Source organism: Chionomys nivalis, chromosome 1, assembly GCF_950005125.1.
Source record: "Chionomys nivalis chromosome 1, mChiNiv1.1, whole genome shotgun sequence".
Lineage (NCBI taxonomy): Eukaryota > Metazoa > Chordata > Mammalia > Rodentia > Cricetidae > Chionomys > Chionomys nivalis.
In genome coordinates, this window is record NC_080086.1 from 177,311,353 (window position 1) to 177,455,531 (window position 144,179).

General features: G+C 38.4%; 2 protein-coding genes across 6 annotated transcripts in view; both read left to right on the forward strand.

Annotated features, from left to right (window-relative positions):
* Positions 1 to 7,613: 7,613 nt before the first annotated feature.
* Positions 7,614 to 76,153, forward strand: Pot1 (protection of telomeres 1). Of its 5 annotated transcripts, none has more exons than XM_057772720.1 (18): positions 7,619 to 7,632; positions 10,681 to 10,823; positions 11,192 to 11,260; positions 18,860 to 18,907; positions 22,876 to 22,990; positions 41,343 to 41,473; positions 43,218 to 43,508; positions 47,505 to 47,660; positions 54,091 to 54,260; positions 59,094 to 59,176; positions 60,339 to 60,401; positions 63,151 to 63,307; positions 65,419 to 65,624; positions 66,233 to 66,368; positions 68,674 to 68,753; positions 71,077 to 71,168; positions 73,922 to 74,027; positions 75,487 to 76,153. In XM_057772720.1, exons 4-18 carry the CDS (start codon positions 18,899 to 18,901, stop codon positions 75,597 to 75,599), a joined length of 1,908 nt encoding a protein of 635 aa, XP_057628703.1. In that variant the 5' UTR covers positions 7,619 to 7,632; positions 10,681 to 10,823; positions 11,192 to 11,260; positions 18,860 to 18,898; the 3' UTR covers positions 75,600 to 76,153. The 5 variants fall into 5 exon arrangements, with proteins under 5 accessions (XP_057628712.1, XP_057628703.1, XP_057628695.1 ...); XM_057772712.1 differs by lacking the exon at positions 7,619 to 7,632 and adding an exon at positions 10,031 to 10,043; XM_057772729.1 differs by lacking the exon at positions 10,681 to 10,823 and having other exon boundaries at positions 7,614 to 7,632.
* A 59,692-nt stretch (positions 76,154 to 135,845) lies between these two features.
* Gpr37 (G protein-coupled receptor 37) overlaps positions 135,846 to 144,179 on the forward strand; it is a 19,618-nt gene continuing 11,284 nt past the window's right edge. Inside the window, exon 1 of the mRNA XM_057761315.1 lies at positions 135,846 to 137,691. Within this exon, the coding sequence (XP_057617298.1) occupies positions 136,690 to 137,691 (1,002 nt within the window). The 5' untranslated portion in view covers positions 135,846 to 136,689. The remainder of the gene's footprint in view (positions 137,692 to 144,179) is intronic.

Genomic DNA, 144,179 nt, shown 5'->3' on the forward strand with positions numbered 1-144,179 from the left:
ATATATCAATATACAAGAAACAGTACTGATACAATTTTCTAAAAACAGTAATTCACAAATACCAACCATCCCATAAAACCAGTTAATCCCCCTTCCTTTTTTTTTTTTGAAAATACCCCTAATTCCATAAAAATATCACCGCATCCCCTCAACCCTAAACCAACCACTAAAAGATGTCCCTAACCCTGAGGGCAAACTCTGTTGGGAGAGGGGATGTCATCCTCTAAGATTGCTTCTAGCTGACATGGGGGCGACGTTCTTCTTAGGGGATCCTGTGAAAGTAAATGATGGTAAAATTCCCAATTTAACCTTTGACCTAAGAAAATTGTAACTAGTCTTTGAGCATTTTGAGAAGGTCCGGCCAGAGTGTTGTCAAAAATGTGCACCATTCGAAATTGTCTCGTGTAGTTGGTACCAAAAAACAGGTCTAATATTAGCGCTTTAAAAAAAAAAATTCATGACGTCATAAAAACCAGATTGAGTTGATGTTGTGGGGCCCCATCTTCATCCTGGAAACTTTAAAGATTACTGTAGGAAAATTTGTTGCTTGTTATGGGAAATTTAAACACGCCCCCTAATGGGTGGGGCTTATCCCTACAGAACTGTGTGTTCCAAGGTGATGGAGGAGGGTCATCTGTCTATGTGTTACTCTTATTGGTTAATTAATAAAGAAAACTGCTTGGCCTGATAGGTCAGAACATGGGTAGGCGGGGAAGACAGAACAGAATGCTGGGAGGAAGAAGGCAGTGAGGCAGCCGCCATGGAGCCAGCCACCAGGTCAGACATGCTGAATTTTTCCCGGTAAGGCACCACCTCGTGGTGCTACACGGATTATTAGAAATGGGTTAATCAAGATGTGAGAGTTAGCCAATAAGAGCTACAGATAATGGGCCAGTCAGTATTTAAAAGAATACAGTTTCCATGTAATTATTTTGGTGCATAAGCTAGCCAGGTGGCTGGGAGCTGGGCATCAGGAATGCAGCCCGCTGCTCCTTCTACACCAAGGTCTTTCTCTCTCTGCATACTGTCTGGCTGTGAGTCTCTAAATTCTCAGGTTGAAGGCCCTTTGCCCAAGCTTTGATTATCATGGCCAAGCACTGTCCACATGGTGTGTCAGCTTTTAGAAGCAGATAGCAGCAGCAGCTTTACCATTCACTTCTCTTTGCTTTCTGATTTTGGATGACACAGAACCTGGCATCCACATTACTATGGATTTTATCACTAGTAAACTGTGAGTCAAAATAAGCCTTCTGAAGTTGCTTGTGTTGGGTGTTTCATTACAACGATGAGAAAAACAACCGTAACCCATCTTTTAACGGCAGTGTCAGGACTCTGTTTCTTAGGGACACTTTTCAATGGCTAGAGTCACTTTGATCTTGGCTCCTTACAGCCTCGCCTGCTCTCTATGCTTCCACTTTCCTTCATCTCTGCTGCCTCTGATCTCACATTTCTGCTCCTGGCTGATTGCTAGAGCTCTTCAGCCATGATCCCGTAACTATTGCTAATGCCACTGCTGTTGCCCCGTATTCTATTTGTTTCACCAGCTCTGTTAACTTTACCCATGGCATACGCCACACATAGCGAAGAAAGGATTATTTAGAAGGAGCCTTCTATTTTAGCAAAGAAGGATATCTCTTACATGTCTTGAAAACGAAGCCTGAAAATCTAACACTGTATTTTCACAAATCACAGCCTAGTTTCCAGTTCCACCAATCACAGGTCTTACCCACGGACCAATCTAGGCCTTGAGTTACCACCAACAAGCTTTATGCTGAGCTACTTAGTGACGTGCTCTCCCCTTGACCTGAATTAGCAGGATCATTTGGGATTCTCTGAGGCTTGTCTCGGAGTGACAGCTTCCAAGGCCAGGGCGGTTGGCACGGAGCAGTCATGACTGGAGCAGGTATTCCTGTAATTTAAATTCTGTGAGCCAATACATAGTTTTGGTAGTCTCCTGAAGCTGCTTGCAGGTTCTCAGAGGAACTTTGGTGTCTGAAACAGCCATGTGGGCAGCCCAATGTTTGAAGAAGGACCTGCTCTCCATTTGAGGTCATCAGACATAGTATGAGGTAGTTCTGATAACTGCCGCTCACTGTTTAAGTGAATTGGCACAACATTTGCAGTAGTTAATAAAAGTCAAGGAATACATACAGCAGAGAAATAAGATGAAATTAACATTCTTAATGATGCTCATAATTCTGTTTGTTCAAGAGATTGATCTGGACCACGTTATAACAAGTATGGAACATAATAAAGTGGAGACCTTAGCATGACTGCATGGTTAAGAATTCTGTATATGAGGTGAATGGCTGTAATAGATGTAGAATATGAGCTTCATAAATATATAAAGTGTGTATAAAGCTATCAGATAATCTTAACACTACAGTGAGCTTAAATAAGATGTGAAAGCTTCAAAAATGTTTTGGCTCAGTTAGCAGTAGTTATGTCACTAGTCAATGAAAATAGTAATTTGAATCAAATAAAACAAATATTCAAGGAAAATTTCCCACTCAACAATAACAATTTAATATTGCTATTTCATGGACTTAGGTTGGAAATCTTTGGACAAATAAATAGAATAAAGCAGTCTGATTTGGTGGAGATAACTAATATTAAATTTATTTTTGAGACAAAAATTATTATCAAATAAAAAGTATCAACTAAAAATTTGTTTGAATTAGTAAAAAGAAAAACAATTGAAATAAAAGTAAATAAACTGAAGGAAAAATTAACCTTCAGATAAGTAATTTTTCTTACCCACCAAAAAATTATACAGGTAAACTGTGATAAGGATGACCTAAGCCAAGAGAAAGGTAGCTGGGACATTTTAACTCGACTGCTGAGATAAGCCTTGGCCTTCCACACATCTCAGGGAAACAGTCAGCTCTGAGTCTTGAGGAACTATACAGTTTTTAGCAGCAAGCCGTTAAATTCCCTGACATGCCGTGACAGCTTTCTCACACTCTGAAAGAGGTAGGCAAATACCTAGAATAATTAGATTATCTGCTCCAGTGAAACGATTTTTTTTAAAAAGAACGTTTCTGCAGTTTTTAGAACTAGGCATCATGATTATACAATTGTGATTTTACAAATTCTCAGATAAGTGAAGGTGACTTGTCACAACCAAATCTTCTAAATGTTAAAGAGATCATAACTTTATTTCTATTCACATCAAGTTATCAGGGAGAAAAAAGAGAAGGGAGATTGGCAGCATTCACAGAAATCTGATTAAGCACCTAACATACAACATCCGTGAAAGTAAAGATTCAGAGGAGGGGATGTCCCGAATCAGAAACAGACAGTCATTTATGTGCCCATGGGGAATTACAACAAGTTCACGTGTCTCCGCGAGATAGCCTTACAGATCTGAATTCTCAGCATTCAGGAGGCTGAAGCAGAGGGATCACAAGTTCCAGGATAGCCTTGGTTAAATAGTAAATTCTAGGTCCAGGCAACATTTCAATACTCAGTCTTAAAAATTATTGCTAGAAAAATCTCATGTTTAAGTACAAGATGATATATATATATATATATATATATACAAGGGATATACATGATGTCAGTAGATTGCAGAATAAATATACTGCAAATAGAGCATAAAAATATTAAAATGTAAAAAAATGGATGTATTGAATTATTGAGTGGATGAATTCAATATTGAGATATTCAAAAATACTGAAAATCAATTTGAACATACTAAGAAGCAATGTCAATTTCAAATTAATATAATTTATCTTTAATTTATTACTTATAACAACTGTATTAACTAATTATAGTCATGTCTTATCTAATAAAATTTCCATTCTACTTGTGATACTCATTACTTATTAGTGGAAATTTTCCTTTAAATAGTTTTTGGAAAAGGAACATCTGTACACTACAGATTTTATATCAAAACCCTTTAACATATTAAAAATCATAACATGTAACAGTTGATACATTAAACAAAAACAAAAACAAGAATAAACATTAAAATAAGAATAGCTGCTTTCAATTGCTACAGGAAACCAGAAACTTGTTTTTGTAATAACATATAATTAAAACATTTTCTAGTTATTCAATCTGTCCTTTTATTTTATTATTTATTTATTTATTTATTTATTTATTATGTATACAATATTCTGTCTGTGTGTCTGCAGCCAGAAGAGGGCATCAGATCTCATTTCAGATGGTTGTGAGTCACCATGTGGTTGCTGGGAATTGAACTCAGGACCTTTGGAAGAGCAGGCAGTGCTCTTAACCTCTGAGCCATCTCTCCAGCCCCCTATTTTATTATTTTTAAATGTGCTAATCACTCATGTTCAACTTTCTCCACTCATACAAATTAGTAATGAATGTGAGGAAATACAGTATAGGTTTTGGAGTCAGATGTATTCCAAACTCTGCTATAAAATCGGAGATCATGAAATGAAACAGGATTAAATTATCTGGTTTGTAGGAAGTACTGGCATCCTAGAGACATTGAGAATAAGCATTGTAACAAGTAGATATTGTTATAATATATACTTCTGGTAAACATCTTAATTAGATCCTGTATATATGTGTGTGTGTGTGTGTGTGTGTGTGTGTGTGTGTGTGTGTGTATGCTAAAGAGAAGAACAGAGAAGGGCTGGAGAGATGACTCAGGGGTTAAGAGCACCGCCTGCTCTTCCAAAAGTCCTGAGTTCAATTCGCAGCAATCACATGGTGGTTCACAACCATCTGTAATGAGATCTGGTGCCGTCTTCTGGCCTGCAGGCAGAGTACTGAGAATACTGTATACATGATAAATAAATAAATCTTTAAAAAAGAGAGAAGAACAGAAAAAAATAAAGGATTTATTTGATAAGGAGTAAAAATAAAACTAGGCCTAGGCGGTAGCAAATTGAAATTGATTTCAAGCCACCTATGGTCAAAATTCAGAAAACAATTGATCATGGGCTGCCTAACCCCAGTGGATACATGTACAGCACCCCCCCCCCCACCTAAGGTTCAGATAACATCAGAGGAGAGGACAGATGATTGTAAGGGTCAAAGGACTAGGAGGTCTGTGTCTAGGTCTGTGTCTCCTAGAAATTGACTTGGAAGCTATATCTATAATATATCAACAATATAACTGCCAAAACAAGACAAGAACAATGACAACATAAATAGAGAGGCAGGAATCTCAAGGGTCCTGAACCCAGACAAAAAATGCAAGTAACTAAGGCCTGCTGAGTAGGGAGAAATTATCTTTCCCAGGAATAACACTCCTAATGTTTTCTCATATCAATTGTTAAGTACACCGACTCCTTATACTTACATATGAGCTGATAAAATAAAATTCCAATTCCAGTTCTGATGTTTGTAGTGGAAGCTGCGGGCTGTGTTCCTGCTGCCCCAGCTCCTGGTCGCCTGGCTAGCTTATGCCCCAAAATAACAACACACAAACTGTATTCTTTTAAACATTGCTTGGTCCCATTATATCTAGCCTCTTCTCGGCTAACTCTCGCACCTGGACTAGCCCATTTCTGTTCATGTGTGTAGCACCCCAAGGTGCGCTTACCAGGAAGATTCTAGCCTACGTCCATCCTGGGTCAGAGCTTCATCGCGTCTGCCTCTGAGAAGAGCTGCCCTGCATCTGCCCGGGAGAGGGGAGTATGGCATCTGCCCCAGAGAGGAGAGGAAATGGAATGTGAGCTCACTTCCTCTTCCTCCCCGCATTCTGTTCTGTTTACTCCACCCACCTATGTTCTAACCTATGAGGGCCAAGCAGTTTCTTTATTATTTAACCAATGACCTTCCTCCATCAGATGTTCATTATTAGTCAGTGGGAATCTCATTTTAAATATTTCTTGAAGAAAAAAAAATCAGTTTAAAAAAGAATCTAAGTTCACATAACTTAAGATAATCCTTGAAAACAAAACCATGGTGTTCTCAGACTCATTAACAAACTGGAGACAAAACGTGCCCTTCTGTTTTAGCAATGGTCTTCCTGGTTTTTATCAAGGAAAGTTTTTATGTAGTCCTCTGAGTGTTGGGAAGGATGAAAGAAGTGATGTTAAAGGGAAGGGAAGGGACATTTTTCTTTCCTTTCTTTTCCTTTCTTCTTTTTCTGAGACAGGGTTTCTCTGTGTAACAGTCCCAGCTGTCCTGGAACTAGCACTGTAGACCATACTGACTTCAAACTCACAGAGATCCACCTGCCTCTGCCTCCCAAGTGCTGGGATTAAAGGTATGTGCAACTAGTGCCTGGCTGTATTTTTTTTTCCTGCACATTGTTCATTTAATAAATATTTACGGCTATTAGCCATTGTATAGTAGCCTTGGTTCTAAAATGAAATAGCTCTCCCTGCTCTCAGTAAACTTAGACTGCAAAGCATGCATTTAAATACCAAGGGAAAGCGATTAATGAGGAAAACATGAATATATGATGGAAGAATATAAGTCATTTTACTGTGATGGAAGTGAGTGTCACTAGCTGGGTAGAAGCGTTGTCTGATGTCGGATACAAATCAAATGGGGAATTAATTCTGAAGAAAACGAAAGGAATAGTACAATAAATAGCTTACTTCACACACTCGGAATGGGTAAACAAAAATGCGCATTTCACTAATGGAGAAGGGTTTGCTTTTTCTGGGAAAGAGGGACTTTGAATGAGCACAAGCCACTTAATGCAGGCTACGAAGTATGCGTGTGTCACTGCTCCTCCCACTCCTGCAGAATGTTAACCTATTATAATGAAGCTATAGCGAGCATTGCCCTCTATTACCATTTTGGTTGCTGGAGTTTGCTGGTTGTTAACTCCCGGCTTGCTTATTGCCGAAGAGGCTGCCTTCTGCCCCTCACCTGGAGTTAGGGGCATTTCTTCTGGCTTCCTGCATTAGGACTAAAGTACCCAGGATCCAAAAACCATACAGTGAGCTAAACAGAGGACAAATGAGGATAAATAGTATTTCACGAGTGGAGAGCAGAATGACAGTGTTGGCCCGAGCCTTACTTATTATGTTCCTCTACTGGACAGTCCTTTAATTTCACTTTGGTTATTGCTTCTAGTTCATCTATGTTTTATGAATGCAGGGGTGGGGAGGAAAAAGGAAGCTTTATAACATAATGACGAGATTCTTCAGCTTACCTGAAAAAAACATAAGTGCCCCCAAAGTGCTGGAAAACAAATGACATTGTCATTCTCGTGTATTTTCATTCTCGCAGAAGTTGTATTTGAATGATTATCACTTTGCCTGAAGTGAAGTGAATGGAATCTGGAACCAAAGCCTGGTTTGGAATAGGGTTCTGTCAGCTACAGGATTTCGGAATCTTATCTGCAGTTACGAGCCAAGCCTTTAACGTCTGAGCCACCTCTCCAGCACAGGATTTAAGAATTTTACAAGCCCGAACCGCTCCCGCTGGAGGCAGGAGTTGTTTCCTTTGAGGGACCCGGAAATCGGCGAGAGGTGTGCAAAGGGGAGCGGCGAGAAGCCTGGGTGGCTGTGACCGACGGGGCGCGGCTTTGCCACCGCTCCCGCCTTCTCGCTGCTTTTTATGCGCGGAGACCCTGGCAAGCTGCAGGGCCGTCCTAGTGGAGTACGCATGCGTGCGACCGGCTGCGGGCGCGCGCCTGACGTCACGTGCGCGTCGGTCCAGGCGCATTCTAGTTTCCCGGGTGTCTTGCTGGTGAGTGAGCTCGTGAAGGTTTTGAGTTCGTGGTGGGTAGGAGCGGGTCCGGCTCTGGATAAATAGAACGAGGACTGTTTCGTTCAACATTTGGTGCAGTTTTGCAGAAACTCCGTTACGTACGATTAGTGTGAGCCGAACGCTATCGGGCGGGAGTGGATACATCCCGGGTACCAGCCCTCAGGCATCTGTCTAAGTGGTTAGCGAACCGTGGGTTCACACATCGGAGTTAAGTATTGATCTTAGTGAATGGCGCAAGCAAGGACTCCGAGAAGGAAGGTTCAAGCTAGACTGCACAGTTTGACATCAGTTCTCATTTCATGTAGGATATTTACGAGTTCGAAGGAGACAACCAGTACCGCTTGAAATTAAGGAGCTTTTGGTGCAGTGTGCATACACATTATTTTAATCGCCAAAGGAATTAAAAAGCAAAATCCATCCTTAACTCCCCCGCTTTCCCCCAACCCAATGTCTGGAAATTTTAAAGTATGGTGATGAAGTAGTGGACCTAACGACTCTTAAAACTGGCTTTTAGAAGTACTTTAAATACAAAAGCAGTGGAAAGTAATTGCATTTCAGCTCCTTAGAAGCATGCTGTGTGTTGGTAACTGCAATAAAGTTATAAAGTATGTTCTCTTAATACCTTTATCCAAACACTGAAAACTAACATATTAAAGAAAAATAATTAAGAGAAACTCAAAGCAAATTATCAGCCATACTTTGGATAAAACTATGGTTGTGTGCGTTGTGTGTGTGTCCACAGCAGCAAGTTGTTAGCGTCCTTAGTTGGATTTTCATTGGACATCATTATGAAAAAGGATTGTTATCCCACTTGAATTAATAAAGGAAGTCAAAGGGTACCAGGAGGAAGTCTAGACTACACAAAGTAGGTTTTAGAGCTCAAGCGCCAGATTGTAATCATAGCAATGTGTATCTAGCTAAGGTTATTAACTCAGAATACATTTTCCTCCTAAGAGGAATGCTCATTTTATATTCAGCATCTTTGTGAGAGATTGACTTTTATTTTTACAATTACAATGGCGGTCAAATATTTCATAATTTTCCCGCATTTATTTAACAAACATTTATTGTTTTGTGAGACACTAGAATGTTTCTAAGGTACAAAGATAAATAGATCTAGTCACCATACTAAAAGTAATCTCTAATTCTGATTAACAGTAAGTATAGCATTATGATATGTACACATGAGGTAATTTTTGGTTTGATTATATTAGATTGAGAAAGCTGAACTGGGATTTTCAAGGTGACAGTTTATTTTACTTAACTTTCCTTTTGAATAAAAGCAGTCAGGTGGATGCCCAGAAATTTGGATGCTAACAGTAAAGATGTGTTAGTTTCTTAGTTGATATTAGAAGGAGAAAGACATGACCACTCTGCTTCCTGCACAATGAATATGTGAGAGAAAATCCAATTAGGCAATGGCAGGAATGTAGGAAAGAGTTGATAATGACTTGAATAGCTGGTAGAAGTGATAGGAAAAATTAGTGATCTAATACTAATAAATGGTAAAACTTAGTATTTCTTTTCTGTTATGTGGCATTTTAGGTGCTGTGTGTGTTAATTCACTTAATCATCACAAAGACTTGTGACATTGTTACTTTTAAACCTTACCTGTGTAGATGAAGATATCGCATTTCAGAAAGGTTAAGTACTATTCCTGAGATCAGGAAAATAAATGGTAGAGGTGACATTTCAGATAGTTTAAGATTTGATGAGATAAATTTCAGAAAATTAGGGTAGATGGGCAATGAATTCAGGAAACTACCATGCTAGGCAAAAGAAGAGGAGACGCACATTTAAGCCCTAAATTCATGTTTGGATATTGAAGAGGTCTCTGGTGTGAAGCCATCTTGACCCCCCTTGAACTGTAGGTTTGGATCTTACTCCTGTTTCTCTTTCCAAATAGGAGTGGAAGGTGCCTTGGGTTTGTGTTTGTTTTTGTTTTCCACCCATGGTGAGTTTTCCCAAAATTCACAGGCTTGCTACTCAGATTCTCAAATTGTTAGGCTCTTTTTCTGAATGGAGGTAAGGGGAAAGAGTCACACTAGGTTCCTGCTTTTCCTCCAGTAACTGCTGCTGCTGTCCTCTGCCTCTTGGTCTTACCCTTTCAAGTCTGTGAAGAAGAGCATGCCAATGACTGAATCCCTCGGTTAGCAACTCTGAAGTCACTGTCCATTTGTAAAGTCCATTCCTGGCCTTTACAGTCCATTAAAAATGTGTAATGAATTTTCTCACAGGTGTTAGACAGTGTCTGACTTTGCATAAACAAGTGCTTGCCTCTCCTGTCACTGACAAATCTCTTTCCTCGGCTCTCTGAGAGTTTATTGCCCTGTGATTCCTCTCATGGGTCAAAAAGAAGTTTGACATTTGCAGGTGTCCAGTTATTTGATGTTAGTCTTTCTAGCATTTACCCCTGAATCATTATACATTATCATATACCCTTAGTTTATGCATGTAGTTTTACAATGACTCTTTTATGGATAAGATTGGTTGTGGTTTCTGACTCATCAGTGAAGTTGGAGCTTTGCTAGTTATATTTAAGTCTGAAATATTGATGTGAGAGGTATTATGGGATCTTCTTTTAAACATTTTTCAATAAATAAAAATAGATATCTGTGTGGATATTTATTAAGAATCCATGATATATATGTCATTAAAAAGAAATTTTGAAAACTGGTGATGAAACATTTTGATTGTATTTTGAATAAATAACATTTTTTAAGTTGACAGAATTGTTAGTTACTGAACTGTAGCAGAAACTAATGGTATTGCACTTGTGTCTTAGTGTATTGATTTGACCAGACTATCCTACTTCACGAGTTTATCATTTCACATTTGGAATTTTTTCTTTTTTTAAATTGTTACTTCTTTCTAAATAGTTTGTTGTTAAGAAGAGATAGTATTACAGAATAAAACAAAGCTTAGAAAAATTGATTTACTTCATCATTCTTTGTAGCTAACCTAAAAGAATTGTTTAACAAATTGAATTATGAATGGTATTAATTTTAGGCCCTCTGATTTTTTCAGGTAAATGATAATATTATGTGACCACAGTATATGGACTTCCTGAGAGAATGGTCTAAATGGGCATCAGAAAGATTCTCTAAAGATTAATTAGACTTATTTACGAACAGACTAGCTTTACAACCTGGAAAGTATACCATACCTCTGTGAGTATCTAGCGAGGGCTGGGCCAGTGCACGGTTTGAAAGGCAAGTGAGTGTGCTCGCTAAAGATGTTTTGTGCCATATCCTTGGCCGTAGACATTGGTAGCAAAGGTTACGTAGTCTAGGGTTGCATAGTTTGTGCGTTGTGTGTGTGTGTGTGTGCACGCTAGTGGAGATCTTTGTGATTTTGAGATAGTAACTCTCAGGTAGTCTTATGAAGGAACCTTTTTCAGAATCTCCAAGTGTCTGTGTGTGTTTTGTTAGTCTTGTTATAACTCCATAAATTCTAATGCTTTAAAATCTATTCTAACTTTTGCTTATATATTGTTAAAAACTGTCTTCTTTGCTAACTTCTTTTCTTTTCCTTTCAGGGAACTCTCAGTCATTTTTCTTAATGTCTTGTGGAAGTAAAGCAGCTGTTCTGAAGATAAGACTTTAAGGTACGTAGTGTAAGCATGCTTCGTTTCTCCTCACCACTTGCTTACACTCTAGAAATAGGTCCCTTTATATATTTATGTTTCATGTGGACACACACGAGTGATTTTTAATTGGTAATACATTTGCAGTAATGAGGTCAGACAATATCTATATGAGGAAATCTTTCCCTTTGACAAGGATTGTTATCGTGGCCTCCTCCTACCTCTCTTTTCTTTACCTTTTCTTTTTTTTGTTTTTTTTTTTTTAAAGATTTATTTATTTATTTATTTATTATGTATACAAGATTCTGCCTCCATGTATGCCCGAATGTCAGAAGAGGGTGCCAGACCTCATTACAGATGGTTGTGAGCCACCATGTGGTTGCTGGGAATTGAACTCAGAACCTCTGGAAGAGCAGCCAGTGCTCTTAACCACTGAGCCATCTCTCTAGCCCCCTTTTCTTTACCTTTTCATGAGACCCCTTTACTCTCACTATCAGACTGCTGCAATAGCTAGCGCTCTGTTTGTGCTTTGACTAGAGTGACCTAACATAGGAACTTTCTTTAAGTTTGCCTTCGGCATATCACTTTACAAAGAAAGCAACACTTGTATTTAGTCTGTAATCCAGAAAGATATTTGGGTGACTTTAATACCATCATCAGTATACTGTATTTTTGATATTTTAGATGTGTGTTATTAAAGTTGTGTAATGTAACACAGCTTATGACAGACAGCTAGGACCGTGAGGAACCGTTTTTGATGTGATAATGACTGTCTTCCAGAGTACCAGCAAATGTCATAGTTAATGAAGTGATACTTTAACCTCTCTGAGATGAGAAATAGAACTTGGATATATTACTCTGCTTCTTATCCTGGGAGCCTTATGTTGTATATTAAAGACAGACAGAAAAAAAAAAGGATGTACAGACCAGAAAAAGAACCACTGTAACTGCTGTTTGGGACAGATGACTCTGTTTTTATGAAAGCAGTTCTGTAGAAAATTAGAAAATTAAGTAAATTTCCCAGAGTGTTAGTAGTAAGACATCCATCCTTTCAAATTACTTTATCAGGAAGTATATCTGCTTTTAAAATTGGCCTTTGTCAGACTGAGCAAATGTCCTTACATCTTGATTCACTGATAGTTCCTTTTTTGTTTGTTTTTTTTTTTTTTTGTTTTGTTTTGTTTTGTTTTGTTTTGGAGGCATAGTTCTTCTGTGTGGCTTTGGAGCCTGTCCTGGAACTCGCTCTATAGAACAGGCTAGCTTTGAACTCACTGCCTCCCAAATGCTCCGATTAAGAGTGTGTGCCATGCCGCTGATGGTTTCTTCTTAATCGGAAGTTGTGTTTTGGTTCACCTTGAGTGCCGATCACCAGTTCCCTAATTTTACTCTGTTAATATGTACTTTACCTTGATTGATCTTTTTTTCCTATTAAAACAACTGTTTTTGATACTCTGTTGGTTTGGTTCTCTAACAGTTGCTAGAGGTGTTTGCTTCTACATTACCAAGACTATTAGTGTGAAACTCTGCTATGGCAACACCTGTATAAGAATGCAGTTCTCCTGAGAAAGATTGTCAGTGGCCCATCCTCTTCGTGGTCTGAATAGCTTGGAGAATGATTATGGCTGCCATAAATGTTTGTGAACATTTAAAGTACGCCACAGTAAAGCCAGTTGTGCCTGGCAACATTTTTATAGGAGAAATATTGACAGTAAATGTTGTCACTTCAACTTGAGGTCTGGCTCCTCCATTTTTACCTGTTTTGTTTTGAGGGAACTTTTGGCAGTTTTTGTTTCTAAAGGAAACTGTTCTTTTCATGTAAGTAAATATCTGGTGTAAAGTTGGTCTTTGATGCATTTTAGTGTGATAAGATTGGTAGTAATACCTCATTTCTACCTTTTGTCATCATAATTTGTCTTGCTCATTTCTGGCTAGAGGTTTATTTGATATATTGCAAGTGTCAGCTTTTTATGTCATCAACTTTCTGTATTTCTTATTTTATCACAGTACTTTCTTCTGTGCTAATCTCTAAACTCTGCTCAGTATTCTCTTAACTTCCACTCCAGCTTCCAGCCCAAAGGTTCTACAGTGTCTTCATACCTCCTTTTTGTGTAGTATTTTCCTCTATTTTGCTAAGTATTAATTGATATTGAATCCTTCCTGCTAGTTTTCTTGTCTGTTATTTCTGGAATTTTTGACCTTTCTGTTCTAAACTTTTAATTTTTTTTTTTTTTATATATGTGTATGGATGTTTTGCCTGCATGTATGCCTGTGCACCACATGTGTGCCTGGTACTCTCAGAGACTAGAAGAGGGTGTCAGGTGTCTTGGACCTGGAGTTACAGGTAGTTGTGAGCCACCGTGTGAGTGCTAGGAATCCAACCCATCTCCGGTGGCAGAGAAACCAGTGCTCTTAACCTTTTAGTGACGGAGCCATATCTCCAGCCCACTTTTCTGTTTTAGTTCAAACTTGGGGCTTTATTCAGGTTATGCACATGCTTTTCCACTGAACTACAACTCAAACCCTTCCCTCCTCTTCAAGGTTTTACTGGACAATACAGACAGACTGAGAAATTGTGATGCCCCTTGTTTCAGTCTCCGAAATGCTAGAACTATAGACATGACACCACGTGTGTTTTCTGTTGATTTTGTTAAACTCATCATATGTCCTTATTCTTGTTTTTGTGTTTTGCATGCCTGAATTACAAACTTTTAAATTATTTTCTTCACAATTATATTTCAAAGTACCTATGCTTGTGAAAATATATTTACTAGTTTTATTATATGGGTAAATTTGTTGTATCTAATAGATCTGTTTATTTCTCTCTCTCTCTCTAGCTATCTATCCATACATACATATATACATATGTTATGTTTTTATCAGTTGACAAAATTAAAAATCAAAAGCAACGGTGATTATTTTTGGAAAAATTAGCAAACGACTAAAGTTTTCTTTATAGTGGCAGTATAATTTTATATTGCATTATTATTTTAAATAAATTTAATGGAATTAAAGTTATTAGTGATATTCACTTGCAGGTTTGTTTATGACAATTTGTCAAATATATTTTACATGTTAAAATATACCTAAAAAAGTGATTCCTTTAAAATTGCAAAAGTCAATTGGCCATGTTTATAAAGAAATGGTTTCTCCTTTTACTTCATTTTGTTATTTAGTATTCAACAGAACCTACGTATCTGTTTCCCCATCAGTTATTTTAAGTATAATTAAAAATAAGGCATTTTGTAACTCAGTATGCTCATAAGTTTTTAGTGATTTTAAAAATACAGACCAGCAGCCAGGCGGTGGTGGTGCACGCCTTTAGTACAAGCACTTGGGAGGCAGAGGCAGTTGGATCTCTGTGTTTGAGGCCAGCCTATGCTATAGAGTGAGTTCCAGGACAGACTCCAAAGCTACAGAGAAACTCTGTCTCAAAAAACAAAAATACGTGGGGCTGAAGAGATGGCTCAGAGGTTAAGAGCACTGACTCCTCTTTCAGAGGATCTGGGTTCAATTCCCAGCACCCACATGGCAGGCAGCTCACAACTGTCTGTAACTCCAGTCCCATGGAATCTGACGCCTTTACACTAATTCACATGAAATAAAGTTAAATAAAATTATTAAAAAAAATACATACCTGCAAAACCCTTAACTAAATAGGAGTCAAGGTAAACCTACAGCCTATGAATAGGATTAGATTGAATAGGGTTAATTCCAAGCACAGATGTAAAAAATGTAAAAAATAAAAAACAAAAACCCCAAACGAAAATTTGAATCATTGCAATATATTCCCTTAATTGAATGAAGGGGAAACACATTAAATGATACAGAAAATATATTTGACAAATCCCAGTACTTTTCATAATAGTAGATTTCAGAAAGTTAGAAGAGTACTTTCTTATTATGATAAAAAATATTTATAAAATATAGTTAACTGTGTTGTGGAATGTAGAGGTTGAAGGACAGCATGTCCAGATGGTCTCCTTCCACCATAGACCCGGCATCATATTCAGACTGTCAGGCCTCTAACTGAGCCACTTTGCCAGCCTTTATTCTGCACAATTATAGACGTAGAACCAGTAAGAGTCTTTAGCGAATATTCATACATTTGTCACCCATTTTCAACAGCCTATTAGAGTACAGGCTAGGTAATCTTAAAAATGACCATCTGAATGCTGGAAAGACTGGGATCCCTGTTCAGCCAGTCAGTCTGATGCCACAGCAGTCTCAGTCTGGTGCTGAAGCCTACAGTATTTCTCAAGAGTCTTTAGAACACTCACGACTTGGGATGTGATGTCAGTATAGGGTAGCAGGGGCAGCAGCAATGGGATCGCTTCACTCACCAGCAGGAACGGAAGGTAGGCAGATAAGCTGCATTGCTTTTTCCTTAGATCTCTTTGATTTCATTATGTGAGTCTTAGCTGTAACGTACTAACCACTCTGGTGGAAGAGCTTCTTCCTGGAAATGCCCTCAAAGACCTCCCCAGAGGCGTGTTATTGAGTGGGCCCCAGATCCAGTCAACCTGGTAATCAAGGTCAACAATCACAGTTACTGGCTACATTATTTCATCTTTTGAGTATTCAACTCATTTGAGTGTTACGTATTATTTTGAGGCAAATTTATGAACTATATAATTTAAACCGTCTTTCAGGATGCAGAATGGTCTCTAAACATTATATGTGCATGTGTACATGTTTATGCCACAAGACCATTAGGCAATCTAAATATTTACCTCAATTTTTAAAAGATTCAGTTGTATCTGTGGCTTCATTAGCTCCACATGGCTAATGGTACCATAAGGTGAAGAGGCCAGTAGAGAACATTGGATCCTCTAAGAACTTGAATTTAGGTGGTTGTGAGCTGACGTGGGTGCTGGGAACTGAACTGGGGTCCTGTAAGAGCAACAAGCTGCACTCTCCATCTCTTTCTTGTGTTTATTTTAAGAAAAATATCAAACCTAATGTCTGCATTAGTATATGGCTCTTTCTAATTTTTCAGGTGTATGCATAGACACAATTCCATTATTACAATGTAAATAATTTAACAATAGTGTCTATGGTTGATCACATTTCAAGTGAGACCATCCCTGTAGTTATCTAATAATTTTTTTTTCAGTTCATTTTCTTTTACCGGAGTGGTGTCTCCACTAGGACACCCTGTGGAGGTTCGTAGTGACCGAAGGACTACCGTACATGCTAGAAACTAATGCTGCGTGGGTGGAGGTTCGTAGTAACCGAAGGACTACCGTACATGCTAGAAACTAACGCTGCGTGGGTGGAGGTTCGTAGTAACCGAAGGACTACCGTACATGCTAGAAACTAATGCTGCGTGGGTGGAAGTTTGTAGTAACCGAAGGACTACCGTACATGCTAGAAACTAATGCTGCGTGGGTGGAGGTTCGTAGTAACCGAAGGACTACCGTACATGCTAGAAACTAACGCTGCGTGGGTGGAGGTTCGTAGTAACCGAAGGACTACCGTACATGCTAGAAACTAATGCTGCGTGGGTGGAGGTTCGTAGTAACCGAAGGACTACCGTACATGCTAGAAACTAATGCTGCGTGGGTGGAGGTTCGTAGTAACCGAAGGACTACCATACATGCTAGAAACTAATGCTGCGTGGGTGGAGGTTTGTAGTAACCGAAGGACTACTGTACATGCTAGAAACTAATGCTGCGTGGGTGGAGGTTCGTAGTAACCGAAGGACTACCATACATGCTAGAAACTAATGCTGCGTGGGTGGAGGTTTGTAGTAACCGAAGGACTACTGTACATGCTAGAAACTAATGCTGCGTGGGTGGAGGTTTGTAGTAACCGAAGGACTACCCTACGTGTCAGAAACTAACGCTGCATGGGTGGCGCTGGCGGAGGACGCATGATTATGTGTTGTGGTTGATGAAGAATGTGCTTTTCAGTTTGTGAGTCAGCAGAAATGCCTATGGTAACATCTGGTTTCTGAATGTTCTGAATTTTCTAAAATGCCAAGTATCTATTTTTCCTGTCTTTTTCTAGGTTAAGTAAATATTTGAGTCAAAATCAGCTGTACTTTGATATTATATGTTCCCTATAAATTTTGTTATTTTTGTATTTCTTTATATATATTTCAAAATGTTTTCAGTGACATAGTAAATATAAATTACTGGGGTTTGTATTTAAGTGTGTAAATGCAGTATGTATGTGTGTGTGTGTGTACATCTGTGTGTACATTAGAATTTAGAACTGACACATCTGTTAGTTAAGACAATTGGAAAATATTTGGCTAAAATCTTATTTTCATTTAAATTAGACTAAAATCTTGTTTTCATTTAAATTATCATATATTGCTCCAAGGTCTGGCAAAAGCAAAGTATTTTTTATTTTATGTGAAAATTACTTATTTGAGAGTATTTATTTTCCTCCTTAAGTCCCCATATATGCTAGAGAGAAATAAAAGCTTCAGTGAGAAGGAACGTTTTATGGATTTAGCTGTAAAGAGCTATGGTTACCTGGCGTTGTCTAGTCATGTTGTGGCTTAGGATAATATTTCTGAAAGTCTGGGGTGAAATGCTAAGTCTGAATTGTTTTAGTTTGTTGTGGAGGCTGAAACATTCTCATTGAATTGAATTCCAAAATCAAATGACAATAGATGGATTAGGAGAAAATAAAAATGGTATCAATGCTCATGCATGATAAAAATGCCACACATAAGGCCCAGAACTTGAGGCTTACCCTCTGTTGTAGGAGCTGCGGGCTGTGTTCCTGCCGCCCCAGCTCCTGGTCGCCTGGCTAGCTTATGCCCCAAAATAACAACACACAAACTGTATTCTTTTAAACACTGCTTGGCCCATTAGCTCTAGCCCTTACTGGCTAATTCTCATATCCCGATCAACCCATCTCTAATAATCTGTGTAGCATCAGTCTTACCGGGAAAGATTCAGCATGTCTGACCTGGTGATTTGCTTCATTGCATCTGCCTGAGAGGAGCGGCATCGCGCGTCTGCCCCAGAGAGGAGAGGAAATGGCATCTGAGCTCACTTCCTCTTCCTCCCCGCATTCTGTTCTGTTTACTCCACCCACCTATGTTCTAACCTATGAGGGCCAAGCAGTTTCTTTATTATTTAACCAATGACCTTCCTCCATCAACCCTCTTCTCCCCCTTCAACATCACTAATACCCCACTAAAATTGTCCATAGCACAAGCTACTTATTCTGAGGGATAGAAAACACACAGTTAGTGTAGTGTTGGATTGTTAGCCTCTTCCTCTGTGGTGAGTATAATATTGACTAACGAAGTTGCCCTCAGGAGATTTGAAAGGGTTGATTCCCTTTTTTTAAAAAAAAAACACATTTTCATTTGATCTTACATCTTTAACATTTTTTAAAAAGATTTTTGATTATGGGAATTTATGTGTGTAGGGGTACGTGCAACTGGAGTGTGGGGACCTGTGGAGACCAAAGCAGTGTGTTGAGTCCCCTGGAACTGAAGGTAAAGGTGGTAGTAAGTGCCCAACATAGGTCATGGGAACCAAACTTTATACCACATAGAGAATTGGAGTATCATTAAATGTATAGTTAAGTGCATTTGAAAATCTAGGGTCCATTGGAAGTCACATACGTACAAACAGGTCTCTGTTTTGTTTTCAGGTTTTAAATAAATGTCTAAGAGGATTTTCCACAGAAGCAATGTCTTTGGTAAGATGATATTTAATATACAATGATACATACACATTTATGCATCTACTTCATATTTTCTTCTACTTTATAATTTGATGTTAAATTAGCCTACTTTATAGTCACATTTTACATTAATGGCAATTCAATGAAAAGTCTTGTTATATGATGATGATGGTACATTATAGTTTTGTATTTGTCTAACAATATTTGATTATTTTTGCCTATATTATCTACTAATATCTCTATATAAGCTGTGTACATTTAAGAAAATGGAAGCATACAAATAGACAAATAGACTAGGGTCCCAAAAAGCCAATACATTCAGTAGAAACAAGTCCCAGTGCCTTTATCAGTGGGTTCCCTGCTGTCTCTTAAGGAGGAAGGGGGAGGGAGGAGGGGGAGTAGGGGAGCAGGAGGTGAATGGGAGTAGGGGAGGAAGTGTAAATTCTTTGAATGGAAAAATAAATTAAAAAAGAAAAACAACAACAACAACAAAAGAAAATGGAAGCAAAGCGTCTCTTTATGAAAACACGCGATTTTTGTTAGTTTAAATCACAGGCAAATTCATTTATTTTGTCAGCTTGTATTAAAGCAGGTTCTTGTTTGCTGAGTTGGGATTTAACAAACTCTAAATAAAAGAGGTTTTTATAGCCGGGCGGTGGTGGCGCACGCCTTTAATCCCAGCACTTGGGAGGCAGAGACAGGCAGATCTCTGTGAGTTCGAGACCAGCCTGGTCTATGAGAGCTAGTTCCAGGACAGGCTTCAAAACCACAGAGAAAATCTGTCTCAAAAAACCAAAAAAAAAAAAAAAAAAAAACAAACAAACAAACAAAAAAAGTAGATTTTTATATCTACACTTTTTTTCAACAATTTTTTATTTGTAGAATTTTGGTATCCAAAGGAAGGTTCCCTTTTTTTATAGGTTGGATACTTACAGCTAAATGAAACCTGAAAGAAAGCAATACATTGATAAAGTCTAATATAACGTGTATATTCTTCCTATATTACTGTGTACGGAGCTATGTCCACTTGCATGCAGGTGTCCACAGATACCAGGAGGCACTGGATTGAGTTACAGATGTTTGTGAGCTACTTTATATGGGTGCTAGAAACCAAGTCTTAGTCCTCTGCAAGAGCAGCGGTCTGTGAGCACTGTGTGTGCACCCAGGAAGTACACATATATGGCCGCAGTTGATGGTCAGATGTCTTCTATCACTGTTCACCATGTGTTCTGAAGCAGGATATCTCACTGAAACCCAGAGTTTCCTAGCTCTAGTCTAGCTCACCAGCTTGTTCCTGGGTCCTCTGTCTCTGCCTCCAGATGGTTGTGATTACCGGTGGGCCTCCAAACCCAAATAGTGTTTATGTGGGTGTCCCAGTCCTCATCTATGTGTGGCTAGTGCTTCATCTACTGAGCCATCTCCCCAGCCCTGCTAGATACATTTGCATCCTTCGGGCATAATTGTCCTGATTTTTATCCACAGCTGTAGATTATATTTCATTTACCCCATTTTTATGGTTGAGCTTTTTTGTTTGAGGAGAGATTATTGTGTTGCTGTTTGTTTCTTTGGAGGTTTTGCTTGATTCTGGGGATTAAACCCAAACTCTTGTCATTAACAGTCAACACTGTCTGAGGTACATACTCAGTCCTTAGTACTCACAGTCTTTACCCCACTGTGATAAGCTTTGTCTTAAGCTATCAAGACATAAGAGAGGCCTTTATGTCTTTGTGAAGCATAGATAGGTAACCTTTATGCTGAAGGGTTTTGGAGGCTGTTATCAAATTATCTGCAGTGTATTAAGTCCTATAGCTTTTTAGTATGTTTTAGTATCTTAGGGTAAGTGACTTTCTACATCTGTGTTGTCTATTCCTGCAGGGCTGGACATGAGAGGCTATCAAAATAAAAAATAAAAAATGTATAGCTAACTGTTGGCACATGCTATAATGCCAGCATGGTAGAACTCAGTGAAGCAGGAGGGTCACATCCTGAATCTCAAAAGAAGACTCTGTCTCAAGTCATAAAAGGAATTCAATTCATAACCACACTGGTTATATTTAAATCTTCTATTTGCAATTATATTGGCTAGAGTGGTCCCCTAATCACGCAAGGTCCTACTGCGCAAGATTATTCTAGTCCTTTTAGGCATATTCATCAAGCAGTAAAGTGCCACAGTAGGCACTGTCATAAAAGGATGCTTGAAATACTACATTCCTATTGGCACAGATATTTGACACTTTTGCATCAGCTTGTCAGACTATTTTCAGATCCCTGATAAAACGTGATATCCAAGTGCCTGTAAGGACCATGACTTTGTGGATTTTGTTCATGTTACATGTTATCACTTATCAGTGATACTCATTTGTTTATCTTCCCCTTACCTAACCTTATTAACTCTCTCCTAACAACATTTGTCTCAAGTTCAAAGCGATTTGGATACCCCAACCCCTTGCAGTCTTGTTTCAGGCCATCATTCTTTACTGTCAGCAAGGAAACAAATTGCTACTCAGGTTTGGCTTATTTGGAAGTATTATGTAAATTTATTTATGATGTTCACAGATAATTCCTATCCAAGGGTACATTAACCTGACTTGAAGAGAATGACTGTGAAGAAAAACCAGTTAACTTATTTATATCAAAAAGAATAGCAGCTACATAAATTTATAGTAACTAATTTTCATGGAAAGGCAAATGAATAATTAAGAAGGTTTTTTGTTTTGTTTGTTTCTCATTTTCTGTTTTGCATCAGTGAGCAGGTATGCAGGTATTGTTTGGTCTCCCTAAGCTGTGCTGGCTTTTTCATTCTTCTCAGTATCAGGGCCATACTTGTCAAGGCAGGATCCTGGGTCAAGTTATTTTGATGGCTTCATTTGACAGCCCAAATCTTCTCTTTTTTATTCTTTTTGCTGAGCATTATTCTGTCATCAATAAGCTATACTCTTCTTGTATATTAAAGACTGATTAAATTGCAAAGCCCTTCTTTGTCTGTGCCTCAGAATCAGCTTTCTTAAAAGAAGCAAGAATTTATCTCTGCTTGAAATTTATAGAGCCATTTTCAGATAGGCACGTTAAGTTTATTTCTCCATGGGGGCAGGAATAAATGGGATACTGAAAATTTACATGTTAATTAAGTGATTCTGTTAGCATGAGATACAGCCTTACATGATAGTTTTTTTCTCTTCTCTTCTTATTGTTGTGAATTGCCTCATTAAATTGATTTCTGAATCAAAATTTGTTTTTTAAGTTTAAGTAATGAATGAAACCTATAAATTAAATGGGTGTAGGGGGAAATGATTTTCTATGATAAGTTTTGAAGTGATAATTTAAAAACTAGAACCAAAATCATATTTTTTTGAATTTTCTCGGCCAAATTGTAGTGTAATTTTCATTTTTGAGTTTTATCTCTTTGCCATATAGGGAAGAAGTAATTGAATGATAGCTGGAATGATTTAATACCATTCGCAAGAACCCTTGTGAATGCACTTGGGAGTAGCCAAGACAGAAACATTGCTGTGATTTTACAAGGTCCAGAATCTGTATTGATAGCACACAACTCTAGTGATACCTCCCTACACCTCATCCTCATCCTCATGAGATTTCTGAGAGCTTTAACACTGATGGTGTACATATTGAAAAGTGTTTCCTGTATTGCTTAGGTTTATACACCAACTTTTGATATTTTAATTGATTTTAAACTTTTCTTGCTGAAGAAGTATAATTAAAATTTAAACTGCCTATAGTTTTATAGGCTGATGTGTTAATTTTTCTACTTATGAACAAACTATTTCAAGAAAAGTGGTTGATTTCTGTAGTAACTTTTAGAAGTAGTTTCTTTTTATTTTTTAACTTTTCTTTTTGCATTTTGAACTCCTTTAGGATAAACCTTTTCAAATGAAATGATATATACTTGCTAACTTACAAATATCACCATAATATTCTAAAAGGTAGATACTTAGTGATATAATTGCTGTCTTTTCTTTCTTTAGGTTCCAGTAACTCCCTATACATACACACCCCTGGATCTACTTAAAGAAGGTGCAATTGTCAATGTCTATGGTGTTGTGAAATTCTTTAAGCCTCCATATCTCAGTAGAGGAACTGGTAGGTATCTGGATATGTGGTGTGTCGTGACCAAGAGCTGCATTATTGATCTCAGCAACACAACTCAGGACAAGTGCAATTCTGGTTTTTAATTGTCAAACAATACTGATGAATAATATTCTTTGGCCATTTAATTTGCGAAGTGAATGTGGTCTTTAGATTCCAGGGTCTTATTTGATACAATGTGAGTACAGTTTTAAAGGAAGCTAAAAGATAAGAAAGTATAGAAGGGGTTGATAAAGGTGAGCATGGTCACAGTGCTATGTCAGCACATCAGTCACCCTCCAGCCTGGCATGGAAATGAAAGGCACTCAGCAGAGAAAAGCTAGCCACCACACAGGTTCATGGACGCACAGTGTAGAATACGCCAAGCCCGATCTGATAAAGGTGCTGGGACGAGAAGTGAAAGCAGACAACGTTTTAATAATTGAAGTGAATTTTTGTTTTTTGTTTGTTTAGGTTTTTTGTTTTGTTTTTGTTTTTTAGAGAAAAGATTTCTCTGTAGCTTTGGAGCCTGTTCTGGAACTTGCTCTGTAGACCAGGCTGACTTTAAACCTCAAACTCACGAGATCTGCTTGTCTCTGCCTCCTGAGTGCTGGGATTAAAAGTGTGTGTACCTACCGCTCAGCTTGAAGTTAAATATTTGTAAGCTTAGAATAGATTGCTGTATTTTAAAGTATATTACATGAGCTCCATGTTAACCACAAAGAAAAGATCTGTGAGAAATATACCTATAATATAAAATAATAAATAATAATGATGATAATAAAAGCTTATCCATTATGAAAGCTCAATGCAGATTATGTAGAAGAAATTATCACAATTTTAAAAACAATAAGCATGCAGCTCTTAGCTAACATAATACCTGTCAGTGAAAAAGACAAAGCGTGCCCTCAGGAATGAGAAAATTACAAGTGTGGCCTCTTTTCTTTTTGAGACTGTGTTCAACATAGTTTTGTAAGTCATAGCCAAAGCAGTTGCGAGAAGGAAGTAAAATAAATGGCCCATTGGGAAAGAAGAAATAAATCTGTATTTTTAAAGAACATTATCCTATAAATAATTAACTACTACACAAAACAGTTGCTTTGAGAAGTAATAAATAAGTTCAGAAAAGGCACAAGATCTAACTTAACATTATATAAGCATACCAGTGATGAGCAATTTCAAAGGGTAACAAAAAGAGAACTCACTCAGTTTAGAATAGCATCTATAGTGTGAACAGTACAGAATATTGTTGGAATCAGAATTGACACAGACAGATGCAATGATGTCCTGTGTCCTGGATAGTAAGGCTTAATAGTCTTCAAAAGTTTATAGCCTTTTTTTTTTTTAATAGGAAAAGAAAAATCAATGTTAAAACATATAGAGGGCCCCAGATAGTGAGGAACAGTCTGCAGGAAGAAAATGTGAAATTTTATGATGCTCTGATTTCCTAAACATATTACAAGCCTACAGTCCTTAAAACAGTATAGTCCTAGCAGGAAGACATCTATATTTTAGTGGAATAAAATTGAAATACTGGAAATAAAAACTCATGGGTGTTTACCTAGTCATTGGCAGATGTGCCAAGAACACACAGTGTTGAAAGGATGGTCTCTTCAACTAGTAGTACCGGGAAAGCTGGATTCCATATTCAAAGGGGAAACAAAGTCAGGTATTTAAATACATGACATGATAATATATATGATGTCTTTTATATGATACCAAAGGAATCCACCACAAAAAAGAGTCACGTGGCAAAGCACCAAACTGTAGACTTCCACGCAGCTGAATGAACTGGCCAGTGCGGGGAAAAACAGCCTATAGAATGGGAGAGACTGCCCGTTTGTCTCTTAAGGATTCATCTCAAATGTTTAGGGAACTCTTACATCTCAACAGGAAGAAATAAAACAAAAACAAGCTTAAAGGTTAGGTCAAGGACTTGGATAGACAGTTCTTCAAAGAAGAGAGAGCACTCAGAACCTGAAAAAACATGGTGATAGGCATTAGGGAATGAAATCAACCATCCACGGCTGCCACCTTACACCCGTTAAAGACACCATTACCAAAACACCAAACAAATTTTGGTGTGGCTTCGAAGAAAGTGGACTGTCATACCCCAGTGTGCTGCTGTGCAGCCCTCATGAGGATAAAGTTTCTTAAAGGTGGAAATGCCTCATGAGCCAGCAGTCACTGTAGATGTTTATCTAAGTAAATTGAAACCAGGAACATCCAGGAATATTCTTACTGCTCACTGCAGTGTCACTCACAATAGACAAATTGTAGAATCAGCCAAAATGCTCATCAGGGGATGAGCAGATAAAGAAAACCACATTTCCTTCCAGTAAAGTATTGTTAGGTTTGTGAAGAAGGAAATCCACAGCGGTGTCAACTGAAGTATGTCAGTAAGAGGCTGGATGCCATGTCCCACTTGCTGTTGCTGGATATAAACAGTCTTGCACAGAGTGGAAGGCAGAGTGGCTGTTGCCGGGAGATAAAGGAAGTAGGAAATCCATATTTGCTGTTTAGTGGCTGTGGTGGCATTTTCTTTGTGTTTTAACAAATAAAGCTTGCCTGAAGATCAGAGTGCAGAGCTAGCCACACTAGTTAGCCATAGAGACCAGGCAGTGGTGGTACATACCTTTAATCCCAGCGCTCAGGGAGACAGACAGATGAACCTCTGTGAGTTCAAGGCCACCCTGGGCTATACGAAATTGAATCAGTCTAGAACAGAAACAGAGCCAAGTGTTGGCTGCTCACACCTTTAATCCCAGCACTAGGGAGGTGGAGGTGAGAAGTGATATGGCTAAACGAAGAGAGGAAGAGAAGGTGGGAGGAGACAGGAGTTCAGGATTCAGTCTGAGATTTTGTAGAGATGGCATTCAGACTCTGACTTGCAGAGACAGGGTACCCCATTCAGTCTGAGGATTTCATAGAGGTAAGAACTAGTGGCTGCTGCTCTGCTTCTCTCATCTTTCAGCTTTCACCCCCTAATACCTGACTTTGGGTTTTTATTTAGTATTTAATAAAACTAATTAGGATTGTATTACAAGGGACTGTAAATTTTCAATTATACAGGGTTAAAAAAATAAAAAGGATGTAGGGATCCATTGTGCTGTATTCTAAAATTTTGTTTAATTGGTAGACCTTATGTTATGGGATTTTATTCCTATCACCCAAAAAAGAATATTAGATGATTAAAAGATTGGAATTTAAAACTACATCAGTTTTCATCTCTGCATTTCAAAGAAAATCAAGAAAGTATGATCCATAAATTGTATGATAATGTAACTCTTTAAACAGATTTGTAAAAAGGTGTATCAGAAACCATTAATTTAGTTTTTTTCACAAGACAATAAAAAACACATTTTACCTGTTTAATCCAGTTCAAGTAAACTGAACACTTATTAGTGTATTTTACCTGTTCTAAAATGCTATAATTTATTAAGGTCACTGTGTTAAGTTTTGTTAATTACAAAGAATACTACAAAAGTATCCTTTTCGTTTTTGGTGGGAAGCCATATTTCAGACATGTTGAAAACATTAAGCAGTGTATATTATTGATTAAAATATAAAATACTGTTTACATACTGCATCCTAGAAGCTGTGATCATGTTGGGAGCAAAGAAATGTCCTCGTTGAACTGATGATTCAAGATATATTCAAAAATATGTAAATATTTGCATTTTTGCAAGTTTTATAATTTTTACAATTACAAAAGTTGTATTATAGACCAATTATCTGAGAGTAAGCTCATGAGTGTGCTGAATCGAAGAGAAATTGATTTTCATATTTTACTAATGTACAGTTTGTTTTAGAGGTCAATGAAACATTAAGCTGAAACAGATAAAAGTTTGATATAAAATTTCCTAAACATTTTCATTTCTACTTGTCCTTTCCCGAGCCCGTATCCTTCCTCCATATCATACCCTTAGGAGCCTTCACATTGGTAATAATGGCCTCTTTCCATCCTTTGTCTGAATACTGTGTGTAATGAACACTGTGACCCTCTTGCTCTCTATCACTCTTAGTTCCAGAGTCTGACTGCCAGGCTTATCCATCTAACTTGGTAGAAGATGCAACCGTAAACCTTTACATTTGACGTGTTAATTTTTATCATGGAACATTTTTAAATAAGGTGATCAGAGCATGCATAATTTTTAGAATCAATTAAAAATGTCAATGTAAAATTAAAATGTTGTTTAAAAACACTGATGACAGTATATATTTAGTTTCTAGATAGTATAATCATGCTTCTTTCTGATCATATTATTAAATCATGAATAAAAAGAATGCCATGGGGAAATATAATTATTTAGTATGTATGCTTATGCCTCATATTTCTATCAGATATGTATAGCTGAATCCAGAACCTTAGTAAAAAATTCATGGCTAGTAATGAACCATCTGTTATTATGAGGATATATGTTTCTGTGTTTCTTCTGAGACACCAAATAAAAATGAATGCCCTCAATTTTATCTGAACAGTCACTGAAACTTTAAGATCCATCTTTCAGACATAACATGGTGTCTTCAGCACGACAGGGAGTGAAGCTTTAAGATTGTCCATCCTGTAGTTTCAGTTACAGTGACATCTTTGTTTCTGTTGACAGAGCTCATCCTCAACAGAATTAAGTGCAGCAATGGCTGTCACGCAAATCACACTGATGTTTAAGTACACCAAAGGGTCAACTCAGTGACTGTTACCACAGAAAAGTACTGGAATAAGTGTGGATATACATACAGTCCACAGCTGTCTTATTTAAAGCAGTGTGGTGGCACAGTACAGAGCCACAATGTCAGTAACATCTGGATCAGTGCTTCTCAACCCATGGGTCGCCACCCCTTAGGGGTCAGAAAACCTTTTCACAGTGTTCGAATATCAGATATCCTGCAAATCAGGTATTTGCTTTATTATTCATAAAGTAGCAAAATTAGTTATGAAGTAGCAAGGAATTAATTTTATGGTTGTCGTTCACCACAACCTGAGGAACTGTATTAAAGGGTCTCAGCATTAGGAAGGTTGAGAACCACTGCTCTAGATGTATATATAACTAGATAGGGGAATTACCTTTATGTAGCTCAGATTTTGAATTTGTACAATATTATATGTGACAAACTAGAATTTTTGTTAAATTTATTTTTAAAATGTTAAATTAGTTATAGAGATGGAAGGTATGATTTGGCTTCTTTACTAAATGATTAAAAAATAATACACTTCCTTGCATCCTGAATATTGAAAATTATAAACCAGGTGGTGGTGGCATACATATTTAATCCCAGTACTATTGATGCAGACGCAGGCAGAACTGTGATTTTGAGGCCAGCCTGATCTATAAGAGCTAGTTCCACGACAGCCAGAGCTACACAGAGAAACCCTGTCTCAAAAAACCAAAACCAAAACAAAACCAAAAAAAAAAACAGGAAAAAATTATATATGGCCCCTAGTGTACTATCATTTCCCATTGTAGCCTTTATCTGGTACAGATGCATTGTTTATCAAGCTTTATATTAAGTCATGGTAGAGTTATAACTTTTATTCTATCAGAGGTTGATCAGTTCTATTAGTAAAAGGACATACAATATTAAAACTACTAATTCATAATAGTAATATAATACCTTTATTGTGTATGTATATATGTTGTTCAAGTGTGTTCCCTTTCATGTGTGTGTGAGTGCATATATGTAGAAACCAGTGAACAACTTCCGGTGGTGTTCCTCGGGAACTGTCTACCCAATCTATTTTATTTTGCTTTAATTTGAGAGAGTCTCTTAATGGCCTGGAACTTGGGTGCCTGACTCTGAGCCCCTGGGATCTTTGTCTTCTGTATCCTCAGCACAGGGAATATAGATGTCAGCACACATGGTTTTGTTTGTTTGTTTTTGCTTTATTGTTGGCCTTTTAAACATGGGCCCTGGAAATAAAAGTGAGTCTTGATGCTGACTCACTGAGCACTTGCTGACTGAGCCATCTCCCTACCCTCTATTTGGATTCCTAAGATGTCATTTACCATTAACCTGACTCAGGGGTGTCATATGACCTGTTTGAGATAGGAAGGATTTGGGAGACTCTTACAGCAGTGATTCCCTCAATAACTCTATGGTTCTGCTTCCTTAATAGAGATATTAAAGTTGAAAGGTTGTATAACCCTGGAATGGTGGAGATCCTATTGAGACAGGCACTGAGCTTTTCTTTGCTCAGTGACTAGAGTGAATTGCTGTGGTGCTGCTAAGTGACAGCACCTCTTTTAGGCACTTGATGCCCTGGAAACCATTAAAGACATAGCTGCTTATCACTTACCTGGTTAAGGAAGTGGAATGTTGACCTAACTCTGCCTTCTTCATCTGACTCACATCATTTATAAATATTCCCTGCTGGTACTAGTTGAATGGAGGTGGGTAGGGAAATGTTGATCCTTTGTATTGCTTGTTTTCATATGCATGAAAGATTCTTGATTGAAGCTTGAGGTTTTATTTTATTTTATTTTATTTTGGATTTTTGAGACAGGGTTTCTCCGTAGCTTTTGGTTCCTGTCCTGGAACTAGCTCTTGTAGACCAGGCTGGCCTCGAACTCACAGAGATCCGCCTACCTCTGCCTCCCAAGTGCTGGGATTAAAGGCGTGCGCCACCACCGCCCGGCGAAGCTTGAGGTTTTAATCTGGATTTTGGTGCATGATATGACACTCGACCTTCTTTATTTTCCTTTAGTAATTATCAGCTTATTAATTTAGAAAATAAACCCTGCTTTATTTAGTAGTTAGAATAGTGTGTATATCATAAAAGTAGTTTTTACACTGTTTATGTTTTGTTTTGTTGAGGTTTTGTTTGTTTTTGTCAGAGTCCCAATGTGTAGCCCTGGCTGACCTGAAACTAACTAAATAGACCTGGCTGGTTTCAACATCACAAAACTTTTTCCATAATGATAGGCTGTCAGTTTCCAAAGAGTGTGTGTGTGTGTGTGTGTGTACTCGTGCATATTGCCTTCTATAACAATAGGCTTTCCGTTTTCAAGATAGATCTAGCTATAATGAAGTAATGGATCAGGGCACAGCTAAAGAAACAAAAGCAGGGCTCTGGAGGCAGAAAGAAAAGATAAATATTGAGAGGTTTATAAGGTCTATTTGGGTTGAACTTTCAAGAATAAGTATGAGCTTGATAAATGAGGAAATAGAGGTCAACATTTTAGATTTGGAAGTGGCAAAAATCATCAGACTTCTGTAATAAGTGAAGTTTTTAATTTCAAAAATCAACCACTGGAGAAATTGACCTAAATATAATTTTAAACCATGAAATATTAACAGCATATCAAAACAAAGTTGTATTAGTGTAGTAATCGTTTTTTTGTTTGGTTTTTTGTTTTTTGAGACAGGGTTTCTCTGTGTTGCTGTGGAGTCTATCTTGGAACTTGCTCTATAGACCAGGCTGGCTTCGAACTTACAGAGATCCACCTGCCTCTGCCTCCTGAGTGCTGGGATTAAAGGCATGTGTCCACACTATCCAGCTTAAATGTTGTAACCTTTCTATGAGGATCATTATAAAGACCTAACATACTTTTTGAAGTGAATATATATATATATATAGTATGTGTGAACATGGTAAACTGAGCTGTTGAGATTGTATGGGTTGCTTATGTCACCAGCTGGCATACATGATTGAGGCATTATAGTTGACAATCTTTCTTTAAGTGACAATTTGCCAGTTTTGTGTGATACTAATGAATACTTTCCTATTACTTTCGAGAACAAAATGATTTCTCAAGAACCATTATTGGAGCTGGGCGGTGGTGGCACACACCTTTAATCCCAGCACTCGGGAGGCAGAGGCAGGCGGATCTCTGTGAGTTCGAGACCAGCCTGGTCTACAAGAGCTTGTTCCAGGACAGGCTCCAAAACCACAGAGAAACCCTGTCTCGAAAAACCAAAAAAAAAAAAAAAAAAAAAAAAAAAGAACTATTGGATTAACAGTTGCGTTGCTGTCCATCTGTAATCGTCCTGCTACCTCAACAGAATCCTCCTTTGCCACCTTCTGTTCACTACTTTGAAAAAAATAGGACATTTTCTCCTCATTTTTTTTTTTACGTTTCATTATTTCTAGTGGTGTCTTATATATTAGTGGATTGTCTCTTCAATGATGTTTTGCTTAGCTATTGTGTACATTTTAGTTTTTCCTGTTGATGGTGCCCCACATGATACAGTTAATAGATCTGATCAGCAGCTTTTTGTTGTTGTTCTTGTTTGGTTTTGAAATTTTAACCATTCAAGTTTTTAAAAAATATAGGCTTACTGTTTCCATTAGATTCATTACACACACACACACACACACACACATTGCTTTTATTGCAGTAAATAGTGTGAGATGAACTAATGTTTTGCTAATAACTGCCTTGTTTTAAAATCATTTGTTAAATAAAATAGTGTTTGGAAGATTATATATGGTGATTTGATCAGTAAGAGTGATTTATTTTTAATAGGTGAAGGAATACAAGCATAATATCATATCAAACCATTCTTTTTATTCAGAGCCTCATTCCTGTGCCCACTTATAAATCCAGCGACACACATTGTCCTTTTGCGGGTTCTGGACATATACTCAGTGATAATCTATGTGACCTTTAGCTCCTGCTTTATGTAGGACATAACGATTCTGAGGTCCGTCTGTGTTGTAGAATGGATCAGTGTTGTGAGTGTATGGAGAAGGGTGGGTACACCACAGCACATGTGTGGAAGACAGAGGACAGCGTACTGGAGTTGGTTTCTTCTTCCTCGTGGCTTCTGTGAAACAGACTTGGGTCATCTGGCTTTGGCAGCAGACATCTTTCATGCCGAGCCTTCTCACTGCCAGCTCTTTTTTGTTTGTTTGCTTGCTTGCTTTTTCCTGCATATCCACTGTCCGGTTAACTTGAAAACTTACTGTTTTCTTCATTCAAAGATTTTGTACTTAAAAGAAACAGTACTGATCTTAGTGTAGCTGTCCACAGGTTTGATACGTGTGCCATCTGTGCCCTCTGGTTGTCTATTACATCATGTAAAAGATGATGAGTTTAACTGCTCAACGCAGAGTCTCCATCTTGAGACAAATTTGTTACTATGTCCTAGTGCTTAGAATAGTGGGGTATTTACATACCTCTTCTAGCTTCCATGTCCCCTTGCAGTATAATTAAAATATGAAGGGAGATTATATGACCACTTAGCAGAATGATGAAAGAGAATGCTCTTTTATACATTACATAGTAAATTTGCTGGTAAAAGGATGATTACCACATACAGTGGGTTCTTTAGCAAATTAATTTCCTTCCAAACTTTCACTTGAATTTTTCTATAATAAACTTGTCAGTTGTTGGCTGATCGCCACTGAAATACAGCATTAAAAAAACAGTATTTTACTTAAAAAAGAAATGGAAGTGCATTTGTGGAGGAATCGCTCATGGATTCTGTAATTTATGTATGCTTGCTTCTTTGATTAAAGACCTTCCTAGGTAAGCTATCATTGTTCCCTCGCAATAAAACTCCAAGGCAGTTCACCCTTAGTCATGCTGAGGAAATTGAGTGAATTGCTCAAGATTACTGAATAGAGAGCTTAATTCATCATTTGTTATCTTTTCAGATTTATGTCAAGTTATGCAAAATATTACCAAAGTTTAAAACTAGTTAAATGCCTTCTCATCAGTTTGAATCTGAAGTATTCCTGAAGTATTTAAGCATATACACGTGTGTATATGTCCATGCATATTTGTACTGTGTATTGTTTAGGGAAAGGATGCTAATATGATGTTCTTTCTGCTCTCTTTATCTTTCCTTCTGATGCCAGGTATCAAGGCAGCAGACTATTAAATTACCTTTAATCCTATGTTTACATTTGTGAAAGATTGGAAAATAACAACAGAACCAAGAAAATATGTGTATATATGATGAAGGAGTTACTTTCATTTAATAAAGAAACTGCCTAGGCCCATTTATAGGCCAGCCCTTAGGTGGGTGGAGTAAACGGATAGAATGCTGGGAGAAAGAAGCCGAGTCAGGAGTCGCCATGATTCTCCCACTCCAGACGGACGCAGGTTAAGGTCTTTCCTGGTAAGCCAGCTCATGGGGCTACACAGAATATTAAAAATGGGTTAGATCAATATGTAAGAGCTAGCCAATAAGAGGCTGTAGCTAATGGGCCAGGCAGTGATTAAAAGAATACAGTTTCCGTGTAATTATTTCGGGGCATAAGCTAGCCATGCAGGCGGCTGGGTGCCGGGGACGCAGCCCTGCCGCTCCTATTACAACATATATATGTGTATATATATGCATATATATAAGTGCTGCTTATATATACATATATATCTGTATATATGTACACACACACATTATTCCTATTAATTTGTTTTGTTGTTTTGTTTGGTGAGTCACTTCCTTGGAGCAATTATCAAAGCCTGGGAAGGTAGGCTCCTTGCTGGTCTCATCTGGTACACTTAGTATTGAGTTGGAAGTTTGATATTAGATCTTTCCAGCCCTTGATTAGCTTTTTGCTCCACCAGTATTGCTTTATTTTGTGTCGCTGACATTTTAATTTACTTTTTGAATAAGGTTAAATGGTTGTGTTATACCCTAATTTTGTTCTAGAAACTTCCTTTATATTCATAGTGAATTTTCTTTTCTGTGAGGTTAAGACCTAACTAAAAGTAGTTAATTGAGACACCAGTGAAGATTGAATGACATTTCTTTGAAGTCTTTAAGTCTGTGCGTTCAGACTTGTGTGCCAATTCTGATACAATTGGCACTGTTTCTTGGCAGGATATTTTTAGATAGTAGATTTATCTTCATAAGGCTAATGTCTTAATTGCTGGGACAAAACACCATGACTGAGCAACCTGGGGAGGAAAGGATTTAGTTAACTTACAGTTCCATAGCATTGTTAATCATCAAAGGCAGTCAGGACAGGAACTCAAACAGGTTAGGAAACTGAAGGCAGAAGCTGATGTAGAGCCATGGAGTAGTGCTGCTTACTGGCTTGCTCAGCCTTTTTCTTATGGAACCCATGACCACCAATCCAGGGATGGAACACAAGCACAGTCTTAAGGATGACAAAGGAATGTCATTCAGTTTTCAGTGGTGGTCCCTCCCCCATGAATCACTAATTGTGAAATGCCCTGCAGATTTGCATACCTCCTGATCTTATGAAGGCATTTCCTTCTTTTTCTTTTGTCATTTTTTTCTTTTATCTTTTATTGATTCTTTGTGGATTTCACATCATGCATTTCCATCCCACTTATTTTCCTATCTCCTTGCATCTGCCCTCAACCCTTAAAACCTTCCCCCCAAAAAACAAAGCAAAATTTAAAAGAAAAGCCAAACCAAAAAAAAAAAAAAAAAAAAAAGATTCCCATCATGGAAGCTATAGTGTGACCTGTTGAGTCAAACAGTTTACTGTTTAGTCCATTAATCTTTATTTGCAAGTATTCATTCCCATGAGTCATTAGTCTGGTTTGAGGCCTCTGGCTTCTACCCCACTATCAATAATGGAATCTCATTGGGGCTCCTCTTGGATATCCTGTTGTTTTCCTGGGTTGTAAAGATCCTAAAGTTTTGGATCTGTAGGTTCGTCTCCTTCACACGTTCCAATAGTTCATAGATGAGGTGGATGTTGGGGTGGGCTGACTCATAGCCCTGGTTCTGATCCTGGGTGTAGGTGGAGGTGGAATTTCTTTGTCCCACCAGTGAGCTCTGTTCTTAACAGTCAGCTTCTAAATAACCACACAGAGACTTATTATTAATTATAAATATTCAGTGGATAGCTAATTAGCTGTTACATCTTAAATTAACCCATATTTCTTATCTATACTCTACCACATGGCTCTACCTTTTTCAGCACAGCTTCTTACTCTGTTTGGATGACAACTCTTATGACCCGCCCTCTTTCCCAGCTTTCTCTCAGTTTGACCCTCCTGCCTAACCTCTTGTTGCCTACCTGTTGACCAGTCAGGTCTTTTATTAATCCAGTCAAAAGACTCCTTGGCAAAGACACATCTTCACAGTGTACAAAAAGATTATTCTATAGTACCTGAGTGGTAGCTGCATTGGTCAGCTCACCCTCCTTGACACTTCCTGGATGAGCTCTCCAGCACTGCTTTGGCTAGCTCACCCAGTCCAGCCTGCAGGAAGGAACAGAATCAGTTCTGCTCTCAGGTCCTTAAAACTGGTCGTATTGGAGGCATTTTTTTTAATATTTATTTATTTATTATGTATACAATATTCTGTCTGTGTGTATGCCTGCAGGTCAGAAGAGGGCACCAGATCCCATCACAGATGGTTGTGAGCCACCATGTGGTTGCTGGGAATCGAACTCAGGACCTTTGGAAGAACAGGCAATGCTCTTAACCTCTAAGCCATCTCTCCAGCCCCCTGGGGGCATTTTCTTAATTGAGGTTCCCTCCTCTCAGATGATTTTAGTTTGTATCAAGTTATCATAAAACCATCTAGCGCAGACAGATTGTAGGATCATATGTAGATAGGTTTACAAGGAAAGTGTCGTGAGGAGCAAAGGTAAAAGTCCTGTTGGTGTTGTGGCTGCCACTCCTTGCAAGTACTTAGGTAACACTTTTAATTATTAATTTTAATTTTTGGTGTACAGGTGTTTTGCCTGAATATGTATCTGTGCACCAATTGTCTACCTGCTGGCCACTGAGGACAGTAGAAGGTGTCAGATCCCCTGGGGTTGGTGTTACAGATGGTTATTATTAGCCTCTATGTATGGGGCTCACCCAAAGCAAGGAGCCATCTCTTTAACCCCCTTTTAAATATTTTATTAATACTTATTAATCACATATATATGTGTGGATATGTTCATGTGGTTGTCATTGTCTCCGAAGGTTACAGGCGTCAGAACTGGAGTTAGAGGCCTCTGTGAGCAATATGACTTGGGTACCAGGAAGAGGAGTATGCTCTCTTTCCACTGAGCCTTCTAGCTATCGCTACTCATGTGGCACATAACATGTCAGGTACATATAGTACCTATTTACTTGTTACAACAATCCTTTGTTTTGAATACCTTTTTTCCTGTTTGTTTGCTTTTCTTCAATACAGGGTCTCACTATGTAGCCCTGGATGTCCTAGAACTCAGTATGTAGATCAGGCTGGTATTAGATTCACAAAGATCCTCCTGCCTCTGCCTTCCCAGGGCTGAAATTAAAGGTATATACCATTAGGTTTGGTTCTTTTGATACCTCTATTAACCTATTTTCTATATAAGAAAATTGAGACACAGCAACCAGTAAGAGATTTTCAGTGTCTTCAGAGAGGGAACAATTTTACAATTGTCATATTCTTTCTGTAAATAAGAACATGAATTAGTTTTATGAATTCTGTGAACTGAGAAGACTTAATGGTAAATCTAATAGCCTGTCTGTGTTTTCTCACCAAAATATGTCTGCTTCTTGAATGCTGGTTCTTCAGGAGTCTTTTGTATGCAGTCACCACCCTGAAAAAATATTCACTGTATTCACTTAGAACATAAATATGTCATACATACGTGTGTAGCTTTTTTTAGTTATACATAAGGCATATGCACACAGCTAAGGTATTCAAATCAGAAACGCCTTTAAGCGTTCTCTTGTTTATAAAACTTTATAATGAATACTCTGTCATTCTTAACTCTCACATCTAGAAATTGATCAGTGTTCCTGTTCTTCTATGTAAAGGAAATAGATTTGTACAGCTTGATCTTTTTATAAGTCATATAGCTTAATTAACATTGTGTAAGTAGCTAAATATGAAAGCAGTATTTATACCAACTAAGGTGAAAGCCTTGGTAAGGTAATAAGCAAGCAACAGGCCATGTCTTTCCTGTGGACCACCATGCCAACAGCTTTCTCCTGCACTCATCACTTCTATCAAGTCCTGGGTAGGTAGCCTTGCATTTAGTAACCTAATCTTCTTTGTATTTCCTATAGATTTCACTTTTTTTAGAAATCCCGTGAGCCCCCTTTGTTGATTCTTTCTCTTTTTTCTTATATTAACTTATGAATTACAGTGATATGCTGTATTCATATCCTAAGAATGAATTAATACAGTCTGTGATAGTGTTCTTGATTATAAATTTATAGGTGGAATGCCATATTCTTCTACAGCGAATTTACTGTATTTCCTATTTCCTGTCAGATTCATGAAATAGTAAATACTACAGCACCATTGAGATGCAGTATAATTTACCTAGCTAAAAAAGTTTTGAAACCTCCTTCTCAGTTTAAAGCTTTTCTTTCTTTGGGATTGTTTTGCTTTTAAAAGCATGCTCCATGAAGATATGCCCTAGATAGGCTCTGTGTGCCTCTCAGCTTTACCACCTACAAGTTTCTATGACTCGGACACCTTAACTAAGCTACTTGAGAAACTGGATTTCCTTGTTTCAAATTTAGAAGCAATACTGTCTGCTGCTTGCAGTTATAAAGGAATTCAAGAGATTCTGTGGTTATATAGCTTAGCCTGCTGCTGTGTACATAAATGAGACCCTTGATAATGTTAACCACTAAGTAATATAGGTTTTGTTCAGGTGGAACCCTGGTTATAAGATACATTGCTTAGCATAAATAATTTGTTTTCATATCTGAGAAGTAGCAATAACTCAACTTTGGTACTTTAAAATATTGTCAACTGTGTATTTTATATTTTACTGTGTTTTACTAAGCTGTATAAATCTATTTGCTAGTATCTAGCTCTGGACAAAGTAGAAATCAGTGGCTGAAGTCTAACCCACTGCCTTCTCTGCTGTCTGGTCTCAGTTTTGTAAACAAGCAACCTTGTCTTTGTCACTTCTCTACAACTTGAGTGCTTAATTTAATTCCTTTTTCAGGTTTCTGTCCAAGTGTGCCGAACTCAAATGTCTGCTCCCATTTATTTAGGAAAATGTCACACACATCATTAGCTCTGTGTTCTGTCGTGATGAGTCATTGCTTGTTCAGAGAGTATAAGTGCTGCACTGACAGAAGTAGCCTACAGGAAGGGCTGGATCCCTGTTTTCCATGAAAAAAAAAAACAAAAACAGATGAGGACAATTTAAACTTTGGGTTGAGGCATCATTCAGTCCTTCTTTGGTATTCTCATTAAATGATGAGTGAAAGTATTAGTTAGGTTCACTGAAGTACTATTTTTAGGAAATTGATTGGAACACTATGAAGTAAAGCTATACAATTGTCACTACTAAAATATTAAATATTGACCACCATAATGGAACTTTTCGCATTGGAGGATAATGGAGAACATTCCTAAAGAAATTTAAATTACGGGTAGACTTAAATAAACTATGCAAGGAAAAATGTTCTCTAAATATTAAGTCTGCTTAAAGTATGTCATACTCCTATCATGATTTTAGAATTAAAGTTTTACATGGCTATTGGTTATCACTTATCAATATGTATGTACAGAGATATAGGTAAGTTTTCGTGTTTTTCTTTCAACAGAACTCTTGCCTTTATGCAAAAAGTTTCCTTTTTCTTTTTTTGGCATTCTTATGTATATTAACAAAATCATGTTGACAAAGGATTTAAGTACATGGAATGCCCTTTTTCTTCACACTGTGACTAAAAGTCACAGGTAGTTGTAGTTACGAAAGAGAACTGCACAACATGCAAGAGTTGGGAAGAAGACATCATGCTGGTAGAGAAGATACACATTGCATGCTGTACTCCAGGCAGATAACGTAATGTAATAAAACACACACATGTAGAGATTGCAGATCTATTTGCCATGCCTCTTGCTGCTAGAGAGTTTCTGGTATAAACCTCTTTTAGCTCATCTGGCCATCTCTTTATAGGACTCAGGGAATACAGACGGAGACTCCCTGTCACTTCGCTGTTCCCCGACTCATGTCCAGTCCTATATTAGACCTGTATCAGCCTGTCTTCCCTCTCTTCCTCCATTCCCTGTGGACTCCACAGATTCTCTTCACAGACCCACCCAGATATCCATCTTCATTGTAGGAGGTCGCTTTGTTCCTGGCTGCTCAACCCCAAAATAACTACACAGGAACTATATTAATTAAATCACTGCTTGGCTTATTAGATCTAGCTTCTTATTGGCTACCTCTTACATCTTAATTTAACCCATTTCTGTTAATCTGTGTATTATCATGTGGCTGTGGCTTACTGACAAGGTTCTGTCTGGTGTCTGTCTCTGGCAGGGCTATATGGCTTCTCCTGACTCTGCCTTCTTTCTCCTAGCATTCAGTTTAGTTTTCCCTGCCTAACTCTACTCTAACCTATCTCAGGCCAAGACAGATTCTTTATTCATTAGCCAATAAAAGAAATACATATACAGAAGGACTTCCCACACCATTTCCCCCTTTCTGTTTAAATAAAAAGGAAGGTTTTAACTTTAACATAGTAAAATTACATATAACAAGACAGGTATCAAGCAAGAATTACAGTTACATTTATATCTACCTTATCTTTTATTGTAACTAAGGAAAACTATAACTATATTCTTCAAATCCATCTAAGTCTCCAAAAGGATATAATATTACCTAAGTTAAGAGGAAGTGCATTGTAAGCAACTTCCAAAAACTTTAGAATTGACAGAGAATCTCTCTACTTGGACAGTCACCCAAAGTTCTTCTGTAATGTTGGGGCACCCAATTTTTAGACCATAGGCCCATATACTTTTCCATAAACTTGAAATTTTAAAGATAGTTCTGCCTATATTAGCAGTTTGTCACTGTGTTCTGTGTCTTGCAGAATGCCTTGCAGACTCTTTCATGATGCAGGAACCCTTAATAACACAGTTTCTATGTGGTTATTTTGGGGCTGAGCAGCCAGGAACAAACAAGCGACCTTTTCCAGCGCATCCTTTCTTATTTTGGCCCCCCTCAGCTCTCCTTTTCTATCCCATCTCTACTTCTAAGTATGAGCTCCTAATTACTAGAAAGGAGTTCTTTCTAAAACCCCCAGTGGCAATATATTTTAGGGACTCAGTACTCCATACCACTCTTGGATATATACCCAAAGGATTCTCCATTCTGCTACAGAGATTCTTGGTCAACAATGTTCATTGCTGCTCTGTTCATAATAGAATTGGAAACAGGTTCCATGCCCATGATGGATAATGAGAATATGGTACATTTACACAATGGTACATTACTCAGCTGTTAAATAAAATGAAACCATGACATTTACAGGAAAATGGATGGAGCTAGAAAAAAATCACCTCACTGACTTAACCCAGACGCCCAAAGAAAAATATGGCATGTTGTTGCTTAAAGTGGCTATTAGCCATTAAGCCTTTGACTAGCAAGCTACAGTCCAAATAATGAAAATGTAAGGTATAAAGCAAGGTACTAAAGATGAGGTTTGATCTTCCTAAGAAGTGAAATAGAATAGATTTTTATGGATGGATGAGATGAGGAGTGGTTCTGGAAAGGGAAGATCAAATGGGGTAGGGGTGAGGGTGACGTGAGTGGGGCTGAAGGGGCGAATACTGGAAGAGACGGCTAAAACCAGGGCCATTTGAGGGGGTGTATGGAAACAATACAAAAGAAGCCTCTGAAAATATATAAATTCATGCGTTACCAGATGTCTTAGTTAGGGTTTCTATTGCTGCGAAGAGACACCGGGTCCACAATGCTTATAAAGGAAAAAACTTAATCAGGGCTGATTTACAGACCATGGCGAGAAACAAGGCAAGGTGCTGGAGAGAGAGCTGAGCGTACCTAGTGGGACAGTTCCTGACCTACAGGGCCATCTATTACAGTTCTAAAGATCAACAGTGTTAAAGCTGTGCTTCTCTGTAAGCAAAAATATTATTAACATTTCTAAGTTAAAATGTTATCATTCCTCTTGATTTATTTATTGGTGTATTATTTACATATAGTATACAAATTGTGCATTTGTGTTGTATGTTTACTTTGACAGGCTGTGTTTGTAAACTGTCTGTTCCTGCATCTGTATAGTACAGAGCTGATTTTTCACATTTCTGCCCTTATAATCTTGATTTCTCTTTGGCTCCCACCGTCTCTCCCTCCTTTCCTCCCTCCCCAATGAGGATTAAACCCAGAGCCTTGCCCGTGTTAGAAATCATTGTTATTTTCACAGTTCTCATTATCAATGTAATTATATTTATTTTAGAATGTTAATATCAAGAGTTCTAAACTTGAACACAAAAGTTATGAAAAATAATGTAGACTCTTTTGTTTTGTTTTCCTGTATATCTTAAGGTTAATTTTTTATGGAGCACTTCTTTAGATTAATTTGACTGTGGCATTGAAAGCCAAAAATATGTGTGTATCTCATTTTTTCTTAGACTTAATAATAGAGAAGAGTAAAATTTAGTATTTTTAATAAACATTCTTATTTTATCAAATGCTTTAAAATACTTCAATTTTTTGTTAAATATTTTTGTTTCCCAGATTATTGTTCAGTAGTAACAATTGTGGATCAGACAAACGTGAAGTTAACGTGCATGCTCTTTAGTGGAAACTACGAAGGCCTTCCGATCATTTATAAAGTTGGAGACATTGTTCGCTTTCATAGGCTGAAGGTATAATTCATACTTTCTACAACCTGCATTTATTAGACAAGAAGTTCTCTAATCATAGTTAGTTTAATGATATGGCTGCCTTGTTAAAAGGTGACTTTAAACATTTCAAGAGACAAGGAATGTAAATAGAATGAGGCCTCAATTAGTAGCTAGAAAACTCTTCTTTTAAATAAACTTCCTGTACATTGGAAGCTGTGATTCCAACTGGTTTGTCCTGTCACTTTCGAGTATGGTTGATGTTGTCAAGTTTTCATGTAGCATTTGGAAGGGATAGGATACATCTTGTAACTTTTTAAAATTAATTTAATTTTATTTAAGAATGGGTTCTTATTGTGTTTCTCTGATTGGCTTCTAACTCTTAAAGCAATGAATTGTGCAGTCCTGGTAAGCTGAGGGCAGGAAGACTGAAACTCAACTCCACTGGAAGAACTTAACCAACACCTGATCATTTAAGGCCCACTCTGTGAGATGCAGTTCATCTCTCACACTGCTTGTGTGGCCCAAATTCAGAGACTAGGTAGGCTAGGAATCCAAGAGAAAGCCAACTACTAATATTCAGCTATACTCATAGATTTTGCGCAGCCATCATCAGAGAAGCTTTCTGTTGCAGTAGATGGAAACAAAAACAGAGACCCATAGCTGACAGTGTGCAAAGAGTGAGAGACCTTGGACTACTCAGTCCTAAATGGGACGTCTCCTAAATGGGGCTCAGGGAACTCTGGAGGAGTAAGGTGAAAGAACCTCCATAGTCATAAAAGTAAAGTTACGTTGAGAATGAATATAAGCAAAATCAAATATGTACCATCTGCAAAATACGCTGTAAATGTAAGGACAAAAGCAAATTGGAAAAAATTTGTATATTGAAACCAGAAAATGAAATAAGGATTTTACTATCAGACATAAAGTGTTTCTAGAGATAATAAAGGGGATGGGAGCATTTCATATGAACAAATCTGTTCATGAAGAAAATATTAAGACAACATATTTTATAGTTTTCCATTTATAAATGAGCCCACAGGCTTACACAGTGAAAGTCCTCACAGCATGGTTCCGCCTGCTCAGTTACAAAGATGCCTTAACCTCCAGTGTATTTATTACTTTACACACTCGTGTGTTTGGGCTTTCGCTAAACCACATTGGTAGCTGTCACATAATACTTTCCCTTTGTGAAAATTATGTGAATTTAACACTCAAAAGCATAAAAATGCAAGTTTGATAGAATTTGGGTACTATTCCCTTTTTAAAAGTATACATTTCTTGTAGTGTTTTAAAATTTGCATAGTTATGTATCTTGACATAGCATCAGTTGAGTGTTTTGTATTGTTTGTAAGCTGCTTCAGTAAGGCACCTTTTATAAGAAAAAGCATTTAATTAGGAAGTTCCTTACAGTTGCAGAGGCTTAGTTCATTTTCATGGTGGTAGGGAGCTTGACAGCAGGTGTAGCAGGCCATGGTGCTGGAGAAGTAGCTGAGAGTTCTACATCCTAATCCACAGGCAGAGAGAGAGAGAGAGAGAGAGAGAGAGAGAGAGAGAGAGAGAGAGAGAGAGACTGGGCCTGGCGTGGGCTTTAACCCACCTCCAGGGACACACTTCCTCCAAGGCCACACCTCTCAATCCTTCTAATTGTATCAGAGTTCTACTCCCTGTGACTAAGCTTTCAAGTATATGGGCCTATGGGGCCATTGTTATTCAAACCACCACAGTCAGTGTTTTGTTTGTTTCCTACTTTGTCTCTCTTTCTTAGATCCAAGTCTATAACAATGAGCTTCAGGGAATCAACAGCTCTGGCTTTGCATCTTTGACATTTGAAGGAACTTTAGGGACTCCTGTCACAGCGCGGAGTTCAAGCAAACTGTTTACCTTCAGCGCTCAGGACCAAGAAATGGTAGAAGCCTTGCGGGTTTGGGCATCCACACACATCCCAGCTTCTTCAGCTGTGGTACAGCTGTGTGATGTTCAACCCCTGCAGTTTTATGACCTGACTTGTCAGCTCCTGGGTAAAGCGGAAGTGGACGGAACAACGTTTCTTCTAAAGGTATGATCTAAATATTTGAAGTCATGATTTAGTGCTATGTACTGTTAATAAGGAGCCGGCAGCATTATGATACAGTGTTTGTAGACTCCATTTTATATTGAGTTAAATTTAACCCCCCCCCCCCACACACACAACACACTTCCTACTTAGTTCTGTTCCTGCTTTTCTCTGTGCTTTCCCTCCAGAAAAAAACAGTATTTGTCAGGTATGGATTTTAGAAACAGTGTGACATTCAGTTATTTTAATAATAAGAACATTCAGAATTCTGTCATGTCTTTAGTGACACTTTTGTGTGAATATTTATGCTTCTTTGTGAAAGTCAATTGTGTTGCATCCTTGGTATACTGCTGTTAAGTTCTCTTCCCATGTCTTTACTTCCTTGCTCATCAGAGTAGGCATGAGTAACTTTGAAATGTTTGTTGTTATTTTTTTGTTTTGTTTTTAAGTCAGCTAGAAAAATTATAGGCACATAAATGCTATTCAGGCTTCATTTACTCCTACCTCACTAATAACCTGGGGGAGGTCGTTGCTTAATCATTTTCCTGTTGTGGGTGGCCGCTTGTGTGTTTCCCAGCGCCCATGATTCCCGAAATAATCACACAGAAACTATATTATTTAAATCACAGCTTGACCCATTAGCTCTAGCTTATTAATGGCTAGCTTTTACATCATAATTTAACCCATCTCCACTAATCTGTGCATCACCATGAGACCTTGGCCTGCCAGCAAAGTTTCAACACATCTGTCTCCGGCAGTGGCTCCATGGCTTCTCTCTGACTCCCCTTTTTTCTCCTAGCACTCAGTTTAGTTTTCCCTGCTTATCTTTGTTTTTCCCTATCAAGCCAAACAGTTTCTTTATTAACCAGTGGTATTCACAGCATACAGAGGGGAATCCCACATTATTTTCCTTTTTGACTCTTTGGATTTTTATATAGGATTTTTTGAGCAGCACTGCTTTGGCCAAGATCCTGTGCTTAATGCTCTGTTTGGAATAATCAGACAATGGAATGTCATGGTGCTTGGATATGATAGGGCTTCTCATTGTTGTTACTGCTGGCATATTTTAAAAGAACACTGTAAGGAAAGTTAAGTCAAGTAAGCCAAACTACACCAAAGAAATATAAAATCATCCAGGATTAGAAGGAATCCTAGACTAGTAACTTATGTTCCCTGGCCAGTGTGACATCCTTAACACATGAGTACTTGTAAACCATTGAATGTTTCCAGGAACAAAGATGCTCGCTCTTTGCTGATAACATCTGTTGACTGTTTCGGTGACAGAAAAAGCTACAGATTGAGATAAAGCCTGCAACCCTGTAGCAGATAGAGTCAAAACTGCATTTTTATCTCTAAAGAATCCCTGTACGCCTGTAGCCTATTTTAGTAAATAATCAGTTTTCAGATAAGTCAACCTTTGATGAAGGGTTCATTATATTGTCTTTTAAAATTTATTCTTTGAGAATTTCATAAATTTATACTGTGAAATGTGGTCATATCCACTTCCTGTTCCCCCCCCTTCATCCTCCCCTCGTTTATCCCCACAAAACATCCCACTCCTACCTTCACGTCCTTTGCTTTCCTCGCTAAGTCCGTTGAGTGCCCCCATGTGTGCTTGACTGGGCATCCATTCACAGGGCACCGCCACCCTGCCAGTGACCACACTCCTGAAGAAACATGGTTCTTCTGCCTCTAGAAGCTATTAACTGCCAGGAGCGCCTCAGTTAGGTGTGAAGCCTTGTCAGCTCCTCCCACTTCTGAATGCTAACAGGGCTGAAGAAGGTTGAGGAACTTATTTTGAAATTTAGCACTGAGAAATAAATATGAAAAACTTAATGAAGCTCTTTGAGGACAGCTTGTTATGTCTTAAAAGCCTTTACAAATCATTTAACAGTCTAATTTTATAAATTTCCTTTATTGAAATAATTTTAAATGTATAAAAAAGTATGCTTGAAATAATACTTTTCCTTATATATAGTCAAAACCTGGAAGGAAAAAGAAGCGTAGTAATTGTGTGAACTCTTTGATAGAGTGTTTTATGAATCTGTAGTGAAATTGTAGACCTAAACTTGTTGAAATAAACTTTAATAATAGTCTGCTTAGTAATATGTTTCATTTATATACTAAAAATGTTCCTACAGTAGCAAAATTATTCTAGGAAGTAATGTAGCAATGTTTTACTCTGAGCTACTTTGAAGGAATAGAATTATGAATGAATTTTTTCTGATGTTGATTTTCTAATGTATCAGAAATAATTTTTAATTAAATATTAAAAACATGAAAACAGACATTATTCTTTTTAAATTATACTTATTAGTATGCAAAATAATATTTCCTTTTTCAACCTGAACATTACATTACTGACCATGTAATCTTGGTCCTTTTTCCGTCATAATATATCCATTTTAGGCTTTCCCAGTAGCCATGTGTTTTAGTTCATTTCTTTGCTAAGAATTGATATCATTGCTTTGATAAGACACTTTGACCAAAATCACTTTATGGAAGGGAAGAGTTACTTGGCTTATACCTCCAGATCACAGTCCAGGCGGCAGTCAGGATAGACACACAAGCAAGAACTTAACATGTGGGGCAGAAGTCACTAAGGACGCTAATGTTTGCTGGCTTACAGACCAGCTTATACAGGGTTAGCATTCTTACTTGATTCATGACCACCTGCCTGAGAATGATGCTGCTCACAGTGGACTGGGCTCTCCTGCACCAATCAACAGTCTAAAACAAATCCCCCACAGACACGCACACAGGCCAGTCTGAACTCTGAACGAGGCAGCTCTGCAGTTGGCACCATCCTGTCAAATGACACTAGGCTCAGGCAACACCATTTACCTGTCTGTGGTTTGCATTTAAACCATAATTGGATAAATCTTTTTTAAGAATGGATTTTATTTTTTAATTACATGTATTTGTGTAAGTCTTTGCACATTTATGCAGGTGCCTGGAAAGGCCAGAAAAGTGTCTTGGATCGCCTAAAGATGAAGTTACAGGCAGTTGTAAGATACTTGACATGGGTGCTGGAAACCAAACTCGTGCCTTCTTCAAGAGTGGTATGCATTATCAATTGCTGAGCCATCTCTCCAGCCTCAATAATCTCTAATAAAAGCATTATTCCACTTTTTTTTATTACTCTGTTCATACAATGTAGATGCTGAGAAATACTTTTAAGTTTAAATTTCCTTAAGCTTATTCTAGTTTCATATATATATATATATATATATATATATATATATATATAGAGAGAGAGAGAGAGAGAGAGAGAGAGGGAGGGAGGGAGGGAGGGAGAGGGCACCAGACCTCATTACAGATGGTTGTGAGCCACCATATGGTTGCCGGAAATTGAACTCAGGACCTTTGGAAGAGCAGGCAATGCTCTTAACCACTGAGCCATCTCTCCAGCCCCTTATTCTAGTTTCTTGATACTCAGTTTGAAACAGGCATAATCTCATTGTCTTAAAGTTTTGACTTTATCTCTTATCTTTGTTTTTTATAGTAACCAGAAGTTAAATATACCCAGAACTGAGGGGTATAAATGGGGAGATAAAGAGAAGGAGAGGTGGGTGGGGGAAATGGAGTGGTATTTGAGCACAGATACAAGAAAACTCAGTCTACAGTGCTTGGTATCATACAGTGACTTTTCATTTTTTTTTTTTTTTTATTTTCGACACAGGGTTTCTCTGTGGCTTTGGTTCCTGTCCTGGAACTAGCTCTTGTAGACCAGGCTGGCCTCGAACTCACAGAGATCCGCCTGCCTCTGCCTCCCGAGTGCTGGGATTAAAGGTGTGCCCGGCGTGACTTTTCATTTTTATCTTTCTGCATTTTCCTGTATATCACCAGTAGTTCATATTTAGCCTTTTTATAGTCTCAGCATGATACACATCACATTTAAAAGTATTAAAGACACTCAGTAGCGTGCATTGATTCATTTTGAAGCTTGCCTCAGTATTTCATAAACCTCATTAAGCCTTTTGTTCCTGTCCTGTACAGGTATGGGACGGAACGAGGACCACTTTTCCCTCCTGGAGAGTCTCCTTACAAGACCTTAACTTTGAAGGTGACTTAAGTCACATTCTACGGCTGCAGAGTCTGGTGGTAGACATTATGGTCTATGACAACCATGTGCAAGTGGCTAAATCCCTGAAGGTGATGTTGATTAGAAAGATGCTTGTTCTTTAGTTTTTATAGTCTTTGCAGTTTTATAATTTATGCTCATATATTGTTTGTAGGTGATATAGGGGGTCTAGAGATTAACCAAATTTGATTTCAAGTTAACAATATATATATTGTTGTGCCCAGATTACGACCCCCACAGAGAGACCACCAGAGAGGCCCAAACTGTAATAAGCATGGTTTAATCATCATAATACAAACATGTTTGGAACTCATCTCCATCCCCGTTACAAGGTAGAGAGGAGTTGTATCTCCTCTGTGGGGAAAGCTTTTAAAGGCATAACTACAAAGAGAATCTTTGAAGATGCTTTGGCATGGGTACAAGGACTTTTGCTCCCTCCCATTCTGTTAAGTCAGCTTTTTCCTTGTTCTTAGAGCAAGGCCACTGTTCCTGAGTTAGGCCATCTTTATCAGCCTGTACCAGGTAGCTGGCTGGGCTGAGCTAAGTGACCTTGTGCTTGGAATCTCCTGGGTGGGAGAGGGGAAGGCCACTATCTTCCTGGGAAAACATTCTGCTAGGAAATTTCTTCTTGACCCTTTGAGAATAAGGGGTGAAGATCCCACATATATACATTTTATAACATATATAAACACACACACACACATATATTTAAAATTACTTTTTATTTGAGGATGTAATTATATCAATAACCCTTTTTCCGTTTTCTCTTTCCCTCCACACCCTCCCATGTACTCCCCATCCCTTGATTTCTTTCAAGTTGCATGGCTTTTTTCTCTCTGTCTCTCTAGGTGTGTGTGTGTAACCAATGGGTGTGCTCTTCCCTGGGTGAGCAGACTTCTCCTGCTCTCAGCATTCCTCAGTTGTCTGTAGGTCTTTGTTTGGGATTCAGGTCTCCTGAGCTTCCCCCTCTCTCATTAGCCTATCTGTTAATGCCACCCTCATTCAGATCGTGTTGAGGAAGCCTTGTTGGTAAGATTTAATGGGTTTAGGTCTCCATTATTTCTAGAAAACACAATCTTACAGCAGACCTCCTGTATCTTTGGGTCTTCAACAGTTTTCATTCCCTCTTTTCTGAAGTGTTCCCTGAGCTTTGTGTACAGTTATGTTGTAAATGGATTCTTTGGACTCAGCTCTACATTTGTGCATCTTGGTTGGTTGTGGTTTTCTGTAATGGTCTCTGTTTTAAAGAGAATTTTTTCCTTGATGAAGGATGAGAACTACACTTTTCTGTGTGTATAAGGATAAATTTTTAGGATATAGTTAGGGAGTATGTTGGTTTACTAAAGTGGCAGTTGTAGGTTCTCCTCCAAGATCCATGGCTTCACTAGTTCCAGGTAATTGGCTAGGTTTACAGTACCAGGCATAATTTCCCTCTTATTTAGAGAGTTATTGGTTACTACCAGGGTATGCATGATGCATGCCACTACTGCAACCGTAGGGTTATCATTCCATGTTGGTCATTGTTGTGCATCATGGCCATCACAGCTGGATAGGACTGTTGTTTGCTTCTTCCTTTGGGAGCTTCCATGATGCCTTATGGAGGGGACTTTCAGATCAGGTCCAACTCAGGGTTCCTGGTTCCTATGTCCAAAGTCATGGTGCCCTTTGCCTCTGGGGGACAACAGCAGTAGCCAGTGTTTTAGAAATCTCTCAGACAACCCTGACCAGTAACTCAAAAGACGATTTCTCATGTGTTGGGAACTTTTTAAATTATGTTTCCAAGCATATTTTTTCTAGAAATAATAAAAATAAATTTGTGATATGAGAAATGTTATTTATGATGCTATAAAATCATTAACAATATTTTAAAAAGAAATTGCAACTTTAATGAGGGATAGGAATAATGATATAGTTTTAACCACTAGAATGCCATCACTAAAGCAATATATATCTTCACCACAATAATAATGACAAATGAATTTATTTTATATGGGTGGCATTTGGACAAAGTGCTATATTAAACTACTACTGTTGGTTCTCATTCTTAAAGTCTACTTACAAGTAACCTAGAAGTCTAGAAAGAGTAGAAATGTGTGAATTTTCATCATACACCTCATGTATGATGTGAATTATTTTCTTTTGATAAAGTTTTCAAGTCATTATATAAAATTAAACTTCATGTTCAATAAATAAAAATTTTTAAGTAGTATTTTTTCTTTAGAAGCTCCATGTATTCTTTTTTATTTTTTCAAAAGTAGTCTTGAGTTATTGGTTTATACTGGAACAAAATCTGAGGCTCCGGAAGTAAATTCTGCAGCAGATGCTCTGGCTCCTGCTTGTGCTATTCTGCAGCTTCTGTTCCGTGAGTCACCATGCCAGGTTCTGGACAGCCGGTGGCAGTCATCTCAGGTCCCGGTCTGTCCAGGGAACTCTAGGCACTGCCTCACAGGTCTGTTCCATGCGAAGTGGCAATAGTTCTCTGATATGGACAAGTGACTAAGGTGCTAGCCCTGGTTTCTGCTCTCCAGCTTATTATCTTGAAACATCCTGAATTGTTTTGGCAGAGTGTAGACTTACCTTTGTGCATATTACTTTGAGAAAGTATTATATCCCTAGTGTGCAGAGTGATTTGGGTTGTTTGTATTGTATGGACCTTGCTTACTGTCTAGGGAAATTTGGTTCTTATTATATTTAGATTCACAAATGGTAGAGAATAGTTTTTGTTCATTTTTACCAAATTTTTTGAAAGTCTCCTGTTTCTGGGTCTCATAAATGCTGAAAAGAAATGATCTTTCCTATAGATCTTCTCTATTTGTTTATAAGAAGAGAAAACACAAATAAAACTGCATGTGTGCAGTTTAGTGCTGTTCCTGTTTATTAAACGAATATCCTAGAGAAGAAAACACTTTCCTGTCATATTGTGTTACAGGTTGTCTTAACTGACTCTAATCAATAAATTCTGTGAAGGGCAGGGCCAGGGTACTAATATTTTCTTACCCTTTATAAATGTTTGTGTACATTGAGGCATCTGGACTTGCATAGTTTGAAAGATAGACTTTGGGATTTTTTCCGAAGATGCTGTCTACACGGATTGATTTACTTTGGAAACAAGAATAATGATAAGTCCAAATTTGAATATGCTTTCATAATACACAGGAAGGACTCTTTAATGAGAAGAAAGGATGCTCCTTAATCTGTTTTGACCATTTGATTATTTGACTTCTCTTCTCCTGTGCTCAGGTCCTAACTAGGCATATTCACTCCACCTATCCTGCTTCTCTTCCCTAAATCCTAACCAGCATATTGCAAAGGAGCTCAGGGCAGTGCAGATTAAAGAATATCTTTTACTTAGGGACTCCAAGAATGCTGTCTATGAATGGGTTTTCAGCAGTTCCAATGTTGCTGCATCCTCTGCATTGTCCACTAGAGGGTGACATGAGCACACATAATTAAGAAAATAGATGGCTTGTCATTTCTCTCAGACATTATATTATTTGCCAGGCACTATCAGGATGCAAAGAATTCTCTTTGTGAGTAATATAATTTTACATTACTTACTATTCCTTGATACCACTTTTACTTATTTTCTGACAACCTCTGAAACATTGACAATAAGAAATCTTCAGTCACATGTCATTGATGCAAATACCTTCTCAACACTTCAAGACAGATGTTAAGAGTTGCATTTTAATATTAGCATGCATGGAATAATTTCATAACTTGTGTAGGATCAGGAAAATGTTTTTTAATAATGACAACAGTTAATGCAGTTATAAAGCATAATATTATCAACTTCTATAAATAATATATTCTTACCCTGCTGCAATTTATAAAATAGTAGAAAACATACATAGTCATAATCACATTTTTGCATTTAGTGACCTAATAACTGTGGTTAGCTCTAGGGGAAAATAAAAACTTTTGTTGTTGTTGTTAAATGGCGAATACTCTTTTCTAGAGTCATACATAGTGACTTCTTTCTAGTCTTATATTTTTAATAGTTATGTATTGATTAGACCTTAATGACAGATTAAGCTACACCTGTTTTTTATTGAAATTCCTTAGTTTGTAGCTTTGGAATCTTATTGCATCACTAACAAGATTAATATATGAGCATCAGGCACATTCTGTAATATTTATTCAAGCTTTACAAAATGCAGTGCTGCCTCCAGAAGGCATTTTTGATAATAACTATTTGTCGTCTTTTCTCTGTGGTCTGTACATTGTGTTCACTGGTCTAGTGTCGGGAAGGAAACATGGTTAGGTTCCATGCGTTCACCATTGATGCTTTGTCCTGAAGATTTTACCGCACTTACTTCAGACTCCTCTGCGTTAAAGCTGTGTATGGAACCTGCCGCAGTCCCTGTGGTCTCCTTAGGCGCCTGCTCTTGAAGTTACTCCCACTCCAGCACGCGGCCGTGCTCACTACTTCTTAGGGTGTCTGTCTTACTTTTTGTCTTGCCCCACATCCTACTCTTCAGAACAATCCTGACCTTTTGTTTGTTTGTTTGTTTGTTTTGTTTTTTTTTTTTTTTTTTTTTTGATTTTCGAGACAGGGTTTCTTCGTAGCTTTTGGTTCCTGTCCTGGAACTAGCTCTTATAGATCAGGCTGACCTCGAACTCACAGAGATCCGCCTGCTTCTGCCTCCCGAGTGCTGGGATTAAAGGCGTGCGTCACCACCACCCAGCTCCTTTTTCTTCCGTATACGTTTTTGGAAAAAGTTTTCAGATGTCATGAAAGGCACTGAAGTTTCTGGCTGAAATTGCCTTAAATTAAAAATTTATTGTAAACGAAATTAATCTTTGTATAACTAAACTTTGTCTACTAATGGAGGTCTTTTCCTGTTTCAGCTTTCTTTCTAGCCCTTAACGGTGATAGACATCTGCTATACTAATGTAAAATCAAAAGGACTAAGCATTATGAAAAGCATACAAAAATATGTATTTTAATATTTATTATTCTGGTATCTCACTTTAGAGTCCTCATGGAAAGTATATATTTCCCTTGTATTTTTCCCCTGAACCTTTCTATATTCCCTTCTCCACCTCTTTAACTTCTCCACCTCAATTACCTTTAAAAGCAGTTAAAGGTAATTTGAAGAGAATAGATTGGCTCCTTCCATCTGCCTGCCCACCTCAGAAAACCTGTAAGGACCAGAAAGAAATATCCTTGGAAGAGAAATTGTAGTTCTGGGAGTATGGCTGTTTCTCCCTGACTTGCTCTCTGCTCCTCCTGCCCCACTAGAGCTCAAGGTTAACAAAGAACTTCCAGAGGAGAAGCTTGGTTTGCTTGTCTCTCCTTCTCTCCTTTTTTCCCTCTCTCCCTCCTTGCTTCCCTCCCTATTCTCATCTCTACACCCTCGCTACCCTCTCCCTCCATTTGATACTTTTCTAATTTATTATGTTACCACAATTATACTGAATTTGAAGGGAAAAGGAGAAAAGTAGCTTCTCACCCAACACTCAGAAATGCTGCTTATATGCAAGTGAATTAAACTTCCTTATATTCTTCCCTTTTTACTTATAACTCTACATAAAAATACATGCAGTTGATATTACATAGTGTGCTCCTTTTGGTAGATATCAGTGTCTTTTTTATTTTATCTTATTAAAATGGAATTGTTGATCTGGATTGGATGGTATGGGTACAAACTGTCTTCCCCCACAGCTGGTTCTAGAGTCTCGTCCAACAGCACTTGGCTCTAAATGTCAGTGGCTGTTAATACCCTTCTATGTTTTTTTATTTGTAATATTCACTGAAGAATGTCTAAATTCTCTAGTTTCAGATGTTTTAGTATAAATTTAGAAAAATAGCTGAGATTGACTTAGAGTAGATAGTTCAAAATTCTGGCTTAATCCTACATTTGAATTTACAGAATGTATTCCACAAGGATTGTGATAAAAATAAAAATGTTATATTAGAACTTTGTTTTCCATGGAATTTGTAAGATACGGGAAAATAGTTGGTGGCACACATGTATGATACCAGCAGAGGACTAAGGCAGGAGTCTTTCTGTGGCTAGCAAGAAAATTAACCTGTCAAGTAAATATGGCCATTATGTTATTTTGATCAAACTAGATGATTAATTTTTTTTTCTAATGTCTCATAGTGAGGGGATTTTATGCCTCATTTATAATATTATTTTAGGGTAGTTTAAACAAGTTCTTTTCAAAATATTATCAAATAGAATTTCATTTAGGTCTTAGATCCCTTCACTATATTCTATTGATGAGCCTCCGAAATGGGCCTGCGTGTGCTGTGTAGGTTGCCCATGGTCATGTGCATAAGCATGCTCCCATCCGTGTTTCAGATCTGATGTGGAGTCCATGCAGCTGATGCCAGGCACAGTGCTGCCCTCCTTGCAGTGTCTTCTGTGGTTGGAAAGCGTCCTTGGTTGTGTCCTTTGTTACTGCCTCCTATTGACTGTGAAATTTTCAAATACCAGAAATTGTTTAAATTAATCCCTTTTTTCTGAAATAATTTTCTTAATATTCTTTTAGATCGGAAGCTTTCTTAGAATCTTTAGCCTCCATACCAAACTTCAGTCTGTTAATTCAGAGCTCAGAAATTCACTGTTAAGACTGGAGTTTCATCTTCATGGAGGGACCAGTTATGGTCGGGGTATCAGGGTTTTGCCAGAAACTAGTCCGTGCTTGGATCAGCTGAAAAAGTGAGTATTTTATATCCCACATTTTAAAACACATTAAAGAATATTCTTTTTTTTTTCTTTTTTTCTTCTTTTTTTTTTTTTTGGTTTTTTGAGACAGGGTTTCTCTGTGGCTTTGGAGCCTGTCCTGGATCTAGCTCTTGTAGACCAAGCTGGCCTTGAACTCACAGAGATCCGCCTGCCTCTGCCTCCCGAGTGCTGGGATTAAGAATATTCTTAAAGTTCTTAGAAAATAGCACATTATCAATTCAGTTTGCTTCTTCCTTTGGTGTTTTTAGTGTGTACCATGAACAGAAACAATTTCACCATATTCTGGAGGAAGAAACCCATATATCTTCAAAGAGAAAGTACATCATTCTATATAAACTGAAATAAAACTATTGTCATTCAAGGTTTAATTTACTTTAATTGCCTTTGACGTTAACTTTCTATTTTACGAATTTCATGTTATTTTAATTCACAATGTGCCAGAACAGAATTTCACTTTTCTAATATTTTAGTCAAAATTTTTCCATGCATATATTTTAATCATATTCTTTTCTCATTCCTAAGTACTCCCAGATCCTCCTGCACGTCCCTTCCCACGTAACTTTATGTTCTCTCTCCTTCTCTTCCTTATGAAAAAGAAAATAAATCAAAACAGATAAACTAAAGAAATCAACAGATAAAAATTAACAGTAACAACAAAAAACAGAAACAGAGCATGGAGTCAGTGTTGTATTGGTCTATTATGAGCATGGGGCCTGTCCTGGGGTGGTTGACAGGGTGTCACTGTATTGGTAAAAACAGATTTTCCCTTTCTCAAGGATTATTAGTTTCAAATAACTTTTTGGTTCAAGCTGGGACTTCCTTTCTCAGTGCTGGCTTTTGTCTGGTTTGAACCTGTGTCAGTCTTGTACATGTTGTGACAGTGTCTTGAGTCCATGTGTGCATCAGCCCTTTTGCATCTGGAAGATGCTATTCCTTTGGAATCATCCCCTCCACTGGCTTTTGCAGGCGTTATGCCTTCTCCCTTGCATTGGTCTCTGAGCCTTGAGAGGAACTGTATGATAAAGACGTCCCTTTAGGATGTGTGTTTCAAAGACTCTCAACCCTTTGCACTTCGTCTGGTTGTGGATCACTTTATTGCCTACCATCTGCTGTAAGAAGAAGCTTCCTTGTTGATGTTGAGTGATGCTCAGTTTTTAAAAGTGGCTAGTTACTCCTTTAACATATGTGCCACTGTTACACCAATATACAGTTTAGGAGGGTTTCTGGAGTAGGTTGCATGGTTTGTAGCTGGGTGAAATTAATTTTAATTCTGAGCTGGATTACTTTTCTCATCTCTTCTTTTTGAGTATTATTTCTTCTGTTCTAGAACTTTCAAGTGTGTCCTCCCTTACTTCTCCAGTTTTTTGATGTAGGCACTTAGTGCTATGAAAAGTCTCTTAGGCCTCCCTCTATTGTATTCTATAAATTTAAATATGTTGTGTTTTCATTCAGTCAAAATTCATTCAAAAGTTAATTTCCTTATTTATTTCAAGCTTGACTCGATTTTTATTCAGTCGTGAGTTGTCCAATGTGTATGCATTTGTATATGTTTTCCTGTTTCCAGTGTGTTGGTGTCCAGCTTCCATAGTGCTCATGTGGAATGCAGGCTGTAATTTCAGTCTTTTTATATATGTTGAGACTTGCTTTGAATCGCTTTGTGTTAAGGTATATAGTCAATTTGGCAGAAAGTTCTGTGGACTACTGGAGAGAAAGAATATTCTTTAATGTTTAGGTGGGACATTCTTTTTTTTTTTTTTTTTTTGGTTTTTCGAGACAGGGTTTCTCTGTAGCTTTGGTGCCCGTCCCGGAACTAGCTCTTGTAGACCAGGCTGGCCTCGAACCCCCAGAGATCCGCCTGTCTCTGCCTCCCGAGTGCTGGGATTAAAGGCGTGCGCCACCACCGCCCGGCCTAGGTGGGACATTCTTAAATGTGTGCTAATTCCATTTGATTTATATTATTTACCATATCTCTGTTGAGTTTTTGTCTGGGTGGCCAGTCTATTGGCATGAGGAGAGTAGTGAAGTTACTCACTTTCAAAATGTGAGAGTCAATAAGTGATTTTAGCTGTAGTGGTGTTTCTTTTTATGAACTGGAGTGCCTTTGTGTTTGGTACACACATTTAATATTGTAATATCCTCTTGGTGGATTTTTCTTTAATGGGGATATAGTGTACTTCCTTATTTCTTTTTATTATTGTTGGCCTGAAGTCTTTCTTCAACTATCCTGCTCTCTTCTTGGATTCATTAGCTTGGAATACCTTTTTCCATCTCTCTACCATAAGATGATGTCTATCCTTGGTTGTGAGTGGTGTTTCATGCATGTAGCAGAAAGATAGGTCCTGTTTTCTAATCAGTCTGTTAGTCTATGTTTTTTTGATTAGGTAATTGAGGCCATTAATATTGAGAGCTTTTAAGAGCAGAATTTATTAATTTGTGCAATTTTGTTTTCATAGTATGAGGTGTGTCATCATCTCCCTTTCTTTAGACTAACTTCTTTGATTATTTATTTCATGTGCCCTCTTAAGTGAATTCATCTTAACTAAAGTTTTCCTCCTATTGTCTTCTGTAGATTTGGATTGGTGCACAGAAATTGCTTAAACTTGTTTTTATTGTGAAATTTTCTTCTTTCTTCATCAATTATGAGTAATAGTTTTTTTGGGTGTAGTAGTCAGTACTGGTATCTCTGGTCTCTCAGAGCTTGTAGACATCTGCCCAGGCCCATTAGAGTCTCTATTGAGAAGTTGCGTGTTTAAGTGGGCCTGCCCTATAAAAGTCTTGGTCTTTTTCTCTTGTATCCTTTAATATTCATTCTTTATTCTGTATAGTTAGCACTTTATTAATGCATCATGGTCAAGTATGGTTTTATTATGCATCACCTTTTCTGGTCTAGTCTATTTGCCTACCTGGATAAACATCTTTCTTTATATTGGGGGAGTTTTCTTCTATGATTTTATTAAAAATATTTTCTGCATCTATATAACCTAGGTTTCTTCATTTATATCATTCTTAGATTATCATTCATAGATATGGTCTTTTTATAATGTCCCAGATTTCCTAGATATATTTTGACTGGATTTTTTATATTTGAATTTTTCTTTGGCCAACTCATCTATTCCTTCTACATTGTCTGCAAGACCAGAATTCTTTCTTCATTTTTTAAAAATCTGTAGCTAAGGCTAACCTGTGAAGTTTTATTCAGCTTCTTTAGTTTTTCATTTCCAGTTTTATTTTAGTTTGTGTTTTTTTAGTTATTCTATTTCTTTGTTAAACTCTTCTTCCATGTCTTGAATTCTTTTCATTATTTGATTTAGCTGTTTGCATTTTAGGTCTTCATTTAGGGATTTGTTCATATTTCCTTCAAGGTCTTTGAGCTTACTCATGATTGCTATTTTTAAGTCCTTGATTCGTGCTTTGGCTTAATAGCTGTTCCCAAGGCTTATAATAGACTTACTGGCTTCTGGAGGGGGTATATTATCTTGTTCTTCCTTCTTGTGTTTTGCTCTGTTATTTAGGCATCTGTAGTTATGATATTCTAGATATTTCTTGGTGTAGATATCTGTTCTTGTCTTTGTTGGGGGAGTTTCTGATCTTTCTTGCTTTTGCTCATTCTGGTCCCTAGTGAAGTATGGTGGCTGTAGGGTTGCTAGTGAAGAGCTCTTCTGGGTCACAGCTAAGTGGTGGGTCTGGACCCGTGATAGAGAACTGTTCTGCTGTGTGTGTGGTAGAGAACTGTTCTGCCGTGTGATGGAGAGTTGTTCTGCCGTGTGATGGAGAGTTGTTCTACCGTGGGATGGAGCGTTGTTCTACCGTGGGATGGAGCGTTGTTCTGCCGTGTGATGGAGAGTTGTTCTGCCATGTGATGGAGAGTTGTTCTACCGTGGGATGGAGTGTTGTTCTACCGTGGGATGGAGCGTTGTTCTGCCGTGCTATGGAGCTTTGTTCTGCCGTGGGATGGAGCGTTGTTCTGCCATGTGATGGAGAGTTGTTCTACCGTGGGATGGAGTGTTGTTCTACCGTGGGATGGAGCGTTGTTCTGCCGTGCTATGGAGCTTTGTTCTGCCGTGGGATGGAGCGTTGTTCTGCCATGTGATGGAGAGTTGTTCTACCGTGGGATGGAGCGTTGTTCTGCTGTGCGATGGAGAGTTGTTCTGTTGCTCGGTCACAAAGGAATGAAGCTGTACTAGAAGGAAAGGCTGAGAGAAGTGACTGAGAAAAATTAGAGAGACCCTGGATCTGAACCATGATGTTGAGTCCCAAGGGGGTGGTTGTGAACTAGAAGGGTAAGTACGGAAAGACTAGAGTGGAACACAAGCAAAAGAACGAAGGTCGCCTACCTGAGCCAGGCTAGTGTGGCAGCAGTGGGTCCTAGTACATAGGATGTCCTGCGGGTCAGTGGAGTCACAAAGCAATGAACATAGTCTGTATGGGAAGTATGAAAAGTGGCTAACAGGGAGGCCCTGTGTCCACACCCAGATATTATTAGTCCCAGGAGATTGAGCTTATTGTTCCAATCTTGGGTGATATCGTTGTAACTGCTAATGTTAACCATTTCCCAGGGTTTTTTGTTTTGTTTTGTCTTTGAGTATTTTATTGACTGACTGTTCTATTCATATCTGTCTGACCTCTGTTGTTTACTTTGATGGCTTTGGAGCTCTCAGATAATCTGATAAAAGCTCCAGACCATTGACCTGAATCATCAAATTTTATAATTTAATGAACTCTTGGATTTTGTGAGTAAAAGTAAAACTTACTCTGTTGACTTTATTACACAATTTGGTTTCCTTTTTTTTTTTTTTTTTATTTTAGAGAGTTAGAATGTGCAGATGTGGACGTCACTCAGCCCTCAAGTGGAATCTGTCAATCAGAAAATGAGGACGTTTCACTTTCAAGTAAGGATAATCTGTAACATTGACATTTTACTTCCTCATAATTTTAGAAGCATTTCTAAATTTCTCCATGCTTTCTTCCATGTCTCTCTTTTCAGTTCTTATACTTATATGGTGTATATTTGTGTTAAAGAAACACTTTAACATTTATCTGTCCTATATACAACTAAGCTTGGTTCACCCTTGAATCACACTTTCAAATTAGAGTGATAGTGTTTATTTGAATTATAATGTATACGTAGTGTTTTGTATTCATTAAAAAAATACTATGTGACTTTCTTAAGCAACCATTTTGCTTGTCAGTTTCTAAAGGGAACAAAGGGTGCTGATGCTCCTTTATATTAGCCAGTCTAAGTGGTTTTGCTTGTAAGTGTTTTGGGTATCTAATGCATAAACATGAGTCATCCAAATCTCTCAAGATATTCTTATTGTTGAACTTAGTGGAATTGCTTTTGTACATTCTATATTCTGAGATTCGTCTATGCCAGAGTGTATGTCAGTAGCTCATTTCTTAATGCTGAGAGAAATGGTGATGAGCAGTCTTGCAGTGTGTTTTCTTTTCATGTAGATGGCTTCAGCATCTGCCAAAACATCAAGTAACTGCAGATATGTTTTTATTGGAGGCTTCCTATGTATTACTTATTAGTGTATTTTGAATTCTGCACCCTCTCTTGTTAATAATTTCTAGTGGTTGCAAAGTCATTTCTTGAAAAGACAAAAGTATTGTGTTCTCTATGAATGACCTTCCTTCCTTCTTTTGTCAACAATCAAAATGTGAGTTGATTTTCAAGCCTTCGTTGTTTTTCTTGTTACTATTCTTTCTGTCAGTACCAAAGTTTCTTGATTGCTATGCCTTGAAGTCAAGTAGCATAAATCCACTAATTTTCCTCCCTGTCATGATTTATTCAGTATTGTGGATTCTTTATATTTCTCCTCAAAGAAAGGAGAGACCTTGCCTTCTAATTTTTGTAACTAAGCCTATTATTTTTGTAAATAGTATCTGAATCTGCAAGGAAATTTCAGGAAACTAGATATTTCAATGTTTATTTAGGCTTTCCTCAGTTTCTCTGGACAGTGTTCTATATTTTAAGTTTTACATTGAGTTTCTGGTGGATGTTTTTTAAATAGCTATGTAATTGTGAGATTTCCTGTTTTTTTCCTGTAGACTCTGGATCAGGCTCAGTATCACTCTATGAGGTAGAGCGATGCCAGCAAGTCTCCGCTACAAGTAAGACCACTCACAGTACAGTGACCAGCATGCAGATGCCTGTGGTTACAATGTCCAACCAATGCCTTCGTACCATCAGTGATAGTAGATCCTCCTGGGGCAGTCAGCACTTGCGTTTAACTTTGATTTCCCTGCTTCATCCTATAGTGCCATAATACAGAATCCATGTATGCACATAGTTCTATATTGAATTTGCTTTTTAAGTTATATATCAATATAATTATAAAATGTGTTTAGTGTAATGATACAAATTATACTGACATTAATTCAATAAAATTATGTGATGTATTTAACTCTACACACTTAAGAAATTATTTGCACTATGCTCCCAAATTTTAATGTCTGCAGTGATCGTACACATTTACCACATATACTCCTGTCATTTGAACTAACTTGATTAAAAGCTCTAATTGAGAAAAAATATCTGAACAGAAGTGCATTAAATAATTCATTAAGTTGTTCATTAGATGTATAATGCTATAAAATAGGAGTTTCTCCTCTTGGAGAAGGGTGTAATTATGGGATGGTAGACTAAAGATTTCTGGTTTTTTTTGGAGCTGAAGATGCCTTGCAGTCAGACTTTAGATGCCTATGTGGATACCATTACAGGTATTGTCATGCAGAGGCAATGATCTCCAGATGTAAGGAGCATATGCAATGCACAGACCGATCTTGACCTGTAAAAGTATTCCTGGTATCTTTGGAGAAAAGGCAGATTCCAAAATTAGGACAGGGAAATTAGAGATAAATCAAAAACATCCTGAACTGCTAGAAAATAAAGAAATGTTCAGCTAATAGAAAATATCAAATCTGGGACATAATGATCATCAACTAAAGACTAGTGCTGGATTAGAATTTCTTGAGTAAAACTGGACTGTATGAACTTGTGTTGCTAGTAAAATTTAATAAAACGTGATTGAATAGAAAACTCTTAAAAGGTAGAATGACACCTAATTAATGAAACAAATAATGTTAAAGAAATATGACCATTTTGCTAACGTGATGGTATTTATTGGTTTAATTGTGAATCTGTTTTAAACTATTGGATTCTAAGTTACCCCCTTACTAATTACAACAGTAGGAAATTCATTCATTGTAGAGAGATGCTGGACATTCATTACTCAACTGCACGGTTTCCCTCCCCTGGAGGGCAGGGTCCTCTCTCAGACCACTTCATAGGATGCATTGAGAACCAGTGTCACATATGTAATCTCTGTGCCACAAGCTCATAGTTAGAATCTGAGTGTGAGAAAATACCACCCCGATCTAAAATGATGCTACTCAGCAAACTAATTGTCTCCTTCTCAAGTCAGTGACATGAAGTAAACACAGACAGACTGGGGATCACTTGAAGATGGAATGTGAACACGTGAAGGACAAGTATTCTGCACTGTTAGGATTAGAGCAGAAATGTAAAGACAGTGGGAGAGAAAACTTAAAAATCTGATAAGCAAATAGCAGTGTTAAAATCATGTTGTCTTTGAAACAGACACTGCAGCTATGTCAACGAGACAAATTGTTCTCATGACGTAATTGTTAGGAGAAAACAGGAGAATTCCATAATTTCTGGAAGCTGTTGCCAATAATTCAGTAACAAAATTGTAAAGTGTAGATCATGAGTAGAGTGTGTTACAATTGTTGGATCTTAACAGCATATTCAGGATAGCCTTATGTTCTCACAATTTTTCTTTAAATCTGAAAGTAGTACAAAGTTTAATTATTTTAAAACATTACCTCAGTGTGAAATGCAGCAGTGTTTCATTTTATTTTAAATTGATCAGGGCTACACAGAACAAGTGTCTCACTACAAAGCTTAGCCATTCGCCACATGAGGAAAATATATTCCTTGAGGGTTTTGTTGGATTTAATCTATGTATAGAAGTAATGTTCCTGATTGTTCGGGGGTTGTAGGGCTTGTGCATCAGTTCTGTTTTCTAAGTAGGAGAGTGTTACTTAGAACAGTGTCTAAGGGGCCGAGGAAGAGCTGTTTAGTGTAAACTCAGTCCCCGATCCCCAGCCTTCCAGTTTTATATGTCCCAGGCATTTCCTTGTGCTGTTCTTCTGTTGTAACTCGATTGCTTCCTTTCTCCCACACCCCCTTCCCCCTCTCCTACTTCCCTTTCCTACTTAGAAAATGAATTCCTTTTCTTTCACACACTGAGCACGTCTGTGATAATTGGGTTCCCCTAATGACCAGTTCTGTTCTCACATTCTAACTTTTAAATGAAGGAAAGTTCAATAAAGTCTTGAATTTGAGATACCCAAGACAAGAGCCTGTGTGGCAGATAATTTTTAGTGAATGTGTTTTGTTAGCATTTGTTTGATGAACTATAAATTGGAATGTAAGCTGTTGCCTAGCGAGTTGTCTCCAAGGTGGGCAGTGAACTGTTTCACATTTTGCAAAGGTTAACATTTATTTTCTTGTTGAAATAAACCTTCCTGTTTTGCATAAATTAGAAGTTACTAGAAATTTCTATTAGTTCCATATAAAAATACATAAAACATAGTATTTAATGGTATAAAGATGTAACCATGCAGTATATAATTAGATTCCATGTGCTACAGTGGCCCACAGCTATTCTGTAAGTCTGCGGGGTGTCTGTTCTGTGCCTGGCACTGTCTGTGGGCCTTAGGTGCATATCTAGTAACTGTAGCTGAGACTGATTTTATAATACGTCTTTGCTGAGCCAAACACAGCTAAGACGCCCATACGTTATTTATTCTGATTGAATGTAAAAATTCTTTACAGTACTTACAGATCACCAGTATTTAATGAAAACACCAATTTGTGCCATTTTGAAGCAAAAAGCTCCTCAACAATATCGAATCCGTGCAAAACTGAGATCATATATGCCCAGAAGACTTTTCCAGTCTGTTAAACTTTTTTGTCCTAAATGTCATTCATTGTAAGTATTTCCCAAAATTTAAAAAAAAAAATCATGCCATATTGTTTGTTGTTTGTATATATGTATGCCCGTGTGTGTGTGAGAGAGAGACAGAGAGACAGAGAGAGACGGGGGGGTTAAGTATTAAAATGAGCATATCATGATTTGATTTGTAGTATTTTAAAAAATGCTGATGATTTGAAGGGAAAGTACTCAATTTCTACAAAGAAAATCCTTTTGAGTCATTCTTTTTTTTTCTTTTCTTTTTAGTTTTTTGAGACATGGTTTCTCTGTAGCTTTGAAGTCCACCCTGAAACTAGCTCTTGTAGACGAGGCTGGCCTCAAACTCACAGAGATTCACCTGCCTCTGTCTCCCAAGTGCTAGGATTAAGGGTGTGTGCCACCATTGCCTGGCTTAAAATAGTTGTTATTTTCAGGCTTGAAATTCAAATTTTCGTAGGTTGAATACACACAACTGAAAATTTTCTGTTATGTTTAATAATGGTAATATAGTTAAGTGTGGTGTCTTCATTCTAAACAGTTATTATGTGAATATGTAAAATTATGGGACCTTTTATAATCTTATTAATACGTATTTGAATGAAAAAAAAAGAACTAAAAAGGAAAGGACATGACTGCTCTAGGTACTGTGGAGGAGAATGTTTACTACAGGTATATGGGAGAGCACAGAGGAAGAGATATCTGGCAGAGTCTCTCATGGGATGACCAGACTGAGCCCTGTGATTCATGGGGAGGTGAAGGCAGAGGGGAGGACATCAGCTGCTGCTGCCTGCAGTCCAAAGGTTCAAAAAGGGAAAGTGAGCAAAATGTCTAGATTAAATAGGGAAGAGCCTCCAGGGAAGGGCAGCCCTGGGTTGGAGAGTTCAGGGTAGAGGGCTAGAGGGCAGGGTGTGTAACTGGTAGAGACTGAGGGATGCTGGGAGAACCTGGCTGCCAGGTCTAGCTTTGATGTTAAATGGGCACCTCAGCCATTTGTCCCAGGTTTGGAACTTAACAGTATTCATCTCAAAACATGTTTAGATCATAAACATTATCTCCTATTAATCCTTTCAATATAATGTACCATCTTTCCTTGAAACATAGAAAATGATATTTTGGTAAATACAGTTACTGCATGAACATGCACACTGGGCCAGCATTCATGAAGCTGAAACTCTAGTGCACTGTCTTGTAAAAACACACCTGCACAATGTCCACATAATAATGTATGTGTGGTTTACCTTACAAAATCTGAGATTATTATGTTTTCAGAGAAATTCAATCCTTAAATCCCATTTCATAAAACTCAAGGAGTCTGTTTTTTACCCATATGATCTTGAACGAAAGCATCTTAGAGAATGTAAGACAGCCTGAAGTTACACACAGCTGGGGACAGAATCGGGACAAGGACTTAAACCTTTTGATTCCAAGCCATGCCATTTCTACTCTATGAGAACTCATGTGACTTATATGACTTATTATTAACAATAAGTGAAGTTAACACTGTTTTAAAGTAGGCGCCCTGTGGCAATGGAATTAACTGGGATGAAGATATAAGACAGCAGATTGGTACTGGGAACGACTAAGCTTGGACTCTAAACCAGTCCTGGGCCTAGGGCAGCAGGTGACTATGTCTGCTGCCAAACCTGATGACTTGAGTGCCCACGTGGTAGGAAATTGTCCTCTGACTTCTACACATGCTCCATGGCATGTGTTTGCCAACACCGATGCAGTCTAAGTCTGTTTATGGTAAGGATTTACCTAGCCATACAATGTCAAATACCTATTGAGTAAAATTTAGCTGATTTAGTCTTTATGTAAAATAGTGTTTTAATTTTGTTCTGTATTCACGTATTTTGTGGGTTTTAGTGTTGTACCTGCATGTGTGTCTGTGCACCATGTGTATGCCCGATGCCCACAGGATTCAGGAAAGGAATTATGGGTGGTTGTGTAGCTCCATGTGGGTGCTGGGAAATAAACTTGGGTATATGCGAGGATAGCAAGTGCTTTTAATCATCGAGTAGCCCCTAAGGGTTTTTGTTTTTGTTTTTTTAACTTTAGTACTTTATTAAATTGGAATTTTGGGCATATCCATCTATTGTTTTCTGATACTTCATTATCAATGGTTTTAGGCAAGAAGTTCCATATGAGGACAGTTTGGATAAAATTTTACAAGATGCTTCAAGTAAAGCTCTAAATACCAAGCTGCAAGATACGTCACTGTATGACTCAAAAGTCTGGTCCACTAAAGGCCAAGGAGGACGTCAGGTCGCTGTTCATTTTGTGAAAAATGATGACATTCTCCCTCTTTCAAGTGAATGCCTAATTTTGATAGAAGGTGGGAGACTTGTTATTAGGTTTTTAAAATGTTGTTTTGCACATTAATCACTCTTAAATATAAGTTATGGACACCTACTGTTAATTTCAATTCTTCAAAACACTACATTAGCTAGATTCAAATATGTATAAGCAAACACATTCACCTGAATTGCATTTTCAGATTATGAATAAAATATGCATTTATCTACCTTGTTGAATTCCTACCTGTAATCGTGTTGTGTCTGAGCAGATCTAAATGAATAATGATTTAGTAGAAAGGCTGATTGCTTATGGGCGGCTGTTACAGTCTTGGCCTCTGGATGTCACTGTTGTAATGTGGACTGAAAGTCCTCAGCTAATACCTAAGTCAAGGAAAAGAGCCTTGAAAAGCCATGATAATGACAACTTTAAAAGAATAGAATTGTACTTTTTTTATTTCCTGGTTTTTTAATCTACTTTTTAAGTAATAGTTGTTTTTTTCATCCTGACAAGTTTATGTTTTCATCTAATTTGTAACTCCTTTTTCTGTGAAATTCTTTGTAGAATTTGCTGTAGCTCACACATTGTCTATCTCCCATGCCTTGCTCTGATTATATTTGTGTTATTGAAGAATTTGTTCTTTTAAAGGAGGAAGGTTCTGTGAAGTCTCTAAACTATCAAGCAAGTTTCACAGTGTGATTCCTGTGAAGTCCGGCCCCGAGGACCTGGAGCTGCTAGACCTCTCAGCGCCATTTCTCATACAGGGGAACGTCTATCATTATGGGTATGCATTCAGCTAGAGACCGGGATTCCAGCTGTGTCTTCACTGTTTATCCCCTGGGCTGCTGTCTTTTCAGGAGGTTATTAGTATAGTTAGAAACAGTTCCTGAGCTACGATTGTGTATAAATGAAGTATAGATTCAGGCCTTTGATTTTTGAATTTTGATCTTTTCTAGAAGAGTGGTGTGTGGTACAATATTCATATGTTAGAGAGAAATAGCAATTCCAAACTTTCAGTGGACAACAGGATCATTAAGGTTAGCAACCATGTGCTGAGCTCTCTGTTCAGTAGGTTAAATGTATTGAGGCAACCCTGTTGTGAGTTCAAGAGCATCCCTACTAAATTTTCTTGTATATTTCTATTCTAGAACACACACATACACAGTGTGTATGCATGGCAATGCACCATGGGTATAAGACTTTGAAGATGATCTTCCTAGGTCACAGAATTTAGATGCTAACTAAAGGGTTGGTTTAGAGTTGAAAACCCAGTGAATTCAACAACTGCTGAGCCAGCATGCTGCAGAGTTTCTGCCACTGAAAACTGGCAGAGAGTATGGGGTCTGTAGCTTCTGCCCTGAAAGGAGCATGAAGGAAAGCACCTATACTTTTGGTGAAACAGTCACTCTGGAAATGCTCTGCTTCTAAAAGCCTTGTTCTGTAGCCTGGGTAGATCTTGTCATCCCATCTTCCATTCCCTTCTTCCTGTCCTTCTCCTAATGTGTAACATTTGCTACTCATTATTACTAATGAAACTAAATTTTGATTTTTGTTATAAAATTACTTCCTGCCGTTACCATACCTACTACTCTATTGTGGTCCTTACAGGGACCAGTAGGCTTTGCCCTTGGTTTTGTTTAATACACATTGGATGAAAACCTTCAGCAATGAAGTAAAATAAATTAGTAGCTGTTTTTCCTCTGAAGTACCCAGTGCCTTCATATCTTTATATCTTCTGCAGTTTTTATATACTACTCAATTGAAATATCAAAACCCACCGTATTCTGTGCTTCTGTGAATAAGTCTACAGTTTAAATTTTGTTTCTGAAGTGATCTTGCTCCTTTTCCTTCCTGCTTTCCCTCTCGTCTTACTAGCACAGTACGCATTGTCAGTCTAAGTCAGGAAAGCAGCAATTAGCCATTAACTTGCTTTGTGATTGTCTGATATTAGTAAATAATTCTCACTCCATTATCTTTTTATTATTGCTGTTAATAAAAAAGTATTTATATATTTGATGATTAAATGATAAACCTGAAAATAGTCACCTCTGTTTTCCCAAATACATAAATGAAAAGCATTGTTGAATTTACTTTTTTTTTGGTTTTTCGAGACAGGGTTTCTCTGTGGTTTTGGAGCCTGTCCTGGAACTAGCTCTTGTAGACTTTTAAGCATATTTTCTTACTATATCTTATAAACATTTGATCATACTTAATAAAGTTGAATTACTCATACTTAAAAATATATTAATATATAAGGAGAGCAAATTGTACTAAACAGTGTTCAATTTTATATTTCGAACAGTAACTATCTGGTGTCATAAATTATACATCTCTGAATATATGCTTACTAAAAATATTAATTTCCCTAAAATCTAACTTGTTCTCACTGTCCATTCAGAATGATTTTTTATTGTTTTGTAAGGCTGTGTCCACCAGATATTGCTAATAGAGCTATACATTTAGAGTTCCTTCAACTTTTCTCCTGTGTCTTCTTGTTTTAACAAGAAAATTCACAACCAAATTAATTTTGTCTAGAGTCCAATTCCTGATTCTCAACTTATTCTGAAGCCCATTGTCTTGGTTATTGTTTTGGTACTTTAAAAGAAAGCATTGAATTGAAGTTGCTTACAGTTTAGTGGGTGAGTCCATGACATCACAGTGGGAGCATGGGAGCATGGAGCAGGCATGGCACTGAAGCAGTAGCTGAGGGCTTGCTTACATCCTACCTGCAAGCTGGTGTAAGAACAACTGGTCCTGGTATGGACTTTTGACCCCAGTGACACTCCTCTTCCAACAAGGTCACATCTCTAATCCTTCCTAAATAGCCCACAAACTGGGATCCAAAAATTCACATAAATGACCCCTGAGGCCTTTCTCATTCAAGCCACCACACCCATCGTATCTTCTGTTGCTTTTGTGTAGAATGGTAATCATAATTCTCTTTGGAAATAAGCACATTACAGTATAGTGTTTGCCCTTTTCAGTTTAATAACTGACTTTTTAAAAGTGGCCCAACTTGAACAATATGTAATAACTGAATGAAATTGATTATATTTTTGTATTTACTATTTTTTCACTTATCATTCCAGATGTAAACAGTGTTCAAACTTGAAACCTATACCAAACCTTCTTAATAAAGAACTATGGAATCCTTCCACTGTGGCAGAAGGTTAGCTCAATTTCTGTGTTTTGTGTTTTATAATTTCAGTTCTCTTTGTCATTTGACCAATTTGTTCTTTAACATTTATGGATATTTTTGATGGAACTAGTCTAATTTTTCTAAATTGAAATCTGTTTACAGTAATTGTATTGAAAAATGAGGACTAAATATTTAAAATGTGTCTTAGTTCGGTTTCTATCGCTGTGAAGAGATACCGTGACCATGGCAACTCTTAGAAAGGAAAACATTTCATTGAGTAGAGGCTTAGATTTCAGAAGTTCAATCCGTTATCATCATGGCAGGGAGCTTGGTGATAGGCAGACACCAAGCTGGCTGCATCTTGATCAGAAGACAACAGGAGGTGCCCTCTCTCACTGGGAGTTAGCTTGAGCATAGGAGACCTCAAAGGCCGCACCAACACTGACACACTTCATCCAACAAAGCCTCACTTCCTTTGGGGGCCATTTTCTTTTAAGCCACCACAAAATGTATATGACTATTTTTAAGCATTGTGATCATAATCATATTTCAATACTTGATCATTTGTTTTCCATTTAATCATTGGTCCCAAATACAAGTCCTAAGGAAATCTTTCTAATACTTTTATCTTAGCATTGGAAAAAGTATTGAGATGGCTGTTATTTTCCTCCCAAGTCTTTAGCCAGGACAAAACAGTCTTTATCTCGTGCACAAATAACAATCACCTAGCCTTTGTTTATAGCTTCCAGGTCATGGCACAGCTTGCATTCTAAGGCATGCACTTAAAACTGTTCCATTAACTTTAGACAGTTCTTAATGTTGAGGTCAAGTCTGCTGTGTACAACTGACATGGACCGTGTTATGTCTGCTATAAGAAGGAACTTGGCGGGATAGCAGTATCTATTGTGCCTGCATTGTGTCTGTATTTTCAAGCTGGTAATCTCCCTTCCTTTGTCACTTTCCCATTGTTTCTCCTTCTCAGTAACCATTCCACTTTGCCAATCTTTTCTAGAGTTTATCCTTCACAGATATTGACAGCTGTTATAATTTGGGCAACCAGAATATGACAAAAATGGTTATTTCTGTGAAACTAATCATTCAGCTTCTTTCTAGTAGCCAGAAATTTTGTTATATAAATATATGTTTGTGTGTGTGTGTGTGTGTGTGTGTGTGTGCCTGAACATGTGTTTTGTAGGTGGGTTAATTTCTTTTCTTTTTAAATCTAACTTTGTATTTTGGATACGTTATACTCTCCAATCCAGTGGGATCCCATGTTACTTTGGACTTGGTAGTGCCATGCTGTGTTCCTTGGCATAGTTTTTAAGTTCACCCTTCTTGGTCTTAGTTCAGTGTAACCTCTTAGGATCTTTTGAAGCCCCAAATCTGTTCCTGCCTTTTCCTTCCTCCCTCCTTCCCTCCCTCCCTTCCTTCCCTCCCTTCCTCCTCCTCTACCTCCTCCTCCTCCTTCTTCCTTCCTTACTTTCTTTTTATCTTTTGGTTTTTGTTTTTTTGAGAAGGGGAGAGGTTGAGACAGGGCTTCTCTGTATAACAGTTCTGGAGTTCTGGCTGTCCTGAAACTAGCTTTGTAGACAAGGGTGGCCTTGAACTCACAGAGATCTGCCAGCCTCTGCCTCCCAAATGCTGAGTTTAAAGGCGTGTGCCACCACCACCCAACTTCTGTTTCCCGTCTTATTGCTCTTGAATACTAAAATTTTGTCTGCACCTATTTTATTCTCCTGTTAATTTATTGCCTGTTTAATTAATTTTCCTATTGGAATTTGGACTGCACACATGGAAGATTATATAACACTGCATACATCTATACAGTATCTTCAACTTTTGTAAAAAGGATGTTCACCTCAGTGGTAAATTTTCTTGTGATTTGGTATATCTAATTCATTCATTTTTCTTTGTCTTAGCCAATTATGGAATCCCAAATTATGAGTTTTGTTCTTTCAACCAAATGGCATCTCTTAAAATATAAGGGATACTCCATACTCATAATACAAAGATGGATAAACTTTTAAAAATACTGAACTGCCTGTTGCTTTTTAGAACATTCTGTAATTATAGCTTTACTTTTAATATGAGCAGCATGGAATATGTTGCGTCTTATCACTTTTTGTACTGTCTGTCAATTATTAGGATTAAGTTGCTAACTCTGTATAAACTGGTGCATGACTTTAATAAATTGATACTAGACAAGGGAAGTCCCTATGTTTCCTTCTGTTGTAAATATTCTTAGTAAATGTCACTTGCAGCTACATGCTAGAATAAAACACTTTCAACTTTATAAAGATAAACTATAAAGATATCTAACTGCCTTGTATATTGTGCTTTTTTCCCTCACTAGTCCTGGGCATTGTGCCTCTACAGTATGTGTTTGTTATGACTTTCACGCTGGATGATGGAACAGGAGTACTGGATGCTTACCTCAAGGATTCTGTAAGTAACGGAACTGGTAAAGATATTTCATTAATAATTTATATTTAAATTTTTAATGTATTTATGCTTCTTAGTTTTACTTCATTGAAACTTATTGAGAACTTTTGAAGCCTAAAATTCAGTTCCTCTATATTTTGTTCTCTAAAGGATTTAAAATAACTTAAAGTATATACATAGAACATAGCAACAGAAGTCTAATATTGTATGTCTTTTGCTTTTTATTTTTTATTTATTTTTATATTTTTTAAATTTTTCTTCAAATTATTATTATTGCAATTTTTCACCTCCTCCCATTTCCCTCCCCCTTCCCCCCATTCCCCCCCTCTCCCTTTCCAGTCCAAAGAGCAGTCAGGGTTCCCTGCCCTGTGGGAAGTCCAAGGTCCTCCCCTCTCCCTCCAGGTCTAGGAAGGTGAGCATCCAAACAACCTAGGCTCCCACAAAGCCAGTACATGCAGTAGAATCAAAACCCAGTGCCATTGTTTTTGGCTTCTCAGTCAGCCCTCCTTGTCAGCCACGTTCAGAGAGTCCGGTTTGATCATATGCTCCATCAGTCCCAGCCCAGCTGGTTTTGGTGAGTTCCCTTTTGATCAGCCCCACCGTCACAGTGGGTGGGCGCACCCCTCCTCGCATTCCTGACTTCCTTGCTCATGTTCTCTCTCCTTCTGCTCCTCATTTGGACCTTGAGAGCTCAGTCCAGTGCTCCAATGTGGGTCTCTATCTCCATCCATCACCAAATGAAGGGTCTAAGGTGATATGCAAGATATTCATCAGTGTGGCTATAGGATAGGCCCAGTTCAGGTGCCCTCTCCTCAGCTGCTCAAGGAACAAGCTGGGGACATCTCCTTGGACACCTGGGAACCCCTCCAGTTTCTTGCCAACCCTAAAATGGCTCCCTTAATTAAGATATATATTTCCCTGTTTCCACGTTCTGGCTATTACAAATAATGCTGCTATGAACATAGTTGAACAAATGCTAGACTTTAAAATGCTAATTAACCCAATTAAAAGATGGGATACTGAACTGAACAGAGAATTCTCAACTAAAGAAGTTCAAATGGCCAAAAGACACTTAAAGTCATGCTCAACCTCCTTAGCTATTAGGGAAATGCAAATCAAAACAACTTTGAGATACCATCTTACACCTGTCAGAATGGCTAAAATCAAAAACACCAATGATAGCTAATGCTGGAGAGGATGTGGAGTAAGGGGCACACTCATCCATTGCTGGTGGGAATGCAAACTTGTGCAACCACTTTGGAAATCAGTGTGGCGGTTTCTCAGGAAATTCGGAATCAACATATCCAAGGATCCAGCAATACCACTCCTGGGAATATACCCAAGAGATGCCCGATCATACTACAAAAGCATTTGTTGATTTTTTATTATAAACCTTAGTTTTTAAATATAAAGTTGAGAAATCAAAATTAGAGAATCATTGTCCCTGTCATGCAGAAATTCCATAGCTACACAAGAAAGCAGATATCTAGCCACACTTTAGTCATCTGACCGTGCTTCCTAAGCTATGTGGTTGGAAGCTAAATGAAGTTACTTGATAAACAAACAGTATTGTTGTGTAAGCTGTGGAGAAACCTGTAAGACTGCTGTCATTTCTAACACTCGTCATTGTCCTTTGGCTATTCCTTGAGGCCACCCTTAGCTGTGGTCAGTTACAAGGTCTTCCTCTCCCTATAAGCAGGAACTGTCATTCCCCTGCACTGTGTGTAACAGTGTACATAGAGTCTTGAAGCTTAACCTAGGCCCCGATGTGATTTCCTCACATCTGTTCTTTCACAACTGACTGTGCACATGACTGATGGCTCTCTTCCTGAGCTCGAGCTGATGCTGCATGTCCCAAAGTCTTAAACCTCAGAAGACCTTCTTAGGTGTTCCACAGTAGCCCATAGTTCCAGTGGGCACAGTCAAATCACTGGCTCTCATAGACATGAAATAATAAAAGCTAAGAGGAAGAACAACTGTTTGTTAGAATTAGAGGTTTTGTTTTTGTTTTCTGTTCTGTGGTTCTTTTTGTGTGGGGGGGAGGATATTGTTTTTGTTTTAACTGCCGTAAATTGGAAGACAGTCCGAGTTGAGGTTAAGAGAATTTTTTTCTGGTTTCCACAGTTCACCCAATTACTTAGTAAATGAATATTTACTGGGAAGCTGTTGCATACCTTGCGTGTTGAAGATAAAATAGTTAGCAAAGCAAGAAAAATCTCTTCTGAAAGTTAAAGTAGAAGGGGAAGAAACTAAGTAAATGTTATCTTAATGTTATATCCTTTCATACCTAATAGATTTACTTTCCAGGGTATGAAAGTATCATCACATCAGCCTCACTGCATGATCTTACTGTGCACATCTCAAAGCTGTTTGACAGTTCCAGCAGTGAATCAGGTCTTAGATTAGACCAGTATTCCAGTTTTTGCATTCCACAGCCTAATAGACTGATATTTATAATATATCATTTTTGCAAAGTAGATAATGAAATTCTGTACAATGAAGCTCTGCCTTTATTTTTTATTTTTATTGTATAAATGTTTTGCCTAATGTTTGTCTCTTCACCATGTGTATGTGTGCTCCCTATGGATTAGAAGACATCCGATCCCCTGGAATAAACTTCTGCTGTGCTAACTGTGTGGTTCTGCGACTCTGACCCGGGTTCTCTACAGGAGTAGCTAGTACCTTTAATTCCTGAGTCATCTCTCCAGCCCCAGCTTTTTCAAATGATAAATATCTCCTTTGTTTTTCACTTTTAGGAGAACTTTTTCAAGATCCCAGCATCAGAAGTTCTCACTGATGATGACCTTCAGAGAAGTCTAGAAACAATCATGAATATGATATGTCCTCCAGGAATAAAAATTGGTAGGCAATATTCAAAAGATGCCTCCCTTTTCTTTCTCATGGAGAAACACCTAGCGCGTTTCTAACCTGTAGACTGGAAGTAAGCAAATCACAAGTCTGTGTGAATTACTAGGTTACAAATGGTAACTATTCCCATCTTTTGATGAGATAGTAGCTGAGACAAATATAAAGGAATTTTAAAATACTTTCAAATACACTTTAAAGCATAAGTTTTGATCCCAGCACACTTGACTCTGAGTTTATACATACAGCATACAGACATTAAGCCTGCAATTTTACCTAAAGGATACAATTTCTACATGAAATATGTCCTAAATTTTTTTTTTTTTTGGTTTTTTTCGAGACAGGGTTTCTCTGTGGTTTTGGAGCCTGACCTGGAACTAGCTCTTCTAGACCAGGCTGGTCTCGAACTCACAGAGATCCGCCTGCCTCTCCCTCCCGAGTGCTGGGATTAAAGGCGTGCGCCACCACCGCCCGGCTCATGTCCTAAAATTAAGCTGCATTTATCTTGTTGGACTCATTGATGATTTTCTTTTTAGTGTTAGTGGACTTCAGAATTTTCAGTTTTTACTTTTCAAAGTTTATGAACTTCAGTTTTTTTCTGTATCAACACTGGCTAGTCAACATACTTCTGCCTAGATGACGTTTTACCAGTTATAGCTGGCACCATGTCCTTCTGTGGCCAGTGATTTCCCTTGGAAGCTGTAGATCTAAATTGTGTTAAAAGCTTGATTCTTCTAGTAATTGTTCTCAGCAGCAAATATTCCCTCTGCGGGCTTCTCTGTTGCTGATGTGACTGTTAGAGTTGCTCCGGGTGAGGGTATGCTCTGTCAGTCTGTACTGTAGCACCGGTTCCCAAGAGAAGGGAGGGGATTTTTGCTCATCTGAAGAAAAGTTTAATTTGGGTATATTTGCTTTCAGTTTTAATTTGCGTTGGCTATTGGAATGACCATGGGTAAAACTTTTCCAAAACGAAAAGTCTCTGGGCCTGGTAACTTTTGATATATACAGGAAGTTATTTTTTAAAATACTTCTCAGTGTACCATTCTACCAGCAACGCACAGAAGTCACCAGTTACACTGGCCAGGCTTGAGGACTGTACCAGGTGTCGTTCAAACTGTCCTGAGCCTTCTGATGATGTTAGAATTGAGTTTGACTTGCTCTCAAAATATAGAGATAGCACCATTGCTGCCAGGATGGGGGAGTGTGTACCTGCTTCCTGCAGGGCAGATGACATGTAATGCTTAGCTTAGGCTGAACTTCAGGTTCCATATCCTCACAGCTCATCAAGGAAAAGCCAGGGAGGCCCATAAACAGCATGGGAAGAAGTGTAAGATCTTTGACCATCTCTGCTGTCTGGTGTTTTATAAACTCAGTCACTTTCATCTGTGGCTGGGAAAAGAGCTCAGATAGGTCCGTGTTACTTTAATGGTTAAATGAGATTTCCTTTGGTCTGTAGATACATACCCTTGGCTGGAGTGCCTCATCAAGTCCTACAACGTCACCATTGGAACAGAGCAGCGAATTTGTTACCAGATTTTTGACACCACAGTTGCAGAAGACACCGTGTAGTGCTGTCATTCAGTGTGGTGTGTGGGGGATTTTATAGTTTTAGAAGAAAGTTACAACTCTCTGTGAAGTTATCAGAAGACGCTTTACGGTTGCCAGAGTGTTGGGCCCATGTCGACTATACTTCAGTTCTTTTGTATAGGAAGACATTTTATTGTTACTTATGCCTTCTTGTGAACATGTTTAAAATGCCTTGTTCAGTGTGTTCAGGGAAGTACAGTATGAGGCTACCACACTTGAGGACCATACTTTCTTAGCTCCCATTTGTAAAACGCTGGTGGCTAAGTTTCACTTGTCTACAGAAGAATCCTTGTAACCACCCTGTTAAAAGAGGTTTGCTGTGCTTCCACATGCGAGTATATGATTCCCTGGCTTTGAGCAAATGCTTGTCTGAGTGAGTCTCAGTATGCTAAGAGAAGTGTTAAGTAGACATGGCAGAATTGTTTGGGTGCTGATGTTCCCCATTTCTGGATAAATGTATCTCTTTAAAACAAATAGTATATTCCACTTCCTACTTCTTTCTGTAAACTAGAAGCTATTCCATTCCATACCAGCTAATAAACTATTGAAATTTATGTTATGTGGATCATATATCTTTTGTCTTTTCAGTAGTCTTATATAAAATATTTCTATATTGCAACTATTGAGTTGTTAATTAAATTGCTTTTTTATTCAGTAGTGTTTAGCAATTTATGGAGTACAATATATTTTCATTATATTTTCCCTTCCTTAACTTCTCCCAGATCTACCCACACACCCAACTTCACAGACTTCCTTTTTCTCTCTTGGAAAACAAACAAACAAACAAAACAAAGAAGCCATAACTAAACACACACACACACCCATAGATGTACACACACACACAAAATTCTTAAAACACAAAATCAGGACCATAATATGTAAGCAAAAGGCCAGCATGACCGAAGGGGGTGGGTAAAGATAAAGCAACATGAGTCAAAAAATCTGAGTTTGTTTTGTATTGCTCATTTACTTCTGGACATAGGACTGTCCTTAAGTGCGGTTAGTGTACCTAGTGAGATTATTGGAGAAAACTAATTATTCCTTTGGCAAATTGAAGATAGTTCCCAGTTATGGATGGGTCCTATGTCCAGCTCCTCCTGAATGCTGGGATTCTTTTTGGCTTGAACCTCTATAGGTCTTGTGTATGCTGTCACAGTCTCTCTGAGTTCATGATTGTCAGCCCTGGGTATCTACAAGATCTTAGATCCTTAGCATCTTCTACCTACCCCCTCCTGCCACTGGCTTTTACAGCTTTTCTATTTCTTCTTTGGTATAATTCCCTGAGCCTTGAGGAGAAAGGTTTGATGAAAAAAAAAAATCCCATTTAGGGATCGTATGCCTGACACTGTGTGGAGGCCAGGAGCCAGAGATTGGATAGCTCAGAGACCTAGGGTAGAACCAAATATGACCGCAAAGAGAAAGACAAGTGTTTTGTACCAATGTTCTGCTCTTCTCATAGATCAGTGCCTTGTCCAATCAGCAGCAGCGGCTTCCAGTGGCAGCAGATGGGAACCATTGCAGAGACCCACAGCCAGACAGAGAAAGCTTAAATTGGAGTCTCCATTGGATCTCTCTCCTCAGCACTGTGGGAACCCTGTGGAAGGGGGTGGAAAGATTGTAGGAGTCAGGGTATGGAGGACACCAGCAGAACGTGGCCCACTGAATCAACTAAGCAGGGCTCAAATGGTCCTGCAGAGACTGAAGCATCAAGAATTGGGCCTGTGTGGGTCTGTACCAGATCTTCCTCGTGTATGTTCTGTCTGTCATCTTGGTGGTTTGGGGGACTCTATACAGTGGGAGTGGATGTGTTTCTGGCCCTTTTGGCCTGCTCTTGGGACTCTTCCTCATATTGAATTGCCTTGTGTTATGGTTGTTCTCTTACAGACCTGCTATTTTTGGAAAGGAAATGGAAGGAGAGTGGATCTAGGGGAGAGGAGAGGTACAGGGATTTGGGGGAGTGGGGGAGAGCGTGGGCTGGGCTGGGAGGAGTGGAGTGAGGCAAACCTGTGGTCAGGATGTATGAGAGATTTTATTTTCAAGAAACATATCCTATTTAGGACTAAGTGTTCAAAATATCTTCCTCTTCGCATACTGTGCAGTTGTGTTTGTGTTAGTTCCCATCTGCTGCAAGAGGCAACTTTCTGTTGATGACTGAGTGAGGCTCTGATCTGTATGGTATGATGGCTCTTCTAGATGGTCAGCCTGACCACGTCTGCAACTAAAACCCCAAAGTGGAGAGTACACTTAGGAAGGACTATTGTTCAATTTATGGAGTGGGAAGATCCCCTTCTAATCTGGATCTTTGAGGCAGAAAGACACGCTTTTAATCCAGATCATTTGAACTGGGAAAAGACACGCCTTTAATCCAGAACTGCACCGTGTCTTTTGCTTTTATAATGGCATCAGAGAATGAAGCTTTTGCTCTCTGCCCGTTTGTCCTTGCCAGCAGGCCCTTTCCTTAACTGGCATTAGAGCCTACTTTTTTAGGACTGGAGAGTATACTGAAGACCAGCTGAGACACCCAGCTTTATGGACTGAACAACTGCCGGTTTCTTGGACTTTCCGGTCACAACCAGACATTGTTGGATTATCTGGCCTGCAGCCTTTAAGTTGCTCTAAAACATTCCCTTTCTGTATATAGAGAATTATTCTATACATCCTGTTACCCAGGAGAACCACAGCTTATACATACGGGTATTGCAGAATGTTGACTGGAGTCATTTTTTTCCTATGTCCCTTTCGCAGAACAATAGTATTTGATTTCCCCCTAAACCTGTGGCCTATAGCATAAAATTCTTGTCCAGCTGAGCAGTTTCAGGCATACATAGGATCCATCTCATGGAGTGGATCTTAAATCCAATCAGATTTTTTTGTATTTTCCATAATGTTTGAGGCACTGTTATGCCAGGGTATTATGACACAAGTCACGGTTATAGACCATGGAGGTCTGGTGTTTACCCTTCTCATCTAGTAGCATGCAGAGTTTATTCCAGGACAACAATGAGTAATACTCAGTAAAGATGAACACTCTATTTTACACCAGCTAGACTTTCCTGTGTTCAAAGAGATAAATAAGTGTTGTCAATTGCTCTAGGGGCTTTTAGCATCATTGGTTATTTTGTGAAGAACAACCAATCACCTTAACAATAACCTGAGGTGTTTGGAGGTTTCCATGGGAAACATTTGGACAACACAATTAGATGTAACCCATTTCTGGCACTGTAGGTCTCAGTTGATGGTGAGAGATGTCCAATTAGAGCATTATTTCCCCCATTATTTGATGTAACCCATTTCTGGCACTGTAGGTCTCAGTTGATGGTGAGAGATGTCCAATTAGAGCATTATTTCCCACACAACCAACTACACAAACTTTCTTTTTCTCTCTTGGAAAACAAACAAAAACAAAGAAGCCTTCCTGAATTTAATGATATGGTCATGTGTTTTTGTCTTTCCATTTATGTGATGGATTATGCTTATTGAGTTATATGTGTTAGACTAACAGCAGAGACCACAAATATGGTAACCAGCCAGCAACATGGCCGCAGGTTGAGGTCATTGGATCATTTCTTTGGAAAAGACAGTGCTTTGTCCTTACTAGAGTAGATACTTATTCTAGATATGGATTAACCTTCGCTACACATAATGTGTCTACTGAAATGACCATCCATGGACTTAATAGAATGCCTATCCATAGTCATAGTATCCCCACCCCTAGAAGTTTTGGGTTAAAGGTAGAGAGCACTCTGGCTAAGAGACAAAACAAACATTGCATTGAAATGGAAGCTCAGACACCCTCATGGGCAATTTGGGCTTCTGATGCCCTTAAGCCAGCAGGCTAAGAATGGGATAATTGTCGGGAGGAGGGAGGTGTGATTGATCCCGATTACCAGGGGAAACTGCATTTCTTCTCCACATCAGAGGTAAGGAAGATTATGCCTGGAGTGCAGGAGATCCATCAAGGTATCTCTTGGTGCTACTGTGTCCTGTGATTAAAGTCAGTGGGAAACTACAATAGCCTCCTCCAGGCAGGAGGACAAAGGGCACAGATCCTGTCACTCCTTCAGGAAAGAGGTCCAGACCTGTTGAAGTATTTACTGAAAGTAGAGGAAATAGAGAATGAATAGTGGAATGTAGTTATAAATACCAATCAAGGCCACATGACCAATCCAGAAACAAATGAGTATAGTTGACCTGAGTGTTTCATATTTTGTTAAGAATGTGTTTGTATAGATATTTGTGTTTTCTTTCCTCAATTTATCATGTAAAGTAATCCCAATTAAGAGAATACCAGTAGTTATCACACTAATTTTTGCTACTAAAAGAATGTCAAGAAATAGTCCCCGCTGTTCTAAAATGTATAATGCATTGCACCTGTACAAGGGATAGTTCTATCATGTTAAACATCATTATGTCCTGGTTATTGCTTTCATTTAGAAGTTAAGTATGATTTAAGGAGATGTGTTTGTTGTTTGTGTGTCATTGATTGATAAGGGGTTGATTTGTGATAGATATTCTGGATTGTCAATTTGTCTGCTTCCGGAATTAACTAAAACCCAAACAACTAGGTACACCTGGGTGGGATTTTTTTCTTAATTAAATGCTTTGTAATGGGAAGCCCCACTTTTAATCTGGATCTTTTAAACTGGGAAACACAACTTTAATCCAGATCTTTTGAGTTGGGCATAACCGCCTTTAATCTGGGCCACACCCTCTGGTGGCAGGCTATATAAAGGGCATGGAGGAAGGGAGCTTTCTCTCTTTGCTTACTTGTTCTCACTCTTGTTGGCAAGTTCTTTCCTGGCATTAGAACTTCTTTGAGATTCTGGCATATACTGAAGACCATCTGAAATCTCCAGCCTTGCGAACTGAACAACTACTGGGTTATTGAACCTTCTATTGGTAGATAGTCATTGTTTGACTAGCTGGACTGCAGCCTGTGAGTCATTATAATACATTGCATCTCTCCCCTCCCTTCTTCCCTCTCTTTCTCTATCTTTATGACTGATTATTTTTCTTTTGTTGTTGAGGCATTTGGATTTCTATTAGTAGGGTGTTACTGCTTATGACTTTGAAAGACACCTGAGAAGAAATTCTGAGATGCAGTTTCAGAGGTTCAGCCACTAGACTTTATGTTTCCTATGTCACTGGGAGGTACACCTCATGGTGGGGGCGTATGACAGAGCAAAGCTGCTTATTATGTGGAAACAAGGAAGGAGAGAGAGATTTGGAATGTCTTTCTCCATCATTTGACTCCGAGATGATGTCATGTCTATTCTTGATGCTCAGGTGTTTCTTGAATGCTGCATAAGGGTGAATCCTGTTATTGCATACATTCTATTAATCGGTGTCTTTTTATTGAGGAGTTGAGACCATTGATATTGGGAGATATCAATGACCAAAGATTGTTGATTACTGTTACTTTGTTGGTGGTAGTGGTGCTGGGAGTGTGTGTGCCTTTTTATTAGGAAATTGAGACCATTAATATCAAAAGTTATCAATGAGTAGTATTTATTGATTTCTGTTATTTTATATTGTTATAGTGTGGGTTCCCCCTCCCGATTTACTGGTCTGGGATTATTTATCCCTGGTCAAATGTGTTAAGCTCTTCAGACTGAAGTTTTCCTTCTCGTGCCTTCTGAAGAACTGGATTTATATATAGGTATTGCTTAAATTTGGTGTTATCTTGTAATGTTTGTCTTTTTTCAACTATTGTGATTGAAAGTTTTGCTGAGTATTGTAGTCCATGCTGGCGTCTGTGGTCTCTTACAGCTTGTAGAACCTCTACCTGGGCCCTTTTGCCTTTCAGAGTCTTCACTGAGAAATCAGATATTATTCTAATGAGTCTACCCTTATATGTTATTTGGTATTTTTTTCTTTTTGCAGTTTTTAATATTGTTTCTTTGTTTTGTAAGTTCGGTGTTTTAATTATTAAGTGTCAGGGGAATTTCTTTTCTGTATGCTTCTTGTACCCTGAGAGACTTGTCCTAAACTAAGGTGTTAGAAACCTTCTATAGTGCAGGAAAAAAACTGGTTTCTTTTAGAATTTACTTCAGCTGTTTTTATAATTTACTTCAGCTAAGTTTTTGTGAAAACACAGACAGTTGAATGAAATAGTGAAAACAATTTATGACATTGAAATAGAATTTAATAAAGAATTAGAATTACTAAGGAAAGCCAAAACTGTAATAATAAATGTAAGGAGTCAAGCACAAATCTCAGAATGTTATTCTAACCAAAAGCTCAAAAGACATGGCAGAGAGAGTCTCCAGTGTTGGAGACAAGGTAGAAGAAATGGACACCTGAGTCAAAGAAAATACAAAAAAAAAAAAAAAAAAAAAAAAAAAACCCACGGCAAAAAAAGATCCAGGAAATATCTGGGATACCATGAAAAGACCAATCTAAATTTCACTGGGTGTTCAGGATTCCAGTGTATCCCCCACACTTTTTTAACATGAACTTTTAAACAACAACAATTTTTTTTTTAAATCTCTCTGCATTTACACACCTCAGTTAGGAAAAAGAATTACCCAGACCCAGAAGCATAACTACAAAAGTCAAATGCAAGGCTGAAACATTTAGAGACTTTCCCAGAAGTATGGACTTCAGTGGATTAGTCTTTGTTTCTTTTTGGGGAGGTGGTGCTGCCATGTTCTGAGTTTTATGGCCTGGATGATATTTCTATCATGGCATCAGTTGTGCTAAGGTCTGGGTGCCTGTTACCCTTACTCAGCGAATGTTGCGCATGCACATGTACATAAATATAACCCGATGACTCTGTTTTTGTTGTTCATATCTGTATGGTTTCAGGGATATGCATTTTATGTTAGATAACCAGATAGGAGGCTTATCCTTGGAAGAGGCTAATTCTACTCTCTAACCAGTCAATGGCTGTCTGTAGTTCTTGCCTAGGGGTAGGACCCCATGAGGTTTTCCTTTTGCATTAGTGCAGATACTGACATTGCCATTGTTCTGATCTTCTTTGTGCAGCCATTTCTAGGAGAGACTGTCACAGCAGCCTTCCCAATACTCTGGCTTTGCTAATATCTTTGCTTCCCAGAGGGATTTCTGAGTCCTAAGTGCAGGAGCTGTGATGTAGATTTATTAATGGGGCTGGGCTCCCCACAACATTTGATCTCTGTGTTAGGTCTAGTTGTGGCTTTCTGAGAGAGTCTACATTTGTTGGAAAGAGAAACGTCCATGAAGAGGGATATAAACTACACTTAAACCTGTGGATATAAGGATAAGATTAGTTTATGTTTAGCCAAAATAACATATAATGCATATAAGTCAATATATTCATATTATATATGTAAATAACATATGAATCTTAAAGGATTTTGCCTCTTAGGCTGACAATGCTTCACATACAAGAATCATAGACTAAATCTAGGCACAGAAAACATTCCTTTTGAATGCTTGATCAGGATAGTCCACTTGACTCTCAATACAATATAGACTATTGCTGTTGCCCTTGGCTGCTTCTCAGAAATTGAACATAAGCCCCTATTGCTGTAGACACCACACAGTGAAAACAAAGGGCTCAGATTATTTGAGCTTAATCTAACCTGAATGTGGTTTTCCTGCATTCTACCTCCCATGCTTCCACAACATACTATGCAAGCTGCCATAGGAAGGAAGCAATTGATAGTCCTACCCAGCCATGACATCTGTGAACCACAACAGCATGGTAAGATACTTATAAAGGAGCAAGAATGGTACTCACTTGTCATTGGTAACCAACATCTTCTCTAATTGGATATAGGGCCCACTAAATAAGAGGGAAATCATGGCTGATACTAGAAACCTAGCCAAAAGCATGATGCTGGTAAGATAATGGATCTTTAAAAAAAAAAAATCTATTTCTGCCTCTTTACAAGACCAATGTATTTCCTAACTCCATTCTAAATCTTATCCTCATAGACATACTTAGTAGAAGCAATACATACCATTGAGAAATATAAACAACAGAGTAAATGTGAAGTTACTACTGACATTAGCCCAGAGGAGGTCATTTCAGTTTTATAGACAGATTTCCAGATTCATTCCCTAGGAACACGTGTGTATTCTCTCGAAATGGAATTTTGTTGTGAATACAGTACTCTACCTTCTATGGTAGCCTTATTTCTGCTGTCTATGTTTAGAGAGAAAGAAGCCCATTGCTTATAATTTCCCAACCTAAGGCCCTTCAGTTGGAAATTTTGTGATTATTTTTCTTTGATGCCTGTTGTGGTTTCTCCCAAATGTCTTATTTCTCACTACTTAATTTTGACTTTTTATAAGAACATACCCTTGTTTCTATGTTGTTCACCCTCTAACTTTGTAGTTAATAATGTTATTCTTTGATTGTTATGATTTTCCTCTGTCTTTTATCTTGTTTCCCTTACAAATAAATCCAAAGATCCTGACATGGTTTCACCAGGTCCTCTACACCGCAGAGTCTGCAGGGTTTTAGGGGGTAACTATTTTGGAGACTCACCTGAAACAGAAAAGAACGGCTATGGCACTGTTTTCTGGGATATTCACCATGCTCTGACAGATTCACGGGAACAGAGACCTGTGAATGGAGGGAAGGACACCTTCAGTGTAGTTTAAGGCTATGACAACTCACTCAAAAGACCTAGAATATCATTTTGGGGAAAATAAAAGGTATGTTCCTCTGCTCGTGCCTTGGGATCTCTAGGTGGTTTATAGTCTGTCCTCTTCCATCAAGAAAATATGGATTTCAACAGCTAGTAAAATCTAGATGAAGCCATCTGTCTTTGCCTCTGCCTCCTGGGGACTTCTAAGCACTTGTGTGCAACATTATATCTACACGGAGGTCAGGAAGTAGTTCAGGAATGCTGTGTATTATTTTTCCCTGCAGTATTGTGATTAGAACTCCTAGGAAATTTGAGATGAGTTAAAGTTTCAAAGCGGAGATCTTCTGACAAGGAGATAAATGTCGCTTCTAGTTAAGAGTGCATTTGCCGTTGCAGTGTCTCCAGCCCCCATTACCATTGCAGAGGTAAGGGGAAAGTGTCTCAGACTGTCGGCTCTTGGACACTCAGAGGCACTGCTGATTTTAGACCACAGCAGCATCTTTATAAACGTCTGCTGGCGTCCTGTGCTTGAAATGTGGGTCACAAAGGCACACATAGGGAGGAAGAAGAGAGAATGTGTGGGGAAGTGATTGTATAGAGAACCTTATTCCATTTTGATTCCTAAACATGCTGTGTTGTTGTTTACCTGGGAATCACGGGAGAAAACTTTTCCTGTCTTGTGTGGGTTTCTTTTCACTTACTTGTTAACAGTGTTTTAAAGAGCTGGAGCTAGTATCTGTTAAAAACCTTAACCTCCCTGTTATCTAGTAACAGAATATTCCTTAAAATATTATTGCAGTTTCTACAAGAATCTGAGTTTGTTTTGTTTTCAGAATAGCTTTTCCTTTCTTTGAAATCAATAGATTTTAGATAGCCTTTATTTTTTTTCAACTGATTTTAACTTCTATTTAAAAGGCAGTTTTAAATTTTGGTATTTTTGCTAAGTTTAGCTGCTTCCTGAGCAATTTCCCCCCAAAGCTTCCATGACAATTTCTTGTAGCAATACAGGCAAGATAAAACATCAGTTTGGTTTTTTGTGAGGATCTCACAACCCAAGCTTTCCTCCCAAGCACCAGGATTATAGGCATTTATCACCACTCAAGCTCCAAGGTAAGACCTTTGAAAATCAAAATTATTGACTCATGGAGTTAGGTGAAAATGGTACACAGTAGGTAGATGTTATTATTTTTGAAGGGCAATCTTAATGTGCTCAACCCTTATTAGATAAGGCTCTATAAGGTCAACTTGTCCTCAAGTGTTGAAATCATGGACAAATAGTTCTACACAAAGACCAACACAAATGGAGGTAAACATAAAGAGTACAAAGTACAAAATAGGTCTGTAAAGGTCATCTTACAAATTTAAATTCAGTTATTTCTCATACAGGATGTACCCGAGAATGTCTTGATACAGTTTGTGAGAAAAGACAAATAGGGAACATGCATTTAGGAAAAGGACAAGAATGAGGCCAGACAATGGTGCCACAGTTCTGTAATCCCAGAACCTGGGATTATCCTGCATGTGGGGGCAGGGTCAACAGTTCAAGGTCAGTGTCAAGTACCTAGCAGGTCCATGGTGTTTTTGTTACTGGATCTGGAAATTCAGTAGTAAAAGAAAGGAAGTAGAACAAGAAAATAGTACCATATAAAGACAATTAGGCAAACTACTCCATCAATTCTAAGGAAAGCTAATAGTGTTAAATAAAATTTATGGAAGAGTGCACACAAAGTTACATTGCTCTTATTGAATAAAATACAAGTACAAAACTTAATTAGAATAGTAGAAAGTTCTTCTGAAGGTGGAATGACGTAATCATTTGAAAGCTATTACAAACAGTATAAGTTACTATGTCAAAATCATGGGATTTTTTGGAACTGGAAGTGTTATTCTTTACTGATAGGAATGACCTTCAGGAGATAAGCTCTTTACTGATAGGAATGACCTTGAGGAGACAGGCTCTTTACTGATAGAAATGTCCTTGAGGAGACAGGCTTTTTTCCTCTGAGTCTAGATTCTGGCATGCTTCACATGTCATGCATCATGTCAGGCAAAATGTGAATTTTCATAAATCATTGTCATTTGAACTATGCATTCCAGGTTTTTGTTTTGTTTTGTTTTTTACCTCCATGAATGATGGAGGAAGGTCATTGGTTAAATAATAAAGAAACTGCTTGGCCCTCATAGGTTAGAACATAGGTGGGTGGAATAAACAGAACAGAATGCTGGGAAGAAGAGGAAGTGAGCTCAGATGCAGGGCAGCTCCTCTTAGAGACAGACGCAATGCAGCTCATCACCAGGGCAGATGAAGCTCCTACCCAGGATGGACATAAGCTAGAATCTTCCCGGTAAGCGCACCTTGGGGTGCTACACACATTATTAGAAATGGGCTAGTCCAGGTGCAAGAGTTAGCCGAGAAGAGGCTAGATATAATGGGCCAAGCAGTGTTTAAAAGAATATAGTTTGTGTGTTGTTATTTCGGAGCATAAGCTAGCCAGGCGACCAGGAGCTGGGGTAGCAGGAACACAGCCCGCAGCTCCCACTACACATGAAGATGTTTCTTTGGTTAGGCATCACACAGTTGCCAACTGGGAGTTTTCTGGGAGAGGAATTAATCTACAGCAAATTTACTACGTTCTAAATTCACAAACATTATATCTTTTTCTTGATGTGTTCTACATTCATTCCATTCAAAAAACAGTGATGCATGTTTTTTTTTTTTAATTTTGCTCTTAACCTTTTCCTTACCACTGAACTGTCATGCTAGGCTAATGTCTTCTCTTGCCTGGATTGTAAACGTAGCCTTTTCTTGATCTCCCTGCTGCCACCGTTTCCTCACAGGACCCCCTCTGCAGTCAGGATGATTTGTTAAAATACAAAGCAGATGTCTGTATTTTCTGATCTCATATATTGACACTGCAATGGCCTTTGCCAACCAATGTGCTCTGATACTCTTTCTCTGCCTCGGGTACCATCTAGTGCCATGATTCTCTTCTCCTATCCAAAACTGCTCTCTGATTTCTCAGCACACCAGGCAAACAAACTCTTCTCCAGAGACTTGGTAATTTATGTCCCAGGGTTTATTCCCCAACCTCCTTGGGACTAAAGTAACTATTTGACTACGCTGATGATGTAAAATCTACCCTGTTCTGCCACACTTACCCACCTTGCCCCTTATGTTTCTCCTTTGCACTTACCCTTTGACTTCTTTATCTGTTTATTTTATTCTATTTTCCCAACAGAATATGGGCAACTTAGGAGCCAGGACTGAGTTCTCTTTATTGCTCAGGACCAGAGTCTAGAAATCGTTGGCATGTGGTGGTTTCTAATGTTCCTAATATTAAAGGATCCTACCACATTGGAGAGCCCTGGCCTCAAATCAGAGCACTAGCATGCATTATCACCACCAATGATTCTGAACCAGTAGTTACCTGAAAGCCAGATATCTGCATTCAGTCTGAACCCTACGTCATTTTGATGCAGAGTGTACAAGGTTTCTTTGCCGCTGATGCTGAGTAATTTGTATTGTTAGCCGTGTTCTCTAGTAAAATATTCAGACCCTCTTTTAGAAGGTATGTGAATATGTGTCTACATCTATTCCGGCTTTTACTGCTTGGCTCAGAAAACATTTGAGTAGAAGCACCTCTCTTTAGAGTCCACAACATCGTGGTGCTTAATTCTGGTTTCCTGTGACACTTAACTTTAAGTGGAAGATTCTGAGGTGCCACCATAAATTCTGGCTCAGGGCTGCACGGATCCAACGTGTGGCTGCATGGCTGAAGCAAGCTGGTTAAGTCTTTGGAAAACTGGAAGCTGAAATAATGCTCACATAAAAATGTCAGGGAGAATGGAGGACTAAATGAAGCAATGCTCTGAAATGCTTGGTGCTGAGCCGGGAGCTCCCATAGAGGCTTCGGTGGTGTTGCACTTAGTTGCTGCTCTCTTAGAAAGACCATTTTATCCTGCTCTTGTTTTCCTGATGCCCCAACATCCTTCTAAGTCCTTCTACAGTGGTGATGCAGGGAAAAAGCTGCACATAGTGAGTCTGAGGACTGGTCTAGCCAGGATATTGCCAACATTAATGAAATGGAGGAATCACTGAACTAATTGACATTACCTGGACAGTTTTCTTTTTTATTTCAAACTCTGTTTCTTAATGATCCATTCCTATCATGAAAAAGATAAATACAACAGAGAGACAAACCCAAATGGCAGAAATCACTATGCACTAGAAGGCCTGATATTTAAAAGAGGGACTAAGTTGACTAAGATCCTGAGGAGGGATCTGAGAATGGAGCGGAAGCACTGAGAATGAACACATTTTTCTTATAATTAAAGGTCAACTGTGGGAAAGACATGGAATATGAACCCCTACCCCCCCACACACACACACAAAGAGCTGCAGTTAATGACATGGTTGCCAGTTGATGGGCTTTTGGAAAGTTATTGATGAAGGAGTCGGATGAAGTCAATATATTAATTTATTGCTAAATTCTTCACTGAGTGGATTCTTATGAGGTGGCAGAAACTGCATAGTGTGGCCAGTCTCTGGCATCATGCCTTGAAAGGCATTTCTTTTCCCCCAAATCTTGGCTTCCTGAGCAATAAGACCTAGCAGGAGGATGTTCACTCCACTCTACCCATGTGGCATGGTTCTGTCCTGCCATGATCTTAACGTTATGTGGACAGAGAACCAGAAGCTGAAAACTGAGACCGTGAGGCAGAATAAACTTTGCCTCCCTGATGTTGGTTTAGAAATCTCATCAATCTAATTAAAGGCTAGTTACATAGACAAAAGCAAACAAGCAGATTTCATCGAGTTCTTTAGCAGCAAGCTATCGGTGCCTGCAATGAGGCTGCCACTGGTAGTGATGATCTTGTTTATAGGATTTTGGTGTCTTTCATGTTTTGGGACTCATCTCTGGTTTTCTGGATGTAAGTGTCTTAGCTAGGATTTCTATTGCTATGACAAAACACCACCACCAAAGAGTAAGTTGAGAGGAGGCTTGCACTTCAACATTGCTGTTCAGCACTGAAGGGTGTCAGGACAGGAATTCAAAAATAGGCCAGGATCCTGGATGCAAGAGCTGATGCAGAAGCAATGGAGAGGTACTGCTTACTGGCTTGCTCCTTATGGCTTGCTTAGCCTGCTTTCTTATAGAACCCAGAACCACCAACCCAGGGATGGCACCACCCACCATGGGCTGAACCTTCCCCCACTGATCAGTAATTGATCAGGGAGTCATGTGGTCAACTGAGGCTCCTTCCTCTCTGGTCACTCCAGCTTGTGTCAACTTGACACACAAAATTAGCCAGTACAGTAAGTTAGTACAATTCTGTAATAATATGTTTTTTATTTTAGTGATTGAATGAATGAGAAATCACTCCACCAGAATTTATGTGTTTTCCTGGCTTTTTTTTTTGTTATTATTTTAGTTTAGTTTCATTTTGAGACAGAATCTCACTTGTAGCCCAGGCTTTCTTGGCACTGACAGCAGCCCTGCCTTAGCTTTCCAGTGCTGAGACTTGCGGGTGTGAACCACATACCTGGTGAAGTGTTTGTCTTGCAAGGCTGTGAGAATCGGTGTCCTTAGAGCAGCAGTTTTGATCATCTCCCCCTGTGTCTGGGCTCTAGAATAAGTGAGAGAACAGTAAAGAGGGCACAAATACATGGTATTCCCATTTTTCAGTTCAGAACGGCATCATTTCATGTTCCCAAGGAGCATCCAACATAAATGGAAAACTCAACCTTCAGCTGTTGTAGTACTGCAGCGGCTGTTATCCAAAACCTGTGCGCAAGCATCTAATGTTGTAACACATAGTCCAAACAGTAGACTACCATGGCTGAGCCATCATTTTACCCATACTAGAAATTCTGTTAGAATTTTTCACTATTCTACGGGAAATGTCCATTAACAATTGTCATTGGCAAAAGCACCGGGTTCCACTGACTGTCTAGGCAAATATACAATCAGCAAAAGCCAGTATTTTCTTTAAGATTACACATAAACAAGCTTTCTACTTTTTCATCAGTATCCCATCGTTATTTCTCATTTTCATTATGATGAAGTTAGCTTTTAAGGGTGTAAGCAAATAGAAAATTTAGGCTTACACTAAGAAACTTGACAGAAGGTTCATGCTGACTTTTTCTAGCTGTGAAACGGGCAATGATTTTAATGGTCAAATTTGGCTCCGTCTTTAATAGACAAAAATGATATACAGAGAAAATATTACACCTGAAATAATCAAAGGAATTCAAACTTAAGCTGGCAGTAGCCCATTGAAGATTCATAATTAATTGATGTGTGCGATTGACTTCCCTTCAGAAGAGAAACCAGAGACTTGGAATGAATTTAAGACATTTTGATTCCACAGTTTGTACTTTTAGAAAAATTTCATGAAACAGTAAATTTTACTGTCACTCACATGGTGTAGGATAGGCCTGATAAGCAAAGCCTGATATTCAGGCAAGGGTCTGACATGTCAGTTAAGTCAAGGAGACAATGTGGTCACAGCAACTTCTGCACTGTAGAAAGCACGCTCCCTGGCCTGTTGACTAAAATCACCACAGAAATTGAAGTACAACTCTAATCTGTTCTCAGAGTGAAACAAGCAGCTCTTTTCAGGGTAGTCCTGACTCAAGTTTCCTCATTCAGCTTCAGAGCTGTCTGACCATCGTCCCGATCCACATTTCTACAGGCATGCTGGTCCTTTTGTTTCAATAGCCTGATACCAAATCCCTTTCTTGAAACTTCTGATTTATTTTCTTTAAGCCAAACACACTCTTCCAGTATCTAATGGCTTCCTCACTGCTGAGGTCTATGTTTCCACACCTCTCCCACTTTCTTTGTTGAAGCTTTGTGTGGTTCGGGTATCAGGGTGATTGTGGCCTCATAAACAGAATTTGACAATGTTCCTTCTATTTCATTTTTGTGGTATATTTTGAGGGAGTATTGGTATTCATTCTTCTTTAAAAGTTTGGTGGAATTTTGTGCTGAAAACATCTGGTCCTAGGGTTTTTTTTTGGGGGGGGAGGGTCTTTCAATGATTGCTTTTATTTCCTTAGGAGTTATAAACTACAAACCTATTTAAATTGTTTATCTGATCTTGATTTAATCTTGGTAATAGACATCTATCGATAATTTTGTCTATTTATTTTAGATTTTCCAATTTTGTAGATCACAAGTTTTTAAAGTATGACCCAATGATTCTCTGAATTTTCTCAGTGTCTCTTGTCATGTCCTTCTTTTCATTTCTGATTTTGTTAATTTGGATATTCTCACTGTGTCCTTTGGCTAATTTAAATAAAGGTTTGTCTATCTTGTTGTTTTTCTCAAATAATCAACTCTTTGTTTCATTGATTCTTTGTACTGTTCTCTGTGTTTTATTACTTTTAGCTCTCAGTTTGATTATTTCCTGCCATCTACTCCTCTTGGATTGTTTGTGTTTTTTATTTTTTTGTAGAACTTTCAGATGTGCTGTTAAGTTGGTAGTATAAAATCTCTTCAAGTTCTTTATGAAGGTACTTGTTATTATTGCCACGAACTTTCCTCTTACTATAGTTTTCGCTTTGTCCCATAAGTTTGGGTTATGTTCATTTTTATTGAATTCTAAGAAGTCTTTAATTTTTGTCTTTATTTCTTCCTTGACCCAGTGGCAAATCAATAAAAAGTTGTTTAGTTTTCTTGAGTAGACTTTCTGTTTGTTCTGTTGTTGAAATCCAGATTTAATCAGACATGTTCTGATAGGATGTAGGAAATTATTTCAATTTTCTTGCATATTGAGACTTGCCTTGTGACCGAGTAGGTGGTCAATTTTGAAGACTTTTCCATAATGTGCTGAAAAGAAGGTGTTTTCTTTTGTGTTTGCTTGAAATGTACTGTAGATATCTGTTAGGTTCATTTGGTTCTTAAGTCTGTTATCCCAAGTATTTATCTGTTCTGTTTTTGTCTGGATGACCGATCCATTTAACAATATATTGGAGATGATGAGGACACAGTTGAACCAGGGCTAGAGGTGTTAGAGTTATAGATCAATAGTAGAACTCTTGCCAACCATTTCCAAGGTCCATGGCCTGTTGCCCAGAACCACAAAAGCAGAGAAGAGAAAGGGAATGGAGAGAAGATTAGGTAAAGGAAGGAAAAAAAGGGAAGAGTGCAAGGGGTGAGTATGGGAAAGGAAACAGGGAGAAAATATTGAGCATGAAAGACATCAATGCAATTTGAAAAGGAAAATGATTAAAGACTGATACCAGGCTGTCTGATATAAATATTGTGTGGTCTCTGAGCTGACAAAGAGGGAGAAAACAGGAAAAAAGCATATGCTGAAAATATAGAATTTCTCAAATTTCTTGAAAAACAAACTCATGTTTAAAATACAGGAAGAAATTTAGCTAAATGCATAAAAGGAAGCCATAAGTGTATACATTATAAAATACTATAGCCAAAGAAAGGAAATCTTAAAAGCCAGAGTTTTGTGTGTCAGTTAGGGATGAAGGTGATAGAATATTATGTATAGAGAAATGATATTTTAAAGATAATTGATTTCTCATTAAACACATTAAATGCAAGGAGAGCCAACAAAATAAAATTCTTATAATGCTGAAATAAAGTCCTTTTCCCTGTAATTTGTCTCCAGAAAGAATGCGTTTTTAAAGACAAGTCATGTTTTTTAGATAATTACAGTTTATGGTTGGCTGTGAGCAAACCAGAAGCATGGGGATTTAATGAATGTTGAGAATCCTAAAACTTGAAAATTAAACCCAGAGTGAGGCATCAAGTTCAAAAGAAGAGATATAGGTGCATGTAAAAGAATGTCTTCTTGTATATGTGTGTATATGTGGTGTGTGTGTGTGTGTGTGTATTAGTTTAATATATGCCTTGTATATACACATGTGTGCAGGTCTGGGTTCCCATGTGTGTGCACAGAAGCCAGTGAAAGTGCTGGGTGTTGTACTCTATCAATCTCCATTTTAATCCCTGCTAGAAAGACTTTCATTGAATCTGGAGCTAACGTGGTAGCTAGTGAATCCAGTAATCCTCCTGTCTTCATCTCAGACAGTGCTGGGGTTACAGATGAGCACAATTACATCTGGGTTTATGGGCATTCTGGAGATTTGAACTTTATTCTCGAGCATTTGTGAGTTGTCACTGTGCCCGAGTGGGTTTTTGGTGATGTAGTTTTCTTCTTTGAGTCACCCATGTTCCTGCAAAGAAGCTCAGTTAACCTATTGGTTCACTGTTTCGTATGAACCCGAGGAAGCTCAATGAACCCACTGGTTCACTGTATTAGACTTGGGCTAATCCTTTCTGTCCTCAGCACTCTATGGAGGTAAATAGACATGTGTTCACATCACCCCAGGAAAAGTCAAATAGCAGTTTATAATCCCAAGACCTGTGATGCTGAGTTGGTTGCACTGAGTTCAAGGTTAGCCTGAGCCATGCAGTAAGCCCTTTTCTCAAAACAACAGCAATATTAATAGAATACAAGGAAAATAAACAAAAAAGTCACCTATGCATGAGAATATTGGGAGTTGGACTCAGCAATTTATATTTTGTATCACATATTCCTCTAATTGTTATTAAACCAAAGTTTGAAGCTACCCACATAGATATGCCTTACCAAGCATATGTGTTATGAAAGTGCAAGGCCTTCATCAGTCCAGTTTTCATCAGATAGACACTTTTCTCCTCCACAGCAGCAGGACCTCACTCCTTTCAGCTACAAGGAGCTGGCTATGGTGTAATGCTCTTCGAGGATGTTATTAAAGTGTTATCAGTTATGAAAGCCTAGCATTTTTCTTTTATTCTTACATGTCTCTTGCTAACTTTTATGTTCCTCCAATTTGCCTGCCTTTTTTTAAATAGACATTTGATTGAGACAGAATTATCATCATCTGACACTTCCACTTTTATGAGGAGACCTGCAGAGAAATGAACACCAGTGCTCTCGGTCAACTCACACATTTGTGGTAGGAGTAAATTCAGCAGTGAGGTTTAAGAAGACAATTCTGTGGCACAGACTGCATTTATATAAAGTCAGTGCTGTGTTGAAGGTAGAGAGTCTGTCAAAAACTGTTAGAAGACTAACAGGACAGAAAAGTCGATTTCCTCTCTCTGAAAGTCACCTTCCATTACACTGAGAGAGAAGAAGAAAGTTCTTAAAAGAGAAGCTGATGTGAAATTAGGAAATTAATTTTCAATACAGGGAGTAGCAAGATTACATGTGCATATCCTTTTAAAAGTACATAATTTGTACCTTTCAATATATAATTAAATAATATACATAAAAATTCTATATGAATTTTATAAATACTTACTTTTCCAACTACTTTCTAGGATGGTGAATAGGGCTCCATCATCTGGCTTCATAATGAGTATGAAACTAGACTTGAGATTATGAATATTTAATGTATCTACAGCCAACTCTTTTTTATTAATTTTAAACATTTAGTTATTTATTGAATAGTGGCTATGGTTCAGGCTGTGAGTAGATACTACCCCAGTCTTTTGCATATCTTAGTCTAATGAGGTGCCCAGGACTGCAGTAATAGTTGTGAGATACTGAATAGCACAGTGATGTGCAAGTAGAAGCATCTTGGGAGTAACTCAGACCTGGAGGTTAAGAGAAACTTAGATGTGGGTGTAGAAGCAGTATAAAGGATGCTTAGGATTGAAGAAGAGATGGGAGAAGGTAGAGCACAAAAGACTCTTCTGAGAAGAGAAGCTGACAGATGCAGCTATAGAAGTCAGAGGTGAGAGAGGGGATGTGCCGCACTGAATAAATCAGAGTGACCCAGTCGACTTGAAATGTGGAAGTCATATAGGGCGGGGAGGTTAAGAAAGATGTCTATGAGGGATGCGGACACATTTCATGGGAAATCTTTAAGGGATACTTTGCATAGGAGTCAGTTGTTTTCAAAGTAGGGATGGTTTGGTCATTGAATGATCGTTCTTGTTACTGTGCAGAGAACGGATAGGAAAATAAGTTGGAAACCATAGCATCAGAAAAGCAGCAATATAGATATTGTTGAAGCCTTCTGGGTAACAGAAACGTTGGTTAAACTAGAGTGGTGTCAATGGAGATGGAAATCAGGGTACTGACTGTTATGCTCAAGAAGTAGAATTCAAAAAAAAAAAAAAAAGAAGTAGAATTCAAGATTCTCACCACAAGGTAGCATCTAAACTCAGTTGTGAATGGATGAGCATCAAAAGGAGGTCATAGGTGTGGACTCTACAGAACTGAGATCCCTGTGAAGAGTAATTGTACAGAAGTCACAATGTTAAAAAGCTGAAAGAGTGAGGCTTTGTTCACAAAGAATGGGACTTCGGAGCTGGGATTTCAGAGGTAAAGTGTCGGTGCACAAAGCCCAGATTGTGACCTGGGGAGTAGATGACCGAAGGCCAGTGGACCACAGAGAAAAATGACAGAAAGCCAAGGCGGTGAGGTGGAGTGCTATGCCAGGCTTCTGTGGGCTTCTGTTTTCTGATTCGGATACTGAAGGCTTTGATGAGTGCTGGGCTACCAGGAAGACAGTTGATGACAGATGTAGAGATAGGAACTTAGTATAGACTAAATTTCGGCATTAAGTGAACTTGCCCACCTTGCTCATGAACAAGGAGACAAGGAGTTTCCTCATTAATATTTTCGTGTGGCTCATCAGACCTGCCAGGTGGAAATGAATAAGCTTGATGGTCATTCTTTTTTCCTAGTCACATGCTTGACCTTTGCTGATTCATCAGAATATCATCCCTCAGTATGCCAGCTGTATGATCCCTTTGCCCTCCAGTCTTTTTGGTGGCTTTCTCTAATGGTTTCTTCTATTCTAATATTCGTAATTACTTGAACACATGTGCTAACATGTATATCCATGTATATATGTGTATCTGTCAGTGTGTGCCTATGGGTGGATGCAGTGGAATAAGGTAAATGTTATTCTACTTATTTAATATTTGAGTCCTAATATTGGCTCATAAAAATAATGACCCTTTGAATCTGCAGAGAGAAAAGACAGTATATGCTAAGAGATCAACTATACAAACTCAGAGGTATTTCTGGTGTTACAAGAGAAATAGACAAGCACTTGAGGATCGAGAACTTGAGAAATTACAAGGTCACAAAGAGAAGCAACATGGAAGATGATAATCTTCTACTCTGTTATGGTATCCATTGTGTGTGAAGTCCTGGATTTATTATTTTCTATTTTTCTTTCATTGAAAATAGATTTTTTCATACATTAGATTCAGATTACAGTTTTTTCTCCTCCAACTCCTCCAAGATCCTTCCCACTTTTCCTCCCATCCACGTCTACCCCCTTCCTGTCTCTCATTTAAAAATAAACAGGATGCATGTACATAATAAAAATGATAAAATATGATAAACTAAAACAAACAAATCAGAATAAGACACAAGAAATAGAAGAAAAGGAGACAAAAAATCCCCACAAGAAGCACATGTTGTCTAAGAGACATACACGTTTGCACAGTCCTGGATATGTCCCCAATGCCAGAATAAAATCTTATGTCAGCAGGCATCACTATTTCTACTAACAACAGCATAGTGACTTATGGGAACGATGTTCATTTTTTTAATTAATTTTGTTTTGTTTTGTTTTTCGAGACAGGGTTTCTCTGCAGCTTTGGAGCCTGTCCTGGAACTAGCTCTTGTAGACCAGGCTGGCCTCGAACTCACAGAGATCCGCCTGCCTCTGCCTCCCGAGGGCTGGGATTAAGGAACAATGTTTATGAAGACCTCCTATTCAAAAGAAAATGGTGCAAAGGAAAGCAGGATGTGTTCTTTTTCTATCTGAGAATCATGGAAACTATGGCTAGCCTACTCATTGTCTTCAATCATCTGTGAACAATTCTATTTTATTTATTTCTGTGTGCAGGAAGAGAAGTAAGAATGGCGTGGGGAGTGTGAATGTGCCATGGTATGTCTGTGGCTGTCAGAGGACAATTTTCAGACCTCTGTTCTCTCCTTCCACCATGCGTATCTATATTGGCTGTTTTTCTATTCCTATGATAAAACACCATGACCAACACAACTTACAGAAGCAAATTTTCATTGTGTTTATGGTTTCAGAGGGGTAGAGACTGTTATGGTGGAGATATGCCACAGCAGACATGGCAACTGGAACTGGATGCTGAGAGGTAACATCTCTAACCAGAAAAAAAAAATTGAGAGTTTTAACTGGGAATGGTAAGTGGTTTGTGACCCTATTTCTCCAGCAAGATTATACCCCTAAGACTCCTTAAACACTATCGACAACTGTCTCAAAGTATTCAAATACTTCATAGATGTGGGGACATTTCATTCAAACCAGCTTAGGGTCTCTTGAAATAAAACTCAGGTCATCAGGTTTGAAGGGCTTTTAAGCACTTAAATATCTCACTGTCCTTTTATTGGTACAAGTTTTATCATTTTCTGAAAGAATTATCATTTATGGTTTTGGGGAGACACTGGAACCTCTGGGGCTAAACACAGATGGACCTCACCAGCTCTCTAGAGCCTTTAGCTGTCTTCTCTTCAAGGTCTCCACTATTCTTCCTAGAGCTGTGAAGAGTCGCATCCTTCTTTTGCTCTTTCACTGTCTAATCTATGCTTCCACATCATTAATAACTGTTTTTCTCTCTGGACCTAATCAAGCTCTTTCAGGTATTACATGTCTTTATAACCCTTTCATTACACAATGGATTTTGCTTTTTGAAAACAATTTTTGAGAATTTCATTTGCAAGTACTGTTTTTGCACTAATTCCTACACCTTCCTCTCCCAGCCACATCTCTTCCAGGTTCTTCAATATGGCCTCTCGAACTCATGACATTTTTTTAATTATTCTCTCTCTCTCTTTCTTACGTATACACACACACACACACACACACACACCACACCACAAGTCCCATACATGTAAAGCTCCTGTTTAGTGTTGATCATTTTATACATTTGTTTAAGACTTACCACTTAGAATTGGATAAACTAGCAGGGGTTTAGTATATTCCTGGAGAAGACTAATTCTTCCCCTTTTGGCAGCTCTCAGTTGCCTGTAGCTTTTTATCTAGAGGTGGTCCTTTGTAGGAGGAGGGCCTTCTTGTTCATCCTGGCTGCCCGGCTATCTTAATATAACACTAAGCAGTTTGAGGAGGAAAGGATTTATTTTGCTTATACTTTCACATATCCAATATCCAAGGCAGTTAGGGAAGGAGCTCAAGGCAGAAACTTGGAAGCAGAAAGAGATACAGAGGCAAGAGAAGAGTGCTGCCTACGAGTTTGCTTACTCAAAGCTTGCTCAATGTTCTTTCTTACATCATCCAAAACTGCCAGCACAAGGTCGTATCACCCACAGTAATGATTTTCTCAAGACCCCTTCTTCACAGGTAAGCTTAGCTTGTGTTCAGTTGGCATAAAAACTAACAAATGTGCTAAAAATTATGATGTGTGCCTCTGAGTGAGACTACATTTTATACTGTAATGAAGAAAAAGTTGATATCATTGGCAATAGATTAGTTCCTCTGCTCTAGAATGCAAGACTAAAAAGAGTGGGTGCAGGGGGAGGTCGGATAATAGGTGACCAGAATTCTGTCAGGAGAAATGTGTCCCACAGTACAGTATGGTGGTGAGAGTTTATAGCAACTCATCATTTATTCTGTGCATAGATAGAAGAAAAGGAGTCCAAAGGCTCCAAACATGAAAGAATAATAAGCATCTGCAACTGCTAATTATCTTGATTTGATCATTACATTTTCCAGAAGTGAACTAAATTGTCATGGTTTATACTATAGACACGTACAGTTATTATGTGTTGGTCAAAAAGAGAAAATGAAATTGAAAGTGGAATGGCATATAACACTGAGGGCAAAATAAATGTCAAATGTCAGATAATATAATTAGAAAGAGATACCTAGAGGACATCAAACAAGGAAGATGCTTAAAACTCTGAGAGATTACCTGAAGGAAAAATAAAACAAATCAGAAAATGTTAGCGAGACATGGAACAGAAAGAAAACTAGGAAGGAAGCAAGCTCACAGGAGAGATGAGGCACAGTCCTGAGAAAGGAAGGAAGCATGCACAGTACAATCAGGTGTGTCTTTGTCTCTTGTTTAGCTGAGAGGCTGAAGAGGTAGGACTCTGAGGAAATGATTTCCAGTCCTTGGGCACATGCTAATTACTACCCATAGGGAGCCTCTGTTTCTTTCTTCCTAATGTAGAACAAGATGCAAAGACAGCAAAGATATCTGGGAAATAAACCTTCATTACTAATGTTTCCTTGTAATTTTTTAGGTTTTTTTTGGTGATGGTATTTTTGTCATTGTTTTCTTTTGCTTTGCTTTGTTTTAATGGGATTTGACTTTCTCCCGAAAAATTTTAAGAAGATTTAAAAAACAAAATATCTTGAATGGAATATAATTTTAATAAATAGTCAAAGACCAGATTTCCTGTTCTTCTTTAGACTTGGTCAGCCGGTACTGAGAACCCACTACACTGAGATCCTTGAACAAGGAGTTCAGACAATTTTTAGCTAAATGTATAATGCAAGAAGACAGAAATGTCAGAGTGCATATGTGACAGCAGCGAAGTTCCCTATGCACAGTCTGATGCTAGCACTGAGAAAGTGCACACAGAGAGCATTTTGGTATGTATATGTTCTGTGTGTGCAAATATGTAAGAGACAATTTAGATGATTTGTCGGCTTTGAAAGAAATACGTTTCAATTCTTGAAGATATATGAAAAGGGACCTCCAAAAATAGCTTAGATTTATGTTGATAACAGCATCAGTCCGGTTTCTTCCATGTAGATGTACAGTGAATTACTCAACATCTGTCCTGCCAAAATCACATGAAAAGGAAGAACCCCTTCACCAGTACGGTTAAATAAGTACTAGTGACAGCATTTTCCAGAAACACTGAACTTCCAACTGCGTCTTGAGCAAATAGAAGAAAAATGAAGGAAGGGCAGACCTTATCTGGCACCTCATACCAAACGCTTCTGGGAAAGTGGTCTAGCTATAGTTTTCGCAAATGCCAGTATAATAAAGACTTGATCCTATGATAGCACTATTGAGACACTGTTATGAAGTAAGGCTTCATGGGAGTTTTAGGTCACTGGGGGCATGACTTTGAAGGGAATTGTGGGACCTTGGTCCCCTTCTCACTCTCTCCTGTTCCCTACATCATGATGTAAGCAATTCTCACCCTGTCAAGCATTCCTTTCAGAATGTGACTCAGCACCACAGGCCCCAAACAACAGAACAAACCACTGGGATCCCAAATACACTTTCTGTGTTCATTGTCTTAGGAATTTTGTTATAGCAATGAAACACTATTCTCAAAGAAATCCTTGGTGGTGCATGCCTTGATAACCTAGGACCTTATCTGGGAACAAAGCCATAGAAACAATTTTCATATGCCATACTTAATTATACAAGACATAACTGTAAGTCATTCAGAAACATTAGGATCCTTTATCCTAAGCAGCATGAAGGCTCGGGTTTACAATTAGGTTCTTACATTAATACAATAATACAAACGTAATAATAATAATATACTGATAAGGGACTGGAGAGATGGCTCAGAGGTTAAGAGAACTGGCTGCTTTTCCAGAGGTCCTGAGTTCAATTCCCAAAAACCACATGGTGGCTAGCAATCATCTGTAGTGGGATTGGATGCCCTCTTCTGGTCTGTAAGCATACATGCAGGTAGAGAACTTGTATACATAAAATAAATAAATTTTAAAACAGTTTAAAAATAGTCATATATGATTGTACATACACATACATACACATGTGCATGTACACACACAACTTCATCCTAATTAATTTTTGACTACAATTAAGGCAAAAAATGCACTTCCAACAAAAATGTGTTCGCTCCCTCACTTTTTCTAGCTGTCTGTTCTCTCCGCTGGTTAAATGAATGTACAAACCAATCTATTCCTTTCCTCTTCTTATGAATAGCAAAGATTCAGAAAGGGATGTTACAGTGTCTAGGAGGCCCTATTAATAAAGTTTCATTCTATGGCAAAATAAACAGAAACAAAAGAGGTCATTATCAAACACACAAAAGTATCTTCCAATTTGCAAATAAAACACAAATATTAGCCTATTAAAATGAATGAAACAAGCAGGAAAATGTAGAAAATGTTTTCTATTTAACTCAACAAATATGTGAAATGTTGTAACAAGAAGCATCATAAAGAATATTTTTAATTTAGCAAGCAAATGGCATTTCTTCACAATACTCTAAATACCTGTCTCTGTTTGTTTCTTTCCCATCTAAGTTTAATATGTGGCAGCCAACAATCATGAGATGTTGCTTTTAGTTTGGGCTCTTTTGTCAGCTAAATGTTATCCAAAATGCATTTGCCATCTAATTTATAAGAATGAAAGTATTCTATGAAAAATTTAGATCAGTTAATATGAAGTTTACACAGAGTGTCGTATGTAAAAATGTCTACTTTGTGGAAGAATCTAAACACATTTTAGTTCCTTTTCTTTCATTTCCCTCTGTCTTTTCTTTCTGTACATTCTCTCTTCTCTGCCTATATTCATTTTCCCCTACTTTGTAGCTACATTTCCTTACCATGCATGCTGCATTTTCCCATTGCAATTCTACTCTCTACTTCACACTGCACTAGCTTCATCGTTTATTACACTATTCTCAACCCAGATCATCTTTCTTTCCTCCTCCTCCTTTTTCTTCTTTTGCTTTACCTTATGAGGAGCTCACGCATAGCTATGGTTGGCCTTGGCAGTGTAGTGATGCTCCCACCTCGGAGTCCTTGCATCAGCACACCCAGTTTTGTCTGGATCTGCCCAGATCTACTTGCATTCTTTCAGGTTACCCCTTTTTGACTTTTTGTTATCTGTAATATCAAGCTAGTATTTGTCCTTCAGGGAGTCTTTATTGTGGAGAGGAAGTGCTTGTGGCTGCCGTTTGTGAAGTCAAACATTACCCATTACCCACATAAACCACTAATCTAACAAGGAAATGAATGGCAAAGGCATGTGAAGAAGAAAGCAAGTGTGAAGAAGGAAGTGAAGGAGTCACTCTGAAATGTGTGCAACACTTCAGCTTTTCTTCCCATGGGTTCTGGAGACACACCTTGCTTACAACAGCACTCTCTGCTTTCAGGCACGCTTGAGTTTGGCCAAGCTCATTCTTTTAACCTCAGTTTGTCACATTTTCTAGAAATACTGAGATTTAAAGAGGATAATGGGTGTGAGGCAATTAGCATGTTACCTAATAGGCTGCTGAGGAGATACTAATTCACATTGCTTCCAGGATCTCCCAAGGGAGGGATGAGAATTAAAAAGCACAAGTGAAGGATATAGCTGCCACCTCCTTCCATTCCCTATACAATTGCCTTTTATCTCCGGCTTCTTCACAGCTTCTTTCCTTCATTGTGAACCTTGTGAACTTCCTAACAAAGATGATATGAACTTCCCTATTGCCATTCAAAAACTGTAGAGCATTTTAAAATATTTATGAAGAGTAAATAGTTCAGGATGGTCATTTAAGCAGACTCATTTTAATTCTGAATTCATGTCTAAAACCTTCAGTTACTGAAATGAATAACATACCAGTATCTTACAAATAGAGATGGCAGAAGTTTGGAGCACAGGAGTGAGAACAGAGTGGATGGTGCACCTGTTATCAAGAAGAAAAAGTATGAATCTGGAAACTGTTAACTAAATTTTTATTTTAGTGTTTCTGTGAGTGAGGCAGATTTCCTGTAGTTTTTATTTATTGATTGCAAGGATTATGTCTTAAACTTTGATATTTAGTATTCTTACATATGTCAAAAAGCATTCTAAATTATATATAAACATGTCATTTGCATGCTGATTAACTGTCACAATTTTCTCTTAATGAGTTAATAACTGAAAGTGCACATAAATTGCAACCGCATGGCTTTCTACTCATGCCCAAAGCAATGTAAAATAATCATTTTTTCTGAGGAAAATCTGTAGCGAATGTATAAGTTACACATTTTGTTTATATGTACAGTTTATAGTGGATGTTAAATTGTGAATTTATTTATGTGCAGAGCTTAGATTTTCAGACCAGGAATGTAAATCCAGAAAGGTCCAACCAATCTGAAGCGCAAACTCAGTGTAGTCAAATCGACACTTTGGAAGCCTGAAGCTAGAAACTGTTGTGGCATTACCAACATTGAAGCAGGTGAGGGAGCTCTTTTTCACAGGATTCTGAACAGAGCTAGAGATAAACTGAGTGTGAAGCAACAAGCCTCAGCTCACAAACTCTACCAGCAACGCTGTAAACGTTTGTTTAGAAACATCCAGAAACTTCACTGTTTCTGTCCCAGCTGCTGGTGTCCAAGCCCATTCCAAATCCCTGCCAAGTTTCAGAGGCTCCTAAAAGTTCTGGGGGAAATGCTAAAGTTCTCAAAGTTCTCGTGTCCTCTCACAACTACGCAGAGTAGCTTTCATCTCTGAAAACCATCCAAAGAAATTCTTAGTCCACATGTTCAAGTGTGCTTAGGGATACCCACGCCAAACCGGTAATTCAGCACCCTCTCACTAGAATTTCAGGGCAGGTAAAGCTGCTGGATTTGCAGCCTTAATTCTCCAAGTGCTTCTCCTAATACACAAGAGAGTTTAACTTTGAAGTCTGGACTCATATTTCATTCACATGTTTTTTAAAAATAACAGTTTATAATACAGCTGGCAAGAAAATTAACAGCACTTTGGGTAAGGCTGATGACCTGAGTTTGGTACTCAGGCTACACGTGATAGAAGAACAGAATCAACCCCAGCAATTCGTCCTCTGATGTCCACACTCACAGATGGCACAAGCATTTCCCCATCCCCAATACACAAAGTAAATAAATACTTTATGAAGTTCATAGTCATTGGAAGTTTGAAACTTCAAAATATCCCATTAAAGAATATTTTTTCCTGTGTATTAATAGGGACTCACAGAATTTTCCCACCTTCTTTTATTCAGTTTTAATTTGTACTAAATGCCCCTGGTCTCTCGTCTTTATCAAAAACGTTATTGATATCGTAGACACATTTATTTTATTTATTTATTTTGTTTAACAGTGAATCAGCACTGCCCACTCACCAGCATTATCTAGCTACAAAATGATAGATTAGCGAATTGTCTTCCTTAACTGTATCCTGATGAGTTATCATGTGTGCCATACCATAGCACCATTGAGGTGTGCATCGTTGAAGTCACTGTCACTAATTCCCAACTTGAAGCATTATGTTATTCTCTTTGTAAACCTATGCCATTTCTTAGTTTCTACAATGAGCTGAAAATTAAATTAAAAAGTCAATAGTAACTTTTGATAGAACAAATTGCCTAGTTCATATTGAGTTTGGCATCAGACGTAAGTGAGAACATCATTTGTAAACAGATTATTACATTGAAATGATGGCATCACTCTATAAGTTTCTAACACTTGTGAAAAAAACAGGAAAGAGTTTTATGTTTTTAAGGAAAAGTGGGATCCAAATGACATTTTACTGACATGTTGGTGTTTTTCTGTTTTTCAATTAAAATCTTCAGTTAGGGAGGCAGTTTTCATGTTAAAGAAAAGAGCAGGAACTGAAGAGACCTGAACCATAAGTCCATCATTCATTGGCTATAGCAATGTGCTGTTCATTTCCTATGCGACTCTCGGGCTAGACTTGTCAAAGGTACAGGATCAGGCATAGAAGATGTGTACAAAGACCACTGGAGAACTCAGCAGTATTCAAACTTACATAATCTTCGATAGAAAAAAGGTTAAAGTGTATATATCAATAGTTGTGTCTATACATACAGAAAACATTTATTGATTGGTAATGATCACATACATATACAGGGTCACATAAGGCAATGTAGGAAAACAGGGAATGAGTGATGGATAGTAGTCATTCTCTTTTCACTTTCTTTATGGTAAAATTGATTCTGAAATTTTTGCATTAAAATTAAATGCTACACACACACATATATTTCTCTTCTATGGAAATGTACTTTTGTTCATTTATAAATTAAATGAAGAACATTTATAACAATTCAGATAGTCAGATATTACGATTTTTCCCAATATTTTTTTTAAAAATTGCACAATACAGGTTTGCCTACAGCCTGAACAGCTCCCAATAACGCGCACTTTTAGCCCAATTCCAGGGCTACAGCTCTGCTGCCTCCTTTTCTCTGCCTCTTCTTCTGCCTTCCTTTCCCAATCTTCTTCCAGTTTTCTGCAGGCTACCTTATTTTTTAATACCCAGATATTTCTTGATCCATTTATTGTTTATATCATATATATAGAAGCTTTTTATTTTTCTTTCAGCCTTCCATATTTTATATTTTCTATCCTGATTTCTGTGTGTATGTGTGTGTGTACTTTAGTCTCACTCTAACAGTGGATATTTTAATTGCATCTATGACTTTTAAAAACTATCAACCCAAAGTGGGTATAAGAGTGATGTGGATGTGCTAGTGTGTGTGACTACATGTCACACCTGTGTTTTGTCACTCTGCTTACTGGCTAGATCAGTGCTGTCATCTAAGACAATGCCTGCTGTCTTCTGTTTGCCCTCCCAGACCACTTTCTACTCTTCTGTAGGTACCCCATCAATGGACAGGTGATGGACATGCTTATTACCATCCTTGTGTTGAGACCGCAGCATCATGTACATATATTTGAATCCATTGAACTGTTCCCAACAAAGAGCATCATTTAAATATATGAGGTTTTGTATATCAGATAAATCTTCATCATGCTGTTGAGAAAACAAACAGCAGAATAGAGATCTTGTGTCTTTAGGTTTAGGCTTTAGCAGGAGCCAAGGAAAAGTATAGGAAAAAGACTGTTCTGTGAAAAAGGGTCTTCCTGAATCCTGGTAACCTCTACTTCCTTCTTTGTGTCTTGGGTTCCCATATGGTCACTTGAATTTCCCAGACAACTTACTTTCTACTTTGATCTGTGATAAACTAACTTTCCTCCAATTATCATCATTTGAGTACATGTTTTTTATTAGAATCTTGGTGTATACAGCAAAATTAATTTTGCTCATTCATTCATTTGACAAACAGCTCTTCAATAAGCCTGCTAAGTGGCAGGAATGGAAACAGAATGGAATGCATGTAGAGAGGTCATAAACTATCATAGCTTTTGATCTGAAAGAGATTAAAATTTAAAGTATAACAGTCTACCTTGGTGGGTGAGCAATTTGAATGAAATGTTCATTTTTAAAAATGATATATTTGATCTAATCCAGCTCAAGCTTAATATAAATATTACCTGAAGCATTGTGCAGTATTGCCTTTTCCTCTTAATCTGCTTTATAACAGACGTTTTGTTGAAGAACACATGGGAGTAGCAGGTGCAGATATTTTCAGATTAGAACATAGTAATTAGCTATTAATACATTCCACCTGGCTAGAGGATCAGCCCGTTCTCTAACTTTTTCCAAGCATACTAGTCCAAAAGTGTGCTTACATTGTGGTGTGGGCCTCTCTATTGGAGGGGCCTATTTTTTGTCACCATTTCTTTGCAAGGATTTCATATTTCAGTAATCTTCAAAAAAATTAGCCCACACAAATTTTCTTAAAACTTAATGATCTTGAATGATTTATACACATCAAGATACTTAACTGATGCTAAATACGACCACTATAGGATACCTCATAGCCATCAGGATAGTTGCTGAGTGGAAAGATGTGATAAAACTGGATCCCCAACAAAGTGACTGTCACAGTGGGAAAGAAACAAAATTATTATATGGTCCTGTCATCCTACTTCTGGTTATACATCCTAAAATGCTCAAAGCAGTATTTACATATCTATATTCATAGGGCCATTATTAACAATAGCCTGTGTGTCTACAGATGGGAGAAAAGCTAAAACATAATGTGCCATGCAAACACAGTAGAGTATTAATCATACTATAAATGAAAAATACATAGTGCAATTTAAAACATGGCTTAGCCTTGAGGACATGCTGAGTGAATAAAGAGAGTTGCAAAAACACAAATACTGTATCACTCACTAAGATGGACTATTCGTGATAGTCTAATTCATAGAAAAAATAAGTAGAATAGTAGTTTCTAGAAATAAAGGGATGATGAGGGTCATATGTATATGGAATTGGGCAAGAAGACAAAGTTTTCGGTAGATTGTAAAATAATGGGAATGTACCTAAACATTTGGTTACAACTTGTACTTAAATAGGGTATAAAACAATAATTTATGTTATACATATTTTTAAACAATTAAAATATGCTGTTTTGTGTATGAATATTTATACACATACATTTTTCAATCTTATATATTGTATCTTTCAATGTTAGCAAGGAATTCCTAATTTTGAAACTGCTTAATAATTAAAGTCATGGTTGGAAAAGATACATAAGGTGAAAATTGTATCTGGCCTTGGTGCCTTTGTCTCTTCCCTGAATAGAAGGAACATTTTTAGAAGAGACAAGAAATTGTAATTCCAAAGGTTTTCTGTGTAGAATAAAAAAAAGTTTTGCTTCTTTTGATTCCTTTTTAACCAGTTGAGTATAATTCACTTCAAGTTTACATCTTTCATTAAATTTAGCAATTTAGCTTCTTTTTTTTTTTTTTTTTTTTTTTTTTTTTTTTTTTTTTTTTTTTTTTTTTGGTTTTTCAAGACAGGGTTTCTCTGTGGTTTTGGAGCCTGTCCTGGAACTAGCTCTTGTAGACCAGGCTGGTCTCGAACTCACAGAGATCCGCCTGCCTCTGCCTCCCGAGTGCTGGGATTAAAGGCGTGCGCCACCACCGCCCGGCTAGCTTCTTTTTTTTTTTTTTTTTTTTTTTTAAAAAAAAAAAGTGCTTAGAGCAAAAAGCATCAAAGAGCCAGATGACATGGAGGATACCAAGGAAACAAGGATTTCTAAGCACAGCAGGACTGATGCCTGTATGAACCCACAGACTGTGACAGCATGGACAGGGCTTCCATAGGTGTGTTGCACATGAGATCCCAGTGCTGAGAGAAGTGTATCCAATGCCACAGCACATACCAGACACCGTAGTCAATTGATAACCACTGGGAAAACAACCACCAGTAGATGACCAACACAAAACAAACTCAAAGGCATCTTTGGAGGTTCCTGTCTCAATGTTGTGTCAGGATGTTCTACTCTTTTATTTATTTATGTGCTTATTTGTTTGTTTGTTTTTTACCTTATGAATCCTTTACATATATTTCATGGCTTCTGGTTTTGTGGTATTTTGAGATTCCTGTGTATGCAAAAGTATGTCTCTGCATCTATACATGTTTCTTGTGCTTTTTCTCTGACTCTTTTTCCCTATTCTGATTTTTTGATGTTGCTCTGATTGACTTCGTTATTATACTTCAGATGCCTATTTGCTTACTAAGGAGAGACAGAAAGGGTGTGGATTCAGATGGAAGAGGAGGTAGGGAGAAACTGGTAGTGGAGGGGGAGGGTAAACATAATCAGAATATTTTATGTCAGAAAAAAAATTTCTTTTGGAATATTTTTCATTTTTTAAACAATCTTATTTTACATACTAATCCCAGTTCCCACTCCCTTCAATCCTCCTGCCCCCCCCAACACACACCTTTTCCTCACCCCATCTCCTATCCACTCCTCAGGGAGAGTAAGACTTCCCATGGGGAGTCAACAAAGCCTGTTCAAGGCCTGTCGTATCACTTGAGGCAAGACCAAGGTTCTCCCCCCTATATTTAGGTTGAGCAAGATGTCCCTCCATAGAGCTCCAATGGGCTCCAAGGAGCCAGTTCATGCACTAGGGATGAACACTGGTTCTACTACTAATGGCCCCACAAACTGCCCAAGCCACACTACTGTCACCCCCATTCAGATGTCCTGGTTTGGTTCTATGCAGGTTCCCCAGCTATCAGTCCAGAGTCAGTGAGCTCCCACTTGCTCTGTTCAGTTGTTTCTATGGGTATCCCCATCATGATCTTGTCTTCTTTGCTCATAATATTGCTCCTCCCTCTCTATGACTGGACTCCAGGAGTTCGTTCCAGCGCTTAGCTGTGGATCACTGAAACTGCTTCCATCAGTTATTGGATGAAGGTTCTATGATGACAATTAAGGTAGTCATCAATCTGATTACAGGGGATGGGCAGTTAATGTACCCTCTCCACAATAGCTTAGATTCTTTGCTGGGGCAATGCTTGTGGTTTTCTTGGAATTTCCTTAGTGCCTGGTTTGTCAAGAACCCTATAATATCTCTTGCTTTCTAGGTATCTCTTTTCTTGTTCTCCCTCTCTGACCTTCATCCAACTTGACTTTCCAGATTCCCTCATGTCCTCCTTCCTGCTCCCCTTATCCCCTATAACCATCCCCTGGTTCCCGCAAGCTGCCAAGTTACTAAGGAGCTTTTGTCTACTTCCCCATCCCAGAAGATTCACATATGTCTCTCTTAGGGTTCTTCTTGTTTTCTCTCTTCTCTGGGGTTGTGGACTGTAGGCTTGTTATCCTTTGTTTTATGTCTAATATCCATTTGTGAGTAAGTACATACTGTGTTTGTCTTTCTTTGTCTGGATTACCACAGTCAGGATGTTTTTTTCTTGTTCCATCCATTTGCCTGCAAATTTCAGTGAACTGGAGAGATGGCTCAGCCTTTAAAGGCTAGGCTCACAACCAAAAATTTAAAAATATATTTTAAATAAAAGGGAAAAACATACTTAGCTTATAGAGTAATTTTCTATTGATTGGATTCTTAAGCATTTTGTTGATGCTAGGGCAAACATCACAGCACACACTCAGCATGTCTGGGCATACAGTGCCACACTTGTCAGATGTCAGGTCTCTTTGTATTCCTCTTGTGTGAACAGGCTTAAAGATCACTGTTTTGTCCTTGATCCCTCTGGCTTCTACAACTCACAGAATGAACTCATAGAGGCTCACAGAGACTGAACGAAAAATCAGGGAGCCTGTATGGGTCTGACCTAAGTCCTCTGCATATATGTTACAGTTGTGTAACTTGGTGTTCTTATGAAACTTCTAATGGTGAGAGCAAGGGTTGTCTCTGACTCTTTTGATTACTTTGGAGACCCCTTTCCTCCTACTGGCTAGTCTAGTCCATTATTAATATAAGGGGAGGTGCCTACTGTTATTGCAACACAATATACCAGGTTTGATTGATATCCTTGGGATACCTGCACCTTTCTGAAGGGAAATGAAAGAGGAGTGAATCCGGGGGAGAGGGGAAGTGGAGAAAGGGACTGGGAGGAGAGGAGGTAGGGGAAACAGCAGTCATGGTGCAGAAGAATAATAAAAAAATCAGTGTTTTGGATAGAGAGACACCAACTTCATTTGCAACTACCAGAGACCTTATTCAAAATCAAATATTCATAATATTAAAATGTTTATGTCAAAGAGAATATAGATAAATCATCAGAAAAAAATTAATGACAAAGATTTCTTGAAGAAATTAGGAATTATTGATTCTAAGTTTCCAGATGTCCAAGTTAAAAGAGGTATGTTGAACTTCTTTGACTAATGGAAGAAAGGCAAACAAGTTATGTTATCATTAATTTCTAGGTGTTGTTTATTTTGCCATTCTCTACATGTCCCATATATGTTGTCTCTCTTCTCATGCATGGGTCTCAACTGGGAACATTTGCCTGGTTTTCCTGGCTCATCTTTTAGGTACATATGCTCTTGTAAATCGTTTGTCTATTCTTACCTACTCTAATCCAATTCTTCCATCTCTTGCACCTTCCTACTAACCACAACTTTTTAGTGTGTAGGTTGCCACATGTGACTTCATAAGGACTGTGTGTTAATTAGGGTTTTTATTGCTGTGAAGAGACACCATGACCAGGACAACGCTTATAAAGGAAAACCATTTCATTAGAGTGACTCACATTTACAGAGGTTTATTTCATTATCATCACGGCGTGACGTGGTGGCACACAGTCAGTCAAGGTACTAGAGAAATAGCCATGTGTCTTACAGCTTGACTTCAGGCAGCAGGAAGTAATATGAGACACTGGGTGGTTTCTTGAGCATATATGAGATACCAAAGACCTCTTCCGTATGACAGACTTCCACCAAGAAGATCACACCCACTCCAGCGAGGCCATACTCCCGAGTGCCACTCTCTTTGGGGGGCATTTTCTTTCAAACCACCACACACTGTTTCTCTCCTTGACAGTAATCTTTTTAAGATATCAAATCACCTTTATTTTAAAGACAAGAAGCCTGTGACCAATCCATAGATTAATCCCTATTAAACGTTTCACAGGAGGCACTGGCACAGAAGTGCTCTGCCTCTAGAGATTTCTGAAAGTACTTTGCTCATTTTTGCGTCTTGCTTTTTAGTGATGCATCATTTACCTGCTCTACATAAATGAGAAGAAGCCAAGAACCAGGATGCTGTCACTCGGTTCCACCATGTATCAGCTCCTAGAACAGCGCCTGCAGCTACCACAGATGCCAGCATTTATTAGATAAATGAGTGCCTGAATCAAGCTGAGAATAAAGTCAAATAAAAAAATACAATGCCTGACTTTCCTACCCCATGCTTTTCCTACTCCATTTGAGTGGACTGCCCTCTACTGAAGATTATATATACTGAAACACAGTCTAAAAAGGTAACGTTAATAAACACTTATGATTCTCTGAACCACCCCAACCCAAAAATCAGAATTAAAAGGTTATCTAAACACAGAAAGATATTTATTTTAATGGAGGAGCTCAAAATATAATTAGACTGCCACGTTCACAGTCTGCACTGAAGACTGTCAGACTATGGAGATCAAGGATAAGAAGAAGGCCAAAATGCAAGAATGAAAGACTTACACTTGTGCTATGGTCAGATTCTTGCATCAGTCAGGTATAGGAAAGTCCTTCTGTATATGTGTTGCTTTTATTGGTTAATGAATAAAGAAACTGCTTTCTGCCAATGGCTTAACAGAACATAGCCAGGCTGGAAGGTCTCTCTCTCTCTCTCTCTCTCTCTCTCTCTCTCTCTCTCTGAAAGTAGGCGGAGTCAAGGAGATGCCATGTAGCCCCTACAGAGACAGACTCTGGGGACAGAACTTTACCAAGTAAACCACAGCCACGTGGCAATACACAGATAAATGGAGATGGGCTAGTTTGGGATACAAGAGTTAGTCAGAAATATGCTTAAGCTGTTGGCCAAACAGTATTTCAAATAATATGGTTTCTGTGTGATTATTTTGGGGCTGAGCAGCTGGGAACTAACTAGCAGCCTCCCTAAAACAAATTGGCTATGTGTTAACACCTGATCTAGTAATACATTTAAACAAAACAGTAGATGGTGACAAAGACTTAAATAGTTGCAGGGAATTAACAGCTGAAGTGGAAAAATAATTGATCATCATTGAGGAGGAACATGTAAATAAAGAGAATCCAAATTTTAATTGTATTCTATTCATGTTGCCTTCCAGATTTTTTTTCTACAGGAATTTTAATGCAAAGTGAAGATATTATCTTAGGATGGATCTTTTTACCATATAAACCAAGTAAATAATTAAAAACATATGTGGGAAAAGTCTCTGAATTAATTATAAAAGGAAAATTGAGATTTTGTCAACTAGCAGTTATAGACCCAGAAGAGATTATAGTGCCTTTTACTACTGATGAAATTTAAAAAAAAAATGAGAATACAATGAACCATGGCAAAGAGCTTGTTAATTTTTTTGGAAGAAATTAATAGCAATTATCCCAAAAGTGATAGAATTAACCCTATAAAAAGAACTACTTGAATCCTTCCCCAGATTGTACATAACACACCAATAACTGGAGCATGTACATTTTATACTGATGCAAATAAATAAGGAAAGGCAGGTTACAAATCAAAAAACTAAGTAAGATGTAACAAAGCCCTTATAAATAAATCTGTCCAAAAGGCAAAGTTATATGCTATTCTCATGATACTAAGGGATTTTAAAGAACCTCTCAAAATAGTTACTGATTCACAATGTACAGAAAGACTTGTCTTGCATACTGAAACTGCTGAATTTATACCAGGTAATACAGAATTGACTTCATTATTCAATCAAGTTCAAGACATAATCAAGAATAGGCTTTGTCTCATATACATAACACACTTCCGGTCCCATATGGATCTGCCAGGTCCTCTAGCTCAAGGTAATACAGAAATTGATCGATTATTGATTAGAAGTGTGCTGAAGGCTTCAGAATTTCATAAGAAACATCATGTCAATAGCAAAGACTTAAAAAAAGAGTTTTCTATTACATGGCAACAAAGTAAGGAGATTATAAAGAGATGTCCTACTTGCTCTTTCTATAGAAACACCATTACCATTAGGGAGTAACCCAAAGGGAACTCAAAGGAATGAGATCTGGCAGATGGATGTGTATAGAGCTCAATAGAAATTTAGAGCTCAATAAAAATCAAGAAAAAAAGAAAAAAGAAAGATCAAATCAAACTATAAAGAATATGCTAAACAAACAGAAAGGGATGAAAAATACCCCCAGAAATAGATTACATAATGCTTTATTAGCCTTGAATTTTCTTAACACTAATGAGAAAGGAACAACAGCAATGCAGAGACATTGGATAATAGAAAAAAACTTCTGAATTAAATCAACCGGTAAATTTCAAGGATGTGCTAATCTCACAATGGAAACCAGGAGATGTGCTATGTTGGGGAAGGGATTTTGCTCTTGTTTCCACAGGAGAAGAAAACTATAAATACCATCAAAATTAATAAAGATTCAGTTTGAAAAAAAGAGAAGCCTCTTGAGAAAGAGAAATGACAGCTTATCCACAGATGTGACAATTATACAGGTGGTAAGAAAACCTTGTAAGGTTTGGGGCAGGGTTCTGTTCTTACCTTTTCAGGAAAATAATCATCTTCAAAGAGTTCATGAGACCTTGGACATCTAGATACCTAAAGACGAAAAGATAGCTATCCAGAAAGAATCAACAAGCAAAGAGAAATCTGACTTACGATGTTGTGTCATCTGCATGGTGAAATTTGATTATCTGAACATGTATACATATCTACTTAAAAATAAGAGCTGGATTTAGAGTTAGACAATGACTATACTTCTCTAAATCCAAGCATTTTGTTAAAAGAAAAATTCAGAGTTTTTGTCTCATGTCAGGAGCTACCTGGTATGGGATAGAAAGAAGACAGGTTTTAAGAAAATATTTTACTTTTCTCCATGTCCATTTTGTCTATATCATATCTTTCATTGAATATATATCTATATAAATAATATTTAAGTTTTCAACAATGAACATTAGATTTTCCTGCAGTAATCTTTGAAGTTACCAGGAAGAAGATGGGGCCCCACAACAGTGACTCCACTTGGTTGATACAACATCATGATGCTGATAGCACTACTATGAGACTGGTTTTTGGGTATCATCTGTGGAAATGGTGCACCTTCTTACAATGTTCTGGCCAGAACTCCAAATAAGAACTTAAAAAAAAAAAAAAAAAACTTATCAACCTATGTTGATGGAGCAGCGGGCTGCGTCCTGCTACCCGGCTAGCTTTATGAAATAATTATGCAGAAACTGTATTCTTTTAAACACTGCTTGGCCCGTTAGCTCTAGCCTCTTACTGGCTAGCTCTCACATCTAGATTAACCCATTTCTAATAATCTGTGTAACACCACAAGGTGGCTTACCAAGAAAGATCTTAACCTGCGTCTGTCTGAAGTGGGAGAATCATGGCGACTGCCTGACTCAGCTTCTTTCTCCCAGCATTCTGTTCTGTTTACCCTGCCTACCTAATTTTCTGTCCTATCAAAGACCAAGCAGTTTCTTTATTAATTAACCAATGAAAGCAACAGATAGAAAGATAACCCTCCTCCATCAAACCTATTGACTACTCGGAGACCATTTGTAATTATACAAAACAGCAATCTTGAAATTGAACCATCATTTTACTTTTACAGGATCCCTTAGAAAGAACATTGCCACCATGACAGCTGGAAGCAATTCTCTGTCATCTACTTCACATTTTGGAAGCTGTTTGGTTGCATTTCCTGCCTACTCAAGTAGTATTATCTCCTGCTCAGGCCTTTGCTGGAGTTGAAGATTAGATAGTCATAGTTACCATCCTCTTATGATCTAGCAAAGCCATTGCCAATACAAGACTTAGACTCCTTAGGATAGAAAGTTTATTAAAATAGTAGACTCTATTCCTTGCTTAATATTGTTTATGCTGGTTGTAATTCTAACTTTATACTTGATATCTGTTCCTAGTGTACATAGTTTTGTATTGAGTTTGGAACTCTCTTATTTAAACAAAAGGGGGAGGTGTTGTGGGAGCTTCTTCAGCCAATAGCCTTTAAGATACCAGCCCACTTGGGCATGGTCTCTTATACTATACATGCAGCTGTAAAGCATGTGCTCACTCCCTTGTTCTTGCTTCTGGTTCTCACTTCCAGATGCTAGATTCGATTCCTGTTCCCAGTTTGTGCAGAGGACTGTGATATAGGAATGTGATCTGTGAGCCTACCCCTAAGTAAATAATCCTTTATTATATATAATTCTGAACTAATGTGGGATTACTTTGTAACTTTCAGCATTAGTCAGGCCTTTAACTCATTGAAGTGGCTCACTTGCATCAAAGAAGGCACACAGATTAACTCAAATTCACTAGCTTAAATGTAAGTTTTATTTAGAAATATCACAGCTTACTTCTTATAGCATCTCCCATAAAACTACACTCCACAGTTTCACCTTAGTGATACAACTCATATCAGAAGGTATTCTAAAATATAAAAATTTAAATGTTCAGTGGAAATTAAATGCATACCTCTTTGTTTGCCATTAGTCTTAGTGAGGTGAGTAAGGTAATCAGACTGCCAGAATCACTGAGCTTATGCACATACATGCTGTATAGACATGCATGAAACAACATTGATACTTTAATGTATAACATGAATCTCCCCCAGTCTTGACACTCAGTGATACAATTGCACATTTGTGGATACAATATTTTTTAATCAGTATACATTCTCTCTTATAAGTGTTGGACATTTTCAGAACACAGAGGAATTTAGCAGAATCTCTTTAATTTGAATGAATAATTGCAATGCCCATAGCCTCAGTTTCTTTTTTTCTGAAGTTAGTATAATAGCTTTCCACACTGTCAAAATGGGACGGTGATGTGATTGACAGGATTAAATGAAACTGCAAGGGCAAGTGGTGACAGAATTCAGAGATGGAATAAGAGAACCGCTACACAAAGCAAGAAGTGATGCAGTGAGTTTAGGAGGCAGCTATGGCCTCCCACATCCCTGCAGAATGGCACAACCTGAAGAAAGGAAGGATGTAATCAGGTGGGGGTAGCTTCCTCTACTATCATCAATGAACACACACACATGCACCTGTACACACACATGCATACACACACACACACACACACACACACCACTAGCCTGGCTGGTCTGGACATTCTGGCTTCATGCCTGACTTTTTTAGGTGCAAATATGTAGCACAAAATAAAATGATCTCTTTCTTGAGTATTTACATGGAGTGGGATGAAGTGAAGTTCTATCATGCAGGATCAAGCTGCAGCAGGCATAGCCTTCAAACTCAGTGAGCATTCCTCCTGCCAGAAATATTTGCAAAATCCAGCATGGATGCCTTGGTCATAACTGACATTGTTTATGTTTCTGTAGATATATTACTAGATTGCCTTTATTGGAATACTTTATGAAATAAATTCTCATTGCTATAACAGTACATGATTATTACTCTGTATATCTTTAATATTATTCAATGTCCTCTCTACAGTGTGTGCTTAGAGTTTTCATAGTCCCAATCTTTTGCACATTCACTATGTTGAACATTTTTAAAGGAGCACTATTCACTTTTGTGCATAACTGATGTTGACAATTACAGAATATTTTACTCACTATACACTCAGAAGCAATACTAATAGCCTTACAACTGATGGTTTGCATATTTGATTGGCTTTAAAATAAGATTTCTCTTTGTTTTTCTCATGTTAAGAATATCAAATTATACTATTTCTGAACACAGATCCTATGTGTTATCTATACATTAAGCAACATTGTGACACACGAAAAGACACAAAACTTTTAGCTGTATATTTACGCATGTATGTCTTTAGTGCTTCCTTATATTTGATGTCATATTTGTGCTTTCCACGTTTTATTTGTAAAGGACTTTATATAGGTTTTTGCAAACACAGCAACCCCCTGGAGCCCATCACTGTGCATTGGAGTGGTAGAAATCTGATAAATATTTGTAAAATGGATGAATGACTATGAGCCGTGTGTAAAATCATGTAGTGTCAGCCATGTATTTGTACTACTGGATCATCAAAAGACATATAGACGCTTTTTAAATTTATCTTTGTGTAATTTTTAAATCAAAAGATTCCAGTGTCTGTTCCTTCTCATGCTTTTGATTTCTTAGGACACTTACTAATTCACCAAGTGCCTTCAATAAAATGTTAGCATTTTCTTTGTGTTGTGTCTTTTCTTACCACCCCCGGGGAGAAGAACGGCCAGCCTGACTCTCTCTGTGACAGATCTACCATGGCATGTCTACTCTGATAGAAAATCCCTCTCCCCAAAGGCTCTGCCTCTCCTGCAGAGAAGGCTCATGAGCAAACGCTGTGATCAGCAGCCATGCATTGGTAAAGACACACAGTGGGAGAAGATCCCAGGCTTTGTTTCAACTCAGGGATTTTAGCAGAAACCCAGGAAGACTATTTAGAATATCAGCTCTCAACAAAAACAACCTTTCCCCTACATCCTGAGACTGCCCTTGTCATTGCAATTTTGTTATTTGTTCTTGGCTCTCTATTGAACAACTGATTTTTCTTTTGTATTTTCAAGGATGCATCCACGTGATAAAGATTTTTACAGCTATGTTATGGGATTTCACGTCTCTTTTTACACAGCCTGTTTCATACCTCTTGGTTTAAAATAATCAAAAGACACTTTTCCTGTAACTGGGACAATAGGCACATCAAGCTTCCTCATGCAACCACTTTTTATTTTGCTTTTATATATATATAGAAGTACCACTAAATAAAAATATTCTACATTTTTAATGAATGGATCCAATACTGTATATTGCATGTTCAGCACAAACCATATGAGAAACAACAATATTTGTGTTTTTAAATGCATAAAACAACAAACTGGAAATAATTCTATTATCTGCTTGAGAATCCCAAAACTGAGATACTATGTAATTGACCACATAGTGAATTCTCATAGTAAAGATTATTGAATGTGTGTGAATGGCACACCAGTGTATAGTGAATGAGAAACTGTATTGAGGTTGGTGTAACTTATGGATACCTATGCCTTATTGGTAATTAAAGAAGGACTGAGAAAGAAAGGAGGTTTTGAAGATCAAATACAGGAATCAGTAAGATAGGCACCTTAATACGATTGACATGCTGTCATAGCAACTTATCTCCTTCACTTAGAACTTGCAACAGTTATTTAAGTGGAGAGCAATTATTATTTTTTTTGAGTGGTTTCTTTTTTTTTTCATATATTTTTTTATTTTTTTCTTTGTTTATTTTTAAAATTTATTTATTTATTAAAGATTTCTGCCTTCTCCCCGCCACCGCCTCCCATTTCCCTCCCCCTCCCCCAATCAAGACCCCCTCCCTCATCAACCCAAAGATCAATCAGGGTTCCCTGCCCTGTGGGAAGTCCAAGGACCACCCACCTCCATCCAGGTCTAGTAAGGTGAGCATCCAAACTGCTAGGCTCCCACAAAGCCACTACGTGCAGTAGGATCAAAAACCCATTGCCATTGTTCCTGAGTTCTCAGTAGTCCTCATTGTCCGCTATGTTCAGCGAGTCCGGTTTTATCCCATGCTTTTTCAGACCCGGGCCAGCTGGCCTTGGTGAGTTCCCGATAGAATATCCCCATTGTCTCAGTGTGTGGGTGCACCCCTCGCGGTCCTGAGTTCCTCGCTCGTGCTCTCTCTCCTTCTGCTCCTGATTTGGACCTTGAGATTTCTGTCCGGTGCTCCAATGTGGGTCTCTGTCTCTGTCTCCTTTCATTGCCTGATGAAGGTTAATATTCAGGAGGATGCTTATATGTTTTTCTTTGGGTTCACCTTCTTATTTAGTTTCTCTAGGATCACAAATTATAGGCTCAATGTTCTTTATTTATGGCTAGAAACCAAATATGAATGAGTACATCCCCTGTTCCTCTTTTTGGGTCTGGCTTACCTCACTCAGGATAGTGTTTTCTATTTCTGTCCATTTGCATACAAAATTCAAGAAGTCATTGTTTTTTACTGCTGAGTAGTACTCTAATATGTATATATTCCATACTTTCTTCATCCATTCTTCCATTGAAGGGCATCTAGGTTGTTTCCAGGTTCTGGCTGTTACAAACTATGCTGCTATGAACATAGTTGAGCATATACTTTTGTTGTATGTTAGGGCATCTCTTGGGTATATTCCCAAGAGTGGTATTGCTGGGTCCAGGGGTAGGTTGATCCCGAATTTCCTGAGAAATCACCACACTGCTTTCCAAAGTGGTTGCACAAGTTTGCGTTCCCATCAGCAATGGATGAGTGTACCCCTTTCTCCACAACCTCTCCAGCAAAGGCTATCATTGGTGTTTTTTATTTTAGCCATTCTGACAGGTGTAAGATGGTGTCTTAAAGTTTTCTTGATTTGCATTTCCCTGATTGCTAAGGAAGTTGAGCATGACCTTAAATGTCTTTTGGCCATTTGAACTTCTTCTGTTGAGAATTATCTGTTCAGCTCAGTGCCCCATTTTATAATTGGGTTGATTAGCCTTTTACGGTCTAGTTTCTTGAGTTCTTTATATATTTTTGAGATCAGACCTTTGTCAGTTGCGGGGTTGGTGAAGATTTTCTCCCAGTCAGTGGGTTGCCTTTTTTTCTTAGTGACAGTGTCCTTTGTTTTACAGAAGCTTCTCAGTCTCAGGAGGTCCCATTTATTCAATGATGCCCTTAATGTCTGTGCTGCTGGGGTTAAACGTAGGAAGTGGTCTCCCGTGCCCATGTGTTGTAGAGTACTTCCCACTTTCTCTTCTGTCAGGTTCAGTGTGTTCGGACTGATATTGAGGTCTTTAATCCATTTGGACTTGAGTTTTGTGCATGGTGATAGATATGGATCCATTTTCATTCTTCTACAGATTGACATCCAGTTTTGCCAGCAAAATTTGTTGAAGATGCTCTCTTTTTTCCATTGTATACTTTTAGCTCCTTTACCAAAAATCAGGTGTTCATAGGTTTGTGGGTTAAAGTCTGGGTCTTCTATTTGATTCCATTGGTCCACTTCTCTGTTTTTATGCCAATACCAAGCTGTTTTCAATACTGTAGCTCTGTAATAGAGTTTGAAGTCAGGGATGGTAATGCCTCCAGACTATCCTTTATTATATAAGATTGTTTTGGCTATCCTGGGTTTTTTGTTTTTCCATATAAAGTTGATTATTGTCTTCTCCAGATCTGTGAAGAATTTTGATGGGATTTTGATGGGGATTACATTGAATCTATAGATTGCTTTTGATAGAATTGCCATTTTTATTATGTTTATCCTCCCAATCCAAGAGCAAGGGAGATCCTTCCATTTTCTGGTGTCCTCTTCAATTTCTTTCTTCAAAGACTTAAAGTTCTTGTCGAATAGATCTTTCACTTCCTTGGTCAGAGTTACCCCAAGATATTTTATGCTGTTTGTGGCTATCGTGAAAGGTGATGCTTCTCTGATTTCCCTCTCTGCTTCCTTATCCTTAGTGAATAGGAAGGCAACTGATTTTTTGGAGTTGATCTTGTATCCTGGGAGGGCAATTATTTTAAAAGTGGTTACTACATACCTTCAGCATTTTTGAAACTGAAACATATAAATGCTAATTCATTAATCTTTTAAGAGGTGGCCAAGATCACAGGTTCTACTGCTGAACCAAGCACTTCATTCTTTCTTCTTCTTCTTTGTGTGTATGATGTATGTTTGTGTATTAGTGTACATGTGTGAATATGTATGTGTGTATGTACGTGTGTGTGTATATGTGTGTGTGTGTATTACGTGTGTGTGTGTAGGCCAGAAGTCAAAGTCAGTTGTCTTTCTTTATGGATCGACACCTCATTTATTTTTTGAGGCAGGCTCTCTCACTGAACCTGTAGCAAACTGATTAGACTTTATGAGCTAGTTAGCCAGGTCTAGTTTTCCTCCTGTTTCTACCTCCTCAGCACTATAAGATCACAGGAGCCCACTAGGCCCACTTTTTCACATGGTACTGGGGATCCAAACTCAGGTCCTCATGCTTATACAGAAAATAGTTTATTGATTAAGCCATCTCTTCAGTCCCCTCCATTCTCTTTCTTATACAAGTGATAACCATAGCACATTATTTACATTTCCAACTTAAATCTCACTATAGTGAGAACTTAACACTGATAAAGGAATACAGAAACATAAATATTTGAACTTCTTCCAATATTTTGTCATCATCTCACATATCATTTAAAACATTGAAAATTGTCTCAAAGCAAACAGCTCTTCTTTCTCAGCCGTAGTGCAATTCTTTATATAATGCTTACTTATAGAACGATCGTGACAACTACAACTGGATTTCACTGATAAGGAAGCAGATTTTCCGGCAAAATGAGCCAGTGTTAGAGAGACAACTGCAGCATGCTTTCTTTCATATGTGGACTTAACAACAACAGGAAGGCATGAATGTAGATTATTTAAAAAGAGGAAAAGGATGAGCAAGATAGGAAAGGGAAGGTGAGAGAGTAGTGGAGGGAGGGGTGAATAGAACTGAGGTTAGAGAAATGGTTCAGTTCTTAAGAACACTTCCTACTCTTGTAGAGGACCCGTTTGGTTCCCAACATCAAAACCTGATGCTCACAACCATTTGTAAGTTCAGTACTGAGTAATCCATCACCCTCATTGCTCTCTCTCTCTCTCTCTCTCTCTGGTCTCTGTCTCTCTCTCTGTCTCTCTCTCCTCTCTGTCTCTCTCTCACAACACTCCACTCATACTCACGTAATTAAAATATAAAGTCATAAGAATTAATAGTTACGTTTTCATAATCTTTTATGAATGGATCAGTCCAACACAACCATTTAAGCACAGTTCATGTTAGTAACTAATCATATAACATAGGACAGTATACATTTATAAGGAGACATTATTTTTTATAACTCACATATTTGTATCAATATAATATAGTCTATAGATAGATTTCTGGGCTATCCAGTCTCTTTGTCCTGACATTCCAGGCATTGTCAGGGGTGGACATACTCTCGTGGCATGGTTCTGAGGTTACTTCCACAATCTCTGTGCCACACTTAACCCAGCATATCCCATAGGCAGGACAGATGGAAGGTTATGTGCCTAGGTTGGTTTTACAATCCCTCCTCTGGAAGTTATGCCTGGTCACAGGAGCTAGCCATTTGAGGAATACTATTGCTAGGATTGCTGCTAGGTCATTCTTGTAGATTCCTCGGAGTTTCCCTTGCAACAGGTTTCTACCTGATCTCAAAATGCCCCACTTCTTGTCATTTTTTTCAGTTCTCTCCCCCTCCATCAGCCTCCAACGTAATCCCTCATCACCCCACCCCTTTGAGCCTCTCTGGGTCTATGAATTGTAGCGTGGTTATCTCTTACTTTATAACTAATATTCACTTATAAATGAGTACATATCATGTTTCTTTCTGAGACTGGGTTTCCTCAGTAAGGATAATTTTTTTCTCATTTCATGTATTCCTGTATTTGCCTTCAAATTTAATGATGCCATTGTTTTAAACAACTGAGTAATATTCCATTTAGTAAATGTAATACATTTTCTTTATACATTCTTCAGTTGAGCGACATATAGGCTGTTGTTTCCATGTTATGACTATTATGCATAAAGCTGTTATGAACATAGTTGGGCAAGTGTCCTTGTGATATGCTTGAGCATACTTTGGATATATGCTCAAGAGTGGCATAGTGGGGTCTTGAGGTAGATCAATTTCCAATTTCATCATATTGATTTTCAAAGTGGCTGTACTAGTCTGTACTCCCAGCAGCAATGGATGAGTGTTCTCATTGTTCCAAATCTGCCTCAGCATAAGCTTCCAGTTGTTTTTGATCTTAGACGTTCTGACGGGTATAAAATGGAATCTCTAGGATAGAACTAAATGTCAGCATAACAATGCCTAATAATATTCTGCCATAGCAAAGATTGGTGACTAGCCCAATTGTCATCAGAGAGGCTTCATCCAGCAACAGATGGAAATAGATGCAGAGATCCATAGCCAAGCATTAGTCTGAGCTCAGAGGATCCTGCTGATGAAAGGGATGAAGGAGCCAGAGAAGTCAAGGACATACTGGAAACCTTACAGAATTAACTAACCTGGACTCATAGGAGTGCACAGAGTCTGAAATGATAACCGGGGAGCCTGCATGAGACTAACCTAGATACTCTACATATATGTGACACTGGTATAGCTTTGTCTATTTGTGGGACTCCTAAATGTGAGAATAGGGACTGCCTTTCACTCTTTTGTTGGCTTTGGGACCCTATTCTTCTTATTGGGTTACCTTGCACAGTCTTAATACAATGGCAGTTGCTTAGTCTTACTGCAGTTTGGTAGGCCATGTTTTGTTGATAACTATGGGAGGCCTGCCTTTTTCTGAGCAGAAAAGGAGAAGTTAATAGGGGTAGGCAAAGAAAAGGTGAGGGGAGGTAATGGGAGAAGAGGAGGGATGGGAAACTGAGATCAGGATGTAAAATGAATAAATAATTGAATAATTAAAAAATGAATCTATAGGTAGAATATCTAGATGTTGTCCTTTTTAATAAATGCACAAAAGATGAATCTTAAACAATGAATGAAAAACATTCATATGTAAATCATGAATATTTAAATAATTATTTACCATCACATGGTTTAGTGTTCTCCCAACAGTCTCCAAATGAGGATATATCAATGTGGGAAGATTAGAGAGGCTCTGAATTTTATCTCTATAGTCTAACTCTCAATATAACCCAAGATAGAAAACTCACACTGTTACCAAAGTCTGCCCTGTTTTCTACAGTACTTACTGGTACCTTATTAGAGAATAGTCACTTAGATCAAAGCAGTATTTGGAGGATATAGCTTCCTTCTGAAATTTGTTTCAGAATGAAAACACCAAACTTCATACATTTCCTGTTAAACATAATATGACATTATATTTTCTGACAATAGTTTCAGATTGTGGCCATTCCTTTATAAACAATTACAAAATAGCAAGGACCTGCCTCGGAAGAAAAAACTATGTATTGCCTTTTTAAAATGCACCTGAAGAGTGACAGAACTTGCTAGAAATGAAAAAAATACTACTTTTTGTCTATTTTGTCTCCAAAATTCTGTATATAATTTTGAAAATGCCTTTGTACAGTAAGACAAACTGCATATGACATCACTCATCTGTGTCACCTAACTGTGGAAATCTCAAGGATGCTAGGGTAGGATGGTAATGGTGACAGATGGGGAAGGGCTGGTTAGAGAGTTCTTTAAAGGTCTTGCTATTGTTGTTGAAAAGTTATTCATGTGTAAGGAGGTAGTGAGTGCAGTGATCTCAGGAGCCAGCAGAGGGCATCTGATCGTTTGGAGCTGGCATTATTGGCTACTAAGATCCACTGACAGATGGGTGCTGAACTTCAAGTCCATGGCAAAAGTAGTACTGGATTCTTTACCCCTGAGCCATCTTCCCAGCAACCAGTCAGTGAGTTCTAATTCATCTTTAAAAGGAGGTAAGAAGTTCCATTGTGTCAGGTCATAATAAGGCAATATAGATGATAATGCCCAGAAAATTAAAGGAAAAATTACCTAGAACAGAGGATTTGAACAGTAAGATTTGAAAAGATAATTGTTTACCTAAACTTTAGTTTTGTACATTGTATATATGCGTTGAAATATATGGAAGCCCAGAGAGATTTACTTTATACCTGCCTCCTATCATCTATCCTAGAGTCAGATAAACAAAGCCCAGGTCACAAGTAACTCCTGGGAAACGGGCCAAATATAACTTCCCTTCCTATGCAAGCTACATAGAGGACTGCACCTCTAACTGGGCTTTGAAGATTTACATAGTCCAGGTGAGAAGGGGTCATATTCACTTCCCACACAGGGTTTTTTGTTTTTTCGGGTTTTTTTGTACATAAACAGATTGCCCCTGTAGTCTACTGAGGCAATCTATTTATGTACAAAAAAAAAAAAAAAAAAAAAAAAAAAAAAAAAAAAAAAAAAAAAAAAAAAAACCTGTGTGGGAAGTGAATACAAATATTATTTCTTGGTGATGAAAAAGTATGAAAATATTTTTTATCCATCTGGGTGGTCATGGTGCATGCCTTTAATCCCAGAATTCAGGAGGCAGAAGTGGACAGATCTGTGTGAATTCGAGACCAGCCTAATCTACAAAAGCAAAGTTTAGGAAAGAAAGAGCTGTTATACAGACAAACCCTGTCTTGAAAAACCAAAAAATCAAATCAAAACAAAACAACAACAACAACAAAAACCCAACTGTCATTCATATTTAAATATCTAGGATCAGCCGGGCGGTGGTGGCATACGCCTTTAATCCCAGCACTCGGGAGGCAGAGGCAGGCGGATCTCTGTGAGTTCGAGGCCACCCTGGTCTAGAAGAGGTAGTTCCAGGACAGGAACCAAAAAGCTATAGAGAAACCCTGTCTCGAAAATCAATCAATCAATCAATCAATCAATCAATCAATATCTAGGATCAAAAAAAGGGTACCAAATTTGTATAAACTCCATTTTTATTTAAGGCCACAAGTGCTGTACACCTGCTGTATACATCACTGTGTATATTTAACATGTGTTATCTTTTCTGTCGTCAGAATATCATTTACAGTAAAAGAAGCTGCCAGAGGCTGTGAAAGTTGCAGGAGGTGGCAACTAGTGTACAGATATCACCCTACAAGAGGAATGGTCCTGCAGGACCATCGGCTCTGCAAAGTGATGCTCACAGTTGCTCAAGAAGCTTGGTGTCTCTCCAATATCTGCACTGTAGTGTGTAACTTACTGTGTTGTGTTTATGTAATCTCATGATTGTATCTCAAGCTTGTGGACACCTATATCTGTGTGTGGCCAGGAAGATGTCTTTTCATTTATGTGTATAATTTTGGTATAGAAAATATACTAGGACATGGTTTGTAACTAGATCTATTGTCCCACAAGGACTGTAGACACTCAAAAGCCTGATTTGCTCCCTTTTGGTTAGACTAATGGCACAAAATCAGCTAGTCTCACTTTTACTTTAGAGTAAGTACAAACTAGACTAAAGGCTTTTTATAAATGCATCATACTTTAAAAGTTCACAGCTATGCACAAGGTCAAAGTTGCAGGTGTCGAACATAGGTTACTATGCAAAGCACCCTATGAAAAAGCATTCCCAGTCTTCATTTGCCAAGCCTACTGAAATAGACTTATGTCTCAAAGTTTGTCACTGGACACTGTGCCCCCTCCCTCCCAGTCTCGTCAGTCTTACTCCTGTAAACTTGAAACCTTGTGTTGCTATGGTAAATGGCTAAGCTCCTTATCGCTTACCCTAGTAATATCCTTTCGACCAGTGAGAAGTACCTCTGGTAATTATTATCATTGCTTCAAGCCCCACATGGGAAAAGAGGGTTTGCAGGCTAGAGGAATAGAAGCTGGGAAGAATTATAATTAAGACAGGAAAATTAGAATAGAAGCAGAAGAGTAAATTAACTCGTGAGGAACAGCATGATGTGAGAGAATTTATTTGTCCTCAGAATACCCTAAGTTCCTTTTGCTTGCTCTAGTGTCCAGTTTGAAGACTGAGGAGGATCTTGGGGCTGGACCCCAAATGTCCTCCTTATGAAGTGGAGGCTCAGACCTCCTCCTCCTGGGAAAAGCCTCACAATTGCTCTGTCTGTGAATGTGCTTCTCTGCATGGCACAGCTGTGATGGAACCCATACAAGCCGTTGCAGTTTAGCCTTGCACATTTCGGACTATACACGAAAAGTCCAGGGATGGTCATGTGACAATGTTGAGCCCCTAACTAAATAATTAGGCCATTCTTTTTCTTTTATGACTGGCTTTTTCAAAGCTTAAATAAGAAGTGTTGGCAGGTATATGTTATCACATGCTTGGTGTACGAAGGAAACCAGAATTCAGGAAGAAAGAACAAAGCTGTATCAGAAAGTAGAGAGAAAGGCTGGTTTGAGCCCAAATATTTCTTTACAGCCTGTTGTGTTCTACTGGTGCAAAGAACTCCATAGGACAGCCTGTGAGCCCCTGCTCCTGGTTAAATATCAGCACCTGCGAGTTCACTCCTAGGAGACTCTCTGACACCTCTTCCTCTATCCTGAGCCTCACCGCACTCGTGCTACTTCCTTAGCTTTATCCTGTCATTTGTTTATACAATTGCGCTCTCTCTTTTCTTTCTCCCATCCTTAGAAACCATAGAACCCTCAGCTTAAAATTCTCTCTTTCATGGGCGTCTCTATGTGCTGGCCTCCAGTCTTTGCATGATCATTTTATTGTCTTCTCAGCATCCCTTGTTCTAGTCTGCAGCTAATTTCTCAAATTATATCTTCTAAGGAAGTGCTTATGAGTTCTGTATTTCAGGAGATCATGGAGGATTCTGGCTGCAATGGCTATGTTCACCACTCACTGATGCGTATATTGGACAATATCACACTGTACTGAGGTGGAAAGTAAGTATTGTTGAATAAAAAGATTCATGTAAGTGTAAAGGCCATCAGATTTAGCCCAACTGGGCTTCTAGGCTAAACAACATTGTCCTAATTACCAACTATACTGAAATTAAAATGTTAGCATTTCTTTTTTTTTTCTTTTTATTTATTTATTTTTTTAATTAATTTATTTAATTATTAAAGATTTCTGCCTCTTCCCCGCCACCACCTCCCATTCCCTCCCCCTTCCCCAATCAAGTCTTCCTTCCTCCTCAGCCCAAAGAGCAAGCAGGTTTCTCTGCCCTGTGGGAGGTCCAAGGACCACCCACCTCCATCCAGGTCTATTAAGGTGAGCATCCAAACTACCTGGGCTCCCACAAAGCCATTACGTGCAATAGGATCAAGAACCCATTGCCATTGTTCTTCAGTTCTCAGTAGTCCTCATTGTCCATTATGTTCAGCGAGACCGGTTTTGTCCCATGCTTTTTCAGTCCCCGGCCAGCTGGCCTTGGTGAGTTCCCGATAGAACATCCCCATTGCCTCAGTGTGTGGGTGCACCCCTCGCAGTCCTGAGTTCCTTGCTCGTGCTCACTCTCCTTCTGTTCCTCCTTTGGATCGTGAGCCTTCAGTCCAGTGCTCCAATGTTGGTCTCTGTCTCTGTCTTCTTTCATCGCCTGATGAAGGTTAATATTCAGGGGGATGCTTATATGTTTTTCTTTGGGTTCACCTTCTTATTTAGCTTCTCTAGAATCACGAATTATAGTCTCAATGTCCTTTATTTATGAATGTTAGCATTTCTTAAGGGATAGAAATTCCCTTTCTATCTAATGATGCTAATTAAATGTTTGTGGTTCCATATGCTCCATCTTTTCTTCTCCCAGTCTTTTCTGGATCAATCCTTTTCCACCAATGTCAAAAACAGATTTTAAAAATAATATAATTTGTAAAAGGAGAGGACTGTAAATGAAATTACATGGCTTCCTCCTCCTTCCACTTCAATATCTGCATTCAAGCACCTTCAGCAGGAAGTCTGTACAACTTTAGACAACTTTATTCTCAACACCTTGGTGGCTTTTTAGTGTTTTTTTTCTCCATCCCTTCTTCCTTCCCTTCTTCTCTCCCTCCCTCCCTTCCTTTCTTTTTGTTAGGCTGGCACTATAAATAATTAAGAAGATAACCCCATAGACTTGACTCTCAGTATTTTTTTTTAATCTTAGAAATGAATGAGATATACTATCTTACTACTTTTTATTTTCTTTTACATTTTAATTTATTTCTCAAATAAAATTCTGTAATGAAATCTAACATTGGTGGACGTTTTATGGTAGATAACCTCTCTCTCTCTCTCTCTCTCTCCCTCTCCCTTCTCCTGCCCCCCCCCTCTCTCCCATTGAACTAAAAAGCACTTTGAAATCTAGGAGAGGAAAGTGCTCTACACTCACTACCCAGCTGGCCACCCTCTGGATACCCTGAAATTACCACGGTTACGTCTTTAAAGAATAGAATGTCTCAGGGTCATTAGTCTAAGTCACGGGTGTGTGGCCTGACATGGGAGGAAAAGGCCCTTTCTTTTCTATATAACAGCTTCTCAGGAAGGCTGCTGAGTTCCTGAAGGGACACACATGACAAAAAGACCTCAAGAACCAGTTTAAAAGCCTGTGCAGAGAAACCTGAAAATAAAAAGAGTTGTCCTATGTATCTGCAATGCAAATAGTCATCTTAATTTGATCCCATTTGTCCAAACTTGAAAATTTTAAACTTAATATTCAAGATTTCTATGATAAGTCAATTTGCTGTCATAATACTACCCAGTTGTTCCCTCTCCATATCTTGAGTGGATTAAAATGTAATATAAAGCAGATCTACCCACATGAGCACTTACCATGAGTGGCCCTCTTTTGACTCTCAGCTCCAGCAGAGAACATATTCTGGACTAAAAGCCTAACAAACTTGAAAGCGAATCAGGAGGGTTATGCTGAGCACCTTTTCCTTTTGTTGATCTCCCTTTAGAATAGAGTTTTACAATGCTCACAAGCAAGCCTCATGCTTGTACCATTTATATTTCAACTATGAATCAAGAAAACAATTGCTAGAAGAGTCGAGGTGCAAGGCTTAGATGTGTTCATTGATTTCTTTACCATCGCTAAAACTGAATAGGTTGCCAAGAGATTCAAGTCATTGCTGTTCAGTTCTGTGCCAACTTACCTCACTCTTAGCCTCTCTATCTACAAATGAATGCCCGTCCCCACCAGCTTATTATATAAAGGTTGTCTTCCAGTCACATTGCTGAAGATTCAAACTAGTCACGTCTTTGTTGTTTTCCTCAATGACTCCTGCTTCTGCAGTGTGGCTTGTGCTACCTTTGAATTTGTATAATATCAACTTACTCAAGCAAAATGCTTGACAGAGCCAGAGCAACAGAAGAATACAATGATTTGTTTTTGAAAAGTCTTAAGAACAATCTTACTGACAGAACCTACACTTGAACCCACATAGAAAGAGAAAGAAGCAAAATGTATTTAATATTGCAATTCTTCTGGATAATTCTTGCAAAATTCTATCTACAATGATGTTGTAGAACATAAGGACTAAAACTAAAGCAGTGTAATTGCTAGAGACAATCCGTCACTTGTGCAACCTTGACAAACTGAAGCCTAAGATGCTCTGGGCTCCTGTTTAGATGATGATTGGTTCAAGGCTGAGTAAGTATCAAATTATCTGTTTCTCTTTGGATTTTCAAAGAGAAAAGAGGCCATATCTCTTAAGCATTTGCATCCATAAAAAAGTTGGAAATATTTGGTAATGTACATGTTAATTCATCTTCAGTTTTGATTCTTTTTGCATTTTGGCTTTTTACACAGTGTGGTGTTATGGGGCAAACATATTTTATGTAGTCCAAGAACTAATTGTTTTTCTGCCATAAAGTATAATTTTCATTTAAAAATATTTTATTTGTTTTCCTTTTGAGATAGAATCATGTGTGCCTCGGGATGCCTCCAAATATAAATAATCTTGATCTTTAAAATAAAGATATAATTATATTGATGTTATATCTCTGACAAAAATATTTTTCTATTAATTCTAAATAATATTTCATATGTGAAAGATAATAATAGATAGAATAATAGGTATGTGAATGAAGCTTTGCGAAGTAATAATAGATAACTAAGGACAAAGAGAATTTTTCGTAATAAAATAGGACAGTTGATTCTCAGATAATGATCTATTGGCAGCATGTTAAAAGTCCTTTTGTGAGTATAGAGTTTTATTAATTATTTGAAGCATAAAGGGAAAAAGTATTTGACCACTGCATAAATTATTTTCTGTTCAATGATGTATCTTAAAATTTGAAGTAGTAATTTACTTTAATATGTTTTATTTGGCAAACCAGACACTAAATGGAGCATAATAGATTTCATAGAAATACTGAGACACGTAATAATTTGCATGTATTCATTTTTATAAAGCTCAATACTATGTAATACAAAGCTTGTGGGATGCTGACAAGGAAAATACCCATAACCAAAGCCAGTCCTTTATGTAGAGATAAACGACCTCTGCTCTAATTCAGACACTGAATAGCTAACTTCTTTCCTGACATTGACTTTTAATGTAGAAACTTCAGAAATAGATGAGCTATGACTCTTCCTATTTTTAAAATTATAGCAACAACCATGAGAAACCTTGAGAATTCATTTGAAAGGTGTTTGTTTTACTTCTTTTTTGAATGTCTTCTAAACTTTCGTAGAAAATAAACCTATTGCTTCAAACTTTTATTTATCACACACATTGCCCATTAAGGCTTATGTATTCTTAATGGTGTTTAAATTCTGCTAAGAATTACAAATATCTGGATTAACAATGTCATTGAATTTTTATATTTTATATCAGCCTTAATTTCATATCCACTTAATTTATTAATATAATAAATTGTGTGAGCAAATCTGATAGCAACTGTTTGTATCCTGTGTTTTAGAAGAAAAATTACATTTTTCTAAAATAATTGATACTGTGCCTGGCTCCAATAGAGCTCCCCATGGCTTTTTTCATGGTCACTGTGAAACTGAAGGAGCTAGGACATGGCATCCATCCAAACAGGAAGGCATCATTGTTGAGGTGGAGGAGGGGATGCTTGGGGAAAAGGAGGAGGTGTGCAGATTCACACAAGCATCCCTCTGGTGTTTGCATAAGCCACCGACGCATAACTGTCTACTTGGGAACTGTGTTCCGCCACTTTAATGATGCCAGATGGAGCTTCTAGGAAGGACATAAAGGGGTTTTCTCCCTATAAGTTCAGCCTCTATTCCTTTATGAGTAATATGGAAGGTAGTGACACATTTAATCTGATCCAGAGGAAGAAGAACAGAAAAAATGTTTACATGGTAATTTGAGAGTGAGAGGGAAAATAGTACCACAGACTTTATTCTGGCACTTTTTTTCCTAGTCTACAATTAACCTAGATATTGTTTTGGAATTCTTAAAAAAATACTTTAATTACAATAGAAGGTTCTTCACATCCCATCACCATTCACCTACTTCTGAAGAGACTAATGATCAAAACAAAGATGAGTCCTTTCTATCTACATCTTATAATATGCATAACCCAAATGGTGGCACAGTATAGCAAACCCACCAAATCCTGATCCTTTTCTCTTATATTCATTCTGTCAGGTTGATATGACATGCACGTTTAGTTTGTTGTTTTCATTGCATACACTCTAATGAAAATGTCCATTCCTATCTTGGTCGTCCTTTACATTATTTCCTTGGAATTCTGACTGTTGTTGTTGCTCATAGAAATAAGTGGGAGGAATCGTTGTAAGACACACAAGAGCTCCACAAGGTTCTATTCTTGACCTTGTGTTTTGAATTCATAGGATATAAACCTGCAATATTTTAAGGTATTGACAAATTACTTTCTCCTTCAACAGCAGCCCGTGAGTTCTCATTTTCTTTCCAGACTCTCAAATGAAATTGTCTTCCTTTATTTATTTATTTATTTACAGTTTAAAAGAAGCATGTTTTTATTTGTATTTCTATTTGCAGTTATTGAATAAGCTCATATTGGGCGCTTTCTCCACTTTGCTTGTCCTTTGGGACTTACCTTTTGTGAAATTCCCTATTTTACTTCTTGACCATCTCTTTTTCAGTTTTTTTTTTCCTTATCACTTTTGCTTTTTGAGGCTGCTGGCTCAGTCTTCCTGCCTGAGCATCAACACAAGAATAAGATTATGAAGCACTTCATAGGATGTCATCTTTTAAGGAAAATACAGGAAGGTAGACCACAGCATTCCTGGACCATGCTGTAATACTTGCTCCTCTTAGTCCCAGGGAAAACTTCAAAAATTACATATTACACCCTTCTGTTGGCTCTAGGACATGTAAGAACCTCCTTTGGCAGTCTCTTTAGGGGCATGGAACAGAGTTGGACTCTATCTTGGCTCACAGTTTATTGCGGCAGGGAGTGAGGTCTCAGGCACATCGTGTCTGTGGTCAGAACACAGAGAAAAAGGAATGTTGGTGCTCAGCTGGGTTCTTCCATTTTATCCAGTCTATAACGGCAAACCATGAAATGGTACTGCCTATGTTCAGGGTCATCTTTCCGCCTGACCTAAACTGTTCTGGAAATGTCGTCACATAGAATTTATATCAGATTTCTCATGGCGGCTGTGATCTTGTACCATAGAAGTGCTTCTGACTCATAAGACCAACTAAAGCCAGGTTTTTCTTTACCTGGTGCACAATATGAGGACCGCGTAATACTCCCAAACACATTGCAGTTCCAACCTGTGGATGTAGAGATCATGGCCTTACTAACTCAGAAATGGGAAAACCCTACTGTAGTCGTATTTGTTGTCATTTTTTTTTATTCTATCAAGTTTAACAAAGCTGTTCTTACTGTGATGCGGTGATGACGATATCTTAACTATCCTTCTCTAAGCCTTAAATACTTAATGTTTGTATCTAGGTCTTTAATCTGATGTGGTAGCACATCAGATAGGTAGCACGAGGAAAGAAAATAAGCCTGTCAACTTTTCCTGAGACCATTTGCTGACTTCTTCAAAGATCCCCATCATTTGTTATGCTAGTACGCAACAAATTACTGCATAAGTTTGTGCATATTTCTCTGTTTCCTGTTATCTTGGGCAATTGAACATCTTGTGATCACTTATGCTACTTTTAACAGTCTTGTCATCTAGGAAGGGACACCCAGATCCTGTGTATCCACCGAATGAGACCCTTCTCTAGCTACAACTCTATTTCCTTAGTCTTAGTCTTCCTTTCTCTAAAGCGCACCATCTAAAATAAAACACAATGCATGGTATTTATCTGTTTACTAGGTCTCTACCAAAAGAAGTCAACTTCAGTGAGAAGATAACTTTAATTTGTTCACTGATCTGCTCTAATGAACCTACCCAGAATATTTTGCTAACTATTTAACTAATTTGGGACAATTAACTTATATAAATGAATTGAGGAATGTACACATGAATGTGGATCTTATAGGTCCTAATTTGGAATTTATTTTTCACTGATTGATGTTGACTAATTATAATGTCACTGTGGCTTTTAAAGAGAACTCGGTACATTTCAAACATTTTGCACAAATGTACATTTAGTCCCAAGACTATATGAAGGCCCAGCACTTTCTTATGAGTACACATTGATAACTGATTTGGTCTCTTGAATGTGATGGCTTACTGTTTCTTCAAATTTTATTCCTTGAGCTATTTTGTGGAGTTTTTTTTTTTCTGTAAAATTAATCCTGTTGTTACATTTTCATTGATTTGTTCATTAGTGTGGTATCACTGCTCTGAAAAATGCATGCAAGTTTATCAGGGTCAATGGAAAAATGGATTCTGGAAGCTGGAGGTAGGAATTAGCGTGAGCACATTTGTGTCCCTTATCCCAGTTCTCATCTTGAAGCCTTATGTCTTGGTTTCATCTTCTCAGCTCTCCCCACCCATGTGACCTTTCTCTTCTTGGGTCGTTGTGTTGTAATACACCACTTTATAAACTATGACGCTCTTCCCGTCTCCAGATATTTAGTTGAAGCTCATCGTAGAGTCCCCCTTGCCGTGTAAACACATACTCACAAATCGAAGTGCTTAGGATACAGTTTGTGGCTCTTTATCACAATTATCATATTTTCTCTTGTATTCTTAGATAATTCTGTTGTTGCGTTTGTCTCCATTTTACAATATGTTATTCCTTCCTTCTTTTTTACCCCTCAATTGGGCGGGCATTTGTCTGTTTTATTAGCTATACAGGGTTTGAAAGGCATGGGCAACTTGCTGGGGTTCGGTCTCCCTCTGCTGTCAGTTCACCGTTCTGAGCACATCAAGGATGCTGCTTTCCTTATGCTCTGGTGAACTGCCCTCACTCCCACCTCCAGGCAGGATGCTTTCAAAGTCAATGTTAAAGGCAGTGGGGCGCCTGGAGACTGCTCACGTTACACCCCTCTCTCTCACGGACTGAATGAAACCTGTGAACTCTGTTTCTCTTCTGCCTTTGCTCCAGGGAATCTAAGACTGTGAATGTGTCGTTATTCCCTGGGGTAGTCTGAGGCCTGAGCATGCGCATCAGCTGATACCAATTGTTGCAGGTCGCAGAGTCTCGCCCTTTCTACGTTCTCCAGGGATCCCCACCCGCACCCCCGGTCCTGAGATCCTCCGCTCTCCTGGGTGGTGGACGGTTAGGTCGGGTTGGTTGGAATATCTAGGGAAATAGACGTGGAGTTCATATCCTTCCTTCTAGCCATGCAGGCTCCGCGGCGCCGCCGCCCTTGTTCCCTGGTTGCTCGTAGCTTCCGAGTGAAAGCCGCTGCGAACGGCTTGAATGAAACATGTGTGGGTTTAGCGTGTGGTAAAACCACCAGGGGATCCCTTCTCTCCACAAACCAGAAGCTCTGTTAGAAGGAGGACGAGTGGGAGGAGGCCTGGAGCGAAGCGCGCGCAGTGGCTGAGCGGCTGGGAGAGGCCGGGCCACCTCCCCTGGCGACCACGCACCGCTCCTCCCGCCTGCGGCGGTTCCAGGCACCACGCTCTCCGCGCCGGGGCTGTGATGGTGGTGGCAGTGAATAGCTCCTACACCCACAGCACTGTGCACAAACCAGCAGCGCCCTCTCCTCCTTCTCCCTCCACCCCACGCCTACTCCGCCTGGGCACTATGCACAACCGCCGGCGATAGCCCCTTGTCAACTTTGAGCTGAAGGAACAGCAACTTTGACAGCAGCCGCGGGTTTCGATCTGGCTTCTCCTTGGCAACAGAAGCCTCGAAAGTGGCCTGAGTTAAACCAGACAGAGTTTCCTCTGAGCACGAGCATTGGCTCTGTTTGCAACGGGTTCCCTGCCAGCCGGGAGTGGGATTGTGACAGCCAGTCCCCTGGTGGAGGGGACTTGTTTTTCTTTCTCTCAAGAGACCTCGACTAGCGACTGGATAAAGCTGTACCAAAAGGATGTAAATAGCAAAGCAACTGTTACCAAGAAGGCAGCCACCACCCAAAGGCAGGGAGGAACGCGGGGCTTCCTCCAGGCTGTGCCCAGTCGCAACATTAGGAAACAATCGGGTGGTGTTTGCAACTTTTCAAGGTCAGTCTGGTTGGATCTGCTATTTTCCCTGGGAACCTTCCGGTGATCAGAGCTTGGGTTACATTTGACTGCGAAATGCACAGGACGCCAAACGTGGAAAGATTGTAGGGGGTGTGTTGTGTCCCCCCCCCCCCCAGTTCTGTTCCCTGCTTTCCCAGTAGTCTTCAGCTTCTCTCCACTACCCAGGGGTGAGTATGTGACATGTGTCTAACTCTCTGCACCAAGTTTGGCAGCAGGTGTCGGTGCTAAGTAAGAGCTGGGCTACTAGGTGCGCCCTCGGCGAGCCATGCCGGCCCGGGGCGCGCCTTTCTCGCGTACATCGCGGCTGCTGCTTCTCCTGCTGATGAAGGTTTCTGTCTCTGCTGCCCTGAGCTTTGTCTCTGAGGCCAGGAATGGAACTTGTCTCGGGGGCAATTGTCCCCCACTGTTCCAACGCCACAGCAGGGATGCCCGGGAACCAGGAAATTCTGCGAGAGACATTCTGCAAGTTCGTATGCCCAGGGAGAAACTGGAAGCAGAAGTGAGAGGGGCGACCTCTTGGGACCTCCCACCGGCCCGAGACAGCAAGACAGGTGTGAATGAAGAGGCGGCAGGTGCCGCAGCTGCTGGGCTCTTGGGTCGTCCAACCAAGCCACCTGCTGCCTGGAGGTGGAAAGGTGCGCAGGGTAAAGAGCCATTGGGAAATTTGGGGAGAAGGGACCCTACGGACCTCCAACTCTTCCTTCAGACTTCGGAGGGGGAAGAGATGAGTCCCAGGGGCGCTGGCATTCCCCGGAGCAGCCAGGAGAAGAGTGTGAAAATGGAGCCTGAACCCAGAGATCTTTTTTACTGGCCACGGAGAACTGGACAACTCCAGGGTTCCCACCAAAAGCCTCCAGAGGGGCACGAAGGGAGGACCATTGCTCCCCCAGGCAGGGCACTGCCACAAAACGGGTCTGTAGATGACTGGATCCCTGACCAAGGGGGTCCGCGACGTGGAAACAGCACAAGCAGGCGCGTGAGACTGAAGAACCCTTTCTACCCCCTGACCCAGGAGTCCTATGGCGCCTATGCAGTCATGTGCTTATCTGTGGTAATCTTTGGGACCGGTATCATTGGTAACTTGGCGGTGATGTGCATCGTGTGCCACAATTACTACATGAGGAGCATCTCCAATTCTCTCTTAGCAAACTTGGCCTTCTGGGACTTTCTCATCATCTTCTTCTGCCTACCCCTGGTCATCTTCCATGAGCTGACCAAGAAGTGGCTTTTGGAAGATTTCTCCTGCAAGATCGTGCCCTATATCGAGGTAATGTCTTCTAGTTACTGCCTTTATCTCTTTCCGGAATTATAGTCAAAGAACAGTGGTTGGGGGTACTACCTGGTGGGACCCCTTGCTTCTTTCTCTGAATGTCCTCTCTTTCCCTCAGTCACTTACGTGTGCATGTGTGTATATGAAAGAAAGAAGCTTTGGTAAATCGCTCTCAAACCTCTTTGCTCCTGGCCTGTGAAAAAAAAGATGGTCCTATAATGTGTACAACCATCACCTGGATATGGCTGTATTTCTGACTTGGCACCCATCAGAGAGCCCAGGGTTAAGTAACGGCCTCTCTCTGGTGGTTGCCCTTATTGAAGCCTAGTAAAAGGGGTGGGGGGAAGGAGTCATTAGCATATTTACTAAAGTTCTAGTGTTTCAACGTGACTCTTCCATCTTCCCATCCCCCAGGAAGACAAATGAGTACTTCCTAAACTACCAAAGCTGGAGTTATATTTTATGTATAAGAGGAAATCAATTTTTTTTTACAGTTGGCCTCAAGATGTATTAGGAACCTCCCAAATTAGTTTTAGTTGGCAAAACTCTTTATCCTACTACTTCACTTAAATTCTTAGGTCTTTCTTGTTTCTCTGTGGATCCTTTAAAAATTGAGAAACTTTTAAAAACAGGTCATTCTTCTAAATGGACTTAAACAAAAATAAGACGATAGCCCTCATCCTTAGTATTCCAACATTTACCAAGTATATAAAACAAATTTACTACTATTATGTCCGTGAAGAACAGGCTATTTTTAAGGGATTTACTCTTAAGATAAGAATGTTTCTGAAGAAATCAGTAAGCTCACAAACTTTGGAAATGAAAATTGTTTGAACCAAGGAAGGTTTTACAGCTTCATGCTGAAGCTACTGTGGCAGCCGTCGCTCTGGTAGTTGGAATTTTCTTTGTAAATTGGCCTCTTTAAACACCAGCTCTTGGAACCTGTCCAAGTATTTGGCTGCCAGTTGTGGTTTTAGCCAGCTGGGCCTTGATTTTCTCCATTCAGTCTGGCCATTTCATTTCTGGAAACCCAAGAAGGGGAACTGTAAATATTGCAGGGCCTCTGATCTGTCTGGCACCAGGACCAGTTGACACTATGTTCAGCTTTGTCTCCGGCTTAAAACTCCAGGGTAAGTCAACAGAAAACAGTGTCTACTTAGAAGGTTCAAAGCCAGAGACAGTCAATAAGACCCTCTGTTATTCTGTCAGCGCTCAGACGTAGGACCATCCATGACTGCTAAATCAGCTGTTGCTACTTACCAGGATCCAGGGCCTCCCTTATTGCCAAGCATGGAGTGACTCCGAAACACTGTTATTTACTGGAGAGACAGTTCACTCTTTAATTTGAGAGGGCATAAGTGAGGAACATAAAAGAATATGTTCCAATTTACTATTGTCTTTTCAAAGGCAATTTTAGTTTAAGCATTCTCTGGTTTTTGTTTTTAATAATGCTAAAAGATTTAGGCAAGAAGGAGCTTTACAAAATAAAATGAAAAGTTCAACGGAAGAGGCAGCCTGCAAGCAAGAACTTTGTTAACTTGTTTCAGTGGGGACTAAAGGGTTGGGGCAAGGGTTGGTTTTATACACTGGGCATAAAAATAATAAAGAAGGCAGGAGAAAAAAGGACAAGGAAAAGAAAAAACAATGAAAGTTACTGAAGGAAAACCACAAGTGAAAAAAGTTGTATCAAACAGAAGAAAGAATATAAAAGCTTAGGTTAGTTTAAGGATAGCTATCTTTTCTAAGTAATGGTGTTTGTTTTGCATTTAAATTTGTTTCTCACTATTTCTGAAGTTTTTATTTTGCTTTCAGTTTTTTGGAACTGGGTGTTGTGTCATGGAAGTTGGCCTTATACATACTGTGTAGTCGAGGATGTTCTTGAACTCCTGATCCTCCTGCTTCCACATCTGGAGTATGGGGATTGCAGGTGAGCTTCACCATATCCAACCTGAGGGTTTACAAACACACAGTGACACTTTATTCTGGCTTTTCAACTTACTTTTCTCACTAAGACTTGTGAAAGCCTCTTGTTAGTAAAACTCTTCCTGTACTCTTTGCAGTTTTGCTTAGTTTTTTACTAATTTTTATAGACTTACCTCTTTTCCGTTGTTGAGATTTTATTTTTTTCTAGAGAAGTGAAGGCTTGCTTGAAAATATTTACTTAAAAACATGGTTTATATTACACATTTTTGTATTATATACTTTTTACTGTTACAATATACATAAAAATTGACCTTTATACTACATTTCATTTCACTGAAAGAGTTTTACAATACTTTAGCATGTTTTATAAAATAATTATTGAACCATGGTATAAGTTTCCTATTTCTAATTTCTTTAATTAATTAATTGATTGATTTTTAAAACTGTTCTTTTCTCATTTACATACCTAACCCAGTTCCCACTCTCTCCCCTCTCTCCCTACTCTCCCTACCTTCTCTCCTCCCCACCTCCGTCCATCCCTCAAAGAGGGTAAGGCATTCCATGGGGAGTCAACAAAGTCTGACACATCATTTTGAGGCAGAACCAAGGCCCTCCCCACACTATATTTAGGCTGAGCAAAGTATCCCTACAAAAAGAATAGACTCCAAAAATCCATTTCTAAGAATACAAGCTATAGCCCAAAACTCAAACACTGCATTTCTGCTGTTTTCAAAGAAGGGAAAAGGATTTGCTCACAGTCCCAAGTGAGATTGCTGCATACACAGACCCTGAGATGGAGCCTTTGTGTATATGGTAATGGGTGGGGGAGGGGATGAAGCTTGTTGGGCCACAATCAGTTTCAACACTTGTTTGGAATTTGAACTGTGTATGAAGATGTCACAAAGACCTCCGCTGACACCAGAGGGCACTTCTAGTGTTAGGGCAGCCATGAAGAGAAAGACAGAATTGAGTAACAGGGCCTTTGGAGTCTATAATGAACTTGTCAATGGATAGAAACAACTTTCAGAAATGAGCATAACTTTGAGTCTAATGAACCTCTTTGGTGAGGAGCAATTTCTCGAGAGGATTGCAATCCACGACTGTCAGACACCCACACTCCATTATCTGAAGGAAACAATACTTGGTCCCTGAAGGAAGAGTTGGAGCAACCAGATGGAGAGCCACAGAATCCACTGTACTCGCTTTACCCTTTCCAAATTACTTCAGATAAGCCACTGTAGGACCCAGCCACATTTTAATGATGAAGGAAGAGATTTAGCAAATGTACCTACGCAGAGGTACCCAGACCCACAAACTCATCAGTCTAGGTTTCTGTTTGCTGGTTAAAAAAAACCACTTATAAAGCAGAGTTGTATCCAAAGAATGGTTTGATTTTTTCCCTACTTCTTTGCATCCTTTGAAAATTATCCCTGCATCTATTAGATAAGGAAGCATCATAAGGCCAGTAAGCACAATTCAGTATGTGAACCTCAAAACTCTTGCTATTCATAAGTTATCATCCTGTTTCTACAATAAATTCCATTATTTGTAGGCAACACATTTTTAAAAATAATAAGCATGACTGGGCTTAAAACTAATAAAGATGAAGGGCAATAGAAAGGAAAATGAATGTAGGGGAGAAGGTGGGGAAGAGAACTTGGATGGCTTTGGGAGTTATCTTTGTAGACACATCAGTTTAAGTTGGCCTGTCACATAGACACCAGGGAAAATAATACTCAGAGAAATAGACATACATAGTGTCTTTGTGCTGTGGAAGCTTGGGTATGGGTTGTAGAAGGAGAATAATGTAAGAGTTGCCTACCATCCTAGCTACTCAAAGATGGAGCGTGTGTTTAAAGCCAGGTGATTCAGACACTGAATATGGCATGTGGAATAGCTCTTTGCTCATTATTAGATGGAGGGAAGACAGTCAGAGTCAATGTATCAGATGATCCCAGGCCATTGCCAAACAACTATTTGTTTAGATGTTAAATATGGGTTTCAAATGATGTAACTTCCCCTGCTGATTGAAGGACCACACCTTCATGCAAGGGCTAGAGGCTTCCAGTTGGTCTCAGGTCATCACGAATTTAGCTTTTTATATTGCTGGGGTACCAGATTCCTATAGAGAGATAAAAGATGACTCAAGGGAATATATCTCACCAGGAATTCTGCTCATAAATAATTTGTGATAAATCTAGAATATTTTCCTCATGAAAAGAGATGAAGCTTCCAATGGCTCTGGAAATGCATGGTTTGAAGCTGTGTAAAACAAGTGATTCTTTCCTTGCCTTAGCTTGTACTCAGCACTGACAAGTGAAGAAAGGAAGGATAATTGGATGCTGAAGATGGCAAGGCCAGTAAGTGTGCAATTCTACACAGAATTTCCTAACCCCCCTCTTTCAAGTATAGCACATTTATCACAGCAGATGCTAAATTTGCTTTAATGGTGGATTAGCTATTAGGTAGTCTGATGGACTTTTAAGTGGAAACATGCAGTTTTATGAGCAATTTGAAAGTTACTAATAATATTCTCTGGGAAAATGGACTCAATCTGTGAGAATGGTACTTAACAAATATTTTATGACTTCTCATTGATCCTGTTGTAATTCTTTGCTGCATTTCCAAACATGAGAAAATATTTAGGTTGAGATTCTGGTGGGAAAAAGAATTAGTTTCCCAGACTGTTCTTTCATTTACAACTATATTCTGGAAAAGTATATGATGAAGTTAACTGAATTTGGGGATGAATAAATAAAGAATATAATAATCAAGTTTCAGCTTCAAATAGCTACCATGATTATTGTGAAAATGAGACCCCTTTTTTAAGCTCATCAATGGAGCATGTGCAGAGACACATATTTTTCTTCATTTCTCCCCTAGAATTACTAGATGACATTAAGCTCTTAAGGGTTATATATAAAATAATAAATAGCACCTGATAAATGACTAAGAACAGTCCAAATAAATCACCAGTGTCTATGAGTCTTTTTCATATATGACATTAGGCATCCATTGATCCACTGCCTATTTATTCATTACAAATGTATTAGGCTTTTCTTTGGTCAAGGGCAATGTGTTAGGAGACACAGGAGCAGAAAAATATGTACAACTTTCCAAAGATGAACTAAACTAAAGTTTGAAAGTGTAATATAATGTCTTACAGTATAACAAATACCATAATAGAAACTTTAAGGAAGTTTGGGGAAAGTTCTGGAATGGTCTTAGGTGGACCATTGTAACATGAGGGCCTGCTTGTTGGGATTTCTGTGTTGCCCAGTTACCACAGCTGGTAAATCCCAAAGAAAATCACACAGAGATCTATGTAAGTTATAAACTGATTGGCCCCTTAGCTCAGGCTTCTTATTAACTCTTATAACTTATATCAACCCATTATTCTTATCTATGTTAGCTTCATGGCTCGGTACCTTTTGTGGTGGGGCAGGTCACATCCTGCTTCTTCAGTGTCTGGACAGGACTGGGGAGGAATGAGCTGTCTCCTTCCCAGAATTCTCCTGTTCTCATTGACCCGCCTCTATTTCCTGTCTGGTTGTCCCACATATACTTCCTGCCTGGCTACTGGCCAATCAGCATTTATTTAAAATATAATTGACAGAATATAGACCATTGTCTTGCACCAGACTATTTCATAATCATAATGAATTATGACCAAAGATGGAGAAATTCAACTGATAACTCTGCTCCCTATAATGTTCTTTTCAGTTACATTCTCACCACTAATTTAAATTCTTCCACTGCTTGGATCCATGTTGAAAAATCGTAACTATGAAAATATTATAATTCTTTTTTCATAATATCATTAAATTTGTTGATAAAGAAGAGGAAAAAAAATAACAAAATAAGGCAGCAGAAAGAAAGGGACTGGAAATTTCTTTTAAAATACAAAATTTATATAAATTCCAAATAAACTATCTTTACTTAATAACTTTAGTCCTGTTCATCTATATAAGCATTAACTAATTGGAATTTTATTTAGCAATGTAATAATATATTAAATTGGGTAATTTTTGATAATCTCAAAGCCATGCAATTGCATTTAATATGAGCTTAGAGAAACTGAGAAGAAAGACTAACAAAGGATAGACTTTATACATTATTACAAAACTGGGCAAAGAAGCATAGAAAATGGAGTTCTGCAAGAACTGGGTTTATTTCTGGAGTGCACACTCTGAGGACTTTGAGTTTCTGAGGGGTTCCATGGTATCCTGAATACGTCAGCAAAGTGTCTTTTAACAAAGAAAAGGAACCAACTATGGCTACAAAACAAAATAAAAACAAAGAAAAACTTCTTTGATCTTATGAGTATAACCAAGGGTGGAGCCAGTGAGGATGTACCTTGGTCTTTATTCTAATGCATGGACCTTGATGGCATTTTAACTCCTCTTAATGTGTTATAACTATATTTAATTGTATCGCTTTGGAAGTGTATAGACCTGCATCTGAGATGTAGGCTTTGGAAGGTAAGAGATGGACAGGCTTCTACTCACCAAGGTTTGTCTCTGATATTGTCGTCATGTTCCCATTCCTCAAGGGTACTTCCT

What these genes read in the sequence shown, in the direction of transcription:
- Pot1 (XM_057772729.1), top strand. An exon ending in TGCTTGGATCAGCTGAAAAA is followed by an intron (nt 54,261 to 59,093) that starts GTGAGTATTTTA and finishes TTTTTATTTTAG; the next exon opens with AGAGTTAGAATGTGCAGATG. An exon ending in TCCTCCAGGAATAAAAATTG is followed by an intron (nt 74,028 to 75,486) that starts GTAGGCAATATT and finishes TTTGGTCTGTAG; the next exon opens with ATACATACCCTTGGCTGGAG.